Source organism: Diceros bicornis, chromosome 38 (assembly GCF_020826845.1).
Source record: "Diceros bicornis minor isolate mBicDic1 chromosome 38, mDicBic1.mat.cur, whole genome shotgun sequence".
NCBI lineage: Eukaryota > Metazoa > Chordata > Mammalia > Perissodactyla > Rhinocerotidae > Diceros > Diceros bicornis.
The window spans coordinates 28,902,971-29,047,149 of NC_080777.1; the positions used below are offsets into that span (position 1 = coordinate 28,902,971).

Consider the following 144,179-nt stretch of genomic DNA (forward strand, 5'->3'; position numbering starts at 1 on the left):
TCTATAGCCAACGGAAAAGTGACTCTGCCCTCTTTTGGTGCTTTTGCATTAAAATATAATAAAAATGAGTACCATTTGTTGAAAGGTATTGAGTTAGCAGTTCTCATCTTCGCCTGCACAATAAATAGAAAATATCTAGGAAGCTTTAAAAACATAGTTATAGACCATCCCCACCGTGGACCAACTGAATCAAGATCTCAGGGTGTCAGGGCTCAGGTGCTGATATTTTTAAAAAGCTCCTCCTGTGAGGCTGATGTACCGCCAGGCTTGAGACTCTCCTCTCGGTGGCCAAGAGCAGAATGCCTGGATCCAGATCGCTTGTGTTCACCCCATCTTCATCATTTACCAGCTGTGTGACCTTGGGCAAGTCACTCAACCCTTCTGTGCTTCACTTTTCTCAACTTTAAGATAGAGATAAAAATAGTACCTAACTCAAAAGGCTGTTGCGAAGATTAAGTAAAATAACAGATAAGCATTTAATAAGCATTGCCTATCATGGTTTTCATATTTAATGAAGTTATGGACAGCTCTTGAGAGTCACCAGAAAATTCTTTCCACATGTAGTCAGAAGCTGGCAGGTATGTCTGTGGGACAGAACAGAGCCTCTTTTCTCCTGAGCAAGAAGGTAGCTACGTGTCCCCTGATTTGGGTCCTAAATGATTTGAACCACCTACTGGCATCTGCTCGTTGTTCTTTCTGGACTCCTCTTCCTCCGCCTAAACACTACGGTTCTGATGTCCCAAGTCTCGTAGAAATTGTTAACAGCTGATGCATTGCGGCCGCTGCTTTGTTATCTAAACAACAGGTCAAGAGCAAGACCCTCGGAGAATGTAGCCCCAACCAACTGAAACGGATGGCAACTGAGCCTCCAGAGGCCACGCTCACCTCACATTTATTTACCTGGCGGGCAGTGGAATGAGCCCGTTTTGCTTTACGTGAAAACTTTCCTCCCAGGCCAATTTTCTGGTGCCCCTGATGACATATCGAGAAATGAAATAAAAGTATCAAGAACAGTAATTTATTCCTGAAATACGTCATCCAAGAGCTACAGATATCTGCCACGTCGACCTCTCTCAGCCCGAACCTGAGCTGTCACCCACATTAAATTACTTTCTAAATCAGAGGTAAACTTTATATCATAAAATACCATTCACAGCCACATCAATCCACTCTGAAATCTGCATTACTCTCTTGACCTGAACTTCTAGAAATCCACAATTCACAGATCGACCAGCTTTGCTCTATCAATATGCCTCCCCCGATGGTGTATTACGCTAATAGATTACTGGAGCGGCAGCTCGCTTTGTTGATGGATAAGAGCAATATGTTAGGAAGGCCCCCGCTCACGCAGATGATGTATAGTTGAAATGGTCATCCGGGGGAAGCGCGCTGGTGATATATGGCCCTAACAAGGGCACCAACTGGGAGAGAACAAGTTCAAAGTGGGTTTGGTTTAACTTGTAGAGGCAAAGAGAGGCACAACTTGGATTCCACCAGGCCATGGTCCCACCAGCTCACAAGGCCTCGTGTTTGCAGGAGAGCAGGAAGCTGCACACACAGTTACAGGGCTAGTTCTTAACCACCTTTGCCTTAGGATTGTTGGTTTGTTTGCAATTAATTAATCTCTCCAGAGGCTTGGATGAAAACAAAGGCATATAGATGTTACTTTTCCTTTTTGGGTATATGACATATTTCATAATAAAATTGTTAAAGGAAATTGCATGAAGACCTTCTATTAATTTTTAAAATATTGAGCAATTTGGGAAACTGTAGATGTGTGCACCAAAAGACATGTTCAAGAATGTTCTTATCACCGTTATTGCAATAACCAAAACCAGGGAATAAAGAAATGTCCATCAACTAGACGTGGTAGGGCACGGCAGAACAGAGTGTCAATTAACTATGGCCACAGGATCCCCGTGGCATACAGTGACAGTGCATTTTTTTTATAGCTCATGATTCTGTGGCCAGCTGATCTAGGCTGGGCTCTAGGGGGTGGCAGACACTACTTCACATGTCTCTCATCCTCTTTCTAGGACCAGCCTGCACCTGCTTGTCTCATGGCAATGGAAGAGATACAAGAGCTAACACACCCAGTCTTCAAAGCACTTTTTCAAGACAATTTGCATCACTTCTGCTAATAACCTCTTAGCCAAATCAAGTCATATGGCCAAAGCCATAAGGCAGAGAATTACACCTGCCCACAGTGGGAAGGCACTGAAAAATTACACGACTAGAGTACAGATACAGGGAGGTGGTCAATATACAGTTTATCCAGAGGTGGGTAAATAAATTGTGCTATAGTTATACCAGGGAATACTAGACAGCAATGAAAATGAATGAAACTGCTGGACATCACATGATAAAGCTCACAAACATTGACGGTAAGCAAAAGAAGTTAGACACGAAGGCATTCATAGGCACGATTCCACTTACATAAAGTTCAAAAACAGGCACAACTAACAACGGTGTTAGAAGTCAGAGTGGGGTGACCTTTCGGGCAATGACTAGGAGCAGGCGTGAGGAGGGCTTCTGGGTGTTTGGGATATGCCGTTTCTGTATCTAGGTCATGGCTACACTGATGTCGTCACATAGGGAAAATTCTTGCAGGACACATGATTTGTGCATTTTATGTATTTGATATGTTTCAGTTAAAAAGTTCATTTGGAGAAAACTGAGCGTGCCAGGTAGTATATTATGCCCAGGGCAGATAAAAAATAAGACATTTAAAATATGAATGCCTTCAAGTTCGTGATTTTATGATGGCATGCAGAATGACAAGACAGCTATTCAGAGGGGCAAAGAAAGGGGCTTCCCACAGGGAGTTCGTGTAGTCCTGCCCACCTAGTCTTCAAAAAAAAAGAAAAAAAAATGCTTGCTGACTAATTATAGACTCAAATGAAACCAGGGAGGATCTGAGTCTGAGAGCGGCATCTATGCTTTCAGAGTACAGCATTCTTTAGCATAGAGGCTCAAAATTCTCAGAGATGGGTTCTAATCTGGGCTCCACCCACTTCCTAACCCTATAACCCTAGGAGAATTACTCACTACTCCAAGCCTCAGTTTCTTCAGTGAGGCTTGTAAGGATAACAATTGCATCTCCCTCATACAGTTGTTTGAAGATTAAATGAGCAGTTGCATATACACTGCTTGGTTTGATAATTGCCCCATAGTAAGTGCTCAACAAATGTGAGCTTTTGTCCTTATCCAACTATCCACCCAACCCATCCATCCACTCATCCACGCATCCATCCATCTATCCATCCGTCCACCCATCTATCCATCCATCCATCCATCCACGCATCCACCCATCTATCCATCCATCCATCCATCCATCCATCCATCCATCCATCCACACATACATACATTACACCCATCCATCCATCTACCCACCCATCTTCCATTCATCATCATCCAACCCTCCTTCCTCCCTCTACCCCTCCACCCATCAAGATTTATAAAGAAGTGTGATATTTAGAGTTTATAAACCTGTATTTAAGCCTACTTCTAATTATTTCTCCCTGTGTGATCTTGGACAAATAGTTCAAATTCTCTAAATTTTTTGTTTATTCTTCTGTAAAATGGGGAAGAGCACTTATCTTTACATTATTAAGCTACTTCAAGAATTAAATGACTCATTAAACTCCCCTCAGGCAACATATCTACTTGTTGGAATGACAAGGTCTATATGACAAAGGGAAGGACACACCACAGTATGAAAATATAAAGACCTATAAAGCAGCACCCTCTCATACTGCAGAGTCCTATTTTCAACTTTCTCCTGGACATCTCACCTTGGACGTGCCAAGATCCTTCAAATCAACAGATATAAAACTAAGCTCCTTATGTCTCCTGTTATAGGTTGAATTGTGTCCCCCCAAAATTCCTGAGTTGAAGCCCTAACCTCCAGTACCTCAGAATGTAACCTTATCTGGAGATGGGGTCTTTACAGAGATAATCAAGTTAAAATGAAATCTTAAGGTGGGCCCTAATCCAATATGACTGGTATCCTTATAAAAGGGAGAAATTTGGGGAGACACACATGGCGGGAAGATGATATGAAGAGACAGGGAGAAGACAGCCATCTACAAGCCAGGAGAGAAGCATGGAACAGAGCCTGCTTCCACAGCACTCAGAAGGAACCGACCCTGCCGACACCTTCATCTTGGACTTCCAGCCTCCAGCACTGAGACAGTAAATTTCTGTTGTTTAAGCTCCCCACTTTATGGTGCTTGTTACAGCAGCCAGAGCAGGCAAATACACCTCCCCACCTCCCCCCCTTCTCTGGTATTCCTTCTCTCAGTAAACTGTGCCAGCCTCTCCCTGGTTGCTCAAGACAAGTACCTGGGCATCAATCTTTTCCCTCCATTTTTCTCAGTCTTCCCTTTACCAAGTCACCAAATTTTGTCCATTTTCCCTCTTAAATATTTCTGGGATCCGTACACCCGTCTCCATTCATACTACCATGATCCTAGTTCAGGCCTCCTGAAGATCACCTCCCAACCAGCCTCCTCCTCTCCAATCCATTCTCTATGGTATAGACAGAGGGATCTTTCTAGAATCCAAATACAAAATCACTTCCTGGCTTAAAACCATTCAGTGGCCAAACTCCTTGATGTGGCTCACAAGACTCTCCCTGATGTCCTTCTGCTTTTTTTTTTTAAGTTAGCTATTGTTATTTTATTTATTTATTTTTTAACTTTGTGTGTGTGTGTGTGTATGTGTGTGTGTGAAGAAGATGGGCCCTGAGCTAACATCTGCCAATCCTCCTCTTTTTTGCTGAGGAAGATTGGCCCTGGGCTAACATTCATGCGCATCTTCCTCCACTTTATATGGGACGCCGCCACAGCATGGCTTGCCAAGCCATGCGTTGGTGCGTGCCCGGGATCCGAACCAGCAAACCCCGGGCCGCAGCAGCAGAGTGCGTGCACTTAACCGCTTGTGCCACCGGGCCGGCCCCTCCCTGATGTCCTTCTGAGGACATCTCCAGCCTCAGTCTCCCCATCAGCATCAGCCCCACTGGCCACACACCAGCTCTGTCTCTCTTCCAGGCCTGTGCACACACTGTCTCTCTGCCTGAGATGTTCACCTTCCCATCTCCTCACCTGGCTCACTTCCCCTCATTTTCCAGGTCTGACCTTGTGTATCACGTCTCAACCTGTGGGTTAGGTGCTTCCTGTACCTCCCCTGTCAGGGCGTCGGTCACACCATATCATCATTGCTGTGGACTTGTCGTCTTCCCCGCAGAATGTGAGCTCCAGGGGAGGAGGTCCTGGGCTGTCTGCTTTGCCATTGTGATCTCAAGGACTCGGTGCCCTGACTGCCACACCACAAGCATTCAATTAATATCTGACTAAGGGATTTTCACAAAGGAGGTAGAATCTGAGGGGTGGGTAGGACTGGATGAGGTGGAGAGAAGGAGAGATGATGTTTCTCATGTCAGCCAAAACCTGGAGGTCCATCTGGGAGACCTGGTTGAGCAGGTCACGGTTGGGGAGAGAGAGTACGGTTGTAGAAGGAGTAAAACGTCAAGCTCTGTGTTTGGGTGTCACTGTATAGGCAGAAGCAAGCACTGAACATTCTTGAGTAGAGGGAGACAAGAAAATAAATTCCAAGATCTAACAAGACCCTCCTGGAGATGGGAGGCAGGGAGAATGGCACAGGAGAACCCAGGAGGAAGCCCAGTCTCCAGCAGCCTCAAGGTACAACAGAGACCCGGAGTTTTAACAGTGGGAATGGAAGAACGGGATGATGTGAGAAGCTTCGTGGAGAAAGAGTCAACAGAGTTGGTGTCCAGTTGGACGGTGGCGGGTGTAAGGGAGATGGAGTGAAGACCGGGTCCTCAAACCATGAGAAAGTGATGATCAGGAGGGAAAGAAGTTTGCAGAAGAAAAAATGTGTTGGAGGAGGCAGGTGGAGATGAGAACCTGGAATGTGGGAGCGCGTCAGGCTGAAGGACATGGAATCCCCACATAGGAAAGTGGTTGAGATCCTGAGGGAGTGAATGTGGAGACAGAAGAGAGGCCAGGCTCTGAGCCTTGGGGACTGCAAGAGAAGAGTGACAGGGACTGCGCAGGGCAGAAGTAGGAGGGGACCAGAACAGTGGTCAGGGAATAGAAGCCAGGGAGGAGTTGTGGAGGGGAAGGGGGTACAACTACAGCACTTATGCTGCAGGAAAATCAAGGAGGACGGGAAGCCCCGGGGTTATTCCGTCTTCTGAAGACCCTCCTGCAGGCACCACTCTGCAGATAACTCTGACACTCCTTGTTGATTTGCACACAGGTTGTTGGGAACTGGGGCGCTGGGCTGTAAACTTCCCGTGATGTCCAGCACGTTTTATTTTACTTCAGACGGAATGTCCCATAGTCTGAGCAGTGCGGTGTCGCCTGAGGGCTAAGCTTTTGATGAGTTGCTGGTCCCATGTTCCGGATCTATGTGAACTTGGCAATGGGGACGCCTTCTTCACATTTCTCAATCCCTTAGCGTGAGGATAACCCAGGGACGTGATGTCCCAAGTGGTTAGGGAGGATATGGGAACTGAGGGAGGTGACAAAGGAGAGATCTCTAGACAGGCAAAAGCTTCAGACCAGTTCCAGACCCCTGTTATCTTAAGGATTCTGCAAAACCATGCTCTTCCCTTTGAAATGTAATTAGGACGGGAACAAGGGGCAGGAGGCAGGCTGGAACAGAAATGCAGAGGGTGAAAGGCAGCAGTGTAAAGTGGTGGGAAGAGGACGGTCTTTAGTAATCCAACCAGAATGCCAGCCTGGTGCCTCCTCCACTCAGTAATAACACTGCTTTTTACTGAAACCTGTGTGCCAGTCACTGTCCCAAGCAATTCACCTGCCCAACAATTCAACTAATCTCACACCAGCCCCGTGAGATGTGTTATTGTCGCACTCCGAAAAACAAGGGGGGGGGTGTTAAATGCTTAAATCTGTAAAAAGTGAGTTATATTATTAACTTCAACTTTACCTAAATTATCACCCAGAATCCCCTCACAAGGTCAGAGCAACATCTCAAATTGATTATAAGCACACGTCAAAGTTTGACTTCAAAGGTGCTGGCAGGGAAGAGGTTCTTGGGCCAGTTCAAAGAGGCCACTTGCGTAGAGATGTTTTATGGAAAAGAGAATGGTTAGAGAATTGCTGGATTACAAAAGTCTCATTAAAGAATACTGGGCTAGTCAGCAGAGTGAGTGCCTGGCTTCCCAGAAGTTTAGCATCTCGTTTTGTTCCAGCAGAACATTGCTCACGTGTTCCATCAGGGATGCGAGCTCCTTCCCCACGGTTAAGTCATGGTCCACCTGAACCAACGCGTGCCTCCTGGATTATGTGGTGGGGAGGGAGCCTGGTTTCAGAGAAGAGAGTAGGCCAAGAATATGAACTCAAGTCTCGGAGCTTGCAGAAGCCTCTCCTTTCTCTGTTCTCGGGGGTCTCCCGCTGGGGAGGTCACCTGGAGGGTATGGAAGAGGTGTTCTGAATGCTCTCAGAAGCAGTGGGATCTGGGCAGCAAGCCAGCGGGACCCAGGAGGGAGGAGAGGGGGGCTCTGCTGGAGGCCAGACTGTATCAACTGTCTTTTAACTGAACCAAACTGTAGGCACCTGTTCCCCTCATCTGTGATAAATGAATTCTTACTTTTTGTATTTAGGTAAAACCTCACAGCAGTCACTGGCACACAGCTAGGCACTGCAAATTCAAGTGTGCTAATTAGTTAATTAGATTAAACAATAAACATTTTGCTAAAAGTTTCAGATGGGCCTCATGAAGGACACACGCACACCACACCACACCTTCCTGAAGGGCAGTAAGATGTCATTTAGTTCTCTTTATTATCAAGAACCTAATGGTGCAGATAGATTTTCAACTGTGCCACGTTAAAAGCACTGCAATACAACCTGGTGCACTAGCAGAATGTTATAAACGGCAAAGGCTGGCACCGAGTGTGGTCCTGTACACATAATGACAAGGGTTTGTAACTGGTGATGGGAAAGAAGGATGGACGCTAACATTTACTCACAACCTACTGCTTGCCAGGAGTTAGTCCCAGGTTGTTCTCATTTAATGTTCAGATAGGCCATGAGGTGGCTGTTACTTTTCTTTCGGCAGATGAGGAAATGGGTGGGAAGACAGCAAGTAACTTGTTTAAGGTCAAAGAAGATATACAGATGGCCAACAGGCACATGAAAAGATGTTCAACATCACTAACTATTAGGGAAATGCAAATCAAAACTACAATGAGATATCACCTCACGCCCATCAGAACGGCTATAATTAACAAGACAGGAAATAACCAGTGTTGGAGAGGATGTGGAGAAAGGGAAACCCTCATACATTGCTGGTGGGAGTGCAAACTGGTGCAGCCTCTATGGAAAACAGTATGGAGACTTCTTAAAAAACTAACAATAGAAATACCATATGATCCAGCTATCGTGCTACTGGGTATTTATCCAAAGAACATGAAAACACGAATGCATAAAGATATTTGCACCCTTATGTTCATTGCAGCATTATTCACAATAGCCAAGACTTAGAAACAACCTACGTGCCCATCAATAGATGAATGCATACAGAAGATGTGGTGTGTATGTATATATACACACACAATAGACTACTACTCAGCCATAAAAAAGATGAAATCCAGCCATTTGCAACAACGTGGATGGATCTTGAGGGTATTATGATAAGTGAAGTCAGATGGAGACAGTCAAATATTGTATGATTTTACTCAGAAGATAAAAACAATAACAACACAGACACAGAGATTAGATTGGTGGTTACCAGAGGGGCAGGGGGAGAGGCAGAAAAGGGTGACAGGGCACATGTGTACAGTGATGGATGGTAATTAACCTTTGGGTAGTGAATATGATGTAGTCTACACAGAAATCAAAATATACTCATGTACACACGAAATCTCTATAATGTTATAAACCAATGTCACCTCAATAAATAATTAAATAACCAAACAATTACTGAGTAGCCTCATTGGGGTTCACAACCCGACTGCATGAAGAAAGTGTCAAACTCCAGAGCTCCTGCTCTTTCCACTACAGCACACAGGGACACATCTATTCCAGACAGAACAACCAAAAAGAGGCACAGCAACGTTTAAAAAACATCTAAGTAGTTGTTGTAATAATATTAATTTTTGTTTAGTATTTCCTAATTATCTGTTTGATTTGCAACACTAGGATAGCTATTATCAAGGCAGAGCTATTACAGCAACTTTAAGGGAGGAATAAAGTAAATGAAGAAAATCAATATAAAAAATCTTAGCTCAAGAGGCAATTCTGAAGCTGACAAGATTTATTAAAGGCATTCTCTTTATAACATTTATTAGTGTGCATAATTTTAATAATGTTTTTCACCATTCATTCAAATACCACATAACGATTTACTTAAGAATATAAATACATGTATACAAAATTTTACAAAGACGCGAAAAGGTTTGTGACCAATGGAGCCATGAGTTTAGAAGCAGAAAGAAAAGACTCAATACTGAACATGAAGAGGAGACCTATTGGACTGAGCCCTTAGGAAGCCCTGCGAGGAGGTACGACCTTCAGGAAAAGTCCTCATCTGTCCCTCTACACTTCGCAGAACCTGACAGCAGAAGCTCCACCAGGCGGAGCACTGACTATTAAAACTGCATATAAAACTTCAGAGAGAACACAAGCTCAAATGCCAAAAGAACATGAAAGCGAGCGTGTTGCACCTCACACATTAAAGCCCCTGAAAATGCACACACGGTTCACTAACAGTGTTCGCAATGCAAGGACCAGCATTTATTCAGCATCTCTTCCTCACAGGGAAATCACCACGTGTATTCAAGGACTGCGGGCACTCGCTTCCAGCCACGCCGAATATGTGAGTGCTGTCTGCGGGCGCACAGGGCAAACGAAAGGATCGGGTTCTTAAAAGAATGATTCTCCAGAATCTGCTCTACATCACCCAGGCAGCATCGCCAAGTACCTGTACAAACCACACACACGCTTGCGGTCAGAAACGGCCTTCACACCGGGTTCACACCCACTGCATCCTACTGGCTGCGCTGTCCTCTGAGCTTTCGGCTGGGGACGCGCTGTGGAGCGCGTAGACACGCTTTGGCACACCTTTCTTCCTACACGAGTCAGGCCTGCTGCATTCCGAGTGTTCTTGTCCTTCTGCTCTAGTATTCTGATCACAAATTTCCCCGGGTTTCAACAAAGCAGGTCTTTCTTCAGATTCGAAACATGAGAGGAGGGACCTGGCTAGCAACTCCAGTTCCCTGTGGTCAGCCTGAGGGGCTCTCCTTGCAGGGCCGTCCACAGAAGCAGAGCGCAGACTGCAGTCATCACGAAAAGCCCTGGCCAGGCTGCAAAGACCTTCCACACCGTTCCTGAGGAGACGGACGTCACTGCGGCATCCTGTGCACAGAGGAGAGGAAAGTTCACACACCTCTTCATTCTCCATGAGGCGTTTATTACTGTCCTGTGACTCTGGATACCTCTTACCTCAGAGGGACCCTGTCAACCACCCCCAACAGCTGAAGACTATTCAGCTTCTCTGCTAAGGAAGCACCTGGTTTCCTAGGAGCTGATCATCTAGGCAGAGGTACTTACATACCTGAAGCGAGAATCCAATCACACAAGTTCCTATACTGGTAACCTCAGTGAGTGGCATTACTTAGGCCTTCGTTAATGATTAGACTAGAAATGAAAAGATGTCTGAGATTCCTTTAACTGTAACATTCTGATTACAAATTCCATTTGGAGTACATACCTCTCAGTGCAGAAATAATAATTTGAACAGTCTGCTCTAAGCAGTGTTTTAACTTCAAGAATTCTGGGACAAGATTAACCATCTTCTTCAAATCTTGGTATCTGGAATTTTCTTCTTGTACTTGAGTTCTGAAGCTTTTCTGTGTAAATAAAGTTAATATTTTTAAAAATACATAACAGGTTGGGGGCCAGCCCCGTGGCTTAGTGGTTAAGTGCAAGCACTCCACTACTGGCAGCCTGGGTTCAGATCCCGGGCACGCACTGATGCACCGCTTCTCCGGCCATGCTGAGGGCACGTCCCACATACAGCAACTAGAAGGATGTGCAACTACAACATACAACTATCTACTGAGGCTTTGGGGAGAAAAAAAAAAAATACATAACAGGCTACATAGCAGTAAGACTTAGTCAAAATGATTTTAATTGCCAGAATCTTATCTTAAGAAAGAGAATGAGTCTAATTTCCTCACCAGGGATTAACTCTATTTCTACAAGCAAGATTAAAATACAATATTAACAATTACTGTTTTCAAAGGAAATAGGAATTGTTAATTAATTTTATATCAAAGTCCAATCATCCTATTACATGAGAACGAAATAAAATAGTACCATTTATCATCCAATATCATAAAAGATAAATTTATTTAATCTTTAAGAGTTCAACATTATAGCTCCCATTTATTTTATTTAAATAAAAATTTTCAAGCCATAGAAATTTCTCTCCTTTTTAAGTCACTGATTATATACTTAGTTTATATTTTTTTATTTACCTGTAACATGAGAATAAAATACTTTGTCTAATTCACCTGTGTTTTAAAATCTTTGAGCATCTTGATTATTAAACACAATTTTTTAGCCTGTAATGACTATCCAAGCAAAAGCTGACAGTTACCAAACCAGGAGCAGTAAGAAACAGATAAAATACGTTACTATTAGTCCATTTCTATACCCTATCTTACCCATCACTAAAACTAATAAGTTATGACTCCCATGAGGAAGCCGCTAGAGAGCTACTTACACACTTCAACTAAACAAGCACAGCGGAGTTATCCAGCTAAGGGTAAAAACTGAAATAAAAATATCTATACTGGAAGCAAATGAAACAATAAAATACACTCAACAAAATCAAACAAAAACAAGTTAAAGCTTCTCTTACTGTTCTCCATTCAGCAAAGAGGTTTTCAAGAGACCCAATCAATCCCGCGGCGTTAGCTCTCATCTGGTCGGTGGCCTACAGAGAATGTTCAAATGTTTTATTATACAAGTAGTTATCTACAAGAATCCTAGAACTCTGTGGGACCAGACAGGGAAGAGAGTTCTAATCTAGATGTCAGATGACTGGAATTCGATTACTGGGACTGCAATTAAAAAGCTCGAGAGGGGCCAGCCCCGTGGCCCAGCGGTTAAGTGCGCACGCTCCGCTACTGGCGGCCTGGGGTTCAGATCCCAGGCGCGCACCGACGCACCGCTTCTCCAGCCATGCTGAGGCCGCATCCCACGTACAGCAAGTAGAAGGATGTGCAGCTATGACATACAACTATCTACTGGGGCTTTAGCGGAAAAAAAAAGGAGGAGGATTGGCAATAGAAGGTAGCTCAGAGCCGGTCTTCCTCAGCAAAAAGAGGAGGATTGGATTGGCATGGATGTTAGCTCAGGGCTGATCTCCCTCACAAAAAAAAAAAAAAAGAAAAAAAAGCTCAAGAACCTAAATCACGTAAGTGGAATTTCTTTCGAAATAAATTGCACATTGATTTCTACATTAAATATGGATACCTTCTGATGTTTGTTATAACAATAGCATTTGTTTATATTTAAATGTTTATAGGAATGAAATTTCCAAAACTTCCCTTGGAGGGGGTGAGGTAACTAATCTATCAAGCAAATATTATGCTCTAAGAACTCTATATATGCATCTTCCCAGTTTCATTGAGATACAACTGATGTATAACATTGTATTAGTCTAAGGTGTACGACATAATGATTTGGTATACTCTGAAATGTTCACTACGATAAGTGTAGTTAACATCATCTCACAGTTACAAAATTTTTTTTCTTGTGATGAGAACATTTAAGATCTACTCTTAGCAACTCTCAAATATATAATACAGTATTGTTAACTATAGTCACCACGCTGTACATTACATCCCCAGGATTTATTAACTTATAACTGGAAGTCTGTACCCCCTGACCCCCTTCACCCATTCCCCTCCACCCCCCAATCTGTTCTCTGTTTCCACGAGTTCGGTTTTTTAGATTCCACATAAGTGAGATCACACAGTATTTGTCTTTCTCTGTCCTACTTATCTGCTCACATATGCTTTATGATTTGACTCTCAATTACAGCCCTATGCAGCATATGCCACCGTGTTCCTTTAACAAATAAGGAAGCAGATCCCGGCGCCAGCACCTAAGACTCTCAGGTCTAAATCCTAAGCCTTTGCTTTTGTACTGCTCGATGCTGCTCTCTACGGGGCATTCTCTTATTTTCTGCCAGGGCATTCTGCTTAAGGACTGAACTGGCTTTACCCACAGGGCTCTTCCCCAAGTTGAACTCCAACTTTTTCCCCACGGAGTAAAGAAAAGAAAAAAGAACATCCAAATTCCTTTTCTTCCCCTGATTCCAGCTTTAAAATCATAACTCCAATGCCTTACTTTGATCCTATTTCTATTTCTTTGGTTATTCCCTTTTCCTTCTGTAGGCTCTCATGAGTGTTAACGTAACAAGAATATGACAAGTCAAAACCCCACCATGAGTAACACAGTACAGCTAAGGCACATCGTAGAGAGAAACGAGAGGAAGTTGGGCAGAGGTCCGCATGAAGATGCAGATAATAGAAGTCTGTGCTGGACAGGCCTGACCCGTTGCTGTTTATGTCCTCAGAACAACAGGAAAGCTACCATCTGACCCTGCTTTCTGCTTACTGAGCACATTCACATACACAATTTCATCTCCAGTTTTCATTAACTTATTCTATACCCTTTTGCACTTATTGCCACAGAAATTCTACTTTGCAGACAGTGATGAAGTGTTTTAGTGATAAATGGTGCTGCTGCCGGGCAAAACCGAGCCTCAGATGCCAGCAGAGGGGACACAAGCTCCACCAGTCCACCACGCCCTTTCCCCAAAGTGGCACTAGGAACCGAAGTCAGCCTCATGTCTGCTGGAACATGCTTAGACCCACAGATCTTGAGTTAGTGGCAACATGAACTCCTTTTGAATGCATTTTTATTTTAAAAACAAAACCAAACTACAAAGTGAGAGAGGCAGACGTACATAGAGAACAAGACAGGAGCAAGCTGAGGGGCCTCAGACTTGCCAGGCACGAGGTTCAGCGTTTTCCTATACATCGTTCTATAGCTCATGATCCCCAGAACAATTTTACGGTCCCCCTGACTTTTCAAATGGAGCACGTGAGGCTCAGGCAAGTGGCTCTGGCTACGCAGGAGGGAGGAGAGAACCTAACGTTCAGTGTCTCTCCCCAGAGATTGAGCAGAGAGAGGTCTACACAGCCCTGTCATCAGAGGAAGTGGATGCAGACCACTCCGGCTTACATGGAGAGTTTCCCCTCAGCCAAGGGAGCGAGAAGGACATTAATGCAAAGGTTTTCCCAAAAGGAAAGAAAAATCTAACTTACTCCATGCCTTCCTGGAAACAGCTACCCAGAGGGGTGGAAGCTAACAGGCCTCCACATGACCCACCTTCCTAGGTCAATAAGACAGATGTAAAGGAGTATTCATCCTAGTGGGGACAGTCTCAGAACCTAAACGTCCCCACGCAGCTCCATCCCACTGACTGGCTCCAGCAAGACAAAGGGAATGGCCAGGGACGGTTTTAACAACAAGTTGTTACAACAAGATTCTAGAAGAGAAAAGTCTCTGCAATTCACTGTCGTAAGACTTGAACTTTTATCTTCCCAATCCCCACTTCACTAATAGTAACTCTCGACAAAGAACATTAGTGACCGATTTATGCAGCATGCTGAGCTACGGAGTCGAGCAAGGAGCACAGAAAACCTCAGCTCCGGCAACTAAGCGAGCTGCTCTAGCCCAGTGCAGCTCAGGGAACACCAGGAATTCCTGCCTCGCCAGGTGTGAGTTCACCTCTGTTATATGTAGAGCACCTGGTCCAGTACCTGTCACCAGGAGCTGATTCAGTAAGTAAACAGCTCAAACCTGTGACACAGGTATTAGTGTGACAGGTGCAGAAACACGGTCAGAGCACTGAGTGCCCTGATGAATGACTGCTGGAAAGTGACAGAGGCAGGTCAGAACCTGGCGCTTTCACCATCCGAACCCGGCGCTTCCTCATGGGCCACCTCTAGGACAGCATGGGTTCATGCTTGTATGCTAGTCAGCTGATGAAGCAGGGAGGAGGCACATTCTAGGAAGACACTCAAATCTTCACTGGTTCTATATCTTGATATGAAATAACCGATGTGAACGCCCTTGGCAAAATAGTCCAAGGGACTGGATCAATAAATGGTAGCTTCCATTCTTTTTTTCGTGTGTGAGGAGGATCAGCCCTGAGCTAACATCTGCCAATCCTCCTCTTTTTGCTGGGGAAGACTGGCCCTGGGCTAACATCCATGCCCATCTGCCTCCACTTTATATGGGAGGCTGCCACAGCATGGCTTGACAAGCAGTACGACGGTGCGTGCCCGGGATCCGAACCGGTGGGATGTGTGCCCGGGATCCGAATCGGCGAACCCCGGGCCGCCGCAGCAGGGTGCGCACACTTAACCGCTTGTGCCACTGGGCCAGCCCCGGTAGTTTCCATTCTTAAGTGGAAAAGCAGAGACCTAGACAAAGGTAAGGAAGAAGACAAGAGAGAGTGAACACTAGATGTCGCTGCCACACTCCATTCTGCTTGGGAGTCCATCCACAGACTGGATTCTCACTGACAAAAGCTACGCTATCTAGCAAAATATTAACAACAGAGGCGGTAGTGATGCAAGGGTAACTTGGGAAACATCACCATGACAAAAAGACACTGTCAGCCTTTTCAATAAAAAATAATTCAACACAAATTAAGATATGTAAATTCATAAAAATCTAATTCACTGAGTTAGAAAAAAATCAACTTTATAAACTATCTGGTACAATATAGAACATTCTTTTATTTATCTTACCTCATTTTGGGTACCCTGCCTTAAGACTTCGTGCTGAAGTTCTTTTGCTTTTTCTAGTCCAGAGTCTAATAGAATCTTCATTCCTAAGACCACACCATCACAAATAGCATCCATGAAATCCTCCTAGAAAACATTTTTAGGCATTAACTGGCAAACTCAAGTTTTAGATATATTTTAAGTTATCCAATAATTAAGTTATATTTTCTGCTTATTTTAAGCCTGTAATATATTCCAAGTTTATTAAGTTCAACTAAAGCTGGAATAGAAACTAACAGTCTATAAGGAAAGAAAGTGAGCAGATCTATAATCTAGTATTCCACATATAAGATGTTGTAAGGAATGTTTATCATCTCAGGCAGGAAACTGTGTGCCAGAACACGGCAACTTTCTAATATAATACTGTCTTCAATAGCATGAATAATTACAGCAAGCAAATATGAATTTTATAGAATTACAGAGTTCTTCATGTGTTGGTGGCTGAGCAAACCCTCCAGAGCAGATGGCTGTCACCAACCGAAGCTCCAAAAGGTGAGGTGAGGGTTCCAAAGGCATCAGGGACATTTAACCCACTTAGACTGAAGCAGTTCTAAATCTTATTGCTCAACTATTAAAGTATGTGCCATTTTGAAAAATAAAAACGTATCATGTTTGGTTGACACTATTATCGGAAGACTCTACTGTTCCCTCAGGTGAAGTCTCTCAGAACTAACATTGCTAACTTACCTGGACACTGGCGGCCTTACTGTAACTGTTTTCCAGAAAATGTAGCTGGCTCCCCTTAAGAACCGCTAACTGTCCCACACACTTTACAGCTTGTTGTACGATCTGCATTACTTTCTCTTGAGCCTCTTTTACCATTGATGAAATATCTGAACAGCATCCCTATAAGATAAAAATGGACCAGTATATCATACATGAGATTACAAGGGGTAAAGACAGGAAAAACAGTCTGAAGAAAATGCCTTCTGCTTTCACTGATATAGCGACTATGCTTCATCAGTCTCAGTCAGAACCAGACAACAGACGACCTACAGCTACTAACGGTAATAAAATCACTAAAACAGTCGCCACCCTCACAGGCCTCACAGACCACAGGAGACGTGAGGCAAGTACGCAGTTCACCAGACATAGACAAAAGTGACGCGTGAACACCAAAAGAACAGAACAGAACGCTGGCTCTTCTGCCTTTGAGCTTTTCCTGTCCCTATAACCACCTGACAGATGGTTAACAAAGATATTTTCTCTTATCAAGGGACAAGGAAAAGGAGAGGGAGAGGAGAGAGAAAGGAAAAGGGAAAAAAACAAAACCAAACCCCCTTCACACAAAAGGCCCCCGTGTACACCAGAACGCACACCCGAGAGGAATGGGGTGTCTCTGGAGCTTCTCTTTCTTCTGTCTCCTGCCCGTTGTGGGGACTCTTCAGAACACTGCCCTTGGGCTGCTTTCTGGAATATGTTAATTGTATCGCTACACGAGAAGGATTCTCAAAGCATGCTTAAGTAGAAAGGATAGTCACTAAATCCAGTCTGCCGGCTTCACAGGGTCCCTCCCGAGCTCAGCCGGGCCTCCCTCCACGACACCTGCTCTCTCCGTGCTCGGTTCCTTACAGGAAACATTTCTCACAGAGCTACAGGTCACAACCCCTAAGGTAAGTTCAAAGCATTCTTCCTCAAGAATGAAGAGAAGGAAAGAAACTACATACCAGTTACTCAGTCGGTACCTCCTTACAACATCAACGGCCCTGACCCTCACAGCAACCCTGCCAGATAGGCACTGCCATTTTTATTTTCCAGGGGAGGGAATGGGAGACTCAAAACATTAAGCAGTTTGCCCAAGGACATACAACTAACTTAGCATGGATTCAAACACTGGATTTCCAAATGCCAATAGTGGGTTTTGGTTTTTGTTTCCTGTCTTACCTCTAAAATCTGAAAGTCAACTAAGCGCATCTCACTCTCTTGTTTCCACCACAAACCGTCTCGCAACCAGCTTCCTTCTCTAGGCCGGAGCCTAGTCAGAACCTCAGAGTGTGGCTCGCCAGCTCTGCTCTCTGGCCAGCTCTCCCTTTCGTCCTCATGGCTCTGTGCTGTCAGAGCATCCCCTCCATTCGTCACTTCATCCACCCCTGCTTTGCAGTCCACCCTCTGTCCTATAGTCATTCCATTTCCCTGTTTCCTATATCGAAAGTGGTCCTTCATCTAACGTGAATTTGTAACTAACTCAACAAGTGCCCAACTGAGCATCCATCACATAATGAGTCCTTGTGAGAAAAGACACTCACATTCCCTCCACCTGCCACTGAAGTGTGCAGGCTTGTAAATAATATGGTATATTAAGAGGCATAATGTGGGGGCCAGCCTGGTGGCATAGCTGTTAAGTTCGCGTGTTCTGCTTTGGCGGCCCAGGGTTCGCAGATTCGGATCCCAGGCACGGACATACATACCGCTTATCAAGCCATGCTATGGTGGTGTCCCATACAAAGTAGAGGAAGGTGGGCAGGGATGTTAGCCCAGGGCCAGTCTTCCTCAGCAAAAAAAGAGGAGGATTGGCAACAGATGTGAGCTCAGGGCTGATCTTCCTCAAAAATAAATAAGTAAATAAATAAATAAAAGGCATAATGTGAAGCAGAGGGTTCTCAGAGAAGCAATAAGAGAAATGCCTGGGCCGCCCCCGTGGCTTAGCAGTTAAGTGCGCGCGCTCCGCTACTGGTGGCCCGGGTTCGGATCCCAGGCGCGCACCGACGCACCACTTCTCCAGCCATGCTGAGGCCATGTCCCACATACAGCAACTAGAAGGATGTGCAGCTATGACATACAACTATCTACTGGGGCTTTGGGGAAGAAAAGGGAGGAGGATTGGCAATAGATGTTAGCTCAGAGCCCGTCTTCCTCAGCAAAAAGAGGAGGATTAGCATGGATGTTAGCTCAGGGCTGATCTTCCTCCCAAAAAAAAAAAAAAAAACACACACACAAGCGAGAAATGCCTAACCAAGTCTTGGGGAGACCCAGGAAGACCTCCAGGGGAGAGTAACGAGCAATTAAAACTAAACATCTGATTTCAATTTGACCAGTTAGATCAGATGATCAAATAAAGGTTTCCAAATTCCAGCAAGTAAATAGCCCACTCAGAAAGCATTTGATACAACTAAACTTCTGCGACAATAACAGAATGTGGAAAGTCTTTTGGTGGGCACTGTAGCACAAGATTTGTCCACATATTCTAGAACATTTTGTTATGAAACCAAATTATCCATTTTTAAAAGTGAAACCTATCCCTTTTGGTATTTTCACATCTGCTCCCCTGGTGTATTCAAGGATTCTTATGGAGGAGTTTGCTGAGATGGCGGACAACTGGGTATTCTCCAAGATCAATGCCCCCCCTCTTCCACAGGAAAGAACCCCTGATTATTCGGTTGGCACACAGCTGTCCAGAATAAAACATACATTTCCCAATGATACTTGTGGCTAGATGTGCTCATGTGATGAAGTTCTGGCCAAAGATATAAAAACAGAAATGTCATATGGTAATTTCCAGAAACTTCCCTTAAAGGAAGGCCCGCTTGGCCCTTTCCTTCTTTGTCACTCCTTCCATCTGTGCATTGAACTCTGCCTCCCTGGTGGACCATGAAATCAAGGGCCACGCTTTAGGCAGAGCAGATGGGTGCCCTGGAGGGAGCCCAGATCCCAAGGACTTTGTGGAGAACAGCCACCATGCCCACCTCCAGATTTTATGTGAGAGAAAGGAAGCTTCCATCTTACTTCTTCCTTACAGCCAAACTTTACCTTATCTGATGCACGGCAAACAGGAAAACAAAATTACTTTTCTGGCCTCGATAGCAGCAGGCTTGTGACTAACTCACCACCAGCTGAAACCCAACCCATAACCAGAGCAAGACTCTGCCTCTCTTCCCGATAGCCCACCCTGAGGGCCAGCATGGTATATGGGTAATGGGCATGAACTCTGGGCCCGAGACTGCCTGGGTTCAAATCCACAACTTACTAGTTATGTAACACTGGGCTACTTACCCTCCCTGTGCCTCCTCTTCCTCATTTATAAAATGGTGACAATAACAGTACCCACTTCTGGGGTTGCTGTGAGGATTAACTGAGTGAATATTTCTAAGTCACTTAGAACTAGTGCCTGGCGCACAAACAGCCATGTAAGTGTTGGTTCAATAAATCAAGTATAGACATCCATAGTCTCAGGATTTCAAAAGAGAAATCACTTCTCAAAATCCTACAGATCTAATTTTGGGGAAGATGAGGACAGTAGAAAGTCAATAAATCCTTATTGAACAGCCGAATTCTTCAAATGATAATCAGCAAGTCAACCTACCTGCAAAAATAACTGTAAGTAGCCTCCGAGTTTTTTGACTTCTTGTCTCAATTCATCACCAAGTCTGGCTGTGCTGGCACCGGGCACAAAATCACTCAGCCAGTGTGTCGTCAGCACCACAAGCTGCTCAAACGCACCTGCTACCTGGATAGTGAGTGACTGGGTGGCTCGATCTGAAGAGAACACTTGAAAGAAGAAAAATTATCAGAAGAAATACTCTCCAAATCACTCACGTATGACCACCACTAAAACATTAACATCGTCAGAAAATGCACACTAGATGTGAGGAACAGGCATTCCAAACAAAGTGTAATGTGCAGAAAACAATCATTTGTGCGAGTTCACACAGCAGGGAGGTTGCTTACGGTTATACTGACTTTCTTCATCTTGTTCTTCATACGCTTTGGAGATGGCAAATAGCCCGTTATAAATTTTAAGAAAATTATTAAGCAGGCTGTCTGCCATAGTCTGTTCTTCATCATAACTCTGTCCAAGAAAATCTAATGATGAACCAATCAATTCTTTGCAAATTCCGGGAAGAAAAGATTCTGCTGAATTTGAGTAAATGGTGCTTGATTTCTCCAGTAAGCCTGTATCAACAGAAAATAGCCATCTTAAGCCTAGTTTTCAGGCACAATACTTTCAAACAAATGCATTAATGCAAGCAATTATAGAATCATTGGTCAATAAACTCAAAGTAGGTTACTCTTCCTTCAACACATCCTTGCTTCTATACACCAAAGTGAAAACACAATCCCATAAAGGAACCAATTAACCTCTCAACTGCATTGATCCATAGGTTAGCAGTTCCTCCACCACAAATCAGTACAGAGAATCCAAATGTCCATGTAACCACTGGTTTAATCTCCTCCTTTATTTACTTTTTGGTAACACCTAAGGAACGCTGAATTGGTGAAAATAGCAGTTACATAAAATAAAATAATATAACCATAATATAAATAAATTTAGTTCATAAGCTGGAAAAGTGGGCAATACTAGAGGAAACTATGGTAAAAGGAATGTCTCAGTGGCCCTACTTTAAAATAGCTCCTTCTCTAGGTTCGCTATCATCACGACAGGCTGAAGCAAACCGACCACCAACGGTTACTATAGCACACCTCTGGGAGACAGACTTTCAGCATGATGTTCTAAGCACCATCCAAACCAGAAGTAAATGGAAAAGCTTGAAAGAGCTCATTGGGAGCCTCTGGAAATAACTTTTTCCTGGAATGCAACACGTGGGTACAATGATCTTCATTTAATACACAATATGAATTTTCTGCTCTGGGCCATAGGCAATCAGGAATGGCAAACCACAAGGCAAGATGAAACAAAGGCACAGGGTGGGGACTATCAAGCATCTAGAACAAAGATAAGAGCCTGATTCTGGAAGAGAAAAAAGAAAAGCTGCCAAACTCAGAGCTGTATCAGCACAGGGTCATGACGAATCACCACGCTCCAGTCATCATGAAGAGTTAACGGTACATCCTCTGCTCAGGAAGGTAACTGTACCAATTCACTCTCAACTCCAGCACCAACACTGCAGAAAGACTGGCAAAATCCAGTTTACAAGTATGGCCCTTAAGGTGAGACGATAAGACACTTGCTGGACCTCCCACGGCTAGAAAGTGCACCCTCCACGCCCAGCAGGCCTGGATTCCTTCCAGCACCTCACAGCTGCCCAGGCAGGGTCCCACTAAATGCACAGCTGGGTTTCCATTTCCCTCTCCAAAACTGCACACAAGCAAGGACCTCTCATATTTCTGACTTCCTCTTAATATTCTGATTTTAAAAAGGGCTCTTAGGGCTGGCCTGGTGGTATAGTGGTTAAGTTCGCGCACTCCACTTCAGTGGCCCAGGGTTCGAAGGTTCAGATCCCAGGCGTGGACCTACACACCGTTTATCAAGCCATGCTGTGGCAGCGTCCCATATAAAGTAGAGGAAGATGGGCACAGACGTTAGCTCAGAGCCCATCTTCCTCAGCAAAAAGAGGAGGATTGGTAACAGATGTTAGCTCAGGGCTAATGTTCCTCACAAAAAAAAAAAAAAAACAGCTCTTAAAAAATGGCCCTTGAAGACACAAGTTTAGTTACCTGGAAAAAGTACTTTTATAAGACATCTTACTCTCCATAATACTGAACGAATAAGCTGCTACCATAGGTATATAACCTTTCACTTTGCTGGTAAACAAAAAGCCTCTAGCATATTTTGTTCTACTTTAAACAAGTAGTAAGATAATTATCTTCCTAAAAGATAATTTTATGACTTAAAAAAAAAGAAACCCTAATGTCTTTATTTTAAAGTCAAGATGAGATATAATTTCTTTTATGGCTACTCATATTCCATTAATACCTTTATCAAATAGATTATTACATTACATAGTAATTTCAAAACTTTTTGCTACTAAGGTATCATTTATACTCTATAAAGTGTGCCTATCTTAAGCATACAGCTTCTTGCTTTTACCTGTGTGCACACACACCAGGGTAACCCCACTTAGACCACGGGTACAACATTGCCATCATCCCACCCCAACAGTATCCCTCCTCACCCACTATTCTGTTCTGAACAACTCTGGCTTCTGTCGCCATGGACGAGTTTTGCCTGTTCTTAAACTTCACATACATAGAATCATACAGTATGTACTCTTTATTATCTGGTCTCTTTCATTCAACATAATGTTTTTGGGGTTCACCCAGGTTGCTCTATGAATCAGTGGTTCCTTCTTTTTTATTGCTGTCTAGTAGTCCATTGCCATCAGGTAGTAATTTTAATTATTACAAGTAGTTACACATACAAATTTACAATGTATCCCCCCTTCTATATGAAAATTAACATTATAATCAATATTGAAATAAAATAATTTATTCAATGGAATAATTCCTGTAACTTTTTCTTTTAAACATTTTTTTAACTTTGTAATAGATGATACATGCGTATCATACAAAATTCAGAGGGAACTAAAGGGTAGGCAATGAACAGGAAGTCTTCCTTCCTGCCCTGTCCTGCCCCACCTCCCACAGACAACCAGCACCTTCAGGCCATGGTGCAGTTCTCCAGAAATATCTTATTCATTCATAAGCATATATGTATGCATCTTTTTTTCTGCTCCTCACACAAATGACATTCTATAACACACAATCTTCTACACTTTGCTTTTTTCACCTACAAGAAAATAACATTTTTACACATTTCTGAACACACACGTCTCCCACATTTGAATTAGCCATTCTACTAAAAGCTGTGAAATAAATCACAGCACAGGATTTTAGGAGTGGGAGGAGCCGTCCAGCCCACTCTCCCATTTTACAGAGGAAACGGAAGCTTCCAGGAGATGAAATGATTTGCACAAGAACATGAAACAAAGCAGTGGTGGAGCCAGGACTTGATGCTTTTCTCAGTTACAAGAAAATCTGATGGAAAAAATACCTGATGAATGTGAAGAATGCAAATTCTGAATTGAGTGGACTTGTATGTCATGTAAACAACCAGAAATTCTTCTATTCTTCATCAAACTCCTGCTCCTGGAAAAAGATAAACCATAAGATTAGTAGCTATATACTTCATGGAATAATTATTAGGAATATTTATGTTTAATTCTCTAAAGAAAATGAACATGTGTGTGTTTTCCATGGAAATATTTTCGTCAAGCGTTAGTTAAATTAATTTGGTTCATTGAGCAAGAATTTTACTATTTACAGGTATTGTTCTAAGCATATAGTTAATTAAATAGAACAATTATTCATAGAGTACTATAATTCATAGGCTCTGGATACTGTGGTGAAACACAGCATCCATGGTTTCTGGGCTCCCTGAGCTTGAGGTCCACAGCAAGAGAGAAACTAGGGAAGTAATTACAATAAGGTGATGTGTGTGATGAGAGCAGAGCGCTGTGGCAGACTCTGGAGAAGAACCCGCCCTGCCCAAGGAGGCGGGAGGGCCTCCTAGAGTAAGGAGGCTGAAGGATGAGTAGGAGTTAGCCAAAGGGGGAGCAGGCTTGGGAAGCAGGGAACAGTGTGTTTCAGACACAGGCGCTGGCACATGGGAAGAACTGGTCATAAAAGCAAGTACTTCACACGCAGAGAACCAAAGGAGGCTCAGAAGGATGCCGTCTAGGGCGGAGAGGGCAGCCAGGGATGGGGCTGGGCGCTGCGGGGCCAGCTCGGGGCTGACCTTGTATGCCAATTAAGGAAGCTCGGATCTGTCCTGAGCAAATTATCCTGGGAAGGATTTTAAACAGGGAAATGATCCAGGTAAATAACCACTCAAGCAAACATTCGCTACACAGTGTGAAAAGCACAGCCCCTGTGAAGTGTAGCAGCAACACGGGGGAGGAAAGGATCCTGTCTCCATTGCTCCTTTCGCTCCCTCTTCTCCCTCAGCCCAGAGGAACACTCAAATCTCTCCCCAGAGTGTGACTGGCTGTCTAGCTGTTACTCTTGCTTTCTAATTGCTTCTGGAAACAGCAGCCTGCTTCCATTGCCATTCATCTATCAATTTTCTAAACTCCAACTCCAGCCCCCATAATGTCAATGAAACCACTCGAGCTGTGACCTGGATCTAAATCTACTGGACCCTCAGAAGTCTTTTCTTAACAGAACTCTCCACTGCTGTTGGCCACTCAAAGGAAAACACTATTTGTTGAAAAGATTATTAAACAGAAGCATTCTATCCATAAGAGCCTAAATGTTTCAAATATAAATTTTCCCCTGAATTCCTACAAGAAAAACACAGAAATATGACTGATAATAGGGAGAGGAAATCAATTCTCAAAGGTTACAGTGTTTTGTACTTAGGAGTGGAAGGAACGGGTACCTCCATTACTGTAAGCCTAAACCAGGAAAACTTACTCTCTCGAAACTCTCGTATTAAACAATGCTTAAACTCAAATAAAGAAAATGGTTGTCACATTCCTTTCAAAGAATTTTTACTTAACATCAGGGGAAATTTTACTTTTAGCTGGCAACAGTACATATCAAAATTTACAGGCAGCCAAACCTGTCTACTTTATGGCAGAACAGCTGTGGCATCTCATTGCCCAGAAGCAGTTCTCTATGTAATGAAGAATCTGTCAAGGGTTTCCATTACCTGCGAGCACTCTCAGAGTTTGCAATTCTGTCATAAACATTCTCACAAGGCTGAAACTTCATATACAAGGTCTCTGACCAAGAGCAATTCATTTTTTTTTAAAAATGATACTTTTAAATTATACAAGTTCTCAAAAACATCTCTGCCAAATGAAAACACCTAATTTCGAAATCTTAGAAAATAAGTTTTGATCTTTCAGTAACAATTTAAACTTCTATTGATTCTCTAATTATTAATCTAAAAGTCAGCAGGAAATAAGATATAAATCACCAACTTTCAATAGGCTAAAATTTTAATGTTCATTAATTACTAACGTTCATATTGTGATCCACAATTCTATGTACACAAAGTTTATATCTGTTTATAATAAAAATAATAAGAAATCAGTAATTCTAAAATCTAAAGGACTTTATAAATCAGCCTCTGATCAATCTGCAGGTTTGGTTTGAATTTTTGGGAGGCTTATGTCACTCTAGGTTGGCTTAAGTATCCCAAGCCCTATCCACCCAGTTCAGCCCCATCCACCCCACCCCGTTCCACCCCAGGACCATTGAGCTCATTTTGGTATCAGAGTCCAACTCTACTTTGAAGGCCTTCAGACAAATCCCTGAAGATATCACCATCTGTTTATTGGTAATGGATCAGAAATAATATCCTCTCTGTAGTCCAAGATTCAATCTTCTTCAATACAGATTTGCACTTAATCATAAAAGCTGCATTTACTGAACATCCATCCACTAGAGTAGGACTCTACATAGTCACTTCTAACCCTCATAACGACTCTGCAACATCATCCTCCTCATCATCAGTCCCATGTTACAGATCACAGTGGTCATGGTAGGAGCAGGAGAAGCAGCCGCGTTTATACAGGACCTCTTAAGTCTTCATTCTACAGATGAGAAAACTAGAGCCTAAGACACAGCATCACTTGCCCATGGCCACCCTGAGCACAGATTAGAACTTAGGACGCTGATCTGCACCCATGACTTTTTACTATACTCCACTGCAGGGGATACAGACGCCTTCTCTACACTCAAGGAGCTCAGAATCTGTTCACAGGACATGCTTTGTATTTCTTTCAGCCTGAAAGCTGTAGCTGATATGTCTATAACATGTCATATAACACAAACGTAGAGCTTGTTACATTTTGGCTAGTTCTTACCATACCATAGCAGTTAGAATGTAGTAAATAAAGCAAAAGTCACTGAGGGAAAGGTCACTATGAAGTAGTTGCATCTCCTTGAGGAGATTTTATAAATGAGTTTAAAATAAGCATGATCCAACACAAAAAAAAGGCCTAAAAAGGTCTGGAAACCCAAATGGATTCTGAGCTGCAGCTGAAGGCGATGAAGTTAAAAAAAAATTATTTAATCAGAAAGATACTGCCCTTTCATATGCAACCGAGAGGCAACACGGCAGAGCAGGCAAGAAAATCGGGATCTTTGGAGTCACTCAAACCTGGATCTTGAAGCCGGGTACCTGAGGGTTACCGTAAATATTCAATAAGAACAGGATTACCCTTAGACCTTGTTCCCAACACAGATACGGATGAAAAGAAGTTAACTTTGTTAATTTACTATTTTCTTGTTTAACCTGAGGGTGACTCAAGGATCACAAGGATTTATGAGCTTGTTTTGTAGAGGAAGAATGCCTTCAAGAAGTTACAACCACCAGATAACCAGCCCCCGGCTGTGCTGACGCCCAGAAGTCTGACTGCCCAAGGGCTTATCTGGAGTGAAAGAAACATGGATTTCCCCTTTCCTTCTCTGTAACTCCTCCTGCCAAACCCCTTAGCTCTATAAAGACCCCTCGCTTTCTTCTCTTGTGAAGGTGGATTTGAGAGAACCTGCCATCTGGCCTTCTCATTTTGGCCGATTCGAATAAACCTTCTCCATCTCCAAGCACCAGTGTCTCAGTGATGGCCTTATCGTGCATCGGGCACACAAACTTGAGATTAAGAGGTTCGGTATCAATTTGAGTACCAGCTCTTCCTCTTATCACCTCTGGGACTTTGGACAAGTCATTAACCTCTTTAAGTCCTCAGTTACTTCAACTGTAAAATGTAGGTAATGGCAGCACCAACTTCATAGTTTTGTGGTCAATACTAAATGAGATAATGCTTAGCACGCATTCAATAAATGTTCTTAATGATGATGGTACTTCTGCTGGATGAATGCCATCGACCTTTACATCCTGAAAATTCCCAAATCCCTCCTTCAAAGTTTTAGACCTGAATATACACCTGGATGGCCCCCTGGGAACTTTAAACTCATCAAGTTCAAAAATAAACTCATCTTACCCTCCATCGCAGGGAACACCATTTTCCTTTAGTCAGTCACCCAAGTTAAAAGCAGGATTCATCCTTGAGCCCTTCATCACGCTCAGCCCCCAACCAGCCACCAAGTCCTGTTGATTCTGCCTCTTGAATATGCATAAACCTGACTCTCGTCTCCAGTCCTTCTGCCCAGCCTTAGTTCACATCTTTATCAGCAGCTCCTGCCTCTAGTTTCCTCAATTCCCAGTCCCGGAGGAGAGAGAGCATTCTTTATTGATCTTTGTATCCTCAGGACAAGGCAGACAGTAGTCTTATTTAAAAACCAAACTGAGAAATAGTTATTTAAAAAGAAGGATTTGTTTAAAAACCAAACTAAGGGGCTAAATGGGTTCCCAGACCAAGCCTTTCTATTATGCCATTTTTGCCTCTCCATAATCTAAGCATCTGACGTCTAAGCAGAACGAACATTTCCTTGAAAAGCATCTATTCACTGAGGAAGTCTTTTATGTTTTTAGTTAATAAGCAATATTTGTCATACATAGAAGTCCTCTATCACCATGATTTATTCGTCTGTGGTGTTCATACTAACTTGACTGCATTTAAAACTCTATAACTCACAATAAAATATCATACATATGCCAAGTTCTTGAGAAATGGTAATTTAAAAGTAATAAACACTGTTCATTTTATGGGAAATTAGATTAATGCTAATCTAACTTGCTCTTAAGACTTATATGATAAAATACTGGGCATTTTTTTTCCTCTTCTAACTGACTGATAAGTGCTGTAATTTGATCAGTAACATATTATTTCTCTTCTCCTACTGGGTTTCCTTCACAGACATATCCATCACAACAATAGATAGTTCTTGTAAAATAAGGAAATGATATATATGCATACCCACAAAAAGAAAACCAGTAACAAAAACATCTTTACCTCCTTCTAGAAAATGAAGAAACTGGCACATCTCTAATGTCAGGTTCCCATTCATCTTCAGGATCACAAAAGACATCTTCATTCTTGTTACTACTGTTACCCTAAAAAAAGTAAAATATATAGTTTCTGTTAATTTACGGTTAAAAATGTTTAGCAACTAAGAAAAACTATTTAAATACTTTGTGCATTTAAAACATAAAATTAGCGAAATTACACGTTATCTGATAAAAATCTAAAAAAATCCCATTCCTGATAAAATAAATCAATCACATGATGCTAGGAATTATAGTAAAAGAGATCCACTAAGAAAACTAACAGAAATCATTAACTATTTCAGAAATAATTAACTTGGGATTTAGAAAACAAAGTAAAAACAAAAAAGAAAATCCTCAGGAGAGAAATAAAAGAATAATCTGACAACATTAAGAAAGTACCTCAACATAATAAAGGCCATGTATGACAAACCCACAGCTAATATCATCCTCAATGGTGAAAAACTGAAAGCTATCCCTCTAACAGGAACCAGACGAGGATGCCCACTCTCACCACTCATATTTAACATATTATTGGAAGTCCTAGCCAGAGCATTCAGGCAAGAAAAAGAAATAAAAGGGATCCAAATTGGAAAGGAAGAAGTGAAATTGTCACTATTTGCAGATGACATGATTTTATATATAGAAACCCTAAAGAATCCACCAAAAAACTTTTAGAATTAATAAATGAATACAGTAAAGTTGCAGGATGCAAAATCAACATACAAAAATCATTTGCATTTCTATAAACTAACAACAAAGTAGCAGAAAAAGAAATTAAGAATATAATCCCATTTACAATTGTAACAATAAGAATAAAATACCTAGGAATAATCTTAACCAAAGAGGTGAAAGATCTGTAGATTGAAAAACTATAAAACATTGTTAAAAGAAACTGAAGAAGACACAAAGAAATGGAAAGACATTCTGTGCTCTTGGATTGGAAGAATTAACATAGTTAAGATGTCCATACTTCCTAAAGCAATCTATAGATTCAATGCAATCCCTATCAAAGTTCCAACATTTTTCACAGAAATAGAACAAAGAATCCTAAAATTTATATGGAACAACAAAAGACCCCGAATAGCTAAAGGAATCCTGACAAAAAAGAACAAAGCTGGAGGTATCACACTCTCTGATTTCAAAATATACTACAAAGCTATAGTAACCAAAACAGCATAGTACTGGCACAAAAACAGACACACAGATCAATGGAATAGAATCGAAAGCCCAGAAATAAACCCACACATCTATGGACAGCTAATCTTTGACAAAAGAGCCAAGAACATACAATGGGGAAAAGAAAGTCTCTTCAACAAATGGTGCTGGGAAAACTGGATAGCCACATGCAAAAAAATGAAAGTAGACCCTTACCTTACACCATACACAAAAATTAACTCCAAATGGATTAAAGACTTGAATGTAAGACCTGAAACTATGAAACTTCTAGAAGAAAACATAGGCAGTACGCTCTTCCACATCGGTCTTAGCAACATCTTTTCAAACACCACATCTGACCGGGCAAGAGAAACAATAGAAAAAATAAACAAATGGGACTACATCAAACTAAAAAGCTTCTGCACAGCAAAGGAAACCATCAACAAAACGAAAAGACAACCTAACAATTGGGAGAAGATATTTGCAAACCATACATCTGATAAGGGCTTAATCTCCAAAATATATAAAGAACTCATGCATCTCAACAACAACAAAACTAACAACCCAATTAAAAAATGGGCAAAAGACCTGAACAGATATTTCTCCAAAGAAGATATACAGATGGCCAACAGACACATGAAAAGATGTTCAAAATCACTAACTATCAGGGAAATGCAAATCAAAACTACAATGAGATATCACCTCACGCCCGTCAGAATGGCTATAATTAACAAGACAGGAAACAACATGTGTTGGAGAGGATGTGGAGAGAAGGGAACTCTCATACACTGCTGGTGGGAGTGCAAACTGGTGCAGCCACTATGGAAAACAGTATGGAGATTCCTCAAAAAAGCAAGGATAGAACTACCATATGATCCAGCTATTCCACTGCTGGGTATTTATCCAAAGAACTTGAAAACACCAATTTGCAAAGGTACATGCACCCCTGTGTTCATTGCAGCGTTATTCACAATAGCCAAGACTTGGAAGCAACCTAAGTGCCCATCAAGGGATGAATGGATAAAGAAGATGTGGTATATACACACAATGGAATACTACTCAGCCATAAGAAACGATGAAATCCAGCCATTTGTGACAACGTGGATGGACACTGAGGGTATAATGCAAAGTGAAATAAGTCAGAGGGAGAAGGTCAAATACCGTATGATTTCCTTCATTAAGTAGTAGATAATAACAACAATAAACAAACACATAGCGACAGAGATTGGATTGGTGGTTACCAGAGGGTAAGGGGGGAGGGAGGAGGGTGAAAGGGATAATTCGGTACATATTTGTGGTGATGGGTTGTAATTAGTATTTTGGTGGTGAACATGATGTAATCTATGCAGAAATAGAAGTACAATGATGTACACCTGAAATTTTTACAATGTTATAAACCAATGTTACTGCAATAAACAAAAAATTAGGAAAAAAAAAAAAAAAGATTCAGTCACTTCCTGGCTGAACATATTGATCATGACAATAATCTACATTTTAATTTAAATATTTAAAGCAATACCAATTAAAGTTCTAGCAAAATACTATATAAAGCTTGATTCAGAAATAGTACAATTATATGGAAATAATAAATAAAGAGCATTGCAATGAATAGTTGAAAGTAGGAAGCAGGGTAATAACAAGGTAACTCACCTACCTGATGCTAATGCACGTATCAAGACAAGAATGATCAAATGACCTCAATACAGTTTTTTTTTGTCCTAATTACACATGCAATTCACATTCATTGTAGAAAATTTGGAAATTATTAACGTATATTAACACAAAGTAAAAACTTTAAACCACTCTCAAACCCATCCTTTAGAGATAAACACTGTCAGTGCTCTGGAAGGATTCCTCTCCGTCTTTTGGGATTTTCTATTATGAATACACCTGGCATTCCTGGAATCAACCCTACCTGATCATGGCATAAGTATTCTTTAAATATGTCTTTGGGTTTGATTTACTAACATTTCACTCCAGATTTTTAGAGCTGTGTTCATATTAAGATTGGTTGTAATTATCTTCTGAATCATCTGTTTTCAGCTTTTGTGGTTTCTGTTTGTTTTGATTTTAATCAGTTACTCTAGCATCATAAGGTAACTGTGACACTCTCTTTTTTGCTATGTTCCAGAATAGTTTACACAGATTTATCTGTTCTTTGGAGGTTTAAAAGAGCTTACCCATAAAACTGAGTGAGATCAACACCTTTTTTTTTTTTTTCAATTTTTTTTTTTGAGGTTAGTTCATTGACAAACTTTTCAATTTATTGCATAGTTATTCATCTCTTAAGTCAGCTTTCATAATTTCTTTTTTTAGAAAGACTTTTCTTTCTAAAAAATTAAAAAATCTATTAGCATAAAGTTTTACATGTAATATAGTTTTAAAATGCTTTTGTTATCTTTATTTAAATGCCATTGTCCATTCCTAAAATCACGTTCACCTTTTCCAAGAACCAGACCTTGTATCTATTAATTTCTAATTTATCAATTATTGCTTTTATTTTTAATGATTCCTTCATTTGCTTTCCTTTGTTTTATATTTTCCAGATTGAGTTAACTATTTTAGTTTATTTTCATTTTTTCCCATTAAACAAGTCAAGCATTAAGGCTATCATGTGGCAGCATCTTGTACGTTTTTACATATAATGTCTTCATTACTGTTATTATCTAAGTAGTACAGAATATCATTCCATATAGAGCCACATTACTTAAAGGTGAGATATTTGACAAATAGTAGCAACAATTTAATACATGTTGCATCTATTAATTACATGTTTCAGGGATGAGATAATAATATGGAGGAAAATTAACTTTACATTCATACCTCTCACAATACAACATAATAAATTCTATGTGACTTGAAAATGTAAATGTTTAAAAAAAATTAAAAGAAATACAGAGGGCCAGCCCCGTGGCTTAGTGGTTAAGTGCGTGTGCTCAGCTGCTGGCGGCCCAGGTTCGGATCCCGGGTGCGCACTGACGCACCGCTTCTCTGGCCATGCTGAGGCCGTGTCCCACGTACAGCAACTAGAAGGATGTGCAGCTATGACATACAACTATCTGCTGGGGCTTTGGGGGAAAAAATAAATAAAATTATTAAAAAAAAAAAAAAAAGAAATATAGAGAAGTGGACAATGTTTCAGTAAGAAGATTTCCAGATTAACAGATGGATTCAAATACACCAAATTAAAAATGGCTGGTATAACAAAATGAAACCAAGAAGAAGTCAATACAGCCAGGGGAAAAAATGTACATAATAAATATAAAATACAGGTTTATTATCAAAACATGCAAGAGCTTTTATAGATATATTAATTCATTACCCGCACTTCACTCACCAAAAAATTCAAAGGACATGAACACGTACTTGACCAATAGAGAAACAATCAAATCCTCAGATTCACTAGTTATTAAAATATAAATTAAAACAAACTGGTAACATTGGTAAATGGCAATATTCCTGGCAAGCAAATTGCCAGCAAGCATCAAAGTACAATAAAAAAAATCATATTTTCTATTCTAGAAAACCAAAGACAAGGAAATAAAATTAAAAAGTAATATGTGCAGAGATATTTTTTGTTGTGACTATTAAAACAGCAAACAATTGGAAACAGCCAAAAGCACAGCAATGGGGAAATGTAAACGTAATTATGTAAAAATGCACATTAGGAATTGAAGAGAATTTCGTATCATGCAAACTGCTTTATGTCTATCAAATTTCTTCTTCTCTTGTGCTTAAATGTAAAATTTTAGAAACACAATTATAACTGAATAGACTCTGTACTCAGTTCCTGTATTACAGTTATAACTACATTAAAACAAACTAATAAAACCCCAGCTACAGACAAAAGTAAAGTCAACAGACATAATTGTTAATATTGGTTGGTTTGGGGAATGTGGATTGCCTTTTCTTTTATTTGCCTAAGAATATGTCATTTTTATATTTTTATTTCCACAAGTTCAGAGGGCCGGCCTGGTGGCATAGCAATTAAGTTTGCGCACTCTGCTTTGGTGGCCTGGGGTTCGCTGGTTCGGATCCTGGGCGCAGACCGGCGCACCGCTCATCTAGCCATGCTGAGGTGGCGTCCCACACAGAGCAACTAGAAGGATGTACAATTATGACATACAACAATCTACTGAGGCTTTGAGGAGAAAAAGGGAAAAAAAAAGGAGGAAGATTGGCAACAAATGTTAGCTCAGGGTCAATCTTCCTCAAAAAACTTTTAAACACTACAAATATTTATTTAAAAAAAAAGTTTACAGAAATTTTAACAATATTCCAAACCTCATACAGTTCTTTCATTGCCGCAAGCTTAGACTCAAACTTCTCCAGACTCCAGAAAGTGGAGACCCCTAGTCGCAGGTTACGGACGCGAACAGAAGTGTCAGGACGACTTCCTTTATCTGCTAGATCATGTCTGAAAGAAACGCCAAAGGAAAATGCTTACCCTAAAGCACAAATACCATCTATACTAGGAGTCTTCTGAATTAGAATATCTTCCAAAGAATTCAGTCCACTGATAGAGTAATCTTTCTACAGTTAAGCATTTTCATTATAGTAATCATGTGTAGTATATACTATATTAAAATAACTTCTTATATAAAAATTGTAAAAATCAAAAAAATTCTAATAAAATATATTCCTTTTAAAATATGGAATACTGATAAATTTTCAACTCAAAAGTAAATCAGTAAATTCCTAAAACATCTAAAATCATTCTGTTTATAAAATACACTAGGATATTAACTGTTGAAAGCCTTTTCCACTCCAGAAGGAGCTCTGAAAGGGTCACTGGGGATCCTGACACCTGTTTGTTCTTAGACAGACACTGCAGAATACCATGTCTTTAGAAAAACTAAAAAAAAAAAAAAAGAAAAGAAAAAAAAAATCAGGAGGGTCAACTAGTTTAAAACAAAGAACTACTTTACATTTAAGTTATTTAACTAATTACTTACCTGCTAAACACATAACACTTGTTTACTTTGTTGCTGATGGCATTGGCCTCTTGAATCAGCATTGAGAGTTTCATGGAGCTCCAATTTGGTTGAACTGATAGAAAGCACAGAGAAGATTCAAAATATGAGCACTAACTTATCACTAGGCAGAAAAATTCCTAAAAAAAAAGTTATTGACTTTAAATGAATGGTTTTAACTATGTATTACAGGAGGGAAATGTGATATTTGAGTAACTTGTCTTCAACTCGCATTGGTGAAATAAAATATTCTTCACATAAAATGTCCTGTGGATGCATGGAGGAAATTCAAGTTGCTATCGAGAGGATAAGGATTCTGTAAGAGAGGAAATGCCAAAGACAATGCTTTTCCTTCTAAGATCTTTAAAGATTTTCTTTTTCTATAATTTCTAATTTATTTCAAGTATTAGGTAAAGCATACTACAGCCTTACTTATATACAACCACAATTCTTTTTTACTTTGCCTGAAAAGCTTTTAAAAATATAGATAGATAGATAGATAGATAGATAGATAGATAGATAGACAGACAGACAGACAGACAGAGATAGAGACAGAGATACATCAGGACAGAAAAACGAAAAACAATTTAGTCCACAATTCCATGTTCCTAATTTAAATTTAAGATTTTGTCATAAATATTTTCTATATTGTATAGTCAAACTTATAACCAGTATTCCATTAAATACACTTTTTTGAAAGGATAGAATTCCTTACTCATATGGACAAAAAAATATCAAGTATTCATTGCAAGGCACCATTTTAGGCCCTAAGAGGAATAAATAAATACATTGTAGTACTACATCTTTTTATCTCCTGCAACAGATATAAAAAGTATTAATTTCAAAGTCATTTAAAAATAGAAGTTACAGAAAGTATACAACACAACTACCAAGTATTCTTGCTAAAAAACTGAACCTGAATGACAGCCCTGTAGAAATAACTACCACTTTATAGAGAATATAGGGGCAGAGGACCCTGTTAAGCAACACCATGGAAATACAATCAGCAAAATTCAGAATCTGGGAAACTCTACAGGATAAATAACTTGATTTCTTCAACAAATCAATTACAAGGGGAAAGAGAGAAGAGCCAATTTACAGAATAAGAGACTTAAAAGGCATAACTACCAATACAATGTATGGATCATGTTTGTATCCTGATTCAAACAAACCAAATATAAAAAAAATTTATGAAATAATCGAGGAAATTTGAGTATGGACTAGATATTTGATGAATGTAAGAAATTATTATTAATATTTTTAAGTGTGATAATAATATCATAGTAATGTTTAAAAGAGTGACAGAGGAAGAGAGAGAAGAGTCCTTATGTAATTTAGACATGCATAGTGAAGTGTTTACAGATCAAATGATATGACATTTGGGATTTGCTTCAAAATAGTCCAGGTAGGCAGGGGAATTGAGGATAGTCAAAACATAACTGAATATGTGCTGGTAATTGTTCAAGTTGGATGATATGTACATAAGGGTTTATTGTAGTAATCTGTCTACTTTTATAGTCTGTTTGAAATTGTCCATAATGAAAAAAAAGTTCACACTGAAAACATGGTGTCTTCTACACAGAAACGTACAAAAAAAAACCATGCAAGTGAGAAAGAAAATGAAGTACCCAATGATAAAGCACAATCTAGATAATAATTCTTATAAAGTAAGAACTGAGGATTAGAATAAGATATCATATTTTTTAAAATCACTCTAAACGTAAATGGATTGAATTCTCCAATCAAAGGACATAGAGTGGCTAGATGGATTAAAAAACAAGACCCAACAATTTGCTGCCTCCAGGGAACACATCTCAGCTCTAAAGACAAACACAGGCTTAGAGTGAAGGGATGGAAGATGATACTCCAGGCTAATGGCAAACAAAAGAAAGCAGGTGTTGTCATACTCATATCAGACAAAGTTGACTTCAAGATAAAAAAGGCAATGAGAGACAAAGAGGGGCAATATATAATGATAAAACACAGTCCACCAAGAAGACATAACCCTTATAAATATATATGCAGCCAACACAGAAGCACCGAAGTACATAAAGCAACTATTAACAAACCTACAAGGAGATATCTACAACATAATAATAGTAGGGGACCTTAACACCCCACTTACATCAATGGATAGATCATCCGGACAGAAAGTCAATAAGGAAATAGTGGACTCAAATGAAAAACTACCAGGTGGACTTAACAGATATATAGAGAGCACTCCATCCAAACACAGTAGATTACATGTTCTTCTTAAGCATGCATGGAACATTCTCAAGGATAGACCATATGCTGAGAAACAAGGCAAGCCTCTACAAATTTAAGAATATTGAAATCATAACAAGCATATTTTCTTACCATAATGCTATGAAACTAGAAATCAACTACAAGAAAAAAACTGGGAAAGTGACAAAGATGTGGAGACTAAACAACATGCTACTGAACAACCAATGGATCACTGAAGAAATTACAGGAGAAATCAAAGAATATCTGGCAACAAATGAAAATACCCCATACCAACTCATATGGGATGCAGCAAAAGCAGTCCTGAGAGGGAAATTCATAGCAATACAGGCCCACCTTAACAAACAAGAAAAATCCCAAATAAGCAATCTTAAACTACACCTAACAGAACTAGAAAAAGAAGAAGAAACAAAGTCAGCAGAAGGAGGGAAATAATAAAAATTAGAGCAGAAATAAATGAAATTGAAACCAAAAAAACAGTAGAAAGGATCAGTGAAACTAAAAGCTAGTTCTTTGAGAAGATAAACAAAATTGACAAACCCTTAGCCAGACTCACCAGGAAAAAGAGAAGGCTCAAATAAATAAAATTAGAAATGAAAGAGGAGAAATTACAACGGATATCACAGAAATACAAAGGATTATAAGAGAATACTATGAAAAACAACATGCCAACAAATTGGACAATCTAGAAGGAATGGACAAATTCTTAGACTCACACAACCTCCCAAAACTGAATCAAGAAGAAATAGAGAATCTGAATAGACCAATCACAAGTAAAGAGATTGAAACAGTAATAAAAAGTCTCCCAAAAAATAAAAGTCCGGGACCAGACGGCTTCTCTGGAGAATTTTACCAACCATTCAGAGACGATTTAATACCTATCCTTCTCAAACTATTTCCAAAAAGTAGAGGAAGATGGAACACTTCCTAACACATTCTATGAGGCCAACATCACTCTGATACCAAAGCCAGACAAGGACCATACAAAGAAGGAAAATTACAGGCCAATATTGTTGATGAACATAGATGCAAAAATCCTCAAGAAAATATTGGCAAACCGAATACAGCAATACATTAAAAAGATCATACACCATCCTCAAGTGGGATTTATACCAGAGACACAGGGATGGTTCAACATCTGCAAATCAATCAATGTGATACACCACATTAACAAAATGAGGACTAAAAACCACATGATCATCTCAAGAGATGCAGAGAAAGCATTTGACAAGATCTAACATCCATTTATGATAAAAACTCTCAACAAAATAGGTATAAAAGGAAAGTACCTCAACATAATATAAGCCATATATGACAAACTCACAGCCAATATCACACTCAATGGGGAAAAACTGAAAGCCATCCCTCTGGGAACAGGCACAAGACAAGGGTGCACTCTTGCCATTCTTATTCAACATAGTACTGGAGGTTCTGGCCAGAGTAATTAGCAAGAAAAAGGAATAAAAGGAATCCAAATAGGTAATGAAGAAGTGAAACTCACACTGTTTGCAGACGACATGATTTTATATATAGAAAACCCTGAAGAATCCATCGGAAAACTATTAGAAATAATCAACAACTACAGCAAAGTTGCAGGGTACAAAATCAACTTACAAAAATCAGCTGCATTTCTATACTCTAATAACAAACTAACTGAAAGAGAACTTGAGAATACAATCCCATTGACAATCACAAAAAAAGAATTAAATATCTAGCAATAAATTTAAGCAAGGAGGTGAAAGACCTATACAATGAAAACTATAAGACATTATTGAAAGTAATTGATGATGACATAAAGAAATGGAAAGATATCCCATGCACATGGATTGGAAGAATAAACATAGTTAAAATGTCCACATTACCTAAAGCAATCTACAGATTCAATGTAATCCCAATCAGAATCCCAATGACATTCTTCACAGAAATAGAACAAAGAATACTAAAATTCATATGGGGCAACAAAAGACCCCAAATAGCTAAAGCAATCCTCAGAAAAAAGAACAAAGCTGGAGGCATCACAATCCCTGACTTCAAAATATACTACAAAGCTATAATAATCAAAACAGCATGGTACTGGTATAAAAACAGACATACAGATCAATGGAACAGAATTAAAAGTCCAGAAATAAAACCACACATATACAGACAGCTAACCTTCAACAAAGGAGCTAAGAACATACAATGGAGAAAGGAAAGTCTCTTCAATAAATGGTGCTGGGAAAACTGGACAGCCACATGCAAAAGTAGACCATTATCTTTCACCACACACAAAAATTAACTCAAAATGGATCAAAGACTTGAAGGTAAGACCTGCAACTATAAAACTCCTGGAAGAAAATACAGGCAGAACATTCTTTGACATCGGTCTTAGAGGGATCTTCTCAAATTCCATGTCTACTCGGATAAGGGAAACAAGAGAAAAAATAAACAAGTGGGACAGCATCAGACTAAAGAGCTCCTGCAAGGCAAAGGAAACCAGGATCAAAATGAAAAGACAACCCATCAACTGGGAGAAAACATTTGCAAATCATATATCTGACAAGGGGTTAATCTCCATAATATATAAAGAACTCATACAACTGAACCACAAAAAAAGAAATAACCCAATCAAAAAAGGGGCAGAGGATATGAACAGACATTTTTCCAAGGAAGATATATAGATGGCCAATAGGCACATCAAAAGATGTTCAACATCACTAATCATCACCAAAATTCAAATCAAAACTACACTAAGATATCACCTTACACCCGTGAGAATGGCTACAATCACCAAGACAAAAAATAACAAATGTTGGAGAGGATGTGGAGAAAAGGGAACCCTCATTCACTGCTGGTGGGAATGTAAACTGGCGCAGCCTCTATGGAAAACAGTATGGAGATTCCTCAAAAAATTAAAAATAGAGTGGCATAGCAGTTAAGTTCGTGCACTCCGCTTTGGCAGCCCAGGGTTCGCACGTTCTGATCCCGGGATTGGACTGACGCACCGCTTGTCAAGCAATGCTGTGGCGGCATCTCATATAAAGTAGAGGAAGACGGGCACGGATGTTAGCCCAGGGCCAATCTTCCTCAGCATAAAGAGGAGGATTGGCATCGGATGTTAACTCAGCGCTAATCTCCCTCACAAAAATAAATAAATAAATAAAAATAAAAATAGAAATACCTTACGATCCAGCTATCCCATTTCTGAGTATTTATCCAAAGAAGTTGAAATCAAGAATCCAAAGAGGCTTATGCACCCCTATGTTCATTGCAGCATTATTCACTATAGCCAAGAAGTGGAAGCAACCCAAGCATCCCTTGACAGATGACTGGATAAAGAAGATGTGGTATATATATACAATGGAATACTACTCAGCCATAAAAAAAAAGACAAAATAGTCCCATTTGCAACAACATGGATGGACCTAGAGGGTATTATGTTAAGCGAAATAAGCCAGAGAAAGAGACAAACACCGTATGACTCCACTCATATGTGGAATATAAACTCACACACAGAGAGAACAGTTTGGGGGTTACCAGGGGGAAGGGGTTTGGGGGATGGGCACAAGGGGTGAAGGGGTGTATTTATATGGTGACTGACAAATAATAATGCCCAACTGAAATCTCACAATGTTATAAACTATTATGACGTCAATTTAAAAAAACATGTTACACATTAAAATACTTGGAATTTTGTTTACTATTTGCTTTTATACCTAAACATTCTAAAAACGGAATATTCTACAAACAATCATTCATACAAATTTGGATCCAGAAAAGTCAGCAACATCTAGAATGAAACGTTTTGAATACACAAAGGCAACTACCTCTAACATTTTAGTAATTACATGAAATAACATACATAACTTCAGAAAATGCCACTAAAATCGTTATATACTCACTTGTAAAAGTTTTGTCCCTATTACTCTGATTTTGCTGTAGAATTTGTACTTCTTTAGCAATTTTTTGCTTCTCAGTTTCTAAAGCTTCCAGAATTCTTGCATGGCGGATGCTGTGGTCTTCTAAGGCCTAATTAATAGTCATTCATATAGACCCATACATGAGAACATGCAAAGAGAGAAATTATAAAACTTGATTGATAATGGTAACACACTATTATTAAGTCTCATTTTAAAGTACATGTTTTATCAAGCATACATGTTTAACATGTTTTATTGAGCATAAAAGGCCTTTAAAAAATGATTTATGGGCCAGTCCTGTGGCCTAGTGGTTAAGTTCAGCGCACTCTGCTTCAGCAGCCTGGGTTCAGATCCCGGGCACGGACCCACACCACTCATCAGCAGCCATGCTATGGTAGTGGTCCACATATAAAATAGAGGAAGATTGGCAACAGTTGTTAGCTCTGAGCAAATCTTCCTCAGAAAAAAACAAAATTTATAAAATATTTTTAGAAAACTATTTTTCCCCCCACAACAAAATCATTAGGAATTTTTGATGACATAGATTAATCTTTCTTCCAATTGGTAGGAAGCATAAAAACGTTAATAATCAAAAAAAAACTACTCAAAAAAGCCCACACTCAAGAACATCTGTGGACTAAAGAAAAAAGTTAAATTTAAAAGATACGAAAAAACCTCATTTGACACAAATAAGCCTATAACAGCCCATTATATCACTGTTTTCAAGAATTAGACAGTTCTATGTTTTTCTCCTAAAGCTCTCTGAGGTGGTTCACTAGCCTTTGTGCTCTACAGCTGGCCAATACAGGTATTATCACCACATTATAGTATCAGTACTCTGGTTACTAGGAGTATTTTCTTCCACCCCAACTCCCACCCCCACCACAAACTTGGGGAAAAAAAATTGCCAGTTGAGATTAAAACTTTAACCTTGAGATATAAGGAATCAAAGCAGAGATTAAAACAGTGGCTCCAAACTTTAGCATTCATCAGAACCCCCTGCAGAACCTGTTAAAACAGATTCGGGCCCCACCCCCGGAGTTTCTGATTCAGTGATTCTGGAGTGGGGCCTAAGAACCTGCATTTCTAACAGGTGATGCTGATGAGGTCTAAGGATCGCATCTTGAAAAGCACTATTACAAAGACAAAGAATGGCCTAAAAGGTTGACAGAAGGTTGACTGAAGGTAGTAACATGTTGACATTCAGGTTTTATGCTTCGGTCTTGTGAACTTGGTTAATGTGAGTCGGCCTTGAAAGACGCCTCCGTCCTCAGTGAGATGACAAGAGCCAACGCCTGAGCTCCTAAGACAGGGCACAGATGCCCTCCTGTGAATTCTCCTAGCAGCTACTCAGGCAAGTGCCTGCTGGCCCTCTTTCCACGGGCAGACAATGCTTCACTGTGCTGTCAGGGTGTGACCAGTGCGAGAGCTCGGCCTCTCCTCCTTCTGTGGAGGACGCCCCAGCATTGTTTCCCTCCTTTATGTTATCTGGCATGACAGATCACGATAGTTGCGGATGCATCAAGAGAGAAATCTGGAATGGAACTAATGGAAACACTAGCTCTGGCTCTCTCAAAGCCTGTGTGTGCTGACGTGTGAGCAGCACCAGGACGGAACGTCTCAGGCAAGAAGAGCCCTTCTCATCTGCACACCTGGGTTTGGCCATCTCTTGTCAAGATACCGTTAAGTTCTTAAAATAAATCTAGCTTCTCCTCAAAATAACATAAACTAGCAATAACATGAAATTACCTGTTTCGTAGCCAAAGTCTCCATTTCTAACCGCTTCTTGTTGACACATATCTCCTGCTCAAGCCGCTGCTTTGCCTCTTCTAACTCCTCAATTTTGTGATTAGCCTTTTGGTTACTTAATTCCTGCAATTTCTTCCTTTGAGACTCTTCTTTCTTTAAAGAGCAATAATAAAAAATGAGTAAGGCAAAAAGTACAAAGGATTTTTTTCAAAAATGATACCAAAAAAGTACACAAGTCCCCTTCTTTACTCAGTGCACAAGAACTTGACTAACAGGTTGCTCTCTAGCTTCCCTACCTCATTCAGGCTGACTAACCTAACTAAACATCAGGATCGCTGGCCAGCCTTTCGGAGTGTTCTCGTCTAAGGCGGGTTTCCAGGATCAAGAGATCGCCTGGGAACCCTGGAGATGGCAGTGGCTCCCGCGGCTGGAGGACGGAGGCTCCTCACTTTCCTTCTCCTGCCAGTAGCCACAGATCTTCTACAACTTGCTGACCAAGTAAAACTAAAGCAGGCCGAGACTCGCTGGGCTTGACTCGACTGGTTGACCCTCCCGTTCCCTCACAGCTACATGCCCCATCTTGCAGCCAGCACGGCACGCGGGGCGCACCAGCAGAGAAAGGATAACCAAGTGCCTCCTACCAGTTCTGCCTCCAGGGCTCTTATTTTGCTTTCATACGCAGCTTTTTGAGAAGAAAGCTCTTGCTGAGCCATTTCTTTGGCAATTTGGATTCCTTGCATCATTTCTTCCTTTGCTTTCAACTGTGCCTCTTTTATTTCTTCTTCAAGTCTACAAAGCAGCAAAATATTTATAGGGTACATCGTCACCAATTCTTTATATACCATAATAGTTCTCAATCATATTAAAATGTTTTCCGTTATACAAAAATTTAAATCTTAAAATGTAATTTCTGACATTCTGTCAATAGTGTTCTTAAATATTTATTAGCTTTAGAACTGTTGGCCCTGGGCTAACATCCGTGCCCATCTTACTCTACTTTATATGGGATGCCACCACAACATGGCTTGACAAGTGGTGCGTTGGTCCACACCCGGCATCAGAACCTGTGAACCCCGGGCTACCGAAGCAGAGCGAGCAAACTTAATCACTATGCCACTGGGCCAGCCCCAGAATAAGGGTATTCTATGTTAAACTAACAATGGTTAGAGCAGAAATTATATTTCATATATCCATATCTTTCAATTCATGTTTAGGTCATAGATTAGGAAACTATTGAAACGACTCTAGAAGCACATGCTACAAGAGCTGATAAAGCAGAAACTGCACCATATATTTTCAACCATCTATAATAATTTGGCATTTTGATAAGTCAAAACATTAAATTAGCTTTTTTTTTTTTCTTTCAGTGAGATCAGCCCTGTGCTAACATCTGCCAATCCTCCTCTTTTTTTCAATCCTCCTCTTTTTTTGCTGAGGAAGACTGGCCCTGGGCTAACATCCGTGCCCATCTTCCTCTACTTTATATGGGACGCCGCCACAGCATGGCTTGCCAAGCAGTGCATCGGTGGGCGTCCAGGATCCAAACCGGCAAACCCTGGGCTGCTGCAGCAGAGCACACGCACTTAACCGCGTGCGCCACCGGGCTGGCCCCTTAAATTAGCTTTGTCACCCTTCAATATACAGAAGGAAAAGAATCAACGATTATAGGGCCGGCCCCGTGGCTGAGCGGTTAAGCGCGCGCGCTCCGCTGCTGGCGGCCCGGGTTCGGATCCCGGGTGCGCACCGACGCACCGCTTCTCCAGCCATGCTGAGGCCGCGTCCCACATACAGCAACTAGAAGGATGTGCAGCTATGACATACAACTATCTACTGGGGCTTTGGGGGAAAAAATAAACAAATAAAATTATAAAAAAAAAAAAAAGAATCAACGATTATAGAAAACTAAAAGCTTCTTTCTTCCCAATAAAATCAATGCTTCAGGGGCCGGCCCCATGGCATAGCAGTTAAGTGCACGCGCTCCGCTGCTGGCAGCCCAGATTGGGATCCCGGGCGCGCACCGACGCACCACTGGTCCGGCCATGCTGAGGCAGTGTCCCACATAAAGTAAAGGAAAATCAGCACACATGTTAGCTCAGGGCCAGTCTTCCTCAGCAAAAAGAGGAGGATTGGCATGGATGTTAGCTCAGGGCTGATCTTCCTCAGAAAATAAATAAATAAATAAAATCAATGCTTTAGCAAGTGCACTTTATAGAAATTACCATTCCCAATTTTACTGGAAATATAATGTCAAAAGAAAGAGGGCCAATGGTTACCAGGGCCTGGGGGCCGTGGGGGAATAGAGAATTAGTGTATAACGGGGACAGAGGTTCGCGGTTTGGGATGATGAAAAAGTTTTGGACATGGATGGTGGTGATGGCTGCACAAGGATGTGAATGTACTTAATATTGTTGAACTGTACACTGAAAAATGGTTAAAATGGTGAATTTTATGCTATGTATACTGTACCACAATTTAAAAAAAAGAAGGCAAAAGCAAGATCAACTTTTTCAGGGTGACAGAGCAAGATGATTCCAGCCTATACTAGTCGTTCTTGACGCCTCCTCTCTGCTTCCTCTTTAGTCATCAGGACTTGCTGACTCTCCCTCCTTAGAATCCCTCCTACTGGACCTCACTATACTCATCTGATGGCAGGTGCCTCTGAACTGCACCTGCGGCCCGCAATCCTACTCCACCTCTGTCCACTCTCCAGACTTGGCTCACGGTGGTCTCTCTAAAACGTGATTCTAACCATATCTGCCTCACGTCTGCTTAAAATTCATTAATGATTCCACATCCTTTAAGATAAACTCCAAACTCTGTAGCATCTTATTTACGCATACTTGACCATTTAGTTTACAAGGATACTCCTTAAATCAGAAATTCTACAGTATTGCATGAGCTGCAACTGGGCACAAGAAGAAAAGAAAACCCCATGGGCCGGCCCGGTGGCTTGGCGGCTAAGTGCACGCGCTCCGCTACTGGCAGCCGGGGTTTGGATCCCAGGCGCGCACGGACGCACTGCTTCTCCAGCCATGCCGAGGCCGCTTCCCACATACAGCAACTAGAAGGCTGTGCAACTATGACATACAACTATCTACTGGGGCTTTGGGAAAGAAAAAAAGGAGGAGGATTGGCAATAGGTGTTAGCTCAGAGCTGGTCTTCCTCAGCAAAAAGAGGAGGATTAGCATGGATGTTAGCTCAGGGCTGATTTCCCTCACAAAAAAAAAAAAAGAAAAGAAAAGAAAACCCCAGATATGCTCCCCAGTCTTCCTGGCTAACTTCTAACAGTCTCCAGGGACTCCATTCCAGGGGATGTCTTCTCATCCTCTGGAACCCTTGGCGGATCCCTGGTTGGGGCCAGGAGTCACTCCATACGAGTCACACAGTGCGGGACTCTGTCGGGACAGTCACAACTCTCTATCTGCCAGCTCCAGGAGATGAGGAATTCCTCCAGTGCAGGAGCTAACTTTCAATTATTCTGTGTATTCCCAGCATCGAGTACACGGAGAGACACATAATATCTGCCCAGTAAACGTCTGTTGAATGAATGAACGTACCAAGAGAAAAGATTACGTCATGAGAAACCAGCACCCAGAGCGTGAACCTGAAAGACTGGAGCCTCGTGCAATGGGATTAACTCTCTCTGCAGATCTCCCCCATATACTTACATGTCGCCGCGGCAATAATACTTACTGCGCTCTCTGTGCCATGAGCAACTCATTTTTTGCAAATTCAAAGTCTTTTGGACCCTCGCTCGTAAGAGTATCTCTATTGGATGGTCTTTTTCCTTTCCGGACTTCTACTGGATGATTCAGTCTAAAATAATGATCTCCACCAAGAATCACCCGATCACCCTAAGGCACACACAAAATTTACCACTTGAGATGAGTCTGAACCAAAAAATCACATGGGACAAATCATCACACTCAATAATTCACTATAGTCTAGTATTATTAATGATAAACATAAATATCATAGCAACTAACATTTATTAAATACTTTCCATGTGCCAAGAACTGCGTCAAACGCTTTATGTACACGTTATCACATTTCCATCTCTCAACAACTCAATGAGATACATGCTATTATCCCGACGTCAGGTATGAGGAAACCAAAGAGCACAGAGCTTAATACGAACAATCGTGAGCGTTCACTGAGCTTCCTATTTGCAGACGTGGTGTTAAGAACTACACACGAATGACTGCATTTAATCCTCCCTTACTCCTGAAAGACAGGACATACGTGAAGTGACCACATGTCTTGGTTTGCCTGCAACAGACTGGTTTATGCCTGTTCTCCTAATGTCAATATTACAATCATCCCAGTGAAATAACTTTCCAAAGGTCATACGGCAGATGGCAGGGTCGGGGCTTCAACCCTGTCTGGCCTGAGTCCAGAGCCCAGCTCTTTACCACACACATACGATGCTGTCAGTGGTCAGCTCCTCAGGTACTGGTTCATAGTGATATATCTTTTGTCTTTGGACAAAGGAAAGCAATTAACAAGATAACAGGAAAGAGAATTTTACAACTGGCAAGTCCTTAATCTAGCTCATTACCATATTTTACAGAGGAGAAAACTAGGACTCAAAACATTAACAACTTGCCCAAAGTCAAACAATTTCTTACATTTTAGCACCAGCCAACTTACATGATGTAATACTGTGGGTTCCAAAATACGTTTTCCGTTTACATATGTCTTTGCTTCCCCAACTGGGACAATACTCACTGTCCCACCAAAACTTTTGATAGTACTGTTAAGATAGGAGACACATTGTTAAAATAACAGAACAGACTAAAAAGTGAGAAAAAGGCAATATGAGATAATCCTTCTTGGGTTATTGCTTTGGTGTCAAGTTTCATATCCATTTGTGACAACAATGATTTAAAATTCCCTTATTTTCCTCCAACTAGATTTTGAAGTTTTGGTGAAAAAGCCTGGCCTCTCTAGCAATTCTATCCACCAGCAGTGGGAAGAATTTTCATTGTATGTATTTTGATTATAACTACTTTAAAAAAAAAAAAAACCAACCTCCTCCCTCTCCCCAAAAATGAATTTAAAAAATCCAAAGAAAAAAATATATTAAAATATTGACAATGGTTTACCCATAAACGGAACAATTTTAAGTGTTTTCATTTTTTGCTTTTCTAACTTTCTGGTTATACATGAGTTTTAATAAACGAATGAACAACAAACACTTTCCTCTCATGAAAAGTGGAGCATCACAAAAGAAGGAAAAGCATGCAGATCACAGTACACTCCTTAGTCATCTAATAACTGACCCTGACGATAAGATGACACTGTGGAAAACCAGCTAAAAATGCTATATATTCCTCTGAGTCTTTTTATTCAGAGACCAGGAAAGGAACTCCAAAGTCCAATTCATCTTGGATTAACTGGATGAGTCTTAACCAAACACGTCTGGCTGTTGATTATAATTCAAGAGTGACAGTTCACTCACAGCATCTAGAGAAGAGTACCTGGGAAGAACCGCTCACCCCCAGGCAATACACCCCTCCCACAAGCCTCGAGTCTTAACCACATCTACTGGTTCTGAGCCCTGCCCTCTCCTAATTCTATCTACTCTGCCATCAAACTCCTCAGCCTAGCATTCTGGACCCCCCAGTCTGGCTTCAATCACCCACCTCCCTCATGCACCACTATTTCCCTGTAAGCAGCCCACCTGAATTAGCCCTAGTATGGGCTTCCCTCCTTTGTCTGAGCCATCCCTGTAGCAGAGGACGTCCTCTCCCTCATCTCTGTCACCCTTCAAGGCCCAACTGAAATGCCAGAGCTCCCTAAGAAGCTTCTCTTTAGGGCTCAAGCTAGACGTGAACTCTTCCTTCTTCTTACTTTTAAGCACTAAGTATGTGAGACCCATCTAACATTAATACACGTTGACGGGTACAGAAGTCCTTTTATTCACTGAGCCCCCACCGGCCAGTTACGTCTCAGCAGTGAGGACAGGCAGAAAACCAGCTCTCACACAGTTCACAGTCTAGTAAGTAAGACAAACCCTGAGGAGTGACTAAAATGGGAAATACTGAGTACCAGGCAGAGGGCTTCCTCGTGCCCTGCTGGACTCTCAACTCCTTGAGAGTCAGAGCCTTGGTATAAATCATACTGTATTTGCTATAGAAAACAATTAATAATAGAAGAGCCAAAGGAACCGAGAACATAGCTGATAGAAAGACTTATCAGAAAGCTCAAGTAATTAAGACTCCCATATTTTTGGAACTTTTTTATATTAACACTGCAGATCACAAAAGAAGCAATATACTATTTAATATATGGTACTGGTAGAATTGGTTATTCACATAGAAAATAAATGAATTTACATCTCTACTTCACACCAAAAAATTCCAGACTACTTAAGGACTTAAATGTGAAAGCAAAACTTCAAAACATCTAGAAGAAAATTTAGGAGAACATCTCCATGACCTCAACGTAGAAACTATGTCTTAAACAAGACACAAAAATTGACAACCGTAAAGGAAAAGATTGATGCCATGTACTACAATAAAACTAGGAACTTCGATCCACCAAAAGGCACCACCAGAGGGTGAAAAGATGAGCCACACACTGGAAAAAAGGTATTTGCAACACATAAAACTCACAAAGGCTTGGCAACCAGAATATATAAAGAACTGCTACAAATCACTAGGAAAAAAACAAAAAATCCAATTGAAAAATGGACAAAAGACATGAACAGGCAAGTCACAGAACAGCAAACTAAAATGGCCAGTGAATAAATGAAAAGATTATTAGTCAAAGAAATGCAGAATGAAGCCTCAGTGAGATACCTTTTCACGTCCACCTGACTGGCATAAACTAAAGTCCAGCAGTACTAAGTGTTGGCAAGGATGTGGAGTAATAAGTACCCTCAAAGCCAACTGGAATAGAAACTGATAATCATTTTGGAAAACAATTTGAAATTACCAAGTAAAGTTGAACATACACATATCCTACAACCTAATATTTCAAATACTCTTAGACATATAGTTTAAGAGTGCTTCCCAAACCTTTAAAATCATTATTATTGCAGCATAATTAGAAAATCATAACATTTGTATAGCACACTAGGGTAAATAGAAAGGCTGCCCACAACTAGACATGACTGTCTGTCAGGTCAGGCCTCTGAAGTTCCCACTGGCTGCCTAGAGGGCTCATATCTCAGTTCATCATCTGGGAAACTCACTGTAGAGAAACTCCTCACATGTGTACCAGGAGACATGCACAAGAGTACTCAGCAATGTTGTGGTAGCAAAAAATCAGAAGCAACCCAAATGTCTATCAACAAAATAGATTGTAATAATATGAAAGATAGATAAATTCATACAATAGAATACAGCAGTGAAAATGAAAGAGCATCAATATGGATAAATCTTGAAAACATAATGTGGAGACAAGAAAGTCTACATATTCTATCATCCCAACAATACACATAGTATTCAATTCATGTGAATGAAATTCACATGAAACAAAACATTTAAATTTGTCAATCCAACCAAAAATCCTGCCATATAAGATAGATAGAAATTTACTTTCATGCCTATGATCACAATTCCAAGAAATTATCCCTCAGCCAGCAGATCATGTACACCAAAACAAAAATAGAGAGCACGACTACCTTGTACCCTGTATTGAGAGTAACTGGCCTACCGTCCTTACAAAACACTCAGAATGTCTGTTTTTCCTGGCTAAAAGATGCATTAAAGGATTATACCAAAGAATCAGTACAAATGAACGCCTTGTGTGAAGGAAACCACAAGTCATCACAAAGATATGGAAGCCTCCTGAAAAATGAACAGGTGCCTTTTATTTGGGGGGAAGAATAACATACCAATGATCATCAGCAACCAGCACCCCAGATAACTGAATATCATGGCTGGAGTTTGGCTTATGTTTCCCAACTGTAGTTATGCCTTCTTTTATCATATATAACAGCATCTCTGATAGCTGAGGATCTTCATTGAGATTGACGAGGTTTGGCAAATGGTTGTCCATTTGAAATGTAATTCCTGCTTTCTAGTAATAAAAGTCAGAAAAAAAATTAACCTTAACCACAAGCAAGAAATTGTTGTTGTTTTTTTATAATTTTATTTTTTTATTTTTTCCCCCAAAGCCCCAGTAGATAGTCGTATGTCATAGCTGCACATCCTTCTAGTTGCTGTATGTGGGACGCGGCCTCAGCATGGCTGGAGAAGCGGTGCGTCAGTGTGCGCCCGGGATCCGAACCCGGGCTGCCAGCAGCAGAGCTCGCGCACTTAACCGCTAAGCCATGGGGCCGGCCCAAGAAATTGTTAAATTCACTTAAAACGAATGGTTTATGTTAAACATTAAAATCACTCGATGTGAAGTCTCACTAAGTTAGTTTCTTAGAATCTCTCCTTTGTGACTTCCCTGTAACTGTTACCATCATTATCATTACTTCTTAGACTTGCAGAGTTATGTTGACCCTTCTTGGTCCTTCGCCATCCTCAGCCCACTCATTCATCAATCCATCACCACCAAATTGTGCCTATTCTTACTAAACTGCTGTCTTTAGAGAATATCGATCCCTTTTGCTGCATCTTCATTGCCATCACCTTAGTTCAGACCCTTATCAACTCATATCTGTACTACTGCAGTCTGACTGCCCCATCAACAATGTCCTCCTGTTTTCAGTCCATCTTACATCCTATACCAAATTAATTCTCCTGAAAGGATATTCTCAAAATGTCAGTTCCCAGTCAAACACTTTCAGTGACTTTCCACTTCCTATGGGATAAAACTCACATTTCTTGGCCTGGAAATCAAGTCCTTAATAAACTAACCATAACATACCCTTCCAATTTCATCTCCTTATGACCTCATACGAACTCCTTGCTCCAATAACACTGATCCACACACGCTCTTCTGAGCACACCTTAAACTTTCCCACCTTTACTCTCATACAATTCGCCCTTCCTAGAACACACTCCTCTTTTTCTCTGCCCATCAAAATCTTACCCATGCGTCAAAACCCAACTCAAATCTCATCCTCTATGAAGCTGGACTAGCCATTCCCAAGGAAATCTGCACCCCCTCCTCTGAATTCTTATAGGACTCGCCTACCAATCATCTGAAATGTTTCCTTCACTGCCAACGCCTTTGAGCCTGACCTGTCCTCTCCATTCTCCTTTAGGACATCTCCATTAAGGGGCTTTGATTCCTGTAAAAATGCTCAAGTCTCTTCCATCCTTTAAAGAAACAAAAAAACAAAACTTCTCGACATAGCCTCACAGCGCCCCCTGACCCCTAGACTTCTCACTAAGGTTTTCAGAGTCTGTATGTGTGGCTCTGTCTCTTCATCTCTCAGTCATTCCTCAACCCACATCATCTAGTCCCTTCTTTCTCTAGCACCAAGACCTCATAATTTCCCAAAGCCATGCACACATTTCAGAAACCTGGGCGTCATTCTTGACTTTCCATTTCTCTCAACACCTAGGTCCCAGCCCACCCCCCGAAAAAAGCCCCAGGGGATCCTCTCAATGTTACCTCCTTTCTATCTCTTGAATCCCATGCCTCCACCACCCATTCCCACGGCCACTGCCTTACTCCAATCTTTCCTCATCTGTCAGCTTAAGTGCAGCAACAGCCTCCTAAACAAGTACCTTGCCCTGCCATCATCAGTCTTTCCTCCCTCAACTCCGTCTTTCACACTATCACCAGAGGAATCTACTCAAAACTCAAGTCTGCTCATGTCGCTCCCCTTCCACCTAAATTCAAGTTCCTCCCTACGTCATGATCTGAATCTTACATCTCTCTCTATCTAACATCACCAACATTAATTTGTAACGTCTTAATTCTCTGAACACCCACACTGTGCTGTGCCTCCATGCTTTCGAACACAGTATTCCTCTGCTTAGAAATTTGGACCTCGTTAGCCTAGCAACTTCCTGCTGGTTGTACAAAATCTTGCTTAGTAATCCCTTTCTCTTTGAAGTCCTCCTTAATAACCATCTTCATCAATATTAATTATTCCTTCCTCTCTCCTGTTTCTCTACCTTTTATACACTTTCCACTACACTAGGTTGAACCATATGCCATTTACCTAAAAAATGGCAGTTTCACACGGTTCAGCCTCATCAAGTCACGCTGCACTTCAGTCACCTATTTTGTAAACCTCCCTCTGGATCGCATGCTCTCTGAGGCCCAAAGTATGTTCCATTCACCTTGGCCTCCCCAGGCCTGCCACAGCATGAACATTTACTATTTGCTGAACCACAGTGAATAGAACCAGACAGCTTGTTTATATTTTCACTTTCCAACCAGCTGACGGGCTCTAAGCAATCACAATCTGATCTTAACATTTCTTTATAACAATTCTCTATGGTATTGCTTTGTACAGAGTCAGGATCCAATAAGTATTTGAGAAATTAAATTTACATACTTATTGGCATACTTCTTTAACTTTCAAATCAGTTTGAAAGTTGAAATGATACCTGTAACTCTTCTGTTTCTTGAAGTTTTCTTTTTTCAGCTTGTTTAAGTTTCTCTCTCCATAATCTTTCCAAAGACAAATGAAATAATAGAGTTAAAAACACCCTGATACGTAAGATTGGGAATCAAGAGACAATCAATAAAGATGAGGAAGCCACTTAGGAATATTTAAAATATGATAATCTGGGGTGGGCAGCTCTACTCTTCAGAAGGTAGACAGACAGACAGACAGACCTCTCCTAAGCCCCTCTCTCTCCACCCCTACCAGGCAACACATTTAACACCTAAAATATATTCCACCTTTGCATTTCTGCCATGTGTCTCTCCTGCTGATACAGTTTCATTCTTAAGGATGTTATTTCTTGCCGACAGAGCCTATACTGTTCAGGGTCAATATTCCGACTGTTTCTTTGAGCAGCTTTTAGCTTTTCAATTTCTGCCTTCAATTCTAAATATTTGTAAAAAGATGCATGATTAGTAACATGTAATATGTCCACAGTAGGCATAATCCTCCAATCTTCTATTTTATTTGAAGTTTTAAATATTACTAAGTAGAATATTTGCAAAAATCAATTTTATTTTACTTACATTACTTATAAATCTCTACCTAGCCTTCGCCTGAAAAAGTGCTCCTACATTAATGAATTTACCCCCTCCTAAGTAGGATCGCCACATAATGCACTGTCCAAAGTGAGAAACTGAGAAAGGGGACACTCTTACTTACACTGGGACAACAGACATAAACCTTACTATAAAGACATGTGGGATAAGGATCAAAGGTTTTTCACGCTGGAATCCAGGATACTTATTTTTCATGAAAACGGTCCCATTTGTAAAAGAGAGGGGATCCAAAATGGAAAGAAAAACCACAATATAGCAAACTCATTCATCTCTGGCCCACCCTGTGAAGTGTCTGTTCACCTTTTGCTGCTAAAATGGCCAGAGGACAAAAGGGTAGGAAAAGATGGTAGTTCCACATAAGCAAAGAGAAAACTGTACAAATCAAGATTCCTTGCAGGCACCCAAGTCTATCCTAAGCAGGTGGTTACCAAGAGAGAAAGAGGAAGTAGAGTTTAGCACAAATAACGTTAGGCCTATGCTAGAAACTCAAGACCAAACAGCCTTCGGATCAACAAATTAAGGAAGAGTAGAGCTGATAAACAGAAGGACAGTGGAGGAATGGTCACAAGAAGTAAAATAACTAACTGTACTGTTACTATGCTGCACACCCTACGACTCGGTCTGTGAAATTAGTTTTCTATGCTTGCGATTTCCCCTTCCCCACACTCTATGTTCTATGCTCTGACTGTTTCCCTCACTACTTATCTCTTTCCCAGTCATCTACCTCCATCACTGTAGAAGGATGATTAGAACCTATTATAAGTAGGTATGGAAGAAAAATCTTTTGTTTTCTTAAGGTGCCTATTTTCATGACTGAAATTAATATTTGAGATTAAACTGTTACAAAATAATTTAATCTTCAGAAAAACATTCACCTCTAATTAACTTAGCATTCACATCTTCGTTTACTCTGGCAACGTTGACTATCATGCGGGCCTTGTTGGCGTATCTAAGGGTGCTCAATGTTTCCTCGATGTTGCTGGCAGCGGGACTGATCGTGGCGATCATTGCAGTTTTAGAGTTTCCACCCAGACTTTCTTTTAACAGCCTTCAAGGAAAAACATCATAATTAGACTTTGCTTCTACAACAACCTAATAACAGTAATTATCTAGAAAGCATAAAACAAACTAATAGGGTATATAATATAGTATTATACTCTTCACTTAAATACCATTTAATACTTTTTTGGTATTTGTAGCTATTTTTAGATCTCATGAACACATTATTTTCTCTTATACTTTTTATATTGTTTCACGATGCAAGGATCTATGTAGAGATTTTAACATAGGGTTAACCATCAAATATTTAGTAAGATGCCTCTCCCCACACTAGACTAGGAGCCACTTTAGGGAAGGACCACATGTCTTGGTCATCTTTGTATTTCCAGTGCTACCACGACCTTTTGTGCAGGTACACAGTAAATGCTGAAAATGATGAATGGACATATAAATAAAATTTTTTTCCACTATATGCAAAAGCCTTATTTTAGAAGAAAAAAGAAAGTATGAGAATATGAGACTAAAAGGCCTATCTCTATTAGTGCAGAATGAATATCACTATTCTTAACTTTCAAAAGGCGTAATAAAAGTCAGATTTTCCCTTACAGGTTTCGAGGTGGCAATTACATTATAAGAAACCAATTGTAAAGACACACTGCTGTCATGCAGAGATGCAGTCCTTGACAGAATTGTGTGTTAATGCCACAAGAATCCAATTCATACAGACGTCATTTGAAGGGAATGTATCTGAAATTAAATACACATTCATTCATGAAAACACTGAATACCTATGTGCTAGCTGGAGTGTGCTAACAAAACTTCAATTCCATTTGACACACACATTAGTGACTTTAGTGACACCACTGCTCCGACACGAGGCACTAACAATAGTTAAGTATTAGCATAATCGCTTACACTCATAGCACATACTCTGCACTGAGAGGTTTACATCAATCATCCTCACTATAACCCTAACAGATAGGTATTGATACTCTCCCCATCTTAGGGATGAGGAACCAGGCGTGATTTGCCCAGTCACAGAGCACGCAGGACGCAGAGCTGAGCTCCAAAGCCAGGCACGTTGGCTCTGAATTCACACTGCTGACGGCTTCTTCTCTCACCCTCAGTTACGTGAAGTCAGTCTGCCGCTCTTCTCCCCACAGTAGTCCTACATTTTATACAGTTCTTTACACTTCAAAAGATACTTGCCACGTAAGCACAGATTCTCGATAGGGAATGAAGACACTCTTCCGGTTTGCCTGTTCCGAGAGGGCAGATATCACCTTTCCCAGAGTTAGCAAGGACTTGTTAATGCTCACACCTTCCTGCACACAACATAAAAAGTGCTTTTAATTTAAAATAACTGCTCAAGGAGAAATTTACTTCACAAAATATATTTCTCCCCTCATATAGTTACTGAGTAAATATTTTCTTTCATAAACAACTACCTATTTTTTTTTTAATTTTTATTTATTTATTTTTCCCCCAAAGCCCCAGTAGATAGTTGTATGTCATAGCTGCACATCCTTCTAGTTGCTGTATGTGGGACTCGGCCTCAGCATGGCCGGAGAAGCGGTGCGTCGGTGCGCGCCCGGGATCCAAACCCGGGCCGCCAGCCGTGGAGCACGCACACTTAACCGCTAAGCCACGGGGCCAGCCCAACAACCACCTTTCTTATGACTCAAAATTTACTAATTTTCTTTGACAAGTAATCATAACCAAAAAGTATGGATTTCCCTTTAAACCACAGCAATGCAGTCAATAAACCACAGATTTTTTTTTTTTGGTTAAGCATATTTAGTTTGTAGTCTCCTGAGAAATAAGTTTGATCAGAATGAGAACAGCACGAAGACGTCTACCTTCAGCCGCTCTCCACACGTGTGCTCGAGGGAGCATCGCTCACTGCCAGCCAGGTCGACCAGGTTTATGCGGCTCGTCACTCTGTGATCATGTTCTTCTCCTTCCACAAATTCTGTCTGTAGCAAAACGATATCACAATAATTTAAGTTTCTTTATGACTTGTCATCAATACAAGGCTTCAAAAGGAAGTTATACAAGGTTATCAACTGCTCATTTAGTTTTGAAACTCCCCCTAATTGAATTTGTGGTCATATATGATGCACAAATATTTGAGAATACATTGAGCAGTGCTTGGCTTATGCCAAAATAAAAGAAATAACTTTAAAGGGATAAAAACACACAACTACTCAATTACATTAAGGAAACAACCATAAATAGAGAAAAAGTTTAAGGTACAAAGTTGTTGTTGATGCCAGTATTAAAACAGCAAAATAAAGAGGAGGAATCAGCATCCGATGTTAGCTCAGGGCCATTCTTCCTCACAAAAAAAACCAAATAGGTAACGAAGAAGTGAAACTCTCACTATTTGCAGATGACATGACTGTATATATAGAAAACCCTAAAGAATCCATTGGAAAACTATTAGAAATAATCAACAACTACAGCAAAGTAGCAGGGTACAAAATCAACCTACAAAAATCAGTTGCATTTCTGTATGCTAATAATGAAGTAACAGAAAGAGAGCTCAGAAAGATAATACCATTTACAATTGCATCAAAAATAATAAAATACCTAGGAATAAATCTTACCAAGGAGGTGAATGACCTATACAATGAGAACTACAAGACATTATTGAAAGAAATCGATGATGACATAAAGAAATGGAAAGATATCCCATGCACGTGGCTTGGAAGAATAAACATAGTTAAAATGTCTATATTACCTAAAGCAATCTACAGATTCAATGCAATCCCAATCAGAATCCCAATGACCTTCTTCACGGAAATAGAAAAAAGAATACTAAAATTTATATGGGGCAACAAAACACTCCAAATAGCTAAAGCAATCCTAAGAAAAAAGAACAAAGCAGGAGGCATCACAATCCCTGACTTCAAAACATACTACAAAGCAATAATAATCAAAACAGCATGGTACTGGTACAAAAACAGACACACAGATCAATGGAACAGAATCGAAAGCCCAGAAATAAAACCACACATATACGGACAGCTAATTTTCGACAAAGGAGCTAAGAACATACAATGGAGAAAGGAAAGTCTCCCCAATAAATGGTGTTGGGAAAACTGGACAGCCACATGCAAAAGAATCAAAGTGGACCATCTGCTATCGCCATTCACAAAAATTAACTCAAAATGGATCAAAGACCTGAAGGTGAGACCTGAAACTATAAAACTCATAGAAGAAAATATAGGCAACACACTATTTGACATTGGTCATAAAGGAATCTTTTCAGATGCCATGCCTACCCAGACTAGGGAAACTAAAGAAAAAATAAACAAGTGGGACTTTATCAGATTAAAGAGCTTCTACAAGACAAAGGAAACGAGAATCAAGATGAACAGACAACCCACCAGCTGGGAGAGAATATTTGCAAAACATACATCTGACAAGGGGTTGATCTCCATAATATATAAAGAACTCACACAACTGAACAACAAAAAAACAAACAACCCGGTCAAAAAATGGGCAGAGGAAATGAACAGACACTTCTCCAAAGAAGATATACAGATGGCCAATAGGCACATGAAAAGATGTTCAACATCACTAACCATCAGGGAAATGCAAATCAAAACAACACTAAGATACCACCTCACGACCGTTAGAATGGCTATAATCACCAAGACAAAAAACAACAAATGTTGGAGAGGATGTGGAGAAACAGGAACCCTCATACACAGCTGGTGGGAATGCAAACTGGTGCAGCCTCTATGGAAAACGGTATGGAGATTCCTCAAAGATTTAAAAATAGAGATGCCCTATGACCCAGCCATCCCACTACTGGGAATCTATCCAACGAACCTGAAATCAACAACCCAAAGAGGCTGATGCACCCCTATGTTCACTGCAGCATTATTCACTATAGCCAAGAAGTGGAAGCAACCTAAGTGTCCCTCGACTGATGATTGGATCAAGAAGATGTGGTATATATACACAATGGAATACTACTCAGCCATAAAAAAAGACAAAATCGTCCCATTTGCAACCACATGGAAGGGCCTGGAGGGTATTATATTAAGTGAAATAAGCCAGAAAGAGAAAGACAAACACTGTATGATCTCACTCATGTGGAATATAAACCAACACATGGACAGAGAAAACTGTATTGTGGTTACCAGGGGCAGTGGGGGTGGGGGGTGGGCACAAGGGGTGAAGGGAGACATATATATGGTGATGGACAAACAAAAATGCACAATCCAAAATTTCACAATGTTAACAACCATTAAAACATCAATAAAAAAAAAAAAAGAGGAGGAATCGGCATCGGATGTTAGGGCCATTCTTCCTCACAAAAAAAAAAAAACAAACAGCAAAATATTTAAAAGCAACATAAATGTCCAACAGCAGACAAAAACTTAAGGAACTGTAATGGTCATTGGAATATTATAGAGCTATTAAAAATGATACTTTGCAAAGAATTTTAACAGCATAAATTGTAACAGATTTTGTAAATTTAACTGTGATTGTAAAACAACTAAAAAATAATATACCAAAATGTTTAGAGGGGTTTTGAGTAGTGGAATCTATGGCTGAATTTTTAAAAATCTTTTTCTTTCTGATATGTTTTTCCAAATACTCTATAATTACCATAAGTTATTAATATATTATCAAATATTGATATGATAATATCACTGATATAATAAGTTAATAATATATTATTGATTTTTAAAACAATGAGAACTACCATACTGCCATATATACTAAAAGTCAGAGTTATTGTGTATATTTCCTAAAATCCAATTGCTTATATATTTATATGACTGTACTTTTTACCTTTGATTTAAATAAGAAAAACATGAAACTTGAACATATTTACTATCTTACCTAAGAAAAGAGTCAACAACAACAATACCTTGGTCTGGGTCATCACCAGAGTCAACACAGAATGGGACCGGGAGCTTTTGTCGTTCATACCAGTAGCAGCGGTGGCTCTCTGTTTATATCCCAATTCCAGCCAACTCTAATGAGCAAGAAGAGAGGAGGTGAGACCTGCAGGCTGAAAGTTATTGGAACAACAAAGTGAAATAAGCACATCTGGTAACATACACACATCTATAATTAGTTTATAAATTGAAATTATTAATAAATGTTTACCATTTAATAATTAGTATTCTCATTGTCTATTTTTTTTCTGTCACAGAAATATGAATCAGGAAATAATACCTTTAAAGGCTATTTCTGTAACTCTAAGCTGACATGATGGTCAATTTTTATTTTTAATTCAGAAGAGTAATTCTTTGAATTAAGGTTTAACAAACAAAATCAGTTCATGATAAATTAACAAGACTAACCTTTTATGCAAATAGCAATTAAGGAGAAATATTCTTATAAATATTTATGATTACAACCTTTCTATCTAGCGGAGAGAAGACAAAATGTGATCAACTTACCTGGACATCAGAGTAAGAACTGACAACATTCCTGTTTTTAAAAAGTCAAAAAACAAAATCAGTTTTACTGATGATTATCCCCTCATTCTCATAAAATAATAACCACCTTTCAATGACATAATTACTCTCTGAATATCACAATGGAATAATTCATAGATATTATTATACTGATTCTCACAGAATCTTTCATTTTCTTCATTCTTAAAGGGTAGGAAATAAAATAATGCTTTAATTTTACCAAAAAGTATGATTTTTCTTAATACAATGAAGCACCTTAGCTTCTTAACACTATGATATTCAAGTCTACATCAGGAGAGCAGAAGATACACTTTAACACACATGCATATGTATAGGTGTCTGTATATGTGAGTGTGGGTATGTTGGTGTGTATGGGTCTCAGATTTATTAAAGGGAGCTGGATCTGCACCTCATCGCTTTTCCTTTTCTTTAAGAAAAGCACTTGAAGTGTTGAAAGACAAAGTAAATGACTCTTAGCACGTTATCAAACTCGCAACATGAACTCATCTTAGCACGTTCTCCCCTTGTCAGCTTCAAATAATAGATATAAAAGCAGCTTGAGAGGGAAGGCTTAACTTAATGGGGAAAAGAGGAGGTAAAAGGGAGAAAAATCAGATATGTATGTCATATTCAGTATAATACTCTACGCCAGGCACTTTACAGGTGCTGTGAAAGATACAAACAAACATAAAAACAAGCAGCTAACACTCTACATGAAAAGGGAAGGAAAACTTAATATTAAGGGTAGAAGGCTAAATAGTCAGCCAGGGTTTCAAAGCTGGGGAGGCAAATGAGAATGACATCCCCTCTATCATTTGCTGTCTCCTTGTCCTGCTGAGCCAAGCACTTACAGTGACAGAGCCTCAACATACGGTCCCGAGACAGGATGCTCCCTCACTCTCAGCTAGTGGAAGCAGACATGGGCATCGTTAAGAGGATGACAAACAGTTCACACAAAATATAATTTTCAATGATCATTTTTTCTATATTTTGAGTTTAAAGAGATTTGTCTTTACTTTATCCAGAAATAAAAACAAAGGTTCCCACAAAAACAAATCTGTAAGGCATTAAGAAACTGCTTCAATATCATAAACTGTTTATATCTGCACAATGTACGACAATATACTGTAGCATCGATTATCTTAATAGTTTGATATTCTTAAGTCCCGCAGTAGCTATTATTTATATGCTTTTAAATATCTTTCTAAAACACGTTCAACAAATTTCAGACTTTTACAATTTTCTTTAGTTTTACACTATTCATTTTAAACTTTGTCACCAGAAATTTTAAAACACATAGAAGACATAGAAGAAAATGCCAAGCTTTGTTTAAGTTTTTGATTTTGCCAATAGCAGACTGCATGACCTTGGGCAAGGCAAGTGAACTCTTCAGATTTTCGTTTCCTGTGCTCCAAGTTCCTTTTCAAAATTAAAAATTTTAAATTCTAATAGTGGTTTTTTTTAAAAGCTTATGTATTTGTGAAACTTTCTATTTCACAGGAAATATTATCCATAAGATATCACTTTGCTAAATAATCCAGTGAAATACATATTCTATAATAATGCAATTTTTTAAACTTTTACTGCTTTTTGGCTTTACAGACTATTAGGGATTTGGTGTTTGATGTAAGTGGTCCAACTAAATCTTAGAAGAAATATTTTATCTTTAATTTTCATACAATACTTGATTAAAATAAAAAGAGGTTAAATTTAATAACAATTTCCACTAACAATAATGCTCAGCCTATTTACTAAATAACAATGTAGTTAGAGTATAGATTACAAGCATTTGCTATCATATAATAACATTTCAGTAAAAACTTAAGCCATTATATCATTGAGAACTCACATAATTATATGCATTTATAAAAACAGAAATTAAAAACAAATAATAAACTGTTTTAATCTTACTGGTTGCTTTCTCTGCCCGTTTTCACCTTTACAAACCAAAAGGTCATGAATTTTTTCATTATATACTTCAAAGAAGCTCATCTCAAGATGATAGCTGATCTAGCAGGAAAAGAAACACAGCACGCAATTTATTTTAAAAGTCTTTGCATTTTTTGCAAATCATGTATCTGATAAGCATCTAGTATCCAAAATATATAAAGTATTCTTACAACTCAACAACAAAAAGACAAACAACCCAATTAAAAAATGGGCAAAAGAGTTGAATAGACATTTCTCCAAAGAAGATATACAAACAGCCAACAAGCACATGAAAAGGTGCTCAGCATCATTAGTCAGTGGGGAAATACAAATCAAAACCATAGTGAGAAACCACCCCACACCCACTAGGTAACTATAATCAAAAAAATGGAAAACAACAAATACTGACGAGGATATGGAGAAACTGGAACCCTCCTACATGGCCGGTAGGAATGTAAAATGGTGCAGCCACTACAGAAAATAGTTGGCAGTTCCTCAAAAGGTTAAACATAGAGTTACCCTACGATCCAGCAATTTCAACCTCAAAGAATTGAAAATAGGTATTCAAATAAAAATTTGTATACCAGTGTTCACAGTAGCACTATTCACAATAGCCAAAAGATGGAAACAACCCAATGTCCATCAACTGATGAATAAACAAAATTTACTAATTTTGGAATATTGTTCGGCCATAAAAAAGAATGAAGTACTGATACATTCTACAACACTGATGAACCTCCAACACATTTGCTAAATGAAAGCAGCCAGACACAAAAGGTCACATATTGCATGATATTCCATTGGTATGAAATATCCAGAATAGGTAAATCCATAGAAACAGAAAGCAGATCAGTGGTTGTCACAGGCTGGGGGAGGGGAATGGGTTGTAAGTGCTTAACGGGTACAAGGTGTCCTTTGAGGATGATGACAATTTTTGGAACCAGATAGAGGTGGTGATTACACGACATTATGACTGTACTAAATGCCACTGAACTTTATACCTTAAAACGGTTAATTTTATGTTATGTGAATTTTATCACCCAAAAACTTTTTTTAATTTGAACAACAAAAGTCCTCGAGTTTCTTCTTCTTAACTTCTATGTAAGGTTCAATTCAATCCAACAAGCACCTACCTCCTATGTGTAAGGCTCTGGGCTATCGTTAGAAGGATATAAAGAAGCATAAGACAAGGTTCTTGCCCGTGAGGTTCCATCTCATAGAAATACAACATACCCTCCAATAGATAAGACAGAGCAATAGAAAATTAAGAACCAAAATGAGAGATCGTGACTACAAATAAAACAACTAATCAGAAAGGGGAGAAATTAGGGTGGCCAGAAAGGCTGGGGAAAGAGAAAAAAGGACGTGAGGCATGAGGGAAAGAGTGGACTGGACCTGGTGTGTTGGCATTTGATCTGGTAAGTTGGGATCTTAAATCAGTAATTCTTCCTGATTGGGGCAAAAAGCAATCATCAGACTAAGTAGGACTGAGCTTCTCCTCCTTTTGATTCAGAAAGACAGGGGAAAAGGTCAAATGGGGGGAAGTTTGCTTCCACATAGCTTTTTTGACAGTTAGGGCAGGTTTCCTTATTAGACAAATAAGTTTCATCCACTGGCCCGAAGTGACTGAGGACGCATCCAATACTGACAGAACTGGGAGCCTCAAAGTGATTCAGGTTCAATTCACCAAATATTTATTGGACCCACCAGGTACACTGCACTCTTCTAGGGGCTGTGGGAGAATCTGAGATAACTGGACATGGTCTTTATCCTCGAAGACCTCACAATCTAATCAGAGGTGCAATACAGTACATGAGTGATGCAAAACAGAAGACTATGGTTAGCATCACAGGAGAGGAACAGAACTCTTCCAGATAGAGACCAGGTGTACGGGAACACCACGTAACTATAGGGTCATTTACAAACACTATTGATGTAGGTATGGGGGCTCAGAATTCAACAAACATGCATTAATGCCTATTAAATATAAAATAGTGCATTGTGCTGAGTTTCAGGGAGTCTTAGAGCTGACAATGTAGCAGGAGGTGAGCCGGGAAAGGTAGTGAGGTTCACAATGCAGAGGACCATACTCTCTTCTCCTTAGAGGCTCCTGCCATTTGCCGGCTATGCCACCTTCTACTACTCCCATCCACATACTATCACCCTGTACCATCCTGAATAATCCCCGAGTTGATCTACCAGTCACTTAGTTGGGCTCACTGCGTGCCAGGCACTATTCAAAACCCTCTACGTAGCTCAACCCATTTAATCCTCACAACAGACCCGTGAGAAAGGAATCATCTTCCTCATCGTCCTCCTCCCCCTCCTCTTCCTCCTCATCATTCTCATTTTCTCTGCTGAAGCACAGAGAGAAGTAAATGGATTAAGGTCCCACTTCTAGTAAAGTGATGGAGCTCGGATTCAAACTCAATCTATCTCCCAAGTTCAGGCTCTGAACTGTTACACTACATTCCTCCCAGTGATAAAGTCATTCCATGCAAAGTCCGAGCCTCCCAGATCTGTGAAATCATCCCAAAGACCTCTGCCTCCACTTCACTTTCTCTCTTTCTCTCCAGCTTCCAGTACCTTCAAACTACTCTACCTCTAAAATATTCAACAGCCAATCGAGTCTGACCCACAAGCCCACAGCTCTCTCACTGCCTTATTCCCACTAAACTTGGACCTGGATCCCGTGTCATCCTGTAGTCTCCAGACCACCATGTTTCTATTGGTCTCTCTCCTCCTCTGATTTTCAACTTAATGACTTGGGGTGAGAGGTTGAGGGGAGGGAAAGGAGGTAGAAGACAGGCAGTGTATCCACAGTGGAAGACGGAATTCATCATCTACTCCACTCTGCTTTTCCTCTCATGTTGTCAACGAATGCCATCAACATCCACTCGGTTCTCCAACCAGAAACATCGATTCCTCTCTCCCTGATCCTCCATTTCCAATAGTTGCCAGGTACTAAAATGTCTCAAATGTGTGCCCCCTTGTTCACCCCCACTGTCACTACCTTAGTCAGCTCCTTGTCATGCCTCACACAGCTTACTGGTCCCACAGCTGGTCTCTCTGCAGCCAGTCCCACTTCCCTTCAATCCATTCTCCACACTGTAGTCAGAGCTATTTTTTTAAAGAGCAAATATGATCGTATTACTTCACTGTTTAAAATCCTTCCACAGCCTTCTGGATTCCTGGAAGCATGGTTCAAGAAGTCCTTGACAAGCCAAGTTCTGCCTGCCTCTCTAGTTCCACCTCTTGTCACCCTCTACCTCAAACTCCATGCTTCGGGCCGGCCCTGTGGCTTAGCTGTTAAGTGCGCGCGCTCCGCTACTGGCAGCCCGGGTTCGGATCCCGGGTGTGCACCAACGCACCGCTTCTCCAGCCATGCTGAGGCCGAGTCCCACATACAGCAACTAGAAGGATGTGCAGCTATGACATACAACTATCTACTGGGGCTTTGGGGGAAAAAAAAGGAGGACTGGCAATAGACGTTAGCTCAGAGGTGGCCTTCCTCAGCAAAAAGAGGAGGATTGGCACGGATGTTAGCTCAGGGCTGATCTTCCTCACAAAAAAAATAATAAAAATAGGGCCAGCCCCATGGCTTGGTGGTTAAGTGCGTGCGCTCCGCTGCTGGCGGCCGGTTCGGATCCCGGGCGCGCACTGACGCACTGCTTCTCCGGCCATGCTGAGGCCACGTCCCACATACAGCAACTAGAAGGATGTGCAGCTATGACATACAACTATCTACTGGGGCTTTGGGGGAAAAATAAATAAATTAAATAAAAATAAATAAATAAATAAATAAAAATAAAAAATTCCATGCTTTAAGCAAACAACTTCTAGACTTCCGCAGGCTTCCCACTCTCCTGCTCTCAGATCTTGCACGTGCTGCTCCCTCTGCCTAGAACGCCCCTCCCCTCTTCATCAGGCTAATCACTACTATGTTCCCTTCAAAAATAGGCTCAGTTGTTCCCTCCTCTAAGAAAACCTGTCTCCCTCCAATCTTACGTCTTCTCCCAGTGCCCTGTTCTTACTCTATCACAGTATTTCATTTATTTAGCATTTAATTGATTGTACTTGGCTGTTTACTGCCCCATTTCTCCCATTACACTCTTTTAACTACAGGGATCGGGTCTTTTAACTCCATACTCCCAAATATACCACAATATCGTCCCAGTTTTCCTATCATATGAATTACTAGGGGAAAAGCACGATAATTACAAATTCCCAGGCTCCACCCCAGACCAACTGAATCAGAATCTCCAGAAGAGAGCACTCACACACACACACACCTGTCCCTGCCATGTCACTGGTGATTCTTGTGATCAAGCAAATTTGGGGAAAAAGTGGTCTAACAGACTGCCTGGCAAATAGCAGACGCTCAGTAATACTTGCTAAATGAACAAATGAATCAATGAAAAGGAAGCCAGCAGAGACTCTTCAGGTGTAGTACAGAGGAAAGAGCATGACTGTTGAAGTTGAATCAAAACTGGGTTCAAACTCCAGCTTCCCTACTCTTTCTGCTTCGTGTTGTTCTAAAGCATATGCCTGCTGTCCTTAGTTAGGTCTGCACACCTGCCTGACTAGAGACACGTATAATGGTACACAACACCACACTGTGAGCCACCACACATACACAAAAGGAATAAAGCAGAGAAAGCTAGAAAGACAGAGGAGACAACCGCGTCACTGTCCACCAGGAAGAACTAATTCTGAATTCAGAATCCCCACCCTGTCTCTCCATATCCCTGTTCCGAAGGAAGTCATTTAGAAACTAGAACCATGTCTTCCACTGATATTTCCTTAGTGGCCATTACTGATTTTAACCTGATTTGACTGTTTTCTAGTCCAATCTGAAGGCGTGCAGATACTATAAGAACATACCTCTTGGGTTTGTTTTTTAGCTACTTGAGCAAAAAGATCTTCACAAAATCTTGGAATTATTCCTGGTTCTTCACTAAATCCCATCATCCTGGAAAATACATAATGAATAGGGGAGAATAAAACTATTAGTTATTTTTTATTCTTTTGGGGGAAACGGGTTGGAGAGGGAGTGGGGAACAAGCCAATTAAACCTCATCGTTAGTAACTAAGAACCTGGGCTCTGGAGCCAAATCTGCCTGAGTTCAAGTCTTGATTTCACCACTTATTAGCTCTGTGACCTTGGACAAGATACTTAACTTCAGTAAACCTCCATTTCCTCTTCTGTGAAACAGGAATAAATAGAACTATCTAATTCAGAGGGATGCTGTGAGAGAGGACAAGCAGAGCCTTCAGCACAGTGCCTACAATCCAGTAAGAACTCGGTCAACGTTAGCTACAACTAAAATGCTGAGTATTCCCTTCCAGGACGGTATCATTACCACACCACTTGTTAGATGACTTACTTTTAATTCTCACAATAATACTTACCAGATAACCTCTCTGGGCTTCGGTTTACACAAGAAATATGATTTACAGTAAAATGGAGCCAAGGATACTCACAAGGTAAACAGTACCTCCTGCATAAACTGAAGCCCAAAAGTTAAGTCACTCGCCCAAGTTTGCAGAACTAGTATGCAAAATGGATGCTATTTGAGCCTAGATCTGTGTGGTTTCAAAACTATATGCTTTCTATCAAACCACGCTGCTTCTCATAAAAGATGATGTCAACATTTCTGGATAACTGTATCTGCAGTAAAGCTCACGTGTATGATTTCCCAGAGCCAGTCTGACCATAGGCGAAGAGACAGGCATTGTAGCCTTCAAAAGCCCGCTGCAGGAGCGGGGCTGCCAGGGTCTCGTAGACAGTCGTCTGGCTGGCGTAGTTAGGATGACATTCATCAAAAGACCAGAATGAAACATCATGTCTAAAGGTATAAACTTGTTTCATGTCAGGATACTCCACGGCTATTTCTTCCCCATTCAAGAAGACCACCTGGGATGCTTTTTCAATCTTCTCTCTTTGAAAAGAAGCACAAAGAAAAACATCACGTTACTGTACTTATTTTGAGTATTATTCCCACAGAATATAATTAGGACCTCAAAACTAGTTAAATACAACATTCCTCAAGAGCAAAATAATTCTCTAAGTTTTATGTGGAAAATATGGACCAGCAAACATAATCATACCGGGTTCCAAAATACATTTCCTGTAGCTCCAATGCCACTACTCAAAGGGAAAACGGAGTTCCAGATTTATTGTTGGAAAAATCTACCCTAGGTTTACAGGATTTTTCATCTCTTCCCATCCCACCTACTGTAATCTACCTGTACTCTTCAGTTCAAATCTGGAAACTTATTTTTACTATAAAGAAATTTGGGAGGCACAAATCTATATAAAGCTGTATGAAATACAAATGTCACTCCAACAAATGCAGTTAAATATAAGTTGGAATCATAAGTTTCTTTTGACTACTAGCTATTGTTACTGTTAATCCAAAGATCCCTCCCTCTTTCAGATTATCTCCCTTAAAATCATGGGTCTTCATGCACATCCTTCTTCCATCTCAGACTTAGGTGGAAATCTTGCACTTACTCCAGATTTGCAGAAAAACAGTATCAGTCCTTGTCTGGCCCCAGATATCCCTTTTGGCCCCCAACTCTGCGTTAGAACTTATCCTGGAAATCGCATGCCTCATCAATCTGACAAGTGCCCCTCCACGCCAGCCCTGCTTCCAGGGCTGTCTGACAAGTCTGGAAACGGGCACTTGGTCCCGCACTAAGTTCTCTGCAGGACAGTCTTCCATCTTGGGTTTTGTTCCTCCTGGCTCTGTTCTTGCTGTCGCCTCTCTTCCCATCACGGTTCTCGAGCCTTTTCTGTTAGGTTTCCCCACTTTCTCTAGACAACTCACCCCCAGTTCTCTCCCCTATCACTAACCCCACATTTTTACTGAAAGTCTTTATAGCTCTGTATAACTTGCCTTTAACGACTGACCCTTTCTTTGGGTTCAAACTAGAGGTTCCTTCCCCACTGCAGTGGTCACCATATCCTCTTCTAATTTGCTCAGATACACAACAAAGTTAAAACCTACTGACTCTGAACTTTTTCATAGTCGTCCCTTAGAATATTTTAAAATAATTAGATGCCACATTCACATTTTGTCATGTCCATCTTTTTCAGCCCTGCCTGTGATCTGTGACTGTCTCACCCACAATCACTTTGGAGAGAGATTTTTGCCTTTCCAAAGGCAGAGAGGAATTAGACATGTTACACGTCACTACCGTGGCCTTAGATTTAAAATGTGTACCATACCTCTGGCTGAAAGGCCTGACACGAACTGCCACCGTCACTTGACTGTTCTCTACTTTTAAGGGGTCTATCTCTGGAGAGGTGTTCTGAACTGCAGTTTCTTCTTCAGGAGGGAGTGTTTTTTCTTGTGACCTTTCCCTTTTGTTTGCAAGAAGAGAACTTTTTGGTTTTTGTTTAACTTGAAGGCTAGGTGTCCGATTTTTCAGTATTGACGCAGCTGGGCTCTTAAACTGAGGTGTGCCACACCTTGGTGTCAATCTGTGTTCTGTAATACATTTTGTAGGTGTTCTTCTTTCTAAGCTTTCAAATTTATTTGAACTTTTTGCAATATCCTTCCCAGTACTTCTATGGTGTAAGTTTCCTGTTCCTGACACTTTGGTATCCAACTTGTTCTGAAGAGGTTTTGCAGCCACAGGTCCAGATCTAATGACAATCTGACTCTGGGAACCAGTGGGTGCTCTGTTACTTAAGTACTTAAGTGCAGCATCTTCATTTGCCCCACTGAGGGCAGAAGACGTTTCTTTGTATTTTTCATCAGCCATCATTTCAATGTCTTTGGGGTCTTCAGCTAAAGGTACAGAAGACGCAATAGAAGAGATTTTATCATTATTTACAATCTTTACATTTGTACAAGGTTCCCGTGAAGCACAATTATTTTCTGTTTCACCTCCCACATTCTGTGTTGTTTTCCACTTTTCCACAGACTCTGTTTTAGCACGACATTGTAATGTAAGACGTGTTTCTGCTATTTTTTCAGTTGAGTCTCCCAACTCAATACCAAGCAAAGATGCTTCCTTGTTCCTTGTAACTCTTCTCTGAAGTGTCAATCTACTTGCAGGGTTAGGGCTAAGGGGCTTAGCTCCTGCTTTTTCACAGGCAGAAATAACATAAGTACTATTTATGTCTCTGATTTTACTTGCAGATCTCAATAAGGAATCATCATTTTCACATTCTGATATATCTGACTTCAAATGCAGCTTTAGTCTGCTACTGTGGGTGAGGACATTCGGTGCTGAACTCTTTGGGAAAGCAGGACTACCAAGGATATCGCTGTCATTTCCGCTACGTGCAGTGAATGCTGACATCGTGGTGGCAAGTTATTTTAAAAAAGAACGTTGTTGAAGAAGCTAAGCTCTTCTTTGGATGTTTATTTGACTTCCAGCCATTTCTTACATATCAGTTTCCAAAATTATCAGCTAAACTACAAAAAAAAAAAAATTTAGATTGCACAGACTACAAACAGACTTTAAAAATATGACAGCCTTCCATTGTGAAAGTAACTTCTCAGTGAAATACATCAGAATAAATCACGCTTTCCAGCTCAGATACTGGTCCCAGGCAGCTTCAGACAAATCTTTGCCCTCCAAGAGCTTGCGATCAGTATTCAACAAGTATTCACTGAGTCCCCATTATGTGTCAGGTCCTCTGATAGATACTATGTTTCAAAGACAAGACCTCTGTCCTCATTTCCCTAGTCTAGAAGGAATACACAGATAACCTTTATATCAGGCCAAATGTGCCAAGAGACTTAAAAGATGTAAAAAGCACATGTCAAAAAAGATACACGAATGGCCAACAAGCATATAAAAAGATGCTCAACATCACTAATCATTAAGGAAATGCAAATCAAAACTATGAGATACTACATCACATGCATTAGGATGGATACTCTCAACAAAACAGAAAACAACACGAGTTAGCGAGGATGTGGAGAAATTGGAACACTTGTGCACTGTGGGTGGGAATGTAGAATGGTACAGTTGCTGTGGAAAACAGTATGGAAGTTCCTCAAAAAATTAAAAATAAAATTACCATACGACCCAGCAATTCCACTTCTGGGTATATACCCAAAAGAAGTGAAAGGTCTCCAAGAGATATTTGTACACCCATGTTCAGAGCAGCATCATTCACAATAGCTAAAACACAGAAGCAACCCAAGTGTCCACTGATGAATGAATGGCTTACCAAGATGTGGTAGATTCACACAATGAAATGTTATTCTGCCTTAAAAGGAAAAAAATTCTGCAATATGCCACAACGTGGATGAACCTCGAGGACATTACACTAAGTGAAATAATCTAGTCAAAAAAAGACAAATATTGTTTGATTCCACTTATATGAGGTACCTAAGAGTAGTTAAAATCATAAAGACAGAAAGTATAAGGGTGGCTGCCAGGGGTTGGGGAAGGGAAGAAGAGAGAGTTATTGTTTAATGGGTATAGAGTTTCAGATTTACAGGATGACAAGAGTTATGGGGGTGGATAGTGGTGATGCCTGCACAACAACGTGAATGTATTTAAGGATGTATACTAAAAAAATGCTACACTTAAAAATGGTTAAGATGGTAAATGTTAGGGGCCGGCCCGGTGGCACAGCGGTTAGGTGCGCGCGCTCTGCTGCGGCAGCCCAGGGTTCCCAGGTTCCGATTCCAGGTGTGCACCGATGCACCGCTTGTCAAGCCAGGCTGTGGCAGCATCCCATGTAAAGTAGAGGAAGATGGGTATGGATGTTAGCCCAGGGCCACTCTCCTTCAAGAAAAAAAGGGGAGGATTGGCATCGGTTGTTAGCTCAGGGCTAGTCCTCCTCACCAAAAAAAAAAAAAAAAAAAAGATGGTAAATGTTATATGTATTATAACACAATTTTAAAAAGAAAAAAAAAAGTGCATGTCAGAAAAGATTTTTTTTTTAAGTAACCCCAGCTTGAGGAGTAGGGAGAGGGATTAGTGGAAACCCTAGCTACCAAGTCAAAGACTGGAGTAAAGCATTTTTATAGGACCGGCCCAGTGGCGTGGCGGTTAAGTTTGGGCGTTTTGCTTTGGCGGGCCGGAGTTCACCAGTTCGGATCCTGGGTGTGGACCTACTCACCGCTCATCAAGCCATGCAGAGGCACCGTCCCACATAGAAGAACTAGAACGACCTATAACTAAGATACACAACTATGTACCAGGGCTTTAGGGAAGAAAAAAGAAAAAGAGGAAGATTGGCAACATTAGTTCAGGGCCAATCTTCCTCACAAAAAAAAAATTTTAAAAAAGCATTTTTATAATACTTGTTGAATGTATATACAACATTACAGGAATGCCTCATGGAGATTAGTTTGAGAGGTATCACAAGGCAGATTATTCCCAAAAAAGTATCGCAGACAACAAATATGATAAGTACTGTAAATTAACTGCTTGGGTTGAGAAAAATTACACAAGATTAGATAAGTAGAGAGCCTGTCCTCTAGCAGTTAAGACAACAAAGTAGACAAGTGTGTATGTAAATATACGTCAACAATATCTATCCAGCATTCGTGTTTAAAAGTGTCCACATGGGGGCCTGCCCGGTGGCGCAGCAGTTAAGTGCATGTGCTCCGCTTCGGCGGTCGAGGGTTCACAGGTTCGGATCCCGGGCGCGCACCAATGCACCACTTGTCAGGCCATGCTGTGGCGGCGTCCCATACAAAGTAGAGGAAGATGGGCACAGATGTTAGCCCAGGGCCAATCTTCCTCAGCAAAAATGAGGGAGATTGGCATCGGATGGTAGCTAAGAGCTGATCTTCCTCACAAAAAAAGGATCCACCTGAATAATCAATAACCAATCTATAGATAAGAAAGATAGAGGGGCGGGCCCCGTGGCTTAGCGGTTAAGTGCACACGCTCCGCTACTGGTGGCCTGGGTTCGGATCCTGGGCACGCACCAAGGCACCGCTTGTCGGGCCATGCTGAGGCGGTGTCCCACATACAGCAACTAGCAGGATATGCAACTACCATATACAACTATCTACTGGGGCTTTGGGGAGGGGAAAAAAAGGAGGAGGATCGGCAATAGATGTTAGCTCAGGGCCGGTCCTCCTCAGCAAAAAAAAAAAAAAAGAGATAGAAAGAACTCACACATCTCAACAACAAAGAAACAAGCAACCCAATGGAAAAATTAGTAAAAGACCTGAACAGACATTTCTCCAAAGAAGATATACAAATGGCCAACAGGCACAGGAAAAGATGTTCAACATCATTAACTATCAGGGAAACGCAAATCAAAACTACAATGAGATATCACCTCACGCCCGTCAAAACGGCTATAATTAACAAGACAAGAAATAACAAGCGTTGGAGAGGATGTGGAGAAAAGGGAACTCTCTTGGGGCCAGCCCCATGGCTTAGTGGTTAAGTGCTTGTGCTCCGCTACTGGCGGACTGGGTTCAGATCCTGGGCCCGCACCGACACCGCTTGTCGGGCCATGCTGAGGCAGCATCCCACATACAGCAACTAGAAGGATGTGCAACTATGACAAACAACTATCTACTGGGGCTTTGGGGAAAAAAAGGAGGAAGATTGGCAATAGATGTTAGCTCAGAGCCAGTCTTCCTCAGCAAAAAGAGGGGGATTAGCATGGATGTTAGCTCAGGGCTGATCTTCCTCACACACACACAAAAAAAAACCCCAGATCCTTTAAAAAGAAAAAAAAAAAGAAAAAGAAAAGAGAACTCTCATACACTGCTGGTGAGAGTGCAAACTGGTGCAGCCACTATGGAAAACAGTATGGAGATTCCTCAAAAAATTAAGAATAGAACTACCATATGATCCAGCTATTCCACTGCTGGGTATTTATCCAAAGAACACAAAAACATGAATGCATAAAGATACATGCACCTCTGTGTTCACTGCAGCATTATTCACAATAGCCAAGACTTGGAAACAAACTAAGTGCCCATCAAGGGATGAATAAAGAAGATGTGGTCCTTGGGGCCGGCCCCGTGGCTTAGCGGTTAAGTGCACGGGCTCCGCTGCTGGCGCCCCGGGTTCGGATCCCGGGCGTGCCCGGACGCACCTCTTCTCCGGCCATGCTGGGGCCGCGTCCCACATACAGCAACTAGAAGGATGTGCAGCTATGACATACAACTATCTACTGGGGCTTTGGAGGGAAAAAATAAATAAATAAAATCTTTAAAAAAAAAAAAAGATGTGGTCCATATAACAATGGAATACTGCTCAGCTATTAAAAAAAGATGAAATCTTGCCATTTGCAACAACATGGATGGAACTTGAGAGTATTATGCTAAGCAAAATAAGTCAGACAGAGAAAGTCAAATACGGTATGATTTCACTCACAAATAGCAGATAAAAACAACAAACACACACATAGAGACAGAGATTGGATTGGTGGCTCCCACGGGGGAAGCGAGGAGGGAGGAGGGCGAAAGGGGTGACTTGCACATGCATATGGGGATGGATGGTAGTCTTTGGGTGGTGAACGTGATGTAGTCTACACAGAAATTGAAATATAATGATGTATACCTGAAATTTATACAATGTTATAAAGCAATTTTACCTCAATTTAAAAAAAAAGGGTGATATTTATTGAGCTGAGGACTGATCCGGGAAAAACAAGTTTTAAGCCAAGTCAGATTTAAACCAGAATGGATTCCCCATATACCTCGACATGTGAAAACTTCTTACTATTCTTATTATTTTCATCAAAAGAAAGAAAACAACGACAGCTAAGAGGCCTGGCTTCTAGTCAACTCCGCATCAAACTGGTTACAAGGATGTAAACAAGTCTTTAAATTTGCATGCCTGGTTCTAACTTGTAAAATGACACTTGCTCCAACTACTCCATAAATCATTGCTATCAGGGAACGAAAGAACAGAAGTTTTAACTCAGTCTTTTCAAGTTCTAAATAAATAACAATGATTACGAAAAATTCGCCAGGACATAAGCATCTCCCGTCAACCTTTTAACTGAGAGCACAGAGCCTTCCTGTTATGGAAATAAACAAAGAAAACAGTGTGGCAATTCTAGCGCAGCTGAAAACGGTTAGCTACTTACCCAGGCAGACACGCGTGTGGCTCTTCTGGGAAGTTTCTCCCCCGACTTTAACGGGGACTGGGAGGAGAGGAGGAAGGGAGGTCACGACCCGAACCCCGACATCCCCGGGGACGTGTCCTCACTGGTCATTACGGCTGTGACCGCGAATGTTCCTCTTATGCCAACCGACCGGGCAGGACTCCCTCGGGGAAGCCGTGGCCGAGGGCCCTGGGTCCGGCTTACCGGTTCCCTGGAGGCGCCACCCCGCGCCCTCCTTCGGGGTCCCCTCCGCCCCGACCCGGGTCCGGGGCTCCTGGGGGACCGAGCTGGCCCACCCGCCCGCACCTCGGCGGCCGCGGTGGCGAAGGCGTCCGCACGCAAGCCCCCAGCACCGAGACCTCGCCCTTCCGCGAGCTTCCCCCACGGACACCTCCCTGAGGCCGTCCCCGCGCCACTCAGCCGGCTCCCGCGGCCTCCGCCATTTGAATGGACGCGCCACCTTCTGATTGGCTGCCGGTCGTCGCGTCGGGCGCCGTGCCCTCGCTTCCTCCCGCCCCCGGAAGCCCCGGTGGTTGGGTCGCAGGCCCGCCCCGCCCTCATCTCCTAGGCAACGGGTCCCGCCCCGACCCGGGACCGCTCACACGTGGAGCTTGGGCCGCTTTCAAGGGGAAAGCGACGAGGAAGGGGCGAGGTACTGGCCGGTGGTGGCAGCCCCGTGGCTTAGCGGTTAAGTGCGCGCATTCCACTGCTGGGGGCCCGGGTTCGGATCCCGGGTGCACACCGACCTACCGCTTCTCGGGCCATGCTGAGGCTGCGTCCCACATGCAGCAACCAGAAGGATGTGCAACTGTGACATGCAACTATCTACTGGGGCTTTGGGGGAAAATAAATAAATTAAATTATAAAAGAGGTTGAAATGAGAAAAGTGGCAGCGCTACTCTTGTCGAGCCTCCATGTAAAAGAAGCATAGTCTATCCGCCTTACATTGAAAACTTCGCATGTAAAAAAATGGCTGTTTGCCCCCAAGTTTATCATAATAATTAACACTTTTCTAGTATTTCCTGTGCAAAGCGTGAAATAGGAAATGTACTAAATGCCTTACATGGAGTTTTTCATTTAACCCTGAAATCTTACGAGGTAAATATTAGTATCATCCTCAGTTTACAGATGAGGAACTAAAGTTCAGAGTTAATAAACTTGTAAAATATCAGACAACTAGCAAGTGGTGTAACTAGAGTTTCAAAGCCCATGTCATAATATTTAACTCAGGTTCAATAAATATTACAAAAAGATTTTGAAACATGAAAAAAATAACAAAAATACATTCTGAAAAGTAACTAGATTAGTGAGAGGGACTCTAGTCAAACAGATATTATAAAGCAATAATGTATTTTAAATGGCAAAAAGTGCAGATAATGTAAATATATTCAATGGGATAGGAAGGGAAACCAGAAGTGGCTCTAACTATATAGAAAAAGTGAATGGAAGTTAAAGTACTCATTCTAAAACTCACTCTAAAAATCATTCTAAAATTTCGTTAAAATTAAGTGATAGAGAAGCCATCAGAAAAAAGAATATGATATTGATCAGATCTACAGGAAAATGATCATTCAGGAGTTTTTTTGTAGTTTTTTTTTTGTTTGTTTTTTGGTGTGGAAGATTCACTCCAAGCTAACATCTGTTGACAATCTTTTTTTTTTTTTTTGCCTTGAGGAAGACTGTCCCTGAGCTAACATCTATGCTCATCTTCCTCTGCTTTGTATGTGGATTGCCACCACAGCATGGCTTGACGAGCGGTGTAGGTCTGCACCCAGGATCCGAACCAGCGAACCAAAGCAGAAGGCACCAGACTTAACCACTACGCCACTGGGCCGGCCTGATCATTCAGTTTAGAAGCAAAAGAAGATATGGCAGAGGAAAAGACTGACAAATTCAAATGCATAAAAATTTTAAACATGTGTAATTCAAAATAATAAAAATAAAATTTCAGCTAACTAGAAAAAATACATTAAATGTCACAGCAGATGTAAAGATCTCTTTCAACTTTTTAAGGAAGATAAGTTTATAAATAGAATAAGAGGGGCCGGCCGCGTGGCTTGGCAGTTGAGTACTCAAGCTCGCTATTGGCGGCCCGGGTTGGGATCCCGGACACACTACAGCACACCACTTGTCTGGCCATGCTGGGGCAGTGGCCCACATACAGCAACTAGAAGGATGTGCAACTATGACATACAACTATCTACTGGGGCTTTGGGGAGAAAAAGGGAAAAAAAGGAGGAGGATTGGCAATAGATGTTAGCTCAGGGCCAGTCTTCCTCAGCAAAAAGAGGAGGATTGGCATGGATGTTAGCTCAGGACTGATCTTCCTCACACACACACAAAAAAAATAATAAGAAAATAAATATAAAATTTTTTATATAAAAATGGGCAAAGGTATTTCACACAAAAAAGAATTCATATACACACAAAAATAATTTCATATAAAAATAGAATTTAGGGGCCGGCATGGTGGCATAGCAGTTAAGTACCGCACGCTCCGGTTCAGGGGCCCAGGATTCACAGATTTGGATCCTGGTCGCAAACCAACGCACCAGTTGTCAAGCCATGCTGGCAAGCATCCCATATAAAGTAGAGGAAGATGAGCACAGATGTCAGCCCAGAGCCAACCTTCCTCAGCAAAAAAGAGGAGGATTGGCTTCAGATGGTAGCTCAGGGCTAATCTTCGTCACAAGAAAAAAAAAATAGAACTTAAACACCCAACGATTAAACGCAAGTGTAAAAAAAATTAGGTACAAGTGAAAAAAAATGTTTTTTAGTTTTGGTGCTGGTGATTTTGCATCAAATTAAAAGTATACATTTCTAGTGACATAAATTGGTATGCTTCTTGAGGACATGGACCATATCTGAGGACATGGATCATATCTGTTCATAGTGTAGCCCCAGTGCTTAATATAAGGCCTGATATATGTAGATGCTTAATAAATATTTGTTAGGTAAATAATAAACCCTTCTAGAAAGCGATATAATAATGTATGGGAAGAACCATAAAGATATTCACTCTCTTTGACCTAGTAACTACACTAAAAAGATTTATTCTAAGAAAATATTTCAGTATAAACCAAAAAGTATGCAGGAAAAATTATCTATCCATACTGGTCCCAAACTAGAACAACTCCCTTGGGCCAGCCCCGTGGCTTAGCGGTTAGGTGCGCACGCTCTGCTGCTGGTGGCCCGGGGTTCGGATCCCAGGCGCGCACCAATGAACGCACCGCTTCTCCCGCCATGCTGAGGCCCCGTCCCACGTACAGCAACTAGAAGGATGTTAAACTATGATGTACAACTACCTACTGGGGCCTTGGGGGAAAATAAATAAATAAATAAAAATTATAATTTAAAAAAAAAAAAACTAGAACAACTCCCAATGCCCAGCCATGAGAGAATGCTTTAAACATTAAAAACGAGGGAAAAAATAATAAATTCTTTTACAACTATTGTGTCCATTAAAGTTATAGTTATGAATTAAGTAGGCCCAGACAATGCATGGCCTATAGACCAAACCATAATCTGCCCCGAGACTGTGAGCCCAGGACAGAGCAGCACCTTGTCTGTCTGTCTGTCTGTCTCCTCAGAGCCTGGCACAGGACCTTATTATAGCACTAGCCACACTTCACTCTTCTTGTTCTTGCTCTGTTAGAAGCTCCCAATTTAATTCCAACCACAGGAATAATACTCACAGAATCAAGGGCCACCTGTGAGCACCTCCAGGTTACAGAAGAGGGATTTTGATTTTTTATTTATTACACTGAGATGGTGTTTCTCTCTTCACATCCTCCTCTCTTCCAATGTCCACAGCTGAGCAGCAGAGAAAGTCACTTCTGGGTGCCTCCGGTTCCTCACCTGGAAATTGCAAATGCTAATGCTACCTACCCTACAGACTTGTCATGAGGATTAAATTAGAAAATATGCCAAGTGCTTAGATAGAGCCTGGCATGGGATTAATGCTCAATAAATGTAAGCCACTAAATTGCATAGCCTGCTATATCTCTCCAAAACACTGAAAAAACCCATGCAAGGCGAGGACTGAGGAAGCGGGATCATGCGTTTTATGGGCTCTCTGTTATCCTGATAATGACACATCTCACTTTATGAAGGATAAGGATTATAATTTAATCCCTAGAAATAACCACAAGATGAAATGCTGAGTCCCTTTGTGATAGACTTACTGTACTCGATTAAAAATCAGGAGAGAGCAATGAAAAGCAATCTCTAAGGGGGAGCAGTACTAACCTCCACTTTGCTCCAGTTCGATTAAATTTTTTAGGACTTCAAATCTTGTACACTTTTTGAAAGAAGACAAGAAAAAGGAATCTAGAAAATGCAGATTTGGCCAGCACAGCATTCATAGGGTGAGCAACCTGAATGACCCTCATTTCATTTGAAGCCTGAGTTCCTCTGAGTCGGTGGCTAACTCCTGCCTGACTTAGGGATGCAGCGCCCTCTCCAACACCCCTAAGCAGCTGGCGGTATCTGAGCTCTGCTCTGCCGCTCAGGCGGAGGGAGTACGTGCTACTGCCAATACAGCGACTGTCTAAAATGCCCTATATTTCAAACCTGTTTTCAAATTTGACTCATTAAAATAATGGTTCCTGGGGCCGGCCCGGTGGGGTAGCGGTTAAGTGCGTGCGCTCTGCTGCAGCTGCCCGGGGTTCGCATGTTTGGAACCCCGCGCGCACCGACGCACTGCTCATCAAGCCATGCTGTGGCACGTCCCATATAAGGTAGAGGAAGATGGGCACGGATGTTAGCCCAGGGCCAATCTTCCTCACCAAAAAGAGGAGGATTGGCATCGGATGGTAGCTCAGGGCTGATCTTCCTCACAAAAAAATAAAATAAAATAATGGTTCCTTTGGGAATCTAAAGTCATAAAACCTGCTTGCCACTCAAATTACTTTACTTCTCTGAGCTTTGGCTTCTTTACCTGTAAAATGAGGAGATAATACATCAACAATTGCTAGAAAAATCAAATTAGATAATACATGTGAAGTGCTTTTAAAAATGTGACATTACTGTATATAAATTTAAATTGATATATATTTTGACTACATACAGTGAACTGTCAAATATTTGTGAGAATTAAAAAAGATAATGTGTATGAAAATTGCAAGCACAGTGCATGGAACATATGGACTCCATAAATGTGAATTAATCAGACCAACTGTCGCCAGCCACTTAGGATAACTCTGCTGAAGATATTTGTTTCTTCGTTTTGATCTCATTCACCACTAGCTGCAAACTCTGCTTCACTTAAGCTCTGGCCTCAGAGAAATAGGTGTCCCTCCTGCTGCGAGGGGCCAGTCCCACACCTGTCTGCTGGCTTCTCATCCCACCTCCCCGGGGCCTCCCTACATCAAATTCCCATCTTCCCTCTACTGTCAGCATCTTTCTCATCTGACAAGAAGAGAAGAAGCCCCCAGCCTCTCCTTGCCCTCTGCCTCCTGTTCTCTCCCTCCATCCCTCCTCATTTCCACGGGGGTAGCAGGTGTCGGGGTGTGGGGCACACTGGATTCCTGTCGTAGGGGCGGCCTCGGTCAGGGCTGTCGGCCCGGGCAGCTGGAAGTGGTAGAAGCCAGGAGAACACGAGATTGTCATGAAGAAGCTGCTGAGAAGTTAAGACCGCCGGTAGCCGGTCCTGTAATTTGGTCCCTGCTTACCCCTGGTGTTAAAACCAAGGAGGAAGAGGGACATTGCGGCCCCAGAGAATCAGGTGTCCAGCAAACACAGAACAGGGCTAAAGGAGCAGAACCGAGGGTCAGAGAATCCGGGCCTTTTCCCACAAACGCAGCCAGGATGTCTTCAGCTCTTTCTTAGCCGAGGCTGACCTCAAGGTAGGTGGTAAGTCCCAGCCACGACAAGGACGAGCACGGGACACTCCTCTCTTTGTGTGAGTTTCCTGAAGGCCAACACTCGCTTTCCCTTCTCCCTTACCCTTCCCTCCACTTCTCAGTTTACTGCCAGCTACTCCAGCATTAACACACTAGTGAGAGGCAAGAAAGATGCGGTGGCAGTCTAGGAGCTTCAACGTTGAATCAGCTCTGCTCTGCAACAAACGTGCGGGCGCCCCTGGCCAAGTGAAACCCGCAAACAGTTAGCCATTGATGACTAAGTAGCTGGGAACTAAAAGTTTTCTTTTCCTTTTTGCAATTGCTGATTGTAGCTTTTAGCTGTTCCCCCCGCCCATTGTTAACTGTGCTGTTTAGGCAATATGCTATCTGACTCCCACTAGGTAACATCTCCCTGAAGCCTGGGTCACCACGGTAATGGATGTTTGAGCTGTTTTTCAGGAATTAGAACCCCTTGTCCCCTTCAGGCCAGTTGAGACCACCGGCCCATCAACTGGGCCCCAGCAGATGTCTGATAAGCGACCTTTTGATGTCAAGGGGCTAAAAACTCCACCCTGGGGTCATGCCAACGCCGCCATTTTGTGAACATGCGTCCTATGAAGAGGCATGAAGTCTGACTATGCTTGTGTACATCATCAATCACCTCACCTCTCCTCACCTCCAATCATCTATCTCCACACTTCAGACCACCTTGCCCCCTACCCCATGAATACCCCTGAGTCCCTATTTTCGGGGAAGCTGATTTGAGACTCAGTCTCCCGTTTCCTCACTTGGCTGCCCTATGATTAAACCCTCTCTCTCTGCAATCTCGTCATCTTGGGGCTTGGCTTTCTGGGCGGCGGGCAAAACGAACCTGGTGCAGTAACACAAGGTCACGGATAACCTTACTGCCAGCTCTATAAAAGCCGACCTTCAGATCTCGTGTGTCTTGACCTCTGTGCAGCATTTAGCATGACTGGTCATCACTCCATTTTAAATCACTCTTCTATTGTTTTCCGAACTCTCTTTCCTCAGCTCCAGAGTCTCCTACACCTCCTTCTCAGTCTCATTTCATTGCTCTTTCTTCTAGTAAAATGGGGAGGTGGAGAACAAAAGGGAAGAAGGGGTTTGGGAGTAGAAATCAGTTGGTTTATTTTCTGGGAAAATTGAGATTTAGGTGCCAATGTAGATGTCCAGTTGCATAAATGCGTATGATGGCTGGAGCTCTGGCAGCCATTTTGGATCATAAGGACAAAGGCCACACCCTAGGGATGGAGTAGTTATTGGAAGGAGCCTGGATCACTGATGACTTTGATGACTCCACATCAAACCCTGGACTGCTTACTTCCTGACTTCTTTTACACAGAGAGAAATAAGCTTTTTGTTTTAAAAGCCACTTATGTGGGTTTTCTGTTTTTGCAGGCTAATCCTATCTAATACAACCCCATTACCTACAAAATAAAATTCAAACATAACTTAAAAGGCCCTGTGCTTTGGTCCCTGCTTACCCTTCCCCTTCATCTCTCACCACAGCCTTCACCCCTAATCTCTTGTACTTTATGCCCAGTCATTTCAAATCACTCGTCGTTCTCCGAGTCACCTTCGTGTCTCTGCACGTGCTTCTTGGTGCTCGCGGAGGCGTCAGGGAGCAGAGGTGCTGGGCCTACTTCTACCCTCCCTGAAGTCGAGCCTCTGCAGAGACTCCCACCCAGGAAAGATGGTTTTCTAGAAGTTCCACAACGTGGACCAGGCTGACAACAGATGAACTCTTACCTCAAGCAAGACCTGTCCCAAATAATCTATAGTTCTTCTGAAAATAAAAGCAAATATTTTTTTTAAATCCACCAGAGGGAGACAAGCTGAAAGAAAACGTGGAACGAGATCAGAAGTAGAGCAAGCACATTGGAAGCCTTCTAGATTATGTTGAGATTTAAAGAAAAATTATTGACTCATGCTAATTACTGGTCTCTTAGCATACATATCTATTACAATTTAGTCAATTTCATAATGTTCCTAATTATTAAAATGCGAGATGTATTTTCTGGCTTTGTAGGTGTTTATATTCAGCTGTATTTGGGGTCCACAACAAAAAAAGGGCACTAGAACTATGGAAATTAGTTTTAAAGTCCAAAGTCCAAAGCAGAAATTGTGGAGAAGCGGTAAGGGGACAACTCCTGAGTTCCGGGACTTAATGGTGGGACACCAGCGGGTCTCCCTCCTGCCGGTTCCCCCCCTGGGAGACACAAGGACTGGATTAAGGAATTATGATAGCCAGCAATTATCGAGTCCCTCCTTATGCAGATACGTACATGATCTCACTTAACCTCTATAACTCTATAAAGTAGACACTGTTACTGTGATTATTGCTGTTTTACAGACAAGGGAAACGGAGTGTCCAGGAAGTTAAATAACTTGCCTGATGTTACTCACCTGTTAAGTCGCAGAGCCAGGTTCAGAACTCAGGAAATTGGGGGCCATTGCCTGTATCCTGTCCTGCTGTCTTCACAAAGATTCTTTCTGGTTCTCAAATTTCTGTACATTATGATAAGCACAACAGTTAAAGAAAACTAAAGGTACTTTAAAATCTGTTGTATTGTGTATTTTCTTTCTAAATTCTAATGCACGTTAGACCAAGAGTCTCGGCAGTACAGACTATAGTTTTTGAGCAGGTAGATGAAATCTTCACAAATTCAGGGGTGATCACTCAGTGACACAATCTAAATACATTTAGCAATACTGCCAGTGATTTAAAACAAAGCAATTTCATGAAGCTAGTAATCATTTTTTAGTACAAAAAGAACAGAACTCAGGGATTATGACTGTTCCAGACGCTCTTTTCTCCTTGAATCATCTAGTTTCATTCCAGAGAAGATTAGTAAGACTTAAAACCATTGTCAGCACCCAAACCTACCAGTTAATCTATTTTGACCTAAAGGAACCTCTAGGGTTCACTTAGAAGAGCTTTTTAAAAAGGCCAAGTTTGACCTTCAATGGGGTGTCTTCTCACTGTGCTTTGCCAACACGGCCCAAGGTTCACTCGACATCCTACTGAAAATGTTGCTCTTTTGAGTAGAATTGTAGCTGTTTTCCTAAAGCAGAGAATGAAAGAGTTTCGAGTCACTTACCTTTCAACAAGTTTATTTATTTATTTATTTATTTATTTTTGTGAGGAAGATCAGCCCTGAGCTAACATCCGTTGCCAATCCTCCTCTTGTTGCGGAGGAAGATTGGCCCTGGGCTAACATCCGTGCCCATCTTCCTCTACTTTATATGGGACGCCGCCACAGCATGGCGTGACAAGCAGTATGTCGGTCCATGCCCGGGATCTGAACCTGAGAACCCCAGGCCTCCGGAGCAGAGCACAAGAACTTAACCACTACACCACCAGGCCAGCCCCTCAACAAGTTTAAAAAGAAGTATTAGATGGTCTCCATGAGGGTGTTGAATGTGTGTAAATTACCCAGCTGTCTGTCTTAACCCCAAAATAGTTCATAACCTCATTTCTTGTATTGGTAAATTTCAATACTAGTAGTGTCTAGAATGCCTAGAATTGTCTGGAACCATACACATTTAGTTGTTTTTATAATCACTTTTTAGTTTGTGGGTTTATATAAATCAGTTTTCTCATTTAAAAAACAACATAAAAAACATTGTGCCTTGCAAGTGATTGCTTCTCATATTTGTGATTTTAAAAGAGCAGCTGCCAAGTGAGAAGGCACCTGGGCTGCCAGAATTCTGCCTCATATCGGTCTTTCCAGAGGGGAGAAAACAGAGTGTTTCTCCAGCCTTGTAGCTTCATGAATAATTCCACACCCATCCACAGGCCTGTACCCAAAAGGGAGTGTTTCTCCAGCCTTGTAGCTTCATGAATAATTCCACACCCATCCACAAGCCTGTACCCAAAAGGGAGTGTTTCTCCAGCCTTGTAGCTTCATGAATAATTCCACATCCATCCACAGGCCTGTACCCGTATGCATAAGTCTTAATTTTTTTTTTGGTTTAGACCACAGTCTGTTCTCTGACTCACTCAGGAAAAAAAGAAATCCTCCATCAGAAAGAGTTCTGCATTTATTTTTTCTTTTTTCAGATGCAACGGCCTGGGACGCAACAGAGAGTTTAGTGTTGTCTTTGGATGAGCGTTTTCTCAGTTTGCTCTAGCTTACAAAGATGAATAAATGATGGCATTTTTCTGTCTTCTGTGATAAATAGTGTTTTCAGAAGCCATGGTGTAGGTTTATATGGACTTTATGGGTTTAATTTAATTCACATCGAAGAATTCGTCTTGTTCATTGTGTCCTTTGTTTCTCCCAGCTGCGTTTCTTAAATACTAGTAATTACATTTCTGTACCATGAGCTTTCATGGGCCCCAAACATTCACTCCCATTGACAACACTGGGCCCGAGCAGTTAAGAGATTATATTCCTGAGAAAGGAAAACGAAAACACATTTCTAGTTTATCAGTTTGCTCCTCCCTCCTGAAATTTAACAAGAGGAATGCAAACTGCTGCCCTAGACATATGCTCCACGATCTGAAAGTCTAAAGCTGGGCTGTTCAACACGATGTAAGCTGCGTGTGAATCTAAATCTTCTAGCAGCTATGTTAAGAAAGTAAAAAGAAAAGGGTAATTTATTTTAATAATGTATTTTATTTAACCCAGCATATCGGAAATATCATTTCAATAGACAATCAACATACAAATTATTAATGAGCTATTTTACGTTACGTTCTTTTCTCAGACCCCCAGTATGTATTTTACACGTACAGGACCAGCTACATTTTAAGTGCCCAACAGCCACAATACTGGCCAGTGCAGGTGTTACCCAACCCAGTGGGCCTTCTTCCTAGTGAGTTAAATAAGACTACATCAGTGGAAGTTGTCTCGCAAAGTAAAGAGTATTTGCAGCAAATAGGAGGCCATGAGGAATCATTTCCAAAGTCCTCAAACAAAGGGAAGCAGGAACTTTTATTTCCGATGGTGAATGAGTATTCGCTTGCTCAGGCTCAGCTGGAAAACCTGCTTCCACATACAGTGCAGGTTGTAGTAATAAGGCCTAAGCTCCTTCTGGAGAGATCTTAGCATTAAAGGTAAGGCAAAGGTCATGTGTGTAGCTCTGGTGGTGAGGCTTGGCCAGTTTCAGGATGGCTGGTGGTTACATTTCCTTAACATACAAAAGAAAAAGAAACAACTTGGAGAAACAGTTAATTGCTTCCAAACCCACCCTTGAGTTTCCGGAGAGGCGCCTAGTGCAGGACACAGGTGTAAGGGATTTTTCTCTCTTTCTTCCTCTCTCATTGCATATGGGAAGGAGAGAGCAGGGTTTTAGGATGTGGGTTCAAACTTCGGTCAATCATCAGAAAATTGCCTTCTAGCTGGACAAAGAGGGAGGAAATGCCCAGCTCCCACTCTCTGGGAGCACACTCTGGCCTCGCGCTCCATCTCTGCTTCGTGGCCCTGCTGACGGGATAGGTCTGTGCTGTGAGGCTGTTTCTGATTTCATGAAGGTGTAGCCCACTGTGAGCTCGTAGGTCTCTGACTGCTCAAATTAATGCTAACTTCAAAGTTACTCCATTTCCTTTTTCTCACCTCAAATCAGCTGCTCTCTCCCTGTAATCAATTTAGAAGTCATATCTCTGAAACTCGTGACCCCAGAGCCAGAACTGAGAGCTTCTTGTCCTCAGCTAAGGAAGAGGGTGAAAAATGCCTTAACAGACACTTGAGCCCATCCTTGAGCTTCAGATCAACCTCCCCTGCTGTTTCTCTGGCTCCCCCTTTTAATACAATGCTCCGTTTCTGGGTAGCTACAAGCCCAGGATGGCACCCAGGATCTAAACGAGATGTGAGAAACTCTTTTACAGAGGGCACCATTGCTTCCTTCGCTCCAAACCCTGTTGGCAACTAGACTCCTAATGATAGAACTATCTACCCCGAGAGCTCTGTCCTCACTATTTCCAGCTATTCTACCCAGTAAGGTGCCATTGAAATGTAGTATAGATTCTACTTCAGTGCCTGACATTCCAGCTTTGTGAGAATGAATTTCATTAGCCTGGTTTCTGTCCGTTTCCCTAAACTGTTTTAATCTTTAGTAATCTGGCCCATTCCTGGAATGGAGCAACTGATACTCCTTAGTCACAGGTTCATCTGTAAACGTACCTTCTTGCCTGAGGACACAGTGAGCTCGCTTCTCCCTTTGTGTTCAAGGTACCCGGCGTGGGGTTATTAGAAGGGCCTGCCCACGGCAGGGGTCCCACTTCTCCAGGGTGGCGGGTGTACGTCTGAATGTGTGTGCCTGGCCCTGGACCCCCTGAGCTGTGCTCCCTTCCCCCCACTCTGCACCTTGGAATTGTCAGGAGCGAAGGTGGTTTTCACATTCACAGACAGGGCTTTCTCTTAATTCTAGTCTTCCTGCCCGGCTGCAACCCTCGGCTCTGGCTAAAGTTTCATTTCTGCTTCCATTTGTAGGGAGGGGAGAGGTTTCACTGAGAAATGAAATAGGCAGTGGATGTGAAGATTCCCTTTCTCTTCGTCATCCCTCCCACTCCCTCCTGGTTCCCCCTCTGACTGTGCTCACAGCAACCTAAAACTGCTGGCTCTAACGGTCGCTAATTACATCTCTCGGTACCGATCTGCCAGGCTGCCTGCTGGGCCCCAGTGATGCAGGTCGATGCTCTGCCCCGCTCAGCTATGGGCTGAGCTGTAACTCCACTCTGGTCTCATCCCACCTGTTTTGGGTGTAACCACATAGCTGAGTCTGTTTAGTGATAGAATGGTAAAACTGGAATTCAAATCCAGGCCTTTGTACCCCAGGTTTGTGCTCAAGATAAAAAGCCAGGCTTCAAGGAAGATGAGCAGATAATTGTGTGTGCTTGTTGAGAAATAGAGAGGGGCCAGCCCTGTGGTGTAGTGGTTAAGTTCATGCACTCCACTTCAGCGGCCTGGGGTTCATGGGTTCGGATCCTGAGCGCAGACCTATGCACCACTCATCAAGCCATGCTGTGGTGGCATCCCACATACAAAATAGAGGAAGATGGGCACGGATGTTAGCCCAGGGCCAGTCTTCCTCAACAAAAAAGAGGAGGATTGGCATCAGATGTTAGCTCGGGGCTGATCTTCCTCAGACACACACACACAAAAAAGAAACAGGCAATTAATGGGACAGACGTTTTGAGGTTGAGGGTCGTTATAATTCGATAACCAATCATATGATGAGGGGTGGCAAAGAGGTGGTGAATGGCTGACACTTTAAGGTCACTGGACAGGTTGTGAGGAGACAACCAAAGAAGCCAGGTACCTGAGGGTTACTGTAAATATTCAATAAGAGCAGAATTACCCTTCGACCTTGTTCCCAACACAGAGACAGATGAAAAGAAGCTAATCTTGTTAATTTGCTGTTCTTTGTTCAACCTGAGGGGTGATTTAAGTGTCAGAAGGATTTATGAGCTTGTTTTGCAGAAGAAAACAATGCCTTCAAGGAAGGTACGACCACCAGATAACCAGCCCCCAGCTGATGTCCAGTAGTCAGATTGCCCAAGGGCTTATCTGGAGTGAAAGAAACAGGATTTCCCCTTTGTTTCTCCAAAACTCCTCCTCTCAAGCCACTTAGCTCTATAAAAGCCCCTGCTTTCTTCTCTTGTGAAGGTGGATTTGAGAGAACCTATCCTCCTGCCTTCTCATTTTGGCGGATTCAAATAAACTTTTCTCCATCTCCAAGCACTGGGTGTCTCAGTGATTGGCTTATCGTGCATCAGGCACACGAACTTGAGAGTAAGAGGTTTGGTATCAAAATCAGTTAACCTTCTTTGATTCTATTTGTAAACTGATGGGGTTGAACAAAATAATCTCTCAGGTACCTTCAAAAGCTAGGCCTCCTTGACTTTTTTTTTTTTTTTTTTGGTGAGGAGGACCAGCCTTGAGCTAACATCCAATGCGAGTCCTCCTCTTTTTTGCTGAGGAAGACTGGCCCTGGGCTAACATCTGTGCCCATCTTCCTCTACTTTATATGGGACACCGCCACAGCATGGCCTAACAAGTGGTGCATTGGTGCACGCCTGGGATCCGAACCAGCGAACCCCAGGCCACCGCAGCAGAGCGCGCGCACCTAACCGCTTGCACCACCAGGCCGGTAGGGCTCCTTGACTTGAATGATATCTGTATGTCTGTACTGTCCTCCACAAGTAGACAGCATTAGGCAATGTCCGTCTCAATATTTGTCCCCAGGACATTGGCCAGTCTTTGCAGTGGTGGAAGCATCATCTCCGGGCTATGCACTGTGGGCTCTGGGAAAGCACTCACAGAAGCTTTCTTGCCTCTTTCACAGCAGATGTTAGGAATGAGCTCTAAAGCTTCGCAACTTAGCTGCATGGACTTGGGCCACTCAATTAACTTTTCTGTACCTCAGTTTTCTCCTCTGCAAAGTGAAGATAATAACAGTACCTACCATGTTGGGTTGTTATGAGAATTAAATGAGGTAATACATTTGCCTGGCACATGGCATTCAATAGCTTTACCTGTTATTATTTCATATTTCTTGGTCTCTGAAGTCCTACCATTTACAATTTATCCAAATAGGACATTTAATTGGTCCCTCGAGGAAAAAGAAAAACAGGAAAAAAATAAAGTAAGGCATTTTCCCAAAATCACAGTATGAATTAACTCATCAGAGTCCTTCTGATGTGAGCTAGAGCGAATTTTAAGGTGAGGAAGCTAGGACGATGGGTGTGGGGTGCTGGTGCTGCTGAGGAGAAGCAGGCGGGAGGAAGGGGTTTGGGGTGAGTCAAGTGGGGCGACAGCTGGAGAGCAGCAGCCTCCTCCTGCAGGGGGAGGACAGGAGGGCTGCTGCATGAGGGGAGGAGCACAGAGCGAGGGGACAGAGGGTGTAAGGTTACCTCCGTTCCCCACCCACCAGCCAGGGAGTGAGAAGGTGAGCAGAGAAATTGTCACATCTCCTGGGAGCCAAGGGCCCTGCTGCCCTGTCTCCCCTCTTTCTTTCACTCTCCCAGTAGGATGGGGCAGTGGGGAGCGTAACCGATCTATTCTCTCACTGGCTGTAAGGAGAGAGAGAGATCAGCAGTGGCAGCCACGGGAAAAGTAGGTAAAGGACCGATGTAGCAGCATCTCCAATAGCTGTGGCCCCTTTCCTTCCACTTCACCCCTCCACCAAAAGGAACAGGAACAGGTTGAGGAGCAACGCGATAAGCCTCAGCCCCTTCTGGGCTTCCCAAGAAAATCGCACGTCACTGTGGGCAGAAACTACATGTCACAGACTTTGTCGCCCACGGCATCCTGGACCATTGCTGGACCAGGCTCTGACCCAAGACCTCTTTGGATGAATGAAAGAATTAGTAACTCTCGAGACAAGTGTGTACAGTTTGTCACAATAATTACAGAATAGAATAAACCTTTAGATCCATGTTCCTAGAAACTTGGAAACAGTCTTTCCAGATTCATTTGGTTTTTAATAATGTCCATTAAGAAACATTTTATCTCTGCGAGTATAGCCACTGGTGTCTGAATTCGAGCTTGTCCCAGTGTGCCATGAGCCTCTATTCTTATAGTTAATATTTACTATTTAGACTAAACATGTAGAATCAAATGTTCCTCTTCTCTTGAGTGTTGTTTTCCTCTTAAAATATTTTGTTATTGTTGGAGTAATAATACCGTTTTGTGCATTATTTTTAACATTTTTTATTTTTAAAATTCTCATTCTGGGATTTAAAAAATGATGCAATAACATATGAGGCATAGTGAGAAAAGAGCACAGGTTTTATTATCGTATAGACCTAGGTTTAAATCTACGCTTCACTATACTAGCTGTGTGACCTTGGAGAGGTTACTTAATCGCTCTGTGCTTTGCTCTCCTCATGTATAAAGTGGGATAATAAGAGTTCCCACCACATGGGGTTGTTGTAAGAATTGGGTGGGTTATTGAACATAAAACCATTGGCACATCGTATGTTGTTAGTAAACGTGACTTCCTTTTTCTACCACCATAAAGATGTCCACAGTGGTCAGGTCTCTGCTGCAACAATGCTGCATAGCAAGCAACCCTAAAATTTCAGAGGCTTACAACAACTATCCATGTTCTTGCTCATAGGTGAGCAAGTTGGCTGGGATGGCTCTACTTCAGGCTGCTGGTAAGGCTCAGGTCTACTCCTTGTGTCTCTCTTTCTGGGAGTGCGTCAAGGGGACAATGGCTACCTGGGGTATGCACCTCTCATGGCAAATGGCAGGATCACAGGAGGGCAAGCCAAACCATGCCAGCTCATTGAAAACCTCTGCTCTTGTCAAGTCTGCTCTCACTCCGTGGGCCAGAGCGAGTCACAGGGCCCAGCCCAGACCCACTGCGGCAGGAAGGTGCATCCCCCAAGGGGGGGTGCGGAGAGTGGCTATCTGCTGAACAGCAAGCTTATCTACCACAACTGAGAACGTCATTTTCATAAATTTCTGAGTTATATATCAACAAATATAGAGAACTAGAAAACCTAGATCAAGTTTCCCTAACAATTCTTGTCCTCATATTTTAGGAGAAAAAAATCAATCTAAAATACACATTGAAATAGAATTCAATTTGTTTGTAAGCATTAATATATAAGCAAGAGTTTTGTACACTGCTAAGCAAAGTACGAATATGAAGGGATTCTTTTTCTGTCTTATTTATCTCATGACAGTTATTCAGTTTTATGGATGCTCTCTATAAATTGCCAAATACTACAGAATTCAGCTTTTCTTTTAATGACCATAAATCCACATTTTTAAAAAAAAGGAGCAGAAATACTGTGAGTTATTTATAGTGTTTTTATTATAGGTTATTTTTTATAAGTTTTAATAACATACAAATAAATGTTATATAATAACTTTTATTTTATTATAAGTTATATACCAGATAAGGACTTGTCTAAGAACAGCACTGTTGGGCCAGCCCGTGGCTTAGCGGTTAAGTGCGCGCACTCTGCTGCTGGCGGCCTGGGTTTGATCCCGGGCGCGCACTGAGGCACTGCTTGTCTGGCCAGGCTGAGGCGGTGTCCCACATACAGCAACTAGAAGGATGTGCAGCTATGACATACAACTATCTACTGGGGCTTTGGGGGGAAAAATAAATTAAAAAAAAAAAAGAACAGCACTGTTCTAGGGGCTCTGGGGACTGGCAGAGTAAGCAGAGTGATGTCACAGAAGAAGTCCAAGGCTTGGGCTCCGGTCCCAGCCCTCCACACTTTCCCTCCCTGTGGGAGCTGAGAGGGAAAAAAGAAGCGGTCAGCCAGCTGGTTGCTCTGCCTCCAAATGTTCTGTTTCTAAATAGAGGATGTGGTCCCTGGTTTGAGAAGAAATGGGAATACCCAAGGCACAGAGGAAGGAACGTGTACGTCATCCTGTCTGTGTTCCGCACACAGATGCCAGAGCCAGACTGTCTGGGCTTGAGCCCTGGCTCTCCACTTACCTCGGGCACCGTAGGTAACCCCCGTGAACATCTGTGAAATGCTAATTAAAAATATACCTCCCTAATCAGGCGCTTGTGAGGATTAGATGAGTTCATCATCAAAAGTGGTTAGAACACTGCCTGATACCCAGAAAACGCTAACGCAGTGTTACTCATTCATTGCCTCTGTTAGTTTAAAAGTTTGTGCTGTTATTTTGTGCCTTAAAGAATCACTAAATACGGGGCTGGCCCCGTGGCATAGTGGTTAAGCGCGTGCACTCCGCTGCTGGCGACCCGCGTTCGGATCCAAGGCGCGCACTGATGCACCGCTTGTCAGGCCATGCTGAGGCAGCATCCCACATAAAGTGGAGGAAGATGGGCACGGATGTTAGCTCAGGGCCAGTCTTCCTCACAAAAAAAAAAAAAGAGAGAAAAAAAGAATCACTAAATAATGTTTAATCTATAATAGTTCCTTTTCTTTTTTTTTAAATAATTTTATTTATTTATTTATTTTTTCCCCCAAAGCCCCAGTAGATAGTTGTATGTCATAACTACACATCCTTCTAGTTGCTGTATGTGGGACTCAGCCTCAGCATGGCTGGAGAGGCAGTGCGTTGGTGTGCACCTGGAATCCGAACCCGGGCCACCAGCCGCCAGCAGCGGAGTGCGCACACTTAACCACTAAGCCACGGGGACGGCCCTATAATAGTTCCTTTTCATTTGTCAGAGAAACAGTGCCTATTATCTAGTTAGAAAGGAAGTCTAAGTCTATTATCTTAGAAGTAATTTACCCATTAGCATCTCTGGTAGCTTTATTTATTTATTTATTTATTTTGTGAGGAAGATCAGCCCTGAGCTAACATCCACGCTAATCCTCCTCTTTTTGCTGAGGAAGACCAGCTCTGAGCTAACATCTATTGCCAATCCTCCTCGTTTTTTTTTTTTTTTTCCTCAAAGCTCCAGTAGATAGTTGTATGTCATAGTTGCACATCCTTCTAGTTGCTGTATGTGGGACATCGCCTCAGCATGGCTGAGAAGCGGTGCGTCAGTGCGCACCTGGGATCCGAACCCGGGCCACCAGTAGCAGAGCGCACGCACTTAACTGCTAAGCCACGGGGCCGGCCCTCCGGTAGCTTTAAATTGTGGATAATATCCTGAGTCTCTTTACGAGAGTGATATTCCTCAACCTCCTTCGGTCCTTCACAGCTCCATCTGCCCTTGGATGTTTGTTTTTCCCTCCCTCCTAGCTTTAGCAAGAAAAATCAATCAGAAAGAATATCAGTCATTCTCCTCTAGTTTGTTTTGGTGCTTGATGGTCTTCCATTTCTTGATCTCTGATTATTTCTTCATTCACCCTCTACTTTCAGTGACTACAGCGTTCAAAAAAATTATTATAGCATTGGTTTCATTTCATATTATTAAAAGCTTAGAAACTGGTCATTTCAATAATTGATGATTGGGGCTGGCCCGGTAGCGCAAGCGGTTAAGTGCTCACGCTCTGCTGCGGTGGCCCGGGATTCACCGGTTCAGATCCTGGACGTGCACAGACACACCGCTTCTTGAGCCATGCTGTGGCGGCGTCCCATATAAAGTAGAGGAAGATGGGCACGGATGTTAGCCCAGGGCCAGTCTTCCTCAGCAAAAAAAGAAGAGGATTGGCAGATGTTAGCTCAGAGCCGATCTTCCTCACAAACCAAAAAAAAAAAAAATTGATGATTATTTTCTAACAGTTTTATTAAATTCACAGATCCATTTTCATAATTACTATTTTATTTTTTAGCATGCTTTTTTAAATGCAATAGTGTAACAAAATGGTATTCCTCCCTTACAGCGTAACCTTTTACAGTAAGTGGTTACTTCCTTGCTCTTTCAACCAAAGAAAACATTGTCTTCATATTTATTTATGAGGATTCTGCTCCCTCTCACAAAATAGAAACATAATGAGCACAAAGTCAAGGCTTGAGGCACATGAAATCATGATAAACTTGTGCATTTTCTCCTAAGTTACTTTCTTTCGCACGTACACCCACACCCACCAGCACGTGCAGGCAATCACCAGTGTTCCCTACTGTGTGCAGCACGCCAGGATGCACCAGGAATACTAAATGGTGAGCGTCTGTAGCACTGTAACCAAGGAGCTCAGAGAGGCTACGAGGAGGTGAAGGGCCAAATTACAGCTGCCCTAGCTTCTAGCCAGGACATTGCTACCAAAGATGCCGAACGTTGTGAGGAGTTAACTGCTCCCACAACACTCACCTCACCAATTCTCACAAACACCCTAAAACTGGCAGTCACCTTGTCGCACAACTCAAGAGGGCACTATTCACTTAATTATGCTGCCCCGCAGCCCTATGAAGTTTCTCTCCTTTGTCCATCCTGGCTGGCTTTTGTAGAGACTAAAAAAAAAAAAAATGAATGCTATTAACTAAAACCCTCCAATTACTAGCATTTTCTCAAGATTAGAAAAGCTGATAATGAAAGCAAGCCCCAGAGACGTGGTCTCTGCTTTCAAAAGCTGTTGGTCGGAAGCTTTCAGATCTGTAAAGAAACTTGACTTTTTGTAAAAGACCTTCGCATGTGTTAATCATGGCCACTAAGGATCATAAGGTCTGATTATACGATGAGACCATCACAGCCCGTAGACACACTTCTGTGCAGCAGTGATATGGCCTGCATTTCTGGCAATTTAATAAATGTATAACTAATATGATTGATTTCAAACCTGTGCAAGACTGACCATATAAGTGCATTTATATATAAGGAAAAAATCTTCTGTAAGATCATGTCCATGTTTTCGTATTGGAAAAAGTGGTTATCATAAGCATTTATCTAACTGATTCTATGTTTGCATTTTTTAAAAAGCATAAATCTATTGAGTTCATTCATCTCACAAAGGTTATCTAGGCCTTTAGTTACTGAATAAAAATGGAAAAAGCAATAATTTTGCAACAGAATGGAGATTAATGACAATTAGTTCTTTGAGAATACTATATATTGAAGATTGAAATCACACTAAAAAATTAATCAAGAAAAGCTATGGAAGCTTCAATTACACATAAAGGAAATTGAAATCCTGAGAATCCCATTTCACAGATTTTTTTAAAGGAAGTATACAGTTCAATCAGATCCTACTATCCTCTCCAATACACACTGAATGCAAGAAGCCAGTAGAAAAAGTCAAAGCTACTTGTCTTTCTTTCCCTTGCAGCCACTATGGGCCCACAGTTCCTAAACTGGGGTACCCCGGACACCTTTAGTCTGGGTATTTCTTTAAAACTCATGTGAATTTTCCTTGAATCATTTACAATGATCTCTTATTTAAAAAAAAAAGTCCAAAGTGCATCCCACCCAATAATACCTCTCCGATGGCATTAAGCTAAATTATTTTATTTAATTTACTAAAGGTTTGAATAAATTATAATTTTATATGTACTATTTAATATCTATTAATGAAAGTTCAAGTAGACAAACTTTAATTTCTTAACACAATGCTATCTTTCCCCATAAAATAAAATTGAATTGTATTACTTACAAAACACACACAAACTCCATACTTCCTCTCCACCCCCAAATTCAAAAGAATTTAAAAGAAATTGAGTAACCATTTACCTATAAATAAATAAATATGAAATCTGCACTTTGTTGAAAAAGGACATAGAGTGAAAGTTTCCCAGCTCTCTCCTCCTCATAGGCTCTCGCATTTACCTTCTTAGTATTCTTCCAAAGACACTGTGTGTTGTGCGTGTATTTATGTAATACATATATTTATGTAAAATGTTATTTTCAATTAGGAATTTCCTGAAACTTTTATATTTTTGCATTCATAAGTCATAAGCTGCTCTAATGTCTTAAAAATCATAGCAATTGTTTATAAATGTGCTAATTTCCTTTCTCTAAAGTACTTCATTTGATTAAATGCACTCAGTTGCCTAACTCACGTCACAGCAGCTCTGTCAGTTCTAAAATGCTGCCCTACTTTCAGAATTTCCTTTACTATTATTTCCTGATTCCAAGCAGTTAAGAGCCCCTGTAATTCCAATGTAAATATCACCAGGCTTCAAAATACAAAATAAAAATGCTAAAAACATTCCCTCCCTAACTAAATCATCATCCTTCCCTGAGCAGATTCTTTGCTTCCTCCCCTTCTGTTGGATGACTGAGAGCTCGTCTAGGACGCTTCTGCTCCAGGTTGCCAGCAGCTATTGTTGGTGTTGTGAATGTGTTCCCGGAAGTTCTATGAACCGGTCAATCTTTCGGCAGTGGTGCTGGGTACCATCCTAGCGCACAGAGAAAGCCACGGCAGACGGTGGGGCTGGGGGACCGTGGGAAGAAAGCGGGAAAGCGGACTCAGTTGAAGGAAGAATTTGGACACCAGCCAGAAGAACTCAGGATTTTTGTTTTGTTTTGTTTGTTTTTAAGGTTGCTAATCAACTGACTTTTTCTTTTTAAATTTTTTTATTGAGGTCATATTGGTTATAACATTATATAAATTTCCGGTGTACATCACTGTATTTTGACTTCTGTATAGACTGCATGGTGTTCACGACCAGTAGGCTAGTTTCCATCCATCACCATACACACGTGCCCCTTTACCCTTGTGCCAGCCCCCCCCCCCCTTCCCCTCTGGTAACCACCAATCTGTTCTCCTTATCTATGTGTTTGTTTATCTTCCACATATGAGTGAAATTATATGGTATTTGTCTTTTTCTGTCTGACTGACTTTGCTTAGCATGATACCTTCAAGGTCCATCCATGTTGTTGCAGATGGCACTATTTCATCTTTCTCTATGGCTGAGTAGAACTCCGGGTGGATGTTGGCTGTCGACAGAGAGCTACTGAAGGCTTCTGAGCAAGGGAACATCAGAGAAGTAGTGAAATTATACTCTAAAAATATTTTCCTGCTCTGGATTGGAGGGATATTGAGTGACAGGGATCCTAGAATTAAAACAGCCAATTCAGAGGCTGCTAGTGTAATTGAGAGAGTTGAGATGGTGGAGTTCTGGGCTTCTGGGGCAGCATAAAAATGTGGACATTTTGAGAGAAAAACAGATAGGACTTGTGACTAGGGTGACTTGGAGAATAGAGAGACAACAATGACCCCACGAGTTTGAGCACAACCGGGGAGTAGAGCACCATAGGCACCCTGAAGTCAGAAAGAGGGCGTCGTGGGGGCCAGCCCCTGGCTTAGCGGTTGGGTGTGTGCGCTCCTCTGCTGGCAGTCTGGGTTCGGATCCCAGGAGCGCACCAATGCACCACTTGTCCGGCCATGCTGAGGCGGCGCCCCACATACAGCAACTAGCAGGATGTGCAACAACGACAGACAACTATCTACTGGGGCTTTGGGGAGAAAAAGGGAAAAAAAAGGAGGAGGATTGGCAATAGATGTTAGCTCAGGGCTGGTCTTCCTCACCAAAAAAAAAAAAAAAAAAAAAAAAGAGGGCATCAGACATTTGTAAGGAAGATGGCAAGTTTGGGTCTAGACAGGCCGATTTGAGCCAAAAGATTCAGTGGAAAGTTGAAGCTATGTAACTAGGGCACAAGTGAAAAGATGGGATTGGAGATTATATATATAAAAGTTTTCATTATGCAGTATTTCAAATACATCAAATGTAGCCCAAAGAGTAATGCACTCCCGTGCACCCATCACCTGGCTTCAGGAATGGTCAACTCTCGGCCAACCTCTTTTTATCCAGACTCCCCACTGGGTATTATTCTGGAGCAAATTCCAGACCTGGAGAGAGGGATTTAAAAGTACAAAGCACAGAAACTGTCGATTTGAGTACTCGGAGAAGCTTAAAGCAAACCTTCTCATCTTACAGAGGAGCAAAGCTAAAGATTAGAGAGAGTAATAATTTCCCCTAATTAAAAACAGCTGGTGGAGCTGTACCTGGAACCCAGTTATTTGCAAACAGCTTTGCTAAGTTTTTATCTCTCTGAGATGAAATGAGAAAAAGAGGGATGATATGCAAATTGTTTAGAAAGCTAAAATTCAAATATTAAAATTACTGTTTGTAAACATTTTACAAATTACTATTAGTAAATATTTAAAAACTAAACATTTGTCTTGTATTTACTTTATTCGTAATTCTGTCAAATAACACCATACATGCTACACATTATAAAACAGGTCCTCGAACTAACAGCAGAACAAGAGAACTGTGTTGACTTAATTAATCTTGGTTGGTTTTCACGGTGGCCCTAGAGCCTCCGGGGTCACTCTAAGTGTGCCTTGGAGACAACAAAAGAGTCCTATCTACCCAGAGTCAGTTCACTTGTGGCTGCCAGGAAAGTCACCTTGAATGACATGTCATTCTGTCATACTGTACCACACCCATCTACATTTATGGGGCAAACTTTGTGTTGATTGTGGCAAGGAGAAAATATAACAAAGCAGTAAGAGGTTTGCTGATATTAATTCCATAGAAGGGCATAACCTGAATAACATTTAGCCTGCCAAAAGAAAATAACATAGTTTCATCAGAAAATATGACAGTTCATGGATCCAAATTAGATTTATTAAAGTAAATTAATCAGTGTGAGTCATAGTTTAAATATGTGGCAATGTTCTTTATAAAGATGTTATGAAACCACAAAAAGCTTTGGCTTTTTGAAAAAAGTTCTGATTTTAAAAATATGCTTGGTATTAGAAATGCTAATAGAATGGCACGGAAAGTATCTAATAAAATGGCACTGCATATTGCAGGGTCTACCAGTCACTTATATTTCAGGCATTAAGGTGTTTGATACATAAAAGATGCTTGCTTCGATCTGGCACTAAAGCAATTAAAAAGTTAATTCAGTGCCTCTGTCATAGAATACATAGTTACTGGAAGAGTAAAACAATTGTCAGAGTATATATGACTAGTTATTTCAGCTAAGTAAAATTTTAAACTATATAATGATTTTTCACAAAAATCTATCATTTAAAATTTTATAATATAGTACGTTGGTCTAAGGTTGCTATCTGTCCTTTCTTGGGAATAACTGGCCCTTATTTGGAGAGTACGTCCTTCCTTCTTGTTCTCTATTACACGTTCTCTCTTGCATGAAATGATAGATGGTAGCTTTTTAAAAATAACATCCTTAATTGGGAAAAAATATTAGCAACACCGGGACCCATTTTTTTTTTAAGTTTAAACTTTTGGTTTGTAAAATACATTGAGGAAACCACTGCGTTGCAGTACCCCCGACGATAGCCGAGATGCGAGAGAAGGAAGATGCGAGAGATGCGGCCAAGGGGAAATCTTAAAGAACGAAGGGCCAAGGGGTGAGATGCAGAGAAGCAGGAAGAGGCCATGAGAGGCGCAGGAAGATTGTGTAGCAGCGCGAGGAAGGGCTCTAGCTGCCTGCCTCCCCACCGGGGGCTTCACAGCCGCAAGGACGTTTCATCCTCGCAAGGAGCCGGTGAGCTGCGGCCTCTTCCCCTCCCCACACCGTCTCACTCACCCGCCGCCTCAACAAGCGCGAGTTTCAGAGAGGGTGGTCCACAGAGCCCGACGCAATGAAAAAGCTTAAAAGGAGAGCGGGCGGGGCAGGTGGTTGTAAGAAGGTTAACAGAGATGACGGAAGGGCCAGCGTGCCTCGATGGCGAGAGAAGCCAGACGCCAGCACATGAAGCTGAGCAGGGAGGTTACCTCAGGGCTCAATATTATCTATTTTTGTTTCAGTAGTCTTCTATAAAGGCTGACTCGCAAAGCTTTCTTATTTTTACAGCCATACTGCTTTTATTTATACACAAGTTTGAGTCTAGTGAAAAACTGCTCCTTCTCTAGTGATCCTTACCAACACTTTCAAGGCACTTACTAGACATGTGAGGCACTGTGCTACTGCTTTGATTTCAGCCTCTCAGTGCACCTCTGCTACCCCATGTCCGTCCCTTGCAATGGACCATCCTCACCACTCAGCAGGTAGCAGACAGACAGAAACAGGGCGAGAGCCAGTCTTCAGGGTTCACACGCTCCTGGGGTAACCTCCGACCTCGCTTTCCTTTGGGTGGAGACCACACTCGGAAACTCAGAAGCTCCCCAGGGGCTCTGGTGAGTTAGCTAAGTCATCCCACACGGCCCTAGGGAGGCCGCTGAGGACGCAAAGCTTGCTCAAGGTCAGCATTTATGTCACATACTGTCTAAACCCCCAACTAAACTGATACTAACGGTTTTCAAAGAAATGAAAGTATTGACGGACCGAGCAAAACACCCATCTTCCCTTCCAGGACTTACTATTGTCAACTGAATGAGCCAAGTGACATTAATAGACAACTAAAACTGCAAAGCAAAATTAACTTGGCATTATTTTGATAAGCAGCTCATATTAAACATAAATTTATGTTCACCAAGCTGAAGGGAAAACAACTGAAAATAAAAATAGGTATTTTATATTTATCTTTTGAAAGGAGCCCTGGCCATTTCATCCAGCTTCCGTCACCTACTTTCTTCCTAACGTTCATTTACTCAACAATAACCCCCGTGCCAGTGTGCCTGCAGCATGGGGAGGAGACTAAACAGCAGAATCGCCGTTCGAGTCAGCCTCCTTGTTGAGCAGGCTGCTGGTTCTGACAGCTGCTCCAAGGAATATTTACTTAGAAAAAAAAAAGGCTTTGTCCAGAAAGAAAAAATTTTATTTTACTTAGCAATTCATTTTCTGATGTTGCTTTAATTTATAAGAATTAAAAAGGGAAATAAATACAATATTGCTGTATAAATTTGATATTCTATTAAAAAATTTTAAATCATGTTAAATTTTTGTTTCATGTACATGTCCCAATTACTCAAACTATACAGTAATAATATACAGAAACTTCACTGACAATACACAATAAAAAAATGATTCAAAGTGGTATAGCAAATCATTTTTGAGAATTACTTTTATCATGTTTTCTAATAATGTCCATCAGATTAGCCCCTGTCACCAGGTCGTTCTGCGTCTGTTTATCTTTCTGCTGTTCCTTTCTCTTCTGGTCATGAAGGTAAGGGGAATTTAATAACTGGGGTGGAAGAATGGATCCTGTGGGTTTTACTCTTTTTGCAATATCCCAGAAGAGTCTTTTTGAATTGTTATTGATGAAAGTAATTGCTGTTCCATTTTGACCTAATCTCCCCACTCTTCCAACCTGAAATGAAATCAAAGGACATTTTCAAAATGTTCATGTAAAACATTAATGTCTCTTGAAAGAAAATGAAGACTAAGTATTTAAAGAAGCTTTACTAAGATTAACATTCATTCAGATGTTATTTTGAATTGCACATCTCAACATATTTGTGAAATCAATCTAGTGGGCTGCCACTAGCAGATTTTTAATGAAACTGCCCAAATAGAAAATAAGAAAGTGATCACATTCAATAAAAGTTAGTATTGTTTGTGAAACGTCTGTTTCAGTTACATATGTGTATGTGTGTATGCAGAGGGAGGTAATGACACAAGGGTGGGTTAAGGTAAAAACTTTTTGAAAGCATTAAGCGCAAAAGGACCATTTGCTTCAGAGTACTTAAGTGCCTTGAAATGTGAGATTTAAGCAAATTCTCTTTTGCATAAAGTTATTTCCCATTTTGACAGAATTAAATGGACAAATGCGTGATGGAGAACCATGAAAAGGAACTATATTTACTTGTCTCCAAATATATTGCGAAACTCTTCAGAAGAGGGGGGAATATACAGTCATGGTCAATTTCTGCTCCTTAATTGAAATGTAGAACTTAAAGTCTATATTCAGAGTATTTAAATAAATAGATGGTTCCTGCCAATATACAGGACATTTTTAACGTTGTCAAAGAAAAAAACCTCAAAAAAAAGTTGAAAGGGGTGGCCTCTAGGGAATGAGACTAGGGAGAAGAAGGGAAGGGAAGGGAATGCTGTTTTTCAGTATCAGCTTTTATTTTTATCTTATTTATTTAATTATGTAACTGAATTGTTCCAATAAAATTAAAAATTAATATAAAAATAGCTGCAACTCACAGAATGGGAGAAAATATTTGCAAATCATGTATCTGATGAGGGTCTTCTAGAATATATAAAGAATGTTTACAACTCAATAATGAAAGGACAACCCAATTAAAAAACAGGCAAAAGGGGCCGGCCCCGTGGCTTAGCGGTTAAGTGCTCGCGCTTGCTGCTGGCGGCCTGGGTTCGGATCCCGGGCGCACACCGAGGCACCACTTCTCTGGCCATGCTGAGGCCGAGTCCCACATACAGCAACTAGAAGGATGTGCAGCTATGACACACAACTATCTATTGGGGCTTTGAGGGGAAAAAATAAATAAAATCTTAAAAAAAAAAAACAGGCAAAAGATTTAAACAGACATTTCTCCAAAGAAGATATAGAAATGGCCAATAAGTACATGAAATGATGTTCAGCGTCACCTGTCATAGGGAACACAAATCAAATCACAAGGAGATTTCACTTCATACCCACTAGCACGGCTATCATGAAAAAGATAGATAACGTTAAGTGTCGGTGAGAATGTGGAGAAACTGGAACCCTGATATATTGCTGGTAGGAATGTAAAATAGTGAAGCCACATTGGAAAACGGTCTAGTGATTCCTCAAAATGTTAGACACAGAGTTACCATATGACCTAGCAATTCCATTCCAAGGTTATGCCCAATCGAAAGGAAACCATATGTCCACACAAAAACTTGTACACGAATGCTCACAGCAGCATTATTGCCAGCAGCTAAAAAGTACAAACAACCTAAATGTCTAGCAACTAATGAATGGATAAACAAAACTGCTATGTCCTGGCAAGGGAGTATTATTAGGCAATAAGAAAAACGATGTCTTGATACATGCTACAATATGGGTGAACCTTGAAACCATTATGCTAAGTGAAAGAAGTCACAGGCTACATACTGTTTGATTCCATTTATATGACGTTTCCAGAAAAGAGAAATGTATACAGAAAATACAGAAGTGGTTGCTTAAGGGTGAGGGTGTGTGTGTATGTGTGTGTGATGAGGAATGGGGGGTGACTGCTGATGTGATGGGCATGGGGTTACTTTCTGGGGTGATGACAATTTTCTAAAATTGATTGTAGTGATGGTTGCTCAACTATGAATATACTAAAAACCATTGAATTGTACACTTGAAATTGGTGAATTGTATAGCACGTGAATTATATCTATTGAGACATTTTATATTGAGATATTTTATACTGAGATATAAGGCTGAAAAAAAAAAAAGCAATAGTCTCCAAACTCTAAAAGGCAGCTGATGTTAACAAATATCAAATTATTTCCCCAGAAGCTCCCCATCCCCAAAATTAAAAAGCAGACACATGGAAATACCTATTATAATTTAAAATACACATATCCTTTGACCCAGCAGGTCCCCCACTAGGAATTTATCTCGCAGATATACTTGCACAAGAGGCACAAACGGCTATGTATGTGGATGTTTGCTGTAGCATTATTTAATAACAAAATACTGGAAATATGATTGTCCATCAGTAAAGGATTTGTGAAATAAATTACAGTACATCCACACAATACATTACCATGCAGCCATTAAAATAGAACAAGCCAGATTAAACAAGTAAAAAACATTGAAAGAGCTTAGAACAGTGCCTGGCCATATAGTAAGCACTCAATACATCTTAACATTTATTAAGTGGTACCTATTATGTGTGCTGATAAGGAAAGATGTCTAAGATATTTAATAAAGAAAGCAAGGTACAGGGAGGGAGGAGGGTGAAAGGGATAATTCGGCACATGTGTGTGGTGATGGGTTGTAATTAGTATTTGGGTGGTGAACATGATGTAATCTATGCAGAAATAGAAGTATAATGATGTACACCTGAAATTTACACAATGTTATAAACCAATGTTACAAACCAATGTTACTGCAATAAACAAAAAATTAAAAAAAAAAAGCAAGGTACAGAACAGTTGGCATAAGACGGTCCCATTTATGTAAAAAGTGTAACAGGGTGTGCACATACAAGTGTGTACATATGTACGCATACACATTCATATTTTCTGCACCATTAACTGTGGCAACCACTCAAAGGTAGGAGGGCTACTTTACAAAGATTTACTTTTCATTTCACATCTTTTGTTGTTTGCATTATTTGTTATTGTGTGCATGTGTACTTTGGTTATTGAAACAAACAACAAACATCCACATACAGAACTAGAAAAACAGAAGGATATGGGGTCATTCTGAGCAAAGGTAAGAAACTACATAAAAAACTACATTCAAAAGCCCCTGAGGCGACTGCTGTATCAGAGCATGGTACAGGGTGAATAAGAGAGCCACAGAGTTGACCTCGGGGTAGCCAGGAAAGGCTAAATCATGATCATCAGCACACACTATTTAAGAAGCAAAGAAGCTTCTTAACTATTTTAATATTTTAGAAAGATTTCCATGCAAATTTATTAAAAGTTTGAAAGAAAATAAACTTCAGTTATTTGAACGATCAACGCCTGTGGAATACTCAGTTCCCTGATGCACAAGTAAATAAGGTGGTACTAAAAACAAGGAGAGAGAGAGAAGTACTGGTGTATTATTAAGTCTAAGTAAATAACAGCAATAACGCGTTAAAGGCACTAAAAGGGTTTCTGTGGTGACCCCAGTGATGGTGGCATTCAGAGGAGATTCTGAGGACACCAGAGAAAGGCTCTGCATGAAGAGCGTGTAAGTGATGCTGCAGCAGGAAGACAGGCCGCAGCGGGGCAGATAACACGGCTAAGAGGAGGCTCCATTTCTGCTAGAGAGAAGAGCTACTGTCATCTCTGGCGGTGAAGAAAAGGAACACAACTGTAAAAGGTGAAAGACGAGAACAAATAAGGATACAAAGAGGAGATGAAGACAAGATTCCTGAAAAAACAAATATTTTCAGGGATCAATTTTATTTTGGCCAGTTACATCAACTTTGTAAAACAAAAGCCGTTTTATCTCTGATTATAAAAGCCATTTAATGTGCTCATTGAAGAAAATAAGAGATATAAAGGAAATAAAAATAAACCCAAACTAACTACTTAAAAATTTTTTAAACTAACATTTTAGGTTATTATTTCCAATTATTTTTTAATGCATTTTAGACATACATATAGATTTTAAAAAGAAAATTTATATACATATAGATTCTAAAAGAAAAAATATATAAAGTTTTATGTCCATTATAAAAACCTTCTCTCTTTTTTTTTTTTTTACTTACCATTATATCGACAATGCCTTGCCTGAAAAAACTCATATGGGAAGACATAAGCCTCCTTACCTGATGCACATACTCATCCATGCTGGAAGGCATATCGAAATTGACAACCAGCTTCACGCTGATCAAGTCCAGGCCTCGTCCCAGGACTCCTGTGCTCACGACTACTTCATAGTCTCCCTCAAGCAACCCCTTTCCAGAAAAGCAACAAAATTCATTACTCAGAATTTATCTCATGTGGTTTTATGTAATTCAGATATCTTCTTTTTTCAATACTTTCTTCAATATTGTTGTTGCAATATCTTTTCAGCAAGTAGAGGTTTTAGCACCTGAGAAATGTGGCTTAAGTTCCTCCTGATCCCCCATCGAATTTTCTCTATTAATTTACTCAAGCAAACCTTTTCCAAAGGTGAACTACTGCTCTGCCCCAGTTCAGACTGACCTGATTTCAGAAATGGTGGGTTCTGAATTAGTAAGCTAGTTAGTGGATCCCTAGGGAACAGGTTTACTGCTCCCAAAACACAGAAGCCCGAGCAAGAGGAACAATTAACTTCACAGTCACTGCTTGCCTGAAGTTCCTACAGTCAGTAAAAGAAGGTCTGCTTTAAAAACCAGCTGGGAATACGGTGTCTCTTGAAAATGAGGCAAAACAGATTTACAGGAAAGAGAAGAAAATAGAATATTGAACGTCAAACCTTCAATATGTTTTTCCTTTCCATCTGTGATTTCTCCGAATGTATAGATATGCTTTTCAGACCTGTGACTTTCTGAACCGCCTCGCTCAACAGATCTGCTCCTAGTTTGCAGTCCACAAACACTAACACCGGAGGCTTAAAGAGTTTCTTATCCTGAAAAATTAAGAACAGACATTTAAAATTATTCATATGACATAATTTACAATGGGAAGTTTTTCTGAAAGCATTAGTATAAGCTAGTTATCAATAAGTTTATAAACATTGTTAAGGAGGAAAAAAGCCATTTCTTGTTAAAATGAGTGTTTTCTTTAAAATATGCACAAACGCCAAATAGTCTACTGCCCTTCACGCTTCTCCCTCTCTTCATTTATATTGCAAAAATAATTTTAAAATTTTAAGTGCAATTTAAAGTTTTAAGGGCAGGCCTGGTGGCGCAAGCGGTTAAGTGCGCGTGCTCCACTGCAGCGGCCCGGGGTTCGCCGGTTCGGATGCCGGGCGCGCACCAACGCACCGCTTGTCAAGCCATGCTGTGGCGGCGTCCCATGTAAAGTGGAGGAAGATGGGCATGGATGTTAGCCCAGGGCCAGTCTTCCTCGGCAAAAAAAGAGGAGGATTGGCAGATGTTAGCTCAGGGCCGATCTTCCTCACAAAAAATAAAAAAATAAAAAAAATAAAGTTTTAAGTACTGTTCATAAGTCAATACAAAGCATATTTACCATAACACTGTACTTTTTTTTTTTTATTGATGTTTTAATGGTTTCTAACATTGTGAAATTTTGGGTTGTACATTTTTGTTTGTCCATCACCCCATATATGACTCCCTTCACCCCTTGTGCCCACCCCCCACCCCCACTGCCCGGGTAACCACAGTTCAGTTTTCTCTGTCCATGTGTTGGTTTATATTCCACATATGAGTGAGATCATACAGTGTTTGTCTTTCTCTTTCTGGCTTATTTCACTTAACATAATACGCTCCAGGCCCATCCATGTTGTTGCAAATGGGACGATTTATAACACTGTACTTTTAAGTAACTACGCTTGTACATTATCACTCACTTAACAAATTTCTGTTTAAGCCAGTTACTATTAAAAAATTCTATTTCTCAAGGCAGTATAGCCAAGAAAGAACTTGTCGCCTCCTTCTATATAAAACTACTAAACATTTCTAAAACAAAAAAAAATATTCTTTAGGAATAATCTTCATATTTAAATGTCTTTCTGTAACAAAGAAAAGAAAAACCTACTCTGCATCTATACAACATGTTTTCACAAATAAAAATTTGATTCTCACAGAATTCTGAGGCAGGTAAAGCCATTTATTAAATACCTATACCAAATTCCCCAAAAGCTACATCTAAAAACCATTCTCTTAAGAACTGTGAAAGATGCAAACCCAATCTACAAAACAGGGTTGACAGCTTGACTACTCACATTTAAGATTTCAAATAATTTTTTCTTTTTGGCTGGTTCCTCTACCCACAAAACAATCTGACGCACAGTGGAACAAGGCAGGTTCTTTTCTCCAGTGATGACTCGCACAGGATTATGCAGAAGCTGGCCTGCTAGCTGTTCTATGCTGGCTGGAATAGTAGCTGAAACCAAAATGGTCTGACAATCATGAGGCACGTTTTCTAAAATGTCAAGCACTTGCTGCTGAAAGCCCATCTTTAACATGGTATCAGCCTAAAATAAAATCATTTTAAAGTTAGTCCTACCCAACATTAAAACCCAGAAAAGGCTGATATAATTAAGAACATAAAAAATTAAAAACTCTTACACAGAAAAATATACCACAATGTCAAAAAACAAATGATCAATTGGGAAAAATACATATTTACATACATTTACATATTATATAACTATATGTTTACAATGATATCAAAGATTTTTCTTATGGCATTTTTAATAGCTTTTGAAAAGTTTGATTTTTTTTTTTACCACAGACATAAATTTCTAATAAAATATTTTTAAAAAATAAAAAAATTCACTGTTGGGGGCTTTCATTTCTGTATACACTTCTGCATTGCTGGTTTTTAAAAATAATGAATGTATGGGGCCGGCCCCGTGGCTTAGCGGTTAAGTGTGCGTGCTCCACCGCTAGCAGCCCGGGTTCGGATCCCAGGCGCGCACCGACGCACCGCTTCTCCGGCCATGCTGAGGCCGCGTCCCACATACAGCAACTAGAAGGATGTGCAACTATGCCATACAACTATCTACTGGGGCTTTGAGAGGGAAAAAAAAAGGAGGAGGATTGGCAATAGATGTTAGCTCAGAGCCGGTCTTCCTCAGCAAAAAGAGGAGGATTAGCGTGGATGTTAGCTCAGGGCTGATCTTCCTCACAAAAAAAATAAATAAATAAAATAAAATAAAAACAATAAAAACAATGAATGTATTACTAAGCAAATAGGAAAAAAACTTTAAGTTGATGCTGCTCTAAAATAATGAAAGATTGGGGCCAGCCCCGTGGCTTAGCGGTTAAGTGCACGCACTCTGCTGCTGGCAGCCCGGGTTCAGATCCCAGGCGCGCACCGATGCACTGCTTGTCTGGCCATGCTGAGGCGGCGTCCCACATAAGCAACTAGAAGGATGTGCAACTATGACATACAACTATCTACTGGGGCTTTGGGGAGGGGAAAAAAAAAAAAAGGGAACAAAAGGAGGAGGATTGGCAATAGATGTTAGCTCAAGGCCAGTCTTCCTCAGCTAAAAGAGGAGGATTGGCATGGATGTTAGCTCAGGGCTGATCTTCCTCACAAAAACAAACAAACAAACAAAATAAAATAATGAAAGATTAAGGCGATCTTGATTTTCTTTTTCTTTTTCTTTTTTTTTTGCTGAGGAAGATTAGCCCTGAGCTAACATCTGTTGCCAAGCTTCCTCTACTTTATATATGGGTCACGGCATGCCACAGGGTGACTGATGAGTGGTGTAGGTCCATGCCCAGGATGTGAATCTGTGAACCTGGGCTGCCAAAGTGGAACAAGCTGAACTCAACCACTACGCCACAGGGCTGGCCCCCAAGGCTATCTTGTTTTTCAAACACAATCTGGGTGTCTATAATTTTGGGAAATAAGATATTTAATTATTTTAGACTATTTAGACTAAGTCATTGCATTTTTAAGTGTCTAGTAATGTACTGTCAGTTAGATTATATTAATATTATTTATGCTATAACATTTAAAAAATCTACAGTAATCATGATGGTCTGAGTTTGATCCTGGTTCTATACCAATCATCTTAAGCAAGTTAGAATGGCTTTAAGCCTTAGTCTTTCCCTTTATAAATGGGAATGATAACAGTAACCCCCTCATCGGGCTGATAGGAGGATTAATGAGACAAAGTTATCTACAGCACTCAGTGCCTACAGCACGGAAAGTCTCAGCCAACGTTCCAGTTAACTATGAGCTGCAGAGCACACACACACACGCGCGTGGTTTGTCTCCCAAACATCCCCCACGTTTCCTCAATAATCCCACTGTACCCCACTCATCTCAGTCCACGGCCTTGCTCTCCTGGTTTAGAGAAAATACAGGCCACTAGAGACAAATTCCTCAGTTTCTCTTCTCATCCAAGCTCCTGCAGGAGTCGTCTAGACCTGCTGCCTCCATTCCTCCACTTTCTCACCCACCCTCTCTGTTCAATCCAGTGGTCTTCACCTCCCTCACCTTGGGGGAACTACGTATGCTCTTTCAGGTCATCTGTCACTCCCCGAGTGACAAATTCAACAGCCATTTATTAGTCTTTGTCAAACTCTTTTTAAGATGCAATTTTTATTACTTTTTTGATAATATAAGTAATATGCTCACAGTAGAACACTCGGTAAACACAACGAGCTATAAAGAACTGAATGGGGGTCCCCCACTATCCCACAACCCAGATGTCACCACTGCCTCCCTTATTTTCAGTCTCCTAAATGTGTCTGCAAGTCCCTCCTCCCCTCCCCACAGCCACTGCCCAGGCTCAGAAGCCCCTCTGTCCTGGGAACAAGCTTTCTTGTTCACAGGGTCTTCTCCACGTGAGAATATGGGTCTGATTACAGCACACTCCTGCGTACAATCCTTCAACGGTTCCCTTGTCTACGGAATGAAGACTGAACTCTCAAGGCCTCTTAGAAACTACGCACCGGAGAAAACAGAAAAGAAATACAGTATACGGTTATTTTAAGGTGGTAGGAATGAGGCGTCCCCCCCCCATTTCTAACTGTCTTTAATGTGCATGGATTACTCATAGAATATGTTGTTATTCAAACTGCAGAATGAGCTATGAATAGCATTTTTTAAAACCCACAAAATAGAATAGAATAGAAAATACTAGAATAGAAAAATTGCATGTAGTAAGTGTTGTCTCATGAAACTTCTGTTTCATTTGTACAAATACACATACACACTATTCATGTACTGGGTCCCATCTAAAGCGTATGTTTCGAAAGTCACTATGAAGCAGACCTTGGGAAAATCTTTGTCTTTCCATACCTCAGTTTCTCCTTATAAATCTATTTCCTACCTACCTGAGCAGGATGTTAGCAGATTAAAATGTGAAAAAAAATACACTTTATGAAAACTCTTAGAAACAAAAACACTACATAAACATACATTGTTTCAACCACTCACAATAAAAACAAAGCTACTCTAGAAATGCAAGAGTCCACACCGGGAGGAAAAGACTGGACTCAGATACAACAAGAGGTAAACAGAGTCAGAGGTAAGAAGAGAGTGAGATGTAAATGTAGGTGACCCCTAATTAAAAACAACCTTGGCCAAGCTTCTCTGGGAAATGTTCTGTTTTCACTGTTGCCTACACTTCTGCATTGCTCATGACGTCCTCAGTCCCCGACAGTCCAACTGCCATCTCTACCACCAAAACCTCACTCTGAAGGTCCCCAGGCTCAAGGGTCCCCAGGCTCGAGAGTCCCTCACTCCCTCACCCGACCTTCACTGAGCAGCGAACAGTGGCTGAAGTGCACATTGACTGAGCATTTACCATGCACCAGGCTCCTTTTCACGTGCTGCACAAGTCCTCATAACACTCCTGTGAGGGAGGCATCGCTATGATCCCGGTTTAACAGACGAGGAAACTGAGGCACATTACACAGTGATCAATGCTGTGCTGGAGCTGGGACGTGGACCTGGGCAATCTGGCTCCAACCCCACGCCATGAACACCAAGCTACACTGCTGTGCTCGGTGGTTAAGACACACGAAGAGACCCTACCTTTAAAAACTTTCTGGTCTAGAAGGGAAACAGGTGGATCGACCACAACTTACAGCATTCATATACTTGAAATATGACACATTTAAATTACAGCACATGACATATTGCCCCCCCTTTGTCCCCATTTACACTCTCTCCCCAGGTAAGGTCAACAAGTTCTACAGCCCTGAATGCCATGTACACGTCCAAGACTCCCAAATCTTATCTCTGGCGATAAGTGCTCCCCTGAACTCAAGTGGAAGAATCCAACTGCTCACTTAACGTCTCCACTTGGATCTCACGGGCCCCTCAAGTTTAACGTGTTCACAACAGAATTCTGAATTCCCTCCCTGCAAACCCACTCCTATTCCAGGATACATCTCGGGAAATGCACCATCAGAAACCCCTAATTCATTTCTTTTCTTTGTCACCCCGCCTCTAACCCATTAACAGTCCTGTGGTCACTATAACATGCCCCAAATCCAGTCCCTTCTCTGCACTCGCATTTGTGACTTCCCTCATTCCTGTCACTCCCACAGCAGAACCCATTCACCTCAAGCAACCAGATTCTTCTAGAACATGAATCAGATCTTGTTACTCTTCTGCTCAAACCCTCCAGCGACCTCCCGTCACTTAGAATAAAATTCAACCCCTAACCACAGCCTAAAGCCCCACAGCTCTCACCCTCGCCCACTCCTCTGACTCCATCGCCTCCCACTCTCCCTCCCACTCTCCGTGACCTGCCCACCAGCCTTCCTCCTGTCCCCAGCCATCCCCCACACTCGTTCTCACGTCAGCTCTTCTGCGCAGGCTGTTCTGTCTGAAATGGCCTCCCCTCCAGATGGATCTTTGCAGGGCTGGCTCCTCCTCATTCAGATCTCAGCATAAAAGTCACCAGAGAGCCCTCCCAACTACCATATCAGCGAACCCTCAGATGCTGCCATCATGTTACCTCGTGTACATGCATCTGTCACAGCTTAACCCCCTTGCCAGTGTATCCTCAAAACCAAGAACACCGTCTAGCACGTAAAAAGCCCTAAAAATGTATCTGATAAAGAAGAGTCATTAACTCAAAGCATGCAACCAGCACCTAACTACGTGTCAGGGAGCCTGCTGGTCAGAATGTCCCAAACCTCTTGGAAGATAAAGAATTGCCCAGAATGAGTTTCTAAAACATTCCTGGACTCCAGCTCCAACCCACTGAATCAGAACGTCCACGTGAGCGGTCTGGTCTTCTGTGACACTTGCTGAGCACACCAGGCGATTCTTACCAGGGAAACTTGGGCAAAGGCTGAGCTTGATTATTGGGGTACAGCAAGGAACACAATATAAGAGGAATGAGGAAGTCTGCACACAGTCCACAGAGCAGAGAGGAACAAGGGCCTGAAGTCGGCCTGGGGGAGCGGCCGAAGGCTGCAGGGGCATGGACACTTAAGAAGGAAGAAAAGGCAGAGGGGGTGGGAGGGAATTCTAGACCACAGGTCAGGTGTGCAGGAGACCAGAAGGGTGACAAAGCAGATTTCCTTATTCTAAAGGAATTATCTTAATTTTCATGCCTGACCATTCCTGTGTGCTCACCGTCCTCCTGAGACTGTGGCTTCTCTCTTCTTCAGGGGTAATATTTGTTCTCAGCTCCTTTTTGGTCTCTCAGACTACTTGTTTGTTTACTGACTCATCTTCAAACTCCACAAGCCAGATCCTTAGCCCTAGTCCTTGTCTCTCTAATCTTCTTCCCTGAGAGAAACTAGTAGGTCTCATGGATGTTTTTTTTTTTTTTTTTTGCTGAGGAAGACCTCCTGAGCTAACATCCACTGCCAATCTTCCTCTTTTTGTATGTAAGCTGCCGCGAGAGCATGGCCACTGAGAGACGAGTGGTGCAGGTCCACACCTGGGAACCAAACCCGGGCCGCTGGGGCAGAGTGTGCCGAACTTAACCACGAGGCCACTGGGGCTGGTCCAGTCTCGTGGATTCTAACACACATTTCTTACATTGACAGAATATTTCCCCTTCGTCCATCATTCACATAAAATCAACACTTCTAACACCAAACTCAAAGCCCAACCCTTACCCACTTACCCCTCACTAAAATTAAAGACACCACCACAGTTTATGGAGTCACTTCTACCCCTTCTTCCTCTCTCATACTCAGTCATCAGGAGACTCACAAATGACTTACAGTGACTCAGATGTGGCCGTGACTCCTGCTGCCCCCCCCCCGACCTCCTCGCCTCTCGCCGGGTTGCTGGCTGTTCTGCCCACGGGTTCTTTCCTCTTTAATTTCTCTTGAATGGAGCAGCAGCAGAACCTTCCTAAACCACCACTTGCGACATGTTACATCCCGACTCCCTAATTTAGGAAGCCTCTTCGTTTCCCACATCAAGTCCAAATCCCTTGGCCTCCCTTTCGACCTGAGGTCCTCTGTAATTTGACCCCACCCTACGCGCCCAACTTCACTTCTCTTCTTTCTCAGGAAGAACCCTTCCAGCCGGCTGGCCTCTCCGCTGCCCGCTCCACAGGCGAGCTCGACTCTCTGACTCTGCTCATGGTGGTCTCCTCACCTGGAACATGTGACACATCCTCCAGTTTTCTCAATTCTCTTCCGTCTTTGGAGGCCACATCAAATCCCATCACCTCCAAGGAGCCAGTTTTTACAGTGCCAGTTCACTTACGCATTCCTCCCTGTGACCTCATTAGTCCTGGACAATTAGCATCTTGCACACAGTCCTGTGATTTCACTAACAGCTTATATCAGGGTTGACAACTCCGGCTCTCAGGACAAAATCAGAACTTTCCTTGTTTTGTGAATAGTTTATGGGAGCACCGTCACACCCATTCATTTCCAGACTGTCCATGGCTACACTGAGTAGCTGCCACAGAGACCATGCGGCCCCAAAGCCTGAAATATTTACTATCTGGTCCTTTACAGAGAGTTTGCCGCTCCATGGCCTGCATCACACATTCAGCACTTCTGTATTTCCGTATAAACGATCATGTTCTTGCCTTTATTTCAAGTGTATGTGTCTTTTTCTCTGACAAGATTTTAGCACCCTGGAGGCCTGAACAGTATATCATGCTTCTTTGTGGTGCCATCCAAACTTATCCAGAATCGGTCCATCCGTAGCTAAACAGCACTTCTGTGCTGACTTCAGTTTCAGTACCTGACCGATTACGTTGTTTACCAGCTCATTTCCCCTCCAGATCACACAGAGACCATGTCCCCTAAACGCCGGGGGGCTGGGACAGCCGCTGCAGATCAGGCACTCAGCACACGCTTGCTGTGTGACACTTCTTCCATACCACAATGCTGAGCAAGCACTGAGGTGCCCTGTGAAACCTTGTTAACTAAGAAAATGAAACTGCTGCCAAGAGGAGCGAGCACGAAAGGAACCTAATCCTAAATTCTCCACAAGGCTACTTCTCAGGCTCAGAGGATGGGAGAACTGCAGAACATGGGCCCCTCGACAAGGGCAGCCCAGTCACACGTGCAGGGTGGCAGTGAGTCTGAAGATGATCAGATACAACAGACCAGTTCCACCAGAGGGCCACGCCAGGAAGACACTTCTCAAAGTACTGAATATTACTTCACGTCTATACAGGACTTTCCAGTCTACGGGACGTTTTCACAATCGCTACTTTGTCCTCGCCACAACTCCGGCAGAGGAAATGACCTGCCCGCGTCTCTCAGCAGGTGGGGTGAAGGCTCACGTCCTAGTCTTGCGGGTCTCGGCCACGTGTTCCTTCCACACCCTGACGCTGCCCACTGGGGCCCACGGAGGGCAGGCCAGGTTGCCACCACTGGTCAGCACCTCGCACTCCATGTTTCTGATCACCGCTGGGAACCACCAGGCCTCTGCTCTGCCACTGCCAGGGGACCCACGTGAGGTGGGGCGCTGCAGTCAGGAACCACTCACGCCCAGTCCGGGCTGGCACACGGCCTTGTGCCCTCATGCTTGTTCACAGAGTGGAACACCATCAAATCGTAACACATTTACTCACCTTACTCAGCAAGCCAAAAGCATAAGAACGCCTAGACGTTCTGTGCAACACAGGCAACCACGATTACAGATGCGCATGTCCACAGGGAAGAGATAAAAAGGGTCATCCAAAGAAGCATTATTAGCTACTTTCAAAATTCCTGTTAATAGTTACTTGCCACTGATTCCTTTATTTCTGTAGACAAATGATAGCCAGCATCAAATGCTTAAAAAACTTATCCCTGAGCACAGAGTACTTGTTGAATTTGTTTTCCATCATTAGGAAAAGACAGCTGCAGTTTAATGTGAGCGCACCCTTCTGTTGTTAGCTGCCGTGCGACCAGAACCAGCTTAAGAACCACTGCTGCTATTAAAGAATAAATCTCTGAACGTTTTTCCTTTGGGGGAGAAAATGCCTGAATACACAATGAAATTATATAACTATAATATACATTTCATAAATTATATAAAATTAGCTGACTAATGTTTCTAAACACCACTACTTACTTCATCTACTACGACAATTTTTATACCACGGAGTTCTACAGAGTTCTGTTTGATTATATCCAGCAGTCGCCCTGGAGTTGCTATGATAACCTGAATAAGAAAGAAAAAGAAAATAAAACAGTTAGGTAACACTCCTTCATTCATTAATTCGTTCTTTCGTTCTTCCTATGCTCACTGAGTGGCTAGTATGTGCCGGACACTGTGCTGTGTATCGGAATTCAGTGATGAGTAAGTCAGACGTGGTCTCTGCTCTCATGAAACTCATAACACAAAGGAAGAAACAGACAAATCAATGCCCATGGGATCAGTGTAGTGTGCAATAAAGGGAGGGATCTACCAGTCCTAGCTAACACATCAGCTACAGCCTAAAGGAGCAGAGGGAGGGAGCAAGGTGTGGAGAGGTCCAGTCAGAGGGAAAAGAATCCGAGTGTGTTCTGAAGCCGGGAGGCCACGTGGCGGTGGGAGGGGGAGGCAGAGGATGAGGCCGGAGAACCAGGCAGGGACCAGACCAGGAGGGGCCTTGCAGGCAGGCTGACCGCTATCTGGCTCTGTGAACAAGTGCAAAACCCTTAACCTCTGAGATGGGCCCGCTATTTCATTTTTAAATTGAGAGGCTGGCACAAGGATTTCTAAGGTTGCTTAAGGCTCTTAATGGTTCTATAATATATCAGTTGAGGTAGGGGTTAAAAGCAGAGGCTCTTTAGTCAAACAAACTTGGGTAGGAATCTTACTAGAGCATTTAATAATGGTGCAAGTCTGTTCTCATCCACAACACGGAAATGATAATAATTATGGTGAGGATTAAATGAGACAGTGCCTAGCATAAAGTATAGTAGAGTCACAAAAGATCTAATAAAGTCAATTGTACTCCACTTTTCAAGTACACACAACACAATGGTAAGATCATTGAGCATGATAAAATTTCAGAGTTATAAGGATCTGTGTCCACAGAACAACAGGGTTCGGCTCAGGTACTTCATTTAAATTAATTTTAATTATTTTGAATTGAGTTTACCCCTTCTATTCTATTTCCCCCCTCTGCCGGTTTGGAAGTTACAGACTTTTTTTCCATTCTTTTAGTGCTTCCTTTGAATTTTAACAAACATATATAACTTAATAAAGTCTAAAGGTAATCAACATTTTTGCTATTTTCTTCAACAGTCAAGGGCAAACGCTTTAACGCCAGTCACATCCATCCTGCGCTCACATGCTACTGTTGGCCCGTATGTTACTTCTGTTTTTTTTTTTTAAAAACCCACTGATTGTTCATTTTTATTACTATTTTATTCAGCTGATGTTTCTTTAGATTTACCCACATATGTACTATTTTCTTTGCTCACCAGCTTTCTCCCATCCCACACCTTCCTTTCTGGAATCATCTTCCTTATCCTCAGGGTATCTTAGTCTAGCAGTTCCTTCAGATGGTTTACTGGTCATAAACTCTCTCGGTTTTCTTTATCTGAAAAGGTCTTTATTTTGCCCCTGCTCTTGAACGACAGCTTTGCTGAGCAGACAGACATGTCAGCTGTCTTCTCTCAGAGGGCGTCTGTGAGGGATGCAGCCAGGGGGGAGCGGCAGAGTGAGGGGGGCCTCCACAGCATGGCCTCTGCACAGGTGCCACGGCCGGAGGGGTGGGGAGGGGCAGGCGGAGTCCAGAGGGGAGGCCTCGCTGTGGGGACGGGACAGCGGTGACGACGGGAGGTTGGTTACATACTGGAGGACTGGTCATACATACACACATAGAGGATAATGTGGGAGGTTTCTCACTGTCAGAGTAACAAATAGGGAAGCAGAAAACCTAAGATGAGCCTTGTTGTGTTGAATTCAAGTTGGAAGTATCAACATGACTCACCGTCTCAGACAAAGGTAGATACAGAAACACACACACTGATACATTCCCTGCCTCTCTTCACTGCCAGGTCCTAGAAGCAAAGAGGCTCACCAGCAATGAGCCCCAGCTAGAGCCCAGTCCTGGCTTCTAAATACTGTTCTCTACCGAAAGGAACCGGGCTCCTTGGAGAAAGGCAGGATGCCAGGCTGAGGCAAGGAAAGAACAAGGTAAGCATGGATATCTTCTTTAGATAGAAAGTAACAAAGTGCTCAGAGAATGATGGGGATATAATAAAAGGACACAGAGACCCACTTGAAGGTGCTTCCACTGGTCAAATTGAGGACAATGGGAGCATCAAAATAAATAATGACAGATGATAACCCTTTAAATAAAATAGGGAACCGTGAGTTAAGACTGAAATAAAAAAATAAATTATTAAGTGGGAAGTTTTGAAGCACAAGAAGTTTACAGTCTGAAAGTACTCCCCCCAAAACACTCACTCAATACAAAGGGTAATGATAACTTTACAGTTACCTTTCAGATATTTTCACCAGTGAAAGGACAAATTGAAACCATGTGTCATCCAAAGGGAGGTAATGAAAAGAACACAGCATCTCTTCTGTGATAGTCCTGTCAAAGATACCTAACTTGAATCTCATCAATTGAGAGACATTCTTCAAAGCAAGTGCCTTATAATCCTGCAAAGTGTCAAGATGGTGAGAAAAAGGAAAGAGTGCAGAACTGTTCCAAACTGAAGGAGACGACAGACAGCACAACCAGATGCAAAGTAGGATTCTGAATTTGACTCTTGTGCCATAAAAAGGAAGTTGCTGGGGCAATTACCAAAACCTGATGGGGTCTGAGGAGCAGGTAACGGCAATGCTAACTCCTGATGCATCCAACGTGTCCATGTTAGCTTCCTGACTCTATAACTGTATTATGGTTGTGTAGGACAATGTCCTTTTTGCAGGAATCACTCTAAAGTACATTTGCTACGGATCCTTAGATAAATCCCATCTTTCAGAGATTCAACTTCTCAACCTGAAAAGGTGGGATACGCCAACCCACCTCCAAGAGCAGATGCGATGATTAACTGAGATAATGTGTGAGCACATCCATCAGCGTTTGGCATACAACAGGCACTCAATAAACTGTGCTCCTTTCCTTTCCTGTGCAAATCAAACTTAAAAATTAAGGCTGACTTGGTGAGAACTTAAAGGCTACTGAAAAATTACGCTCACAAGTTCCTCAAGGGAAAAAATCAGCTCGTTGCCACACTGCTTACAACAGCTTCCAAAGGCATCCTCTCGACCTGGCGCCTACCTTGACGAGCTGTCGCAGACGGTGGAGCTGGGGGGGCAGGGGCAGGCCCCCGACCAGCAGCACGGTCTTCATGCGGGGCAGGCCACTCATCAGCTCCTTAGCTTGTCTCTCTATCTGAACGGCTAACTCTCTTGTCGGTGTCAGAATGAGCGCAGACGGAGTTTTGCTCTGCAGAGATGTGAAAAACAAGTCTAAAAACACGAGGCACTAACTTCTGCTGACATAGACTAAATCTTCAAAGTGAGACCAGGAGTATCTCCCTTGTAAAGTGTCCCCATCAGCCCAACTGGATCTGAGCCCTCCTGCTTTCTGCTCACTCTAGATTTTTTCTCCAAAAACCATCATAAATTGAACCCATTTCTTGTATAGCATGGATATACAACGACAGATCAAATCTGGGACCAGGGAGAGGTGTCTGCAATAACCAAGGTGGGAAAACCAAAGGTTTGCTCCAGTCAGTGGGACCCTGTAAGCTCCAGCCATCCTCTGAGGAGAAAACTGGCTCGTCACCGGGTTACCAGGTAGATCTGGTTAAAGCTGGTGTTCTACCCTGAGGTTGCCCTCTCAGCTCTCTTGTACATTCACTTCTTTCTTTGTCCAAAGAACTTACTCACATAAAAACCCATTTCCTGCCCTTTAGCTCTATTTTGGTCTGCCAGTGAGTTTCACCTACATTTCAAACGTCTGGGGCTTTCTTTTATTTTTTTCTCACATTATCTTCTACTACTCTTCAGTTTTCTAAATTCGCCTCTTTTATTTCTTCTCTCTGCCTACATTTTTCTCATTTCTCTCCCTGCCACACTTTATACCTCACAAGCTCACCAGTACTTGGCAGGTAATCACCCAAAACGTCTGTTAAAGTGATCCTATGTGGGAGTGCTTTATACACTATAACCAACAAGTAAGGCAAGGCAATGTTATTTTAAGATGAACCACCGACCACATTTAAGGGTATTATTTTGAAACTCCACAACTGTGTTCCAACTTTGTGCATATCAGTTTTTTCAAAACACAGAGCCTAAATTGACACAAAAAATTGCAGCCGTCTGGTCAGCAAGATTTTTTCCTCCTAAATTAAAAGCTTATTCCTCGAACAGAAAATTTGTTAGAAAGAAAATAAATTGTAAAGAAAGCAATTTTTTAGACTTTCAATGAATTCAGTGAAGAAGATCTTTGGTGCAATATAATAAAAGAAGAATTCCCCAAAATTGTGTTTTTCATACAAACTATCCAAAGCAAAATCACTAGGGGCACTAGTGACTAAAATCCTAAATGTTTAGTTTCCATTTGCAATTTTAACATAGTTAAGGATGAAACTTGGTAAACACCTTGCTTGTTTCTGAGAATAATACACGTGAACTCTAACTTACCTCCGATAGAGCTCGGATGACGACAGGAAGAAGGAAGGCGGCTGTTTTTCCGGAGCCAGTGTCCGCACTGGCCAGGACGTCCCTGCCCAGCAGCCCCACCGGGATCATCTGCATCTGGATGGGGGTCGGCACTTCATAGCCTGACGTCTTCAGGTTGTGATTTAAGGCCTCAGGGAAACCACAGTGCTCAAAGTCAATAATGGGCCTGGGGACATCCCGCCCTTGAACCAAAATTCCCAGCTGCCGCTTCAGATTTTCAACCTGGTCCTCCTGCAGATTCGCAATGAAGGGGTGCTCTCTGTAGACATAAACAGCACAAAGGGGAGACTCGGGCTCAGAATCGGCTTTCTGTGGGCTGCTGAGTTTTAATTTCTCTTCCTCTTCCTGAACTCGCAGAAGATGTTTCGCCTTGCACTCCAAGCTACACACGTCTTCATCTGTCTTATCACAGATGTACTCTCCGTACCGACCGCAGACAACACAGACAGGCTCCCCGGGTTCTGCCCAGCGCTGGGTTTTGGAAAACGACTTAACAGGCTCTTCGGCGAGACCGCTGTCCTCCGCGCCCTGCTCAGGTCCAACCACACCAACCTCTGCCACTGGGCCAGCTGGACCAGGAAAGGGGCAAGGGGTGGTGCGGGGCCCGTCTGCTGCTGCCACTACTGCATCAACTGGGTCCTCTCTGCCTTCATCCAAGGGAAGGTCTTCTGCTTCTGGTTTAACCTTCTTAGCCCCACAACTTCTGCCGTCATCATTAGCATTTCTTTTGATTTTCAGAGATCTTGGGACAAACATCCTTCAATATACTGTTGAAGAAACTGCATAAAGAGATTTATTTTACCCTCAATAGAGCCCATGCTTAAAGTACCATATGGTCATCCTGGAGGCAGCCTGGTGGTCCCGGGCTTGCCCGGAAGGAGCAGGGAGGCACCATGACACTGCTTCCATCAAGCTTTCCTTCCATCCTCCCATTTCCTCTGGTGAAAACACAGAGCCCTCCTCACACAGGGGTGGTGAACAGTGCATACCACCCAACAGAGCCTGTGCACACAGCCTGCTTCTGTTCACTGGCTACGAGCACTTCGAAATCCACATACTACAGAAATTCTGGAGTACATCCTTCTATTACACATCACACCAGAAAACAATCTTTAAAATCAAATCCACAAAGCAGAGAGAAAAATGCTAGTATAATAAGTGACATTTATATGGTGCTTGTGATGCTCCAGGCACAGTGCCTCATGCGTCACTGGTTAACCCAGTCTCCACAGGCTCCTCAGGTAGGTTAGTACTCCCCCGCACATACACACACAGATAGAGGCATATGTACATTTTATTAGCTGTATTAGGTAGACTCATCTTCACACGAGCACACTCAGCCCCTGGTGGTGAGGCGACCTGTCCGAGCTCACAGCGCTCTCACACCCAGAGGGCGGGCTCTCAACCACAGCCACACCGATTCACACCAGAACTGTGTTTTTGCAAAATGGCAGTGATTGGGAAAGAATTTAACCTCATTTGGGAACTATCAAATACAAACATTTTTCGCAAAAGAAAATTCTTAGAATAAATTGCCAGAGTCCATTTTTCCGGAAAAACCCCAAAAATGCCACTGAGGGTCTGGAATCACCATTCTGTCTCCCAAAATATCAAGGGGCTGGGAGGTGGGGGGAGGGTAGGAAGGGCTCCGTGCGAGCGGGAAGCGCCAGGACCCGAGTCCTCAATCGGCTAACTGGCCCGGGATCCGCGGGGCAGGCGAGCGGCGACCCCCAACTCCCGCCCACGCCCCCGATTCCCGCCGCCGCCCTCCCCGGCCCCCCCCCCCCAAGCGCCAGGGCCCCCTCGGGCCTCGCCCCCACCCGCCGGCGGCCGCACCCAGATGCGTGACGTCACGGCGCTGCTAGGAGACGGGGGCGGGGCGACGGTGGGAGGGGGGCCTGCAGGGGGGGCCGTCCCCCGCGCGGCCCGGCGCCCGCAGCCCAGGGAGAGGCCGCAGACTCACCGCGCAGGCCCAGGCCGGCCGCTCCGCACGGGCCCGCTCCTCCTCCAGCGCAGGGCCGGGCTTCCTGCCGACCCGGACGGCCGGGCCGCACTCCGGTTGCAGCGGCGGGGGAGCGCAGACTCCACTTGCCGGGTTTTGGGAGCCGGCGCCGCGCGGAAGGGGGAGACCCGCGGGGGCGGAGCCCGGCTGGGAGCGGGCTGGGAGCGGGCGGGACGGAGGCAGAAGGGGCGGGACCGGAAGTCGGCGCTGTCCCCGCCCCCGCTCCGGCGCCTGGCTGGAGGTAAAGCCCGGAGCCCGGTGCGGCTGGGCCGGTTCTGCAGGGATGGGAGGTTTGGGATCCTTTGGGAAAGATTGACGTAACGAGTGGGCTGAGACTGGGGAAGAAGAGTCAGATGGCCCGGAAGAACGCAGGCGGGGCGCGGGGCCTGGTACACTCAGAAAGTGGGACGTTTGTGTGTGAAAGGGAGGGGCAGAGGCCCCAGAGGCCTGCAAGCCCATCTGCCTTTAGCTGGCAGAATAACTGTAAAATTAATCGGAGTAAGTTGAATGCGGAATATTGGATAGAGTGGATAATGCTTCCACCACCCGCACACCCCACCCCCACACCAAAAGGAGAACAACCCAAGTCCTGGCTCCATGTCCTGAGGGTTGTCCCTCCTCTGCGGCCTCTGCAGCCACCCGCCCTAGGCAGGTTGCAGTTGAGAAGGAATGGGGATGGGGGAATGCAGAGGCTGATGACTTAAAGTACTAAGTGTCTTAAGTATTTTAAAATATTTTCAGTCTAATATTTGATGTGTACAAAATAATATATTGAACAAGTATGTAAATTTGTGTGTTTTTTTTGGTGAGGAAGATCAGCCCTGAGCTAACATCCGTTGCCAATCTTCCTCTTTTTGCTGAGAAAGATAGTCCTGAGCTAACAGCTGTGCCAGTCTTCCTTCATTTTGTATGTGGGACACCGACACAGCAGTGCTTGATGAGTGGTGTGTAGGTCCCAGCCTGGGATCAGAACCTTCGAATCCGGACCACCAAAGCGGAGGGCATGAACTTAACCCCTATGCCACTGGGCTAGCCCCTACAAATATGTATATTTTAAAGCATACCGATAAAATGAAAGTCTGTGACTCCACCACGTTATCAATATTAAGCACAGATCTGTGCATCTCTGTGATTCTGCCACTTGCTCTTTGCCTGGGCCACCGCTATCCTGAATTTTGTGTCTCTCCTTGTCATTTTTAGTAAGTAGCTTTATCATAGTTGGATGCATTCCTAAATGATATATTGTTTCATTTTTCTTTTTGAGCTTTATAAAAATAATATAACGTATATAGCGTTGTGGGATTTGCTTTTATCATTCAGCATTTGTTTCGTTGATTCATCCAAGTCGTTAAGTGTAAACAAGCAGTAGGACATTATTTTCACTGCGGTAATATTGTGTGTCTGTGGCGTCGTCTATGTATAGTTGTTTATCTGTTTTCCTGTGGACATTAGAGTTGTCTCCAGTATTTTGTTATAATTGGAGGCAAATTGACCATGAAGCTAATAGAATTTGAGCTTCAGGGCCCTAGTTCCCACGGGTCCCTTCCATAGCCCTAAAAGAGGAGTCTTGCAGTGTGTTCACATGGTCATATATTTTTGTAAAGTTGTCAAAAGAAAGATATTTAAACCAGGATGGATTAGGGCCACCCTGGCTTTCCTTTATAGCTTCCCTGCCTTCAACACTTCTGAGATTGGGTGGTGATGGATGGCTGCAGGCACTGGGATGGAGCCAAGGTGGGCTGAGCTGGGAATACATTTTCTGTGAGTTCAGTGGATGTCAGTGGGTTTATGAGATTTGCAGTCTGTTAATGTTAGGCTGTTGCTTTTCATCCCAGAGCAGGAAGGTGCAGGGACAGAGGTCATATCAGGATGTGAGTGTGTATACAGGATCCGTCACTGGAAGTATGTGCATGGGGTGGGGGGGTGGGGGTGGGAGTGAGGAATGTAGTTTGAAATGTAGGGAGCTAGAAGCTAGTCTGTAAAATTCATTAGATGTGTAACATTGTAAGCAGAGGATCCAGTTCTGACCAATGCCTAGTCGAATGGAAGTTCTCTCCCATCATGGAAGTTCTCTCCCATCAGGAATGTATTCATGATTATATGGTGATTGTAAGTGAAATTTACATTTTTTCTTTATTGATGGGAATCACACAAAGTAACATTTCTCAGACTCCCTGAGTTTGTAGGTCACAAACCTATAACAGAACTACAGTGAGTCTGTCTGGATGTGAAGACACGTGTTTTTTTACATCCCAATTGTTAATGATAAAAAAATTTTTAGTAAGCCATACTAAAAGAAAGACTCCATAATCTTTTTATTCTCTCTATAGAAAAACAGTATTACAGAAATCATTGTTATATGAAGAAGGGATCAAAGAGTATGCAGCCAAAAAAATGACAGGTGAAGGTATAGAGGTGTGTGAGACAGTTAATTTAAAAAAGAGTATGATACTTTCCTGGGTTTTGTCACATTTGTAATTTGTTGTGATTTTTCTCCAATTATATTAGCTCATACCCCATAAAACCTGAGTCTGCCCCTGGTAATTACTAACAAGGCTGGTCGGGACATCCTTGTGCTCACCTCCTGGGTGTGCCTGAGTCTCATTTGAACCTAGGAGTAGCTGCTGGGTCAGAGGGCATGGGGTGTTCAGCTTGACAAGATAATGCCAAAATGTTTTCAAAGTGGTGGTACCAGTCTGTGCTGCCACCAGCACTGATCAGCCCTTTCCTGCTATTCTACACCCTCTCCAAACCTTGTTATTGTCAGACTTCTTAATTTTTGCTAGTCTACCGAAAATAAATTGGTACCATAACGTTGAGCATTTTTTCATATGTTGATTGTTCATTCCTCTTTCTCTTCCTCTTCTGAGGGTTTTTCTTTTTAAAAAAATATTCTTGATACCAATCTTTTGTCAATTGTATGTGTTGCAAATATTTTTTCCCCATTTATAGCATATGTTTTCAAGTTTAAAAAAATTTTTTACTTTATTTAAAAAAAAAAAACTTCAGAAAAGTTTCAGGACTAAAACAGTAGTCCCCCTTATCCACAGTTTCGCTTTCCAACCCCTGACCAAAAGTATTAAATGGAAAACTCCAGCAATAAACAATTCATAAGTTTTAAATTATCATGCGCCATTCTGAATAGCATGATGGAATCTCTTGCCGTCCCGCTCTGTCCCCCCTGGGACGTGGCTCGTCCCCTTGTCTAGCAGATCCACACTGTAGATGCTGCCCACCTGTTAGTCACTTAGCCAACTCAGTTATCAAACTATTGAAATGTGGAAGTACTTGTGTTCGAGTAACCCTTATTTTACCGAACAGTAGCCCCAAAGTGCAAGAGTAGTGATGCTGGCAATTCGGATGTGCCAAAGAGAAGCCCTAAAGTGCATCCTTTAAGTGAAAAGGTGAAAGTTCTCCACTTAATGAAAAGAAAGAAAAAAAATCGTATGCTAAGGTTGCTAAGATCTATGGTAACTTTTATTGCGGTACATTGTTATAATTGTTCTATTTTTGTTATTAGTTATTGTTGTTAATCTCTTACTGTACCTAATTTAGAAATTAAACTTTATCATAGGTATGTATGTATAGGAAAAAACATAGTATATACAGGGTTCTGTACTGTCCGGGGTTTCAGGCATCCGCTGGACGGTATCCCCTGTGGACTGCTGTACAATGAACTCCCATATACAAATCCTTCATATAGATTCACAGTTTGCTGTATTTGTGTATAAGAGAGACTATATTTTTTTCTTTTTGCTGATTTTAAGTATTTGAGAGTAAGTTGCAGCTCATATCTCCGAAAACAAAAATATTCTCTTATGTACCTAGAGAACCACTTTCCAATTTAGGTAGTTTAACATTGATATAATACTCATATCTAATATATAGTCTATATGGACATTCAACCATGTGTTCCAATAATGTCCTTTAGAGCAATTTTTTTCCCCAATCCAGGATCCAGTCTAAGATCTTTTCACTTTGTTTATGGAGTCTTTTGATGAGTAAAAGTTCTTCAGTTTAATGTAGTTAAATTTGTCAATCAGGGGCTGGCTCCATGATGTAGTGGTTAAGTTTGGCGTGCTCCACTTTGGCAGCCTGGATTCCCGGGTTCAGATCCTGGGTGCGGCCCTACGCCATTCGTCAGCCATGCTGTGACAGCAACCCATATACAAAATAGAGGAAGATTGGCACAAATGTTAGCTCAGGGTGAATCTTCCTCAGCAAAAAGAAAAAAAACTTGTCAGTTTTTTCTTTTGTAGTTAGCAACTTCGGTGTCTAAAAAATCCTTGCCCTGCCAGGGGTTAGGGGGAGGGAGGGATGAACAGATGGAGCACAGAGGATTTTTAGGGCAGTGAAACTAGTCTGTATGACACTATAGTGGTGGATACATGTCATTATATATTTGTTCAAACCCATGGAATGCACAACACCAAGAGTGAACCCTAAGGTAAACTAGCCTTGAGGTGATAATGATGTGTCAATGTAGGGTCGTCAGTTGTAACAAATGTACCACTCTAGTGGTGGATGTCGATCTTGGGGGAGGCTATGCATGAATGGGGGCAGGGGGGATATGGGAAATCTCTGTACCTTCCACTCAATTTTGCTGTGAACCTAAAAATGCTCTAAAAAAAAGTTTATTAAAGAAAAAATCCTTGCCTATCCTAAAGTCAGGTATTTCCTAGAATTTGGGGGGAAACTTTTAAAGTTTTGCCTTTCATATTCAAATCATTAATCCATGTGGCATTGGTTTTTGTCTGGTATGAAGTAGGGATCCATGTCCTGGTTTTCCAAATGGCCAGCCAGTGGTCCAAATACCATTTATTGCCTAAAATTCTTTCTCCAGTGATGTGCAGTGCCATCTCTGGTCATATGTCAAGGTTCCATAAGGCACACGACTGTTTCTGGACTCATGTTCTCTTCTAAGCTGTCTCCCCCTGTGCCAATACCTTTCTGTCTTAATTACCTTTATACATTTTGCTATTTTGTCGAGCAAGTTTTCTTCAGGAGTATTTTGGCTATTCTGGCCCTTTGTTCTTCCATACACTTTAGAATCAACTTGTCAGTTTCCACAAAAAAAGTCGTGGTGTGATTATGATTGGACATGCATTAATTCTATAGATCAATTTGAGGGGAGAATTGACATTTTTACAATATTATCTTCCTATATACTTCTAGTTATTTAGGTTTTCTGTAATGATTTCCATAGAATTTTCTAATTTTCTCCAGAGGTGTTTGCCTGTCTTTGATCAGATTTATTCCTAGATTCATTACAGTTTATATTATTATTGTAAATGGTCTCCTTTTAAAAACTTACGTGTTTTTTTTGCTAAGGAAGATTGGCCCTGAGCTAACATCTGTGCCAATCTTCCTCTATTTTGTATGTGGGATGCGCCACAGCATGGCTTGATGAGCAGTGTGTAGGTCCACGCCCGGGATCTGAACCTGCAAACCCCAGGCCGCCAAAGTGGAGCACGCGGACTTAACCGCTACACCACCAGCCCGGCCCCTAAAAACTTATGTTTTTTAATCATTTGTTGGTTTATAAAAATGAAATTGATTTTCGCATATTGATATTCTAGCCACCTTGCTAAATGCTCTTCACCTTTCTAACAACGTGTAGATGGTTTCTAGTTTCCTGTGTGGACATCACATATGGAGTGATGCCGGTGTGCTTCTCATCTTCTTCCTCTTCTCTCACTGTGCTGCTACAATCTCCATCCAGTGTGGAATAGAAGTGATGATAGCAGGCATTCTTGCCTAGCTCCTGATTCTAAAAAACTTTAATTCACATGATTCCTGATTAAGATGATGTGTGTTTCAGGTTTTTCAAATATGCTTTATCAAGTTAAGTTCTTTTTCATTCTGACTCTGCTAAAAGTTTTATCATGAATGAGTATTGGATTTTATCAAATGTTGTTTTTCTCTCTTTCTTTTTTTAATCTGTTGAGATTAGCAAAAGATTTTTTTCTCTCCTAATCCATCAATATGAGGAATTATATTTATCGGTTTTTCAAATGTTAAATGCCTTTACTTTCCTGAGATAAACCTAATTTGCCCGTAATATATTATCTTTTATATACCTGATATTTTATGTTAACATTTTGTTTAGAATTTTTAAATTTACGTTTATAGGTGAGATTGACCTGTAATTTTCCTTTCTCACACTATCCATGGTTATACAGGCATCAAAAAATGAGTTGGGGGTGGGGCTGGCCCCGTGGTCTAGTGGTTAAGTTTGGTGCGCTCTGCTTCGGTGACCCAGGTTCGAGGTTTCGAATCCCAGCATGGACATACACCACTGTCAGCCATGCTGTGGCAGGTGTCCCACATACAAAATAGAGGAAGATTGGCACAGATGTTAGGTCAGGGACAATCTTCCTCAAGCAAAAAAAAACAAAAAAGTGAGTTGGGGGATATTTCTCTTTTTTCCCCCGTATTCTCTGGAATAGTTTATAGAAGATTGAAATGATCTGTTTGCTGAAAGTTTGGTAGAACTCCCTATAAAATTATCTGGACCTGGAGTTTTTTTGTATGTGTGAAAAGATTTTTACATTTAGATTTATTGTCTTTAATAGTCATAGGACTAGTCAGCTTTTCTCAAGGAATTCTTGAGTCAGTTTTGTTAAGTTATATTTTTTAATGTCCTTTTCAACTGTTTTCATATTTGTTACCATAAAGTTGTTCATTTTATCTATTTTTATCTTTTTTTTTTTTGAGGAAGATTGTCCCTGAGGTAACATCTCTGCCAATCTTCCTCTATTTTGTATGTGAGTTGCCACCACAGCGTGGCTTGATGAGGGGTGTAAGTCTGTGCCTAGGATCCGAACCTGTGAACCCTGGGCCACCAAAGCAGAGCACATGAACTTAACCACTATGCCACCAGGCTGGCCCCTATGTTTACCTTTTTAAAATATTTGTTTTATATGTCATTATGCTTCTTTTTTATTTGTAATACTTACTTGACCTTTCTCTAATTTTTTTCTTAACCTCACCAGAAAGTCTGTCTTATTGTATAGTATTTCTCAAGAATCAACTCTGAACCTTGTTGATTCTATGTTAGTTCTCCATTTCACTGATTTTTTTTTTTTTTTGTGAGGAAGATCAGCCCTGAACTAACATCCATGCCAATCCTCTTCTTTTTGCTGAGGAAGACCAGCCCTGAGCTGACATCTATTGCCAATCCTCCTCCTTTTTTTTTTCTCTTTGTCTCCCCAAAGCCCCAGTAGATAGTTGTATGTCATAGTTGCACATCCCTCTAGTTGCTGTATGAGGGACACCGCCTCAGCATGGCCAGACAAGCAATGCGTCAGTGCGCGCCCGGGATCCGAACCTGGGCCGCCGGTATCGGAGCTCATGCACTTAACTGCTAAGCTACGGGGCCGGCCCCTGTTTCACTGATTTCTGTTTTGTTTTTTTTTTTTTCTTTCTCTCTCCTACTCTCTTCAGACTATTCTATTGTTCTTTTAATCTCTCTCAATTATTGAGTTTAGCATATTCCATTTTTAACCTTTTTATTTTTCTAATATAAGCATTTAAGGCTATAAGTTGTCCTCAAATTACTACTTTTTCTGCATCCCACAAATTTTGATACATAGTATTTTTATTCTGTTCTGGTATTTTAAAATTTCCATTGTTATTTCTTCTTTAAATCATAAGTTAAAGTATTTTTAATTCAAAATATATTTATATTTTTTCCATATACATTTATTGCATTGTGGCTAGACAATAAATATGATATTGATTCTTCATAGTTTCTTGAGACTTGCTGTATGAACTAGTCCATGGTCCCTTTTTATAAATGTTCTAAGCCAGACAAGAACATTTATTTCACCAACAGATAGATAGGTGCAGTGATATATATCAAATAAATCAAGCTTGGTAGTTCAAATTTTGTACATTTTTACTAATGTTCACATTCACATTGTTCATCAGTAAGCCTCTCGTGCATTAATAGATAAAATAGATCAGTCAATCTCCCATTATAATGGTGGATTTGTCCATTTTTCTCTGTAGTTCTAGCAATTTTAGTTTTGTGTATTTGGGGGCCTTTTTTTTTTAAGAGACTCCTAAGAGCTGCCTATTATTTCTTATTTATTTATTTTTTTGAGGAAGACTGGCCCTGAGCTAACATCTGTTGCCAATCTTCCTATTTTTCATTTTTCTCCCCAAAGCCCCAGTATATAGTTATACATCCTAGTTGTAGATCCTTCTAGCTCATCTGTACGGGACGCTGCTTCAGCACGGCTTGATGAACAGTGAGTAGGTCTGCGTCCAGGATCTGAACTGGCAGACCCCGGGCCGCCGAAGCAGAATGCGCAAACTTAACCACTACGCCACCAAGCCAGTGGTGGCAGGGGTGGGCATTTTATTTTAGAATCAGTATGTGTAAAGCAATTGAAGCATTAACATGTCATAGAATCTTAGATTGTGGATACATGTCATTATACATTTGTCTAAACCCATAGAATGCACAATACCCCAAGAGTGAACCCTAAGATAAACTAGCCTTTAGGTGATAATGATGTGTCAATGTAGGGTCGTCAGTTGTAGCAAATGTACCAGTCTAGTGGGGTATGTCAATAATGGGGGAGGCTATGTATGAATGGGGGCAGGGGTATATGGGAAATCTCTGTACGTTCCACTCAGGCAATATACAAAGCATTTTACAAACATCATCACGCTTAATGCTCAGTATGATCTTATAAAGTAGGTATTTTATCCTCATTGTACCGATGAAGAACGAGGTGATGAAGCACCTTGCCCAAGGTCACACAGGTAGTAGTGGAACAGCAGGAATTTAAGCCCAGGTCTGTCTCCTAAATCCGCTAGACTACCAACTACTACCAAGTTCTTTATGTCTAAAACAATGTCCCTGTACCTTTCAGTCAAGGGGGCTGGTTCTAACCACCATTTTTAGCATTCCCAGCACTTCGCAATCCTTTGGAAACCTCAGAAATACCTCAAGTTAACATGTGTTCCTGTAATCCTGCCCACCTTCCATCAGTTTTCTCCTAGAAACTTCGGACCTTTGCCATACGTATTCACGTTCTTGCTATAACTTTTGGAGAACTAGGCAATGTTTACGTGTGGGATGCTTCATTCTTAATGTGCAGCCTAGTGAGTTACAACTCATTTCTGCTTGTGAGTAGGGCATGCTGGATGAAGCCTCATCTTTAACATCAAGCTCTCTGTCTTTCGGGGTTAAAAAGTCAAACCTCAGAGCCACTCAGGTCTCACATGTGGCCCTACCCCACTGTGTGCTCTTGAATAAGGAGCTCAGATTCACGTTTCCTCTTAGGTCTCACCAGAGCACAGTCTGATTAACCTAAACTGCTGTTTCTGTTTTCTTCACAAGAAGTCTTCACTGACATGGTTTTATGGTGGTCTTTTAATTGTGGGCCACGGAAAGCCTTACCTATAATTGTTCATGTGGAAATCCCAGGTGGCATTACTAATACATTCCTTTTATGCATTATGCTTTATGGCAGGGAGGGACAGGAAAATATCCAGGTGACTCAGTTAGACAGGAGTTGTGGAATGCATCCGTCCTACATAAGCATTCTAAGAGGTTGCCTCAAGCTGTGTCTTAGAACAGGAAATGCTGCAATGACGTGAGCCGACGTGTGTGTAATTCTCGTGTGCTGTTGAGACATGTACAGAAATAACAACGCCTGCCGTACTTTCATCTCAGGAACCTTCAGCCTCACACCTATTCATTTATAGCTACTCCTTACTGTTTTACTATGTGAGGCTCGGGAAACCTGTATAAGTTTACGTCCAGGTGAAGACAGGGAAGCACGGGTTGATAGCATTCGACTGCCATTGATATCTTTTCCCTTCTGTCATCACAATGAATCAGACCAGAACTTGGACCCCACTACTTTCTGCCTTTGTTACCTTTTCCTGGTGAGTAGTATGACGAAATCTTCAAATTCTCATCATTGAATTATTTACTCATTCAACAGATTTATGGCATCTACCGTATGGCGGGCCTGGGAATATAAAGATGAACAAGAAAGACATACTCTCTGCCCTCACCCAAGCTGACAGGAGAGAAGAGGAGAGAAACAGTTACGTCGGAAGTGCTGCGATGAGGGTAGTACAGGGTGTCCTAGGAATGTATGGGATGGGCACATAAGCCAGACACGGGGGACCAGGGAAAGCTTTCCAGAGGAAATGACATCTAAACTAAGATCTGAAGGCTGAGTGGGGATTGGGCAATTAAAACAGGAAAGAGAAGAGGAGGGAAGGCCCAAGTGAGAGTATGGCACAGCCAAGGCACTGAAAGAAGTTAGGTATCAGTCTCCTTAGGTCAAGTTATGCTGCAGTAACAAATGACCCCAAGTCTTGTATAACAACGTACATAACGTGTAACATCATATGGTTATATAACAACCATATTGCTTTCTACGTATAATAACATGGCATATAACATGTAACAACACAGTGGCATGAAACAACAAAGGTTTATTCCTCCTTCATGCTGCAATGTGGAGAAAAGATTGTCGGGGGTAAAACTGAGGTAGGAAGCTGAGGCGGTAATTCAGACCAGAGAAGGTGGCGGCATGAACTAAGGTAGCGGCAGTGGGATACGGAGAAGTGGACATAGAGATGTGTAGAAAGTAGAGTTAACAGCTCTTCCTGATTGGATGTGGAGGGTGGAAGAGAAGAGTCACGGTTGACACTCAAGTTCAGTATATACTATGTAGCTTTATATTAACCACAAAACATAACATGAAGATGAACGATTTTATAGAGATGAATTTAATACTCACAATAACATGATAAATATTTTATTGTTAATTTTAGAAATGTCTTCCTCCTAATCTTGAATACATCCTAGAGTGTATGATCTCAGTGATCAATATTATTCTTTCTGCCCAAACTCTTGGTGCAGATATATTTACAGAAGTACATAATTCTTGCCAGTGAAGCTTCTGGGACGCCAAATTAGGAGGTGGCTTGTTAAAACTAGGTCTACTTTATAACTTTACTTTCTTCGTTCTAAAACTTGAACTTACAAAGATGTCATTGGATAGTTGGGAAAAATAGACTGGTACTGAGCTATAAAGTCAGCTTTTGTAAACCTTAGCAAAGGGAGGGATGTACAGGTTTCATTAGATTAAATATTGCAAAGCTGTCACTCTTTGAAGACACCATATAAGAACGCTTAGGAACCTGCTGCCAGCATGCAGTAATTTTCCAGAGGAAAAAAATGCTGTGCTGGATTCTCCCTTTCAAGATTAGGCATGTTGCTGTGACATTAAATTCTCCAGAGACGAAGAGAAGAGCGTCTTGAGTTTTACCAGGGCACCTCTGAGTTTCTCAGCAGTGGACATGTTGAGAGCACCAATTCAGATATTCTGGCAACAGCCACCTTTCCTTCCAGCTTTCCTCGTCCAACTTCTCCCACCGCAATCATTGCTCAGCCACACTGAGACCACTGGTCTATTAATTTCTCTATTTTCTCCCAACATGTCCACCCTTCTGCCTTCCTTTTCCATCTTCTCCAACTTAGATTTTGTACTAGGGGGGTTAAATTCAGCATGCGTACGATAAGCCTGAGCAATTTCACTGAAGTCAGAAATGTACCAGAATTGCACAGACTCCTGGTCAAGGCATGAAACGTACTGATCAAGAGTGTTGCTTTGTAACCAGGGATTTGAGGAGTTGGTTTCCTAGCATCCTCCAAAGGTGACCTATGAGGGTTTTGTTTTTTTTAATCTCTGTGAACTCAAGGATTTTAACATATTTGATGCATTTCAGTTCATTTCACTAATTATTCTTTCTGAAGCTGAAATTGTCCCATCTTTGACAATGGGAACCTCTTCAAGCGGACTCCTGGGTCCTTCAGACACAATCCCATTAGGCTTTATTAGCTTCCTTGCTTTCTGGTATGATGGTCCAGGCTCGTCTGACACACTTTTGACCCAGACCAGAAATCAGCCGTTTCTACCAGGAGCCTGGTTTCCTGGGTTCCATATAACAGAAAATGATATTTAAAAGACACAATCTAGGGGCCAGCCCAGTGGCAGAGTGGTTAAGTTTGTGCACTCCGCTTCCGTGGGCCGGGGTTCGTGAGTTTGGATCCTGGGCGCAGACCAACACGCTGCTCATCAAGCCATGCTGTGCATTGTCCTACATACAAAATAGAGGAAGATTGGCACAGATGTTAGCTCAGGGACAGTCTTCCTCAGCAAAAAGAGGAGGATTGGCAACAGATATTAGCTCAGGGCTAATCTTCCTCACCAAAAAACAACAAAAAAAAATGATTCATTAAAAAAAAAATAAAAGACACAGTCTAGTCATTAGGGATACTAACTGCTGCTAAATTGGTTATTGTTTCTAAGCCTTTTTAGTGGACACAGCTAAACAGTCTTCTTTTGTTTTTTAGGAGAAAAAAACCTTGAGTTCATTCAATTTAAATTTAGGATGACACGATTTTTACTTAATGTCTTTATTTTTATATTGGTATCACTTTTCTCTTACACTGAAAATCTTGGTTACTACAAATATTTAATATAATTGTTTATTTCTTAGATATAGAATGGTTTCAGAATAACAATACCAAAGTTATTACTAAACATATGATTATTGAAAATAGTTTAGAATGTCTTTGAATTTTTAAAAAATTCCAGGTATATCCCACTAGGGATGCATAGTCAAATCACTGTGTTTTAAAACCATGTCAAGTGATTCCTTTCTGTGTGGTTAAGCTGATAGATAATTCATAGGTGGGCTCATTTGTTTCATTTTGCTTTTGCTTTTTAGGAATTGCTTTTCTTTTCCATTTTGATTTAATATTGTTTTATAATTTTATAAAACATTTACATGGTTTGAAATCAAATCTACAAAACGTATATTCTGAAAAGGTGAATTTTTATCCCTGGTTTTTTGGCCCTATTTCTTACCACGTCCCCTCCCCAACCCCACCCCACCCCCAACCCCCAGGTTACTTTTGTAAAAAAATTTTTGTCTAGTCTTTCGTTTTTGAAAATATAAGCAAATATTTTGTATATGTGTACAAATATATGCACCTACTTTTTATTTTTATTTTTATTTTTATTTTTATTTTTTTGTGAGGAAGGTCAGCCCTGAGCTAACATCTGTTGCCCATCCTCCTCTTTTTGCTGAGGAGACTGGCCCTGAGCTAACATCCGTGCCCATCTTCCTCCACTTTATGTGGGACACGGCCTCAGCATGGCCGGACCAGCGGTGCATTGGTGCGCGCCCGGGATCCGAACCCAAGCCGCCAACCGTGGAGCGTGTGCACTTAACGGCTACGCCACGGGGCCCGCCCCCCGCACCTACTTTTTAGATAAATAGAAGCATACTCTAGACACTTTTCTCCATCTTGTTTCACTTAGCGACATATCCTGGAGACCCCTCATAGCAGTGTATGGAAACAGTCTTCATTCCTTTCCAGTACTCTGCTGGGTCTTTGTACTGGAGCTCCAGTCTCCTGTTGATAAATATTTGAGTTGTTTCCCGTGCTTTTCTATTAAAAGTAGTGCTGCAGTGGATAGCCTTCCAGACACTTGGTTAAGCTTTTACAAGTACGATGATATTTTGTTGAATCTGAAACTCCATTGATGGTACGATGCACCATTACTTTATGCAACACTAAGAAAGAAAAACACCCTGTCAATTAATTGTATGATGCATCTCAATTTCAGAGATTTAAAATGTGAAAAAAAGAAGTGTACCTCTTAAAACTGATGAAATGAGAACCTCACGTGACCCTCACAGCACCCCTGAAAGGGAGGTATGACTATCATGAGGTCCATGAAGGAGGAAACTTTTTCTTATTTTTGACTGTATTGCCAACCCCAAGAACTATGCCTGGCACATAGTAGACACTTCATAAATGTTTGTTGAGTAAATGAATCAGCCCCCATTTTACAGAGAAGGTACAAAGTTTAACTAACTTGCCTGAGATCAGACCACTGTTTACTGGCAGAGCCTAGAGTTGAACCAAGAAAGTCATGATTGATTCCTGCTGCGCTCCACCCTATAAACTCGTGTCACCAGCTACAGATGGGCCCTCAACCATTCTATTGCTTTTCTCCAGTCGACTTGCACTTCCACTCGCAGCAAAAGCTATTTTAAACCATCACTCCTTCCAAACCTCCAGGGTCCCTTCCCCCGCTCTCCACTGTCCCGTTCTCTCACTGCATGGAGAACCTCGCCTTGTATTTCATGGGCAACGTGGAGCCACCACACACAACTGCTTCTGCTTCTTCTCAAACACATAACCCTCCTGTATCCACGCCGATTCTTGGCATCTTCCCTCTGCCCAGTGGAGAACGTGCCCCTCCCTCTCCTGAAGGTGGATTCCTCCACCAGGACTTTGGACCCCACCCCACCTGCCTCCCCAGAATCCTAACACTCGTAGTTACCCCTTTTCTGCCCAACAAAGTCAACCTGTCCCTCTGTATCAGTCAAGATTAAGCTTAGCTGCATATAAGACCCCAGTTAATTGTGACTTAAACGAGAGAAATTTATTTCTCTGTCATATACTTATTTAAATTTTAATTTGTCCGAGTATGTAATACTTAGTCATTGTATAAAAAATTAAAAGCACAAATTGATACACAGTAAACAGGCAGTTTCCTGCTTGCCTTCCCTCAGCCTCCGAGCTCTTGCTCTGGCGGGTTTGTACATGGTGTTTAAAGCCACGGGACTGGGAGTGGGCACTTGGGAGCATGTGTCTAGAGAGACGAGAAGGACCCTCGGACAGAGAACTCCCACACTCCAGCATTTGAAAGTTGAGCAGAAGAACTTCTGAGAAGTTCTGAGGATCTGAGAATGAACTTCACTGAAGAAGAAGGAAAACCCAGAGATCGTTTGTTTTGCCCTAGAAGCCCAAAGAAGAAAATATTTCAAGAAAAAGAGTGTGTCTAATCCTACTCATGATTCAAGTAAGATAACAGAGAAGTGACCGTTATGTCTGGCAACCAGAGAGCTGTTAGTTACCTGGACAAGACAAGGGTCAGATGAAACGGACTGAGGATAAAATGTGAGGTAACCACTTAAGTAAGTGATTATGATTAACTCCAGAAGTTTTGTTATGAAGGGGCAGAGAAACTGGACTGGGACTGGAGAGAGAGATGCGGTCAAGATAATTTTTTTCTCTTATAAGATAGCAGCTATCGTGGCATATTTGCTGGTGGAAAATAACCATTAAAAAGGGGGGAAATTGGTGGTACACATGAGAGGGAATAATAGCCAGAGCAAAGTCCTCGGAGACACAAGACTGGCATGGGATCCAGAACACAGTAGAAAGGTTGGTGTTTGAAATGAGCAATGTTCTTGATCATAGAACTAGGAGGTAGCTCACAATGAGTGTATATGAAGGGATATTGTAGTTTAAGTGGCCCTTGTCTGCCTTATTATTATTTTTTAAATTTTGTGGTCAAAAGGTAGGGGTAAGGTTGGGGCTACAGTTGGCATTGGGGAGAGGTAGTATAATTTAGGAGGTTTGAAAAGACAGAAAGTGTGAAATAGTTTGTTGAAGAGTGAGAAAGAGAACATTCCAAGAAATATAATAGGATTGTCAAGCAATGCTAAGCACCCAGTTCAGATTTTGGGCCATGAATTTAAAGACCAGTGGACGTGGTGAAGAAGACCAGCTCAGTAAGACTCAGCTGCTCTAGTGCAGACCCAAAGTGGGCAGACTGTTGAGTGTAACCAGAGTTGAGGACTTTCCCAATGAATATAACAGGGGAACCTCGGGGAGAGAGGGGCAAGGATTGTTACAGTGTTTTCAAGGGAGTGATGATACACATTAACTGTGGACTTTAGGTGAGGTTAGGGGAGGGATGCGAGGACGTGGTAGGTGATTATGGTTGAGGAAATACAGAGTCTCTGGATAGGAGTTCTTGATGAAGTCAAAGAAGTGGTGGAGCAGGAGCTGCAGAGAAGGGGAGCCAAAAGGATGGCCAGACAGTGGGATTCTTGAAATCAGAGTTTCAGAGGTGCTGCAGTGGTTGTCATGGCAAAGCCAGGACTATGACCACGGACGTCTGAGGTGAGGTGGAGGATTATGTTGTTGGAGGCCAAGAAGGCTGAGGAAATGAGAGGCCAATGGACCATCCACATGAATACTGACATCACTAAAAAAAGAGAGAGAGATAAGAGAAAAGGAGAGCGGTGAGCCAGGTAGGATGAGGACTGTTTATGCCTTAATTAGAGGCAGGCCTGGGCCTCATACTCTTTGGCTTTCTGAGGGGAGGATATTTCCAAGAAAAGAAGAGAAGAGGGGCAAAACGCAATATGAAAGGAAAAAGCCAAGAGATTTTGTCCCCATCCAGTCCTCTAGCATCGCAGCCTGATTGTGAACTTTGAATACAGTTCACTCTTAACCCAAATCTGAGCATTCTTCCTCTAGAAGGGCAAAGAGAGGAGGGCCACAGTGAGAAAAGAACACAGTTCTTAGCCCATAAAATTCTGTTGAACAGGTGTTCAAACAAAAACTTGTACATGAATATTCACAGCAGCATTATTCATGACCGTCAGGAAGTGGACACAACCCAATGTCCATCATAAATGCATAAACAAAATATGGTATAGCCATACAATGGAGTATTATTCAGCAATAAAAAATTGAAGTACTGATACATGCTACAACTTGGATGAATCTCAAAAGCATTAAGCTAAGTGAAAGAATTCAGTTGCAAAAGACCATATATTGTGATTCTGTTTATATGAAATGTCTAGAATAGGCAAATCTATAGAGACAGATTAGTGGTTGTCTAGGGCCAAGTTGGTGGGGGTGGTGTATGGTAGGGAAAATGGGGAGTGACTGCTAACAGGTTTCTTTTGGGGGTGATGATGTCGTAAAGTTATATTGTGGTGATAGTTGTACAACCCTAGAAGTATACTAAAAGACATTGAATTGTTAAAAAGTGTTCATAATAGCTATTTCTGGATGGTGGGCTTATGTTGATTTGTATTTTTTCTTTTTGTCCATCTATATCTTCTACAGTGAACAAGTGTTTCTAGTTGTAAGAAAAAAGAAACAAAGTTATTGGTTTAAATGACTTATCTCAACAAGGTAACTTCTTAGAATTGCATATGGAGGTTCATGAGGTTAAGGGCATTCTTTTTTTTTTTTTTTTTAATTTTATTTATTTATTTTTTCCCCCAAAGCCCCAGTAGATAGTTGTGTGTCATAGCTGCACATCCTTCTAGTTGCTGTATGTGGGACGCGGCCTCAGCATGGCCGGAGAAGCAGTGCTTTGGTGCACGCCCAGGATCTGAACGCGGGCCACCAGCAGCGGAGCGCGCGCGCTTAACCGCTAAGCCACGGGGCCGGCTCTAAGGGCATTCTTAATTTAAGTAATGGTCCCTGAAGAAAGCTGCTGCTTTGTCCCATGCCGTTTCCCACATCTTCTCATTATTCTGTACTGTAAAATAGAGGAAGTTTTTTTTCCCTTCAAATAGTGAAATCTGTGGGTGTTTCTATTTTTTTCATTTTGTGCAGTGATTCATTTCAGGCTGAATGCCTTTCCATTTTTGACTTTTCATTGTTTGCTGCATCCCAAGAACCTTCTGCACTTTAAGTTCTTAATTTAGATGGTAATACATTCCATGCAGTTTCACAAATTGAATTTAAATCTTTAATCCAATTTGGCAGATTGCATTCTTGCTCCTTCCCTTACCCCATGACCAATAATCATTTGATTATAATCCCTTAGTGGTGATAAATATAAGCAACAATGAATGCATGTTGAAAAAAAAAATCTTAAATTTCAATTTGACTGTATAATAATATACTGTGAGAATTAAAATGACTGTGTTAAAATAGGTTATAAGGGGCCGGCCCGGTGGCACAAGCGGTTAAGTGCACGCGCTCCGCTGCAGCAGCCCAGGGTTTGCCAGTTCGGATCCTGGGCGCGCACCGATGCACCGCTTGGCAAGCCATGCTGTGGTGGCGTCCCATATGTAGAGGAAGATAGGCACGGATGTTAGCCGAGGGCCAGTCTCCCTCAGAAAAAAAAAACAGGAGGATTGGCATCAGATGTTAGCTCAGGGCTGATTTTCCTCACACACACACACACACACACACACAAAAAATAGGTTATAAATAGTCTGAAAGATTATATAAAAGTAGTTTGAAGAATTAGAGATTTTCTCTTTATTATGGCATATGTTAAGTGTTAATTAATTAGTTGATTGCAAGTGAGTGGATCAATCAGTATCAGATGATAGCTGGGCTTAAGGAAAATAACTATCAATTCATACTTGCTTAAAAGAGATCTATTTAGTTGAAAGACAACACTACTTAGTGAGAAAAATCCATGAATATGTTATAACATCAGATTTTCCTCTTAGATATAGACTATGAAATTAAAAATGACCGTTACAATTGGAGGGGACACAGACCACAAAATCTAAGACAACTGATAGAAAAGCACTTCCAAAAAGTAAGAGCATTATAAAATATAAGATACTGTTATTATTATTATCACCATATGAAGCAAGAAGATATATGTTCTTAAAGAATATGAATATAAGCCTTTGCAAGAAATTTCAAGTTTAAGGTTTTTGCTTACATTTTAATTTTTATCCTTGAAGTCAATGTTCTGAAAAACAGCGGGAGTTCTGCAGATGAAGCTGGGTACCTGAGGGTTACTGTAAATATTCAATAAGAACGTGATTATCCATCAACCTTGTTCCCAGCACAGACACAGATGAAAAGAAGTTAACCTTGTTAATTTGCTCTTTTCTTGTTTAACCTGAGGGGTGACTCAAGGGTCACAAGGATTTATGAGCTTGTTTTGCAGAAGAAAAGAACTCCTTCAAGGAAGTTACAACCACCAGATAACCAGCCCCCAGCTGCTGTTGACGCCCAGAAGTCTGATTGCCCAAGGGCTTATCTGGAGTGAAAGAAACACAGATTTCCCTTTTCCTTCTCTGAAACTCCTCCTCCCAAGCCCCTTAGCTCTATAAAGACCCCCTGCTTTCTTCTGTTGTGAAGGTGGATTTGAGAGAACCTATCCTTCCACCTTCTCATTTTGGCCAATTCGAATAAACCTTTCTCCATCTCCAAGCACTGGGTGTCTCAGTGATTGGCTTACTGGGCATTGGGCACATGAACTTGACATTAAGAAGTTTGGTATCACAGAGTCACCAGGAAATTGGGGATGAGAATAGCTGCCTTCAGTTTTAAACCAAGGAGTGATTTCATTTAAACATAGTGTCTGGAGCTAAAAAAAAAAAAACGTTGAGGGGCCGGCCCCATGGCCTAGTGGTTAACTTTGGTGTGCTCTGCTTCAGTGGCCCAGATTCAGTTCCTGGGCATGGACTGACATCACTTGGCAGTGGCCATGCTGTGGCGGTGTCCCACATACAAAATAGAGGAAGATTGGCACAGATGTTAGCTTAGGGCAAATCTTCCTCAAGCAAAAAAATGAGGAAGATTGCCAACAGATGTTAGCTCAGGGCCAATCTTCCTTAAAAAAAAAAAAAACAAGCATGAGGTGAAAAACTGATGGACCGAGAACTTTATAATGTATGATTCAGCTGGTCAACGCCTGAATCCGCTGGTCCATTGTAGCATCACAGAAAGACAGTTGGATATATTGTGCCTCCTGATGAAAGTACACCAAACCAGTTACAAAGGCATCTTGCCAAAAAATTGAACCTAAATCTGATTGAGCCTCTAGATGTGTCAATTTACAGAAAAATAAGAGACAGAGGAATCTTTTAAACAACATCAGAGGGATGCAATTAGTAAAATTCAGACTGTGGAAAAACATACAGGAAAAATGACAAATGCATTTCAAGGAAAGGAAAGTGAGAGAGTGACAGAACCAGGGAAGGAACCCATTGTTTAGGAGAGATATGTAAACTAAACATAATATGTGACACTATTTGGTTCTTGATTTAAACAAACTGATTGTAAAACAAAACTTCAAGAGCTGCCAAGAAGGCTCTCCCTACTAAAGGCGAAAACAAGATCACAAACCCCACCCAGTCTCGTTGACTTTTTTTGGCATAAATCCTGTAACTAAAGAGGTGTACCTTTTAGTTAAACCCTCTTGTCCTGAGTTGAAACGCTCGTGAACATCAGCGCATTAAACCCATCAATCCCTGATCCCCAAACATAACTGAGTTTATGAGCTCATTGCCCAAGGGCAGCATCAGTGAAGGAGCTAAAGCTGGAAGATAATTTTTTTTCAAGTCCCCAGAGGAGAAGAGGTAACACAAAGACAGGGAAAACTCAGAAATTAAATATCACTGACTGCATGAGTCTACTGAGATCCCTGACTTACACATGCGATTTTTCAGGGAGTCAATTCCAGATAAGATGCTGGTGGAGGGGCTCTGTAACACAGCTTGGCTGAGATGGTGATGTTTTGTTTTATGTTTGTTTTGTCTTTGGAATGTTTTTTCCCCATATGTTTAATATAATATATATATATATATTTTTTTTTTTGAGGAAGATCAGCCCTGAGCTAACATCCAGGCCAATCCTCCTCTTTTTGCTGAGGAAGACTGGGCCTGAGCTAACGTCTGAGCCAATCTTCCTCCACTTTATATGGGACACGGCCTCAGCATGGCCTGAGAAGCCGGGCATCAGTGCGTGCTAAACCGGGATCTGAACCCAGGCTGCCAGCAGTGGAGCGTGCACATTTAACCGCTACGCCAAGGGGCCGGCCCTAATATGTTTTAATATGAATGACTGAAAGTTTAGAAGACCAAGTATTTCAAACCAAACAATGAAGCCATTTTGTGCAGTTTTGACTCCAAAGCAACAAGACAGCCGCCTAGCCTCCCAGCTCTGTTGGCCAGCCCCAGGTTCACTTTTCAAGTTAATGTGAATCTTAAAATCCAAATTAGAGGTGGAAAGGCATAAGTCCCTTCAACAACATCCCTAATAATCATCTACTCTCTATTTGAATACCTCCAATCATAGGAAATCTCAGGCATCTTCCATAGTTGGCCATGTATAATTGTTATAAAGTTTCATTTTTGTTGCACAAGGAGCAAGTCTGCCCCATCTTCCATAACAGCACTTTAGTTCTTTTTTTTTTTTTTCTTTTTGATGAGGAAGATTCACCCTGAGCTAACATCCGATGCCAATCCTCCTCTCTTTGTTAGGGGAAGACTGGCCCTGGGCTAACATCCATGCCCATCTTCCTCCACTTTATATGGGACGCTGCCACAGCATGGCTTGATGAGCCGTGCATTGGTGCGTGCCCGGGATCTGAACCCGGGCCGCCAGCAGCAGAGCACGTGCACTTAACCACTACGCCACGGGGCCGGCCCCAGCACTTTAGTTGTTGAAGACATCTGTCTCATTCCCCTAAGACAGTGATTCTTACTTGGAGTCTAGAGAGTGTGAAGGGGAGAATGAGGAGACCGCCATTCTATTCGGCAAAACCATTATCCTGGAGTGGGAAAGGCTGAGGAGTTTGGAAAAGCAGTGGAGCTTTTCCTTAGATGCTGTGATGCTCTACTGAAATTAAAAAGTTATTGTGGTGGTTAAAAAGAGAGAACGTCCGCTAACATCTTTTTTTAAGTGGTTTTAAAACCACTATCTTGTCTTCTCTTTCCCTAGTTAAACACTTCTCGCTCTTTGAAATACTGGTAATCCTAAAGGAGAGGCTTGATGTAGTTTTTGGACCTCTCTTTGAGCTAGAGGTCATTAAGTACTTGAGTTAATAGGTCTTCTCTTCTAGGTCCTATAGAGCTAGAATAAGTAATGATACCATGTGCATTAAGTAATTAATCAAGATGA

The 144,179-nt window shown here is 41.6% G+C and overlaps 2 protein-coding genes across 6 annotated transcripts; both read right to left on the reverse strand.

The window, feature by feature from the left end:
• Nucleotides 1–9,261: 9,261 nt before the first annotated feature.
• Nucleotides 9,262–75,514, reverse strand: KIF14 (kinesin family member 14). Of its 5 annotated transcripts, XR_009217138.1 has the most exons (31): nt 75,083–75,511; nt 69,275–70,472; nt 67,728–67,982; nt 66,925–67,012; nt 62,023–62,121; nt 60,963–61,015; nt 60,094–60,124; nt 59,556–59,663; nt 56,524–56,640; nt 55,874–55,989; nt 54,541–54,713; nt 53,345–53,492; nt 53,047–53,110; nt 50,424–50,608; nt 47,231–47,333; nt 46,274–46,434; nt 43,221–43,368; nt 42,580–42,732; nt 40,813–40,939; nt 34,670–34,763; nt 33,999–34,131; nt 28,525–28,625; nt 23,655–23,749; nt 20,591–20,815; nt 20,226–20,410; nt 16,613–16,771; nt 15,890–16,012; nt 11,917–11,991; nt 10,762–10,900; nt 10,606–10,688; nt 10,343–10,406 (listed from the first exon to the last, which is right to left on the reverse strand). XR_009217138.1 is itself a non-coding variant. In XM_058533758.1 (30 exons), the coding sequence occupies exons 2-30, from the start codon at nt 70,354–70,356 to the stop codon at nt 10,024–10,026; spliced, it is 4,923 nt and encodes a 1,640-aa protein (XP_058389741.1). In that variant the 5' UTR covers nt 70,357–70,467; nt 75,083–75,514; the 3' UTR covers nt 9,262–10,023. The 5 variants fall into 5 exon arrangements, 4 of the variants coding, with proteins under 4 accessions (XP_058389741.1, XP_058389740.1, XP_058389742.1 ...); XM_058533758.1 differs by lacking the exon at nt 10,606–10,688 and having other exon boundaries at nt 9,262–10,406; nt 69,275–70,467; nt 75,083–75,514; XM_058533757.1 differs by lacking the exon at nt 10,606–10,688 and having other exon boundaries at nt 9,262–10,406; nt 75,083–75,514.
• A 25,470-nt stretch (nt 75,515–100,984) lies between these two features.
• On the reverse strand, nt 100,985–122,559 carry DDX59 (DEAD-box helicase 59). Its single transcript, XM_058533761.1, has 8 exons — nt 122,393–122,559; nt 120,391–121,208; nt 119,021–119,188; nt 115,867–115,956; nt 107,627–107,878; nt 106,196–106,348; nt 105,564–105,692; nt 100,985–101,461 (listed from the first exon to the last, which is right to left on the reverse strand). The coding sequence occupies exons 2-8, from the start codon at nt 121,183–121,185 to the stop codon at nt 101,198–101,200; spliced, it is 1,851 nt and encodes a 616-aa protein (XP_058389744.1). The 5' UTR covers nt 121,186–121,208; nt 122,393–122,559; the 3' UTR covers nt 100,985–101,197.
• Nucleotides 122,560–144,179: the final 21,620 nt, after the last annotated feature.

What these genes read in the sequence shown, in the direction of transcription:
- KIF14 (XM_058533758.1), bottom strand. Translation starts at nt 70,356, where the DNA reads ATGTCAGCATTCACTGCACGTAGCGGAAATGACAGCGATATCCTTGGT. An exon ending in TGGTGATGACCCAGACCAAG is followed by an intron (nt 56,641 to 59,555) that starts GTATTGTTGTTG and finishes GTTTTGCTACAG; the next exon opens with ACAGAATTTGTGGAAGGAGA. An exon ending in CACATGGCAGAAATGCAAAG is followed by an intron (nt 53,111 to 53,344) that starts GTGGAATATATT and finishes GTCTTTGGAAAG; the next exon opens with ATTATGGAGAGAGAAACTTA.
- DDX59 (XM_058533761.1), bottom strand. Translation starts at nt 121,185, where the DNA reads ATGTTTGTCCCAAGATCTCTGAAAATCAAAAGAAATGCTAATGATGAC. An exon ending in GTCTGCGACAGCTCGTCAAG is followed by an intron (nt 115,957 to 119,020) that starts GTAGGCGCCAGG and finishes TTTCTTATTCAG; the next exon opens with GTTATCATAGCAACTCCAGG. An exon ending in AAATTGTCGTAGTAGATGAA is followed by an intron (nt 107,879 to 115,866) that starts GTAAGTAGTGGT and finishes ATTTTATTTTAG; the next exon opens with GCTGATACCATGTTAAAGAT.